The sequence below is a fragment of the Ichthyophthirius multifiliis genome, assembly GCF_000220395.1.
Source record: "Ichthyophthirius multifiliis unplaced genomic scaffold scaff_1120509250130, whole genome shotgun sequence".
Taxonomy (NCBI): Eukaryota; Ciliophora; class Oligohymenophorea; order Hymenostomatida; genus Ichthyophthirius; species Ichthyophthirius multifiliis.
The window spans coordinates 1-131,174 of record NW_004087063.1 but is presented as its reverse complement, the minus strand read 5'-3'; the positions used below and the strand labels follow the sequence as shown (position 1 = coordinate 131,174).

The 131,174-nt window shown below is 16.6% G+C and overlaps 24 protein-coding genes and 1 non-coding gene across 25 annotated transcripts, besides 150 other annotated features; 9 read left to right on the top strand and 16 right to left on the bottom strand. All coding sequences in view use genetic code 6, as the record gives it.

The window, feature by feature from the left end:
- Positions 1-138: 138 nt before the first annotated feature.
- Positions 139-218: a microsatellite.
- Positions 219-816: 598 nt separating this feature from the next.
- Positions 817-858: a microsatellite.
- Positions 859-1,155: 297 nt separating this feature from the next.
- Positions 1,156-1,246: a microsatellite.
- A 108-nt stretch (positions 1,247-1,354) lies between these two features.
- Positions 1,355-1,403: a microsatellite.
- Positions 1,357-1,406: a microsatellite.
- Positions 1,407-1,497: 91 nt separating this feature from the next.
- Positions 1,498-1,543: a microsatellite.
- A 640-nt stretch (positions 1,544-2,183) lies between these two features.
- Positions 2,184-2,208: a microsatellite.
- A 349-nt stretch (positions 2,209-2,557) lies between these two features.
- Positions 2,558-2,612: a microsatellite.
- A 12-nt stretch (positions 2,613-2,624) lies between these two features.
- Positions 2,625-2,698: a microsatellite.
- A 133-nt stretch (positions 2,699-2,831) lies between these two features.
- Positions 2,832-4,207, bottom strand: IMG5_049480 (hypothetical protein; the record flags this gene model as incomplete). The annotated part of the gene is made up of 3 exons (XM_004037510.1): positions 4,163-4,207; positions 2,961-4,112; positions 2,832-2,909 (listed from the first exon to the last, which is right to left on the bottom strand). Exons 1-3 carry the CDS (start codon positions 4,199-4,201, stop codon positions 2,832-2,834), a joined length of 1,269 nt encoding a protein of 422 aa, XP_004037558.1. The 5' UTR covers positions 4,202-4,207.
- Positions 4,129-4,175: a microsatellite.
- Positions 4,208-4,222: 15 nt separating the features above from the next.
- Positions 4,223-4,257: a microsatellite.
- Positions 4,236-4,295: a microsatellite.
- A 400-nt stretch (positions 4,296-4,695) lies between these two features.
- Positions 4,696-4,744: a microsatellite.
- Positions 4,697-4,754: a microsatellite.
- Positions 4,755-6,408: 1,654 nt separating this feature from the next.
- Positions 6,409-6,448: a microsatellite.
- Positions 6,449-7,181: 733 nt separating this feature from the next.
- IMG5_049470 (hypothetical protein) lies at positions 7,182-8,475 on the top strand. Its single transcript, XM_004037509.1, has 2 exons — positions 7,182-7,216; positions 7,282-8,475. Exon 2 carries the CDS (start codon positions 7,626-7,628, stop codon positions 8,298-8,300), a length of 675 nt encoding a protein of 224 aa, XP_004037557.1. The 5' UTR covers positions 7,182-7,216; positions 7,282-7,625; the 3' UTR covers positions 8,301-8,475.
- Positions 8,473-8,506: a microsatellite.
- Positions 8,474-8,515: a microsatellite.
- Positions 8,516-8,799: 284 nt separating this feature from the next.
- Positions 8,800-8,825: a microsatellite.
- A 2,591-nt stretch (positions 8,826-11,416) lies between these two features.
- Positions 11,417-11,472: a microsatellite.
- A 494-nt stretch (positions 11,473-11,966) lies between these two features.
- Positions 11,967-11,999: a microsatellite.
- Positions 12,000-12,725: 726 nt separating this feature from the next.
- Positions 12,726-12,848: a microsatellite.
- Positions 12,735-12,837: a microsatellite.
- Positions 12,849-13,605: 757 nt separating the features above from the next.
- Positions 13,606-14,955, top strand: IMG5_049460 (pumilio-family RNA binding repeat protein; the record flags this gene model as incomplete). Its single annotated transcript, XM_004037508.1, has 5 exons — positions 13,606-13,738; positions 13,790-14,058; positions 14,116-14,190; positions 14,268-14,732; positions 14,791-14,955. Coding segments are annotated over 5 exons (1,107 nt in total), but the record flags the coding sequence as incomplete, so codon positions are not given.
- Positions 14,543-14,575: a microsatellite.
- Positions 14,956-15,757: 802 nt separating the features above from the next.
- Positions 15,758-15,814: a microsatellite.
- A 1,458-nt stretch (positions 15,815-17,272) lies between these two features.
- Positions 17,273-17,315: a microsatellite.
- Positions 17,280-17,315: a microsatellite.
- A 12-nt stretch (positions 17,316-17,327) lies between these two features.
- Positions 17,328-17,363: a microsatellite.
- A 163-nt stretch (positions 17,364-17,526) lies between these two features.
- Positions 17,527-17,566: a microsatellite.
- A 556-nt stretch (positions 17,567-18,122) lies between these two features.
- Positions 18,123-18,165: a microsatellite.
- A 205-nt stretch (positions 18,166-18,370) lies between these two features.
- Positions 18,371-18,529: a microsatellite.
- Positions 18,380-18,530: a microsatellite.
- Positions 18,396-18,529: a microsatellite.
- Positions 18,459-18,517: a microsatellite.
- Positions 18,531-18,548: 18 nt separating the features above from the next.
- Positions 18,549-18,586: a microsatellite.
- A 153-nt stretch (positions 18,587-18,739) lies between these two features.
- Positions 18,740-18,789: a microsatellite.
- Positions 18,773-18,820: a microsatellite.
- A 1,309-nt stretch (positions 18,821-20,129) lies between these two features.
- Positions 20,130-21,380, top strand: IMG5_049450 (papain family cysteine protease, putative). The gene is made up of 2 exons (XM_004037507.1): positions 20,130-21,065; positions 21,139-21,380. The coding sequence occupies exon 1, from the start codon at positions 20,581-20,583 to the stop codon at positions 20,959-20,961; it is 381 nt and encodes a 126-aa protein (XP_004037555.1). The 5' UTR covers positions 20,130-20,580; the 3' UTR covers positions 20,962-21,065; positions 21,139-21,380.
- A 263-nt stretch (positions 21,381-21,643) lies between these two features.
- Positions 21,644-23,286, bottom strand: IMG5_049440 (hypothetical protein). The gene is made up of 7 exons (XM_004037506.1): positions 23,150-23,286; positions 23,002-23,099; positions 22,590-22,946; positions 22,311-22,526; positions 22,126-22,257; positions 21,956-22,066; positions 21,644-21,901 (listed from the first exon to the last, which is right to left on the bottom strand). Exons 1-7 carry the CDS (start codon positions 23,280-23,282, stop codon positions 21,761-21,763), a joined length of 1,188 nt encoding a protein of 395 aa, XP_004037554.1. The 5' UTR covers positions 23,283-23,286; the 3' UTR covers positions 21,644-21,760.
- Positions 21,670-21,709: a microsatellite.
- A 270-nt stretch (positions 23,287-23,556) lies between the features above and the next one.
- Positions 23,557-23,604: a microsatellite.
- A 1,234-nt stretch (positions 23,605-24,838) lies between these two features.
- Positions 24,839-24,912: a microsatellite.
- Positions 24,913-26,074: 1,162 nt separating this feature from the next.
- Positions 26,075-26,971, bottom strand: IMG5_049430 (protein kinase domain protein; the record flags this gene model as incomplete). Its single annotated transcript, XM_004037505.1, has 5 exons — positions 26,944-26,971; positions 26,619-26,888; positions 26,351-26,565; positions 26,197-26,298; positions 26,075-26,107 (listed from the first exon to the last, which is right to left on the bottom strand). The coding sequence occupies exons 2-5, from the start codon at positions 26,797-26,799 to the stop codon at positions 26,075-26,077; spliced, it is 531 nt and encodes a 176-aa protein (XP_004037553.1). The 5' UTR covers positions 26,800-26,888; positions 26,944-26,971.
- Positions 26,119-26,163: a microsatellite.
- Positions 26,119-26,182: a microsatellite.
- A 1,974-nt stretch (positions 26,972-28,945) lies between the features above and the next one.
- Positions 28,946-28,998: a microsatellite.
- Positions 28,999-30,204: 1,206 nt separating this feature from the next.
- Positions 30,205-30,233: a microsatellite.
- A 2,594-nt stretch (positions 30,234-32,827) lies between these two features.
- Positions 32,828-32,869: a microsatellite.
- Positions 32,870-32,992: 123 nt separating this feature from the next.
- Positions 32,993-33,066: a microsatellite.
- A 1,453-nt stretch (positions 33,067-34,519) lies between these two features.
- Positions 34,520-34,567: a microsatellite.
- Positions 34,524-34,569: a microsatellite.
- A 16-nt stretch (positions 34,570-34,585) lies between these two features.
- Positions 34,586-34,649: a microsatellite.
- Positions 34,588-34,649: a microsatellite.
- Positions 34,594-34,643: a microsatellite.
- Positions 34,594-34,649: a microsatellite.
- Positions 34,607-34,694: a microsatellite.
- Positions 34,682-34,712: a microsatellite.
- Positions 34,713-37,447: 2,735 nt separating this feature from the next.
- Positions 37,448-37,512: a microsatellite.
- Positions 37,453-37,513: a microsatellite.
- Positions 37,465-37,508: a microsatellite.
- A 3,529-nt stretch (positions 37,514-41,042) lies between the features above and the next one.
- Positions 41,043-43,947, bottom strand: IMG5_049420 (zinc finger lsd1 subclass family protein, putative; the record flags this gene model as incomplete). Its single annotated transcript, XM_004037504.1, has 4 exons — positions 41,043-41,086; positions 41,212-41,800; positions 41,860-42,470; positions 42,612-43,947. The coding sequence occupies 4 exons, from the start codon at positions 43,945-43,947 to the stop codon at positions 41,043-41,045; spliced, it is 2,580 nt and encodes an 859-aa protein (XP_004037552.1).
- A 4,179-nt stretch (positions 43,948-48,126) lies between these two features.
- On the bottom strand, positions 48,127-50,550 carry IMG5_049410 (RNA polymerase i subunit, putative; the record flags this gene model as incomplete). Its single annotated transcript, XM_004037503.1, has 6 exons — positions 48,127-48,513; positions 49,066-49,159; positions 49,530-49,549; positions 49,832-50,058; positions 50,203-50,367; positions 50,421-50,550. The coding sequence occupies 6 exons, from the start codon at positions 50,548-50,550 to the stop codon at positions 48,127-48,129; spliced, it is 1,023 nt and encodes a 340-aa protein (XP_004037551.1).
- Positions 48,550-48,726: a microsatellite.
- Positions 48,559-48,596: a microsatellite.
- Positions 48,559-48,753: a microsatellite.
- Positions 48,686-48,761: a microsatellite.
- Positions 48,866-48,896: a microsatellite.
- Positions 49,318-49,350: a microsatellite.
- Positions 49,475-49,512: a microsatellite.
- Positions 49,614-49,673: a microsatellite.
- Positions 49,614-49,683: a microsatellite.
- Positions 49,711-49,760: a microsatellite.
- A 601-nt stretch (positions 50,551-51,151) lies between the features above and the next one.
- Positions 51,152-51,191: a microsatellite.
- Positions 51,182-51,206: a microsatellite.
- Positions 51,207-51,927: 721 nt separating this feature from the next.
- Positions 51,928-51,966: a microsatellite.
- Positions 51,955-52,010: a microsatellite.
- Positions 52,011-52,229: 219 nt separating this feature from the next.
- Positions 52,230-52,271: a microsatellite.
- A 106-nt stretch (positions 52,272-52,377) lies between these two features.
- Positions 52,378-52,422: a microsatellite.
- Positions 52,386-52,448: a microsatellite.
- Positions 52,449-52,455: 7 nt separating this feature from the next.
- Positions 52,456-57,221, top strand: IMG5_049400 (hypothetical protein; the record flags this gene model as incomplete). Its single annotated transcript, XM_004037502.1, has 7 exons — positions 52,456-52,590; positions 52,645-53,945; positions 55,911-56,049; positions 56,100-56,118; positions 56,336-56,364; positions 56,831-57,148; positions 57,195-57,221. The coding sequence occupies 7 exons, from the start codon at positions 52,456-52,458 to the stop codon at positions 57,219-57,221; spliced, it is 1,968 nt and encodes a 655-aa protein (XP_004037550.1).
- Positions 56,636-56,681: a microsatellite.
- A 1,391-nt stretch (positions 57,222-58,612) lies between the features above and the next one.
- IMG5_049390 (hypothetical protein) lies at positions 58,613-59,158 on the bottom strand (the record flags this gene model as incomplete). The annotated part of the gene is made up of 1 exon (XM_004037501.1): positions 58,613-59,158. One exon carries the CDS (start codon positions 59,156-59,158, stop codon positions 58,613-58,615), a length of 546 nt encoding a protein of 181 aa, XP_004037549.1.
- A 260-nt stretch (positions 59,159-59,418) lies between these two features.
- On the bottom strand, positions 59,419-63,211 carry IMG5_049380 (MIR domain protein; the record flags this gene model as incomplete). Its single annotated transcript, XM_004037500.1, has 7 exons — positions 62,794-63,211; positions 62,139-62,506; positions 61,954-62,091; positions 60,370-61,838; positions 60,121-60,330; positions 59,938-59,984; positions 59,419-59,512 (listed from the first exon to the last, which is right to left on the bottom strand). Exons 1-7 carry the CDS (start codon positions 63,072-63,074, stop codon positions 59,419-59,421), a joined length of 2,607 nt encoding a protein of 868 aa, XP_004037548.1. The 5' UTR covers positions 63,075-63,211.
- Positions 62,508-62,607: a microsatellite.
- Positions 62,508-62,761: a microsatellite.
- Positions 62,509-62,754: a microsatellite.
- Positions 63,212-63,537: 326 nt separating the features above from the next.
- Positions 63,538-63,593: a microsatellite.
- Positions 63,538-63,596: a microsatellite.
- Positions 63,597-64,643: 1,047 nt separating this feature from the next.
- Positions 64,644-64,689: a microsatellite.
- Positions 64,690-64,767: 78 nt separating this feature from the next.
- On the bottom strand, positions 64,768-70,809 carry IMG5_049370 (MIR domain protein; the record flags this gene model as incomplete). The annotated part of the gene is made up of 10 exons (XM_004037499.1): positions 64,768-64,898; positions 65,025-65,302; positions 65,349-65,558; positions 65,769-67,614; positions 67,646-68,221; positions 68,282-69,394; positions 69,609-69,844; positions 69,897-70,157; positions 70,247-70,439; positions 70,542-70,809. 10 exons carry the CDS (start codon positions 70,807-70,809, stop codon positions 64,768-64,770), a joined length of 5,112 nt encoding a protein of 1,703 aa, XP_004037547.1.
- Positions 65,577-65,690: a microsatellite.
- Positions 69,712-69,762: a microsatellite.
- Positions 70,485-70,518: a microsatellite.
- A 710-nt stretch (positions 70,810-71,519) lies between the features above and the next one.
- Positions 71,520-71,552: a microsatellite.
- Positions 71,553-71,986: 434 nt separating this feature from the next.
- On the top strand, positions 71,987-73,853 carry IMG5_049360 (kinesin family member 6, putative). The gene is made up of 7 exons (XM_004037498.1): positions 71,987-72,045; positions 72,208-72,299; positions 72,345-72,424; positions 72,469-72,767; positions 72,824-73,039; positions 73,077-73,286; positions 73,345-73,853. The coding sequence occupies exons 3-7, from the start codon at positions 72,349-72,351 to the stop codon at positions 73,741-73,743; spliced, it is 1,200 nt and encodes a 399-aa protein (XP_004037546.1). The 5' UTR covers positions 71,987-72,045; positions 72,208-72,299; positions 72,345-72,348; the 3' UTR covers positions 73,744-73,853.
- Positions 73,854-74,382: 529 nt separating this feature from the next.
- IMG5_049350 (hypothetical protein) lies at positions 74,383-75,558 on the bottom strand (the record flags this gene model as incomplete). Its single annotated transcript, XM_004037497.1, has 6 exons — positions 74,383-74,659; positions 74,773-74,816; positions 74,878-75,076; positions 75,140-75,202; positions 75,327-75,474; positions 75,552-75,558. 6 exons carry the CDS (start codon positions 75,556-75,558, stop codon positions 74,383-74,385), a joined length of 738 nt encoding a protein of 245 aa, XP_004037545.1.
- Positions 75,559-76,899: 1,341 nt separating this feature from the next.
- Positions 76,900-76,934: a microsatellite.
- Positions 76,935-77,709: 775 nt separating this feature from the next.
- On the top strand, positions 77,710-77,783 carry IMG5_049340. Its single transcript has one exon. It is a non-coding gene; the product is annotated as a tRNA-Asn (tRNA).
- A 2,114-nt stretch (positions 77,784-79,897) lies between these two features.
- Positions 79,898-80,455, top strand: IMG5_049330 (n-terminal domain protein; the record flags this gene model as incomplete). Its single annotated transcript, XM_004037496.1, has 2 exons — positions 79,898-79,926; positions 79,969-80,455. The coding sequence occupies 2 exons, from the start codon at positions 79,898-79,900 to the stop codon at positions 80,453-80,455; spliced, it is 516 nt and encodes a 171-aa protein (XP_004037544.1).
- A 498-nt stretch (positions 80,456-80,953) lies between these two features.
- IMG5_049310 (succinyl synthetase beta, putative) lies at positions 80,954-87,367 on the bottom strand (the record flags this gene model as incomplete). The annotated part of the gene is made up of 5 exons (XM_004037494.1): positions 87,051-87,367; positions 86,370-86,487; positions 86,171-86,218; positions 85,849-85,858; positions 80,954-82,072 (listed from the first exon to the last, which is right to left on the bottom strand). Exons 1-5 carry the CDS (start codon positions 87,118-87,120, stop codon positions 80,954-80,956), a joined length of 1,365 nt encoding a protein of 454 aa, XP_004037542.1. The 5' UTR covers positions 87,121-87,367.
- Positions 82,250-82,288: a microsatellite.
- Positions 82,252-82,286: a microsatellite.
- On the top strand, positions 82,769-83,287 carry IMG5_049320 (hypothetical protein; the record flags this gene model as incomplete). The annotated part of the gene is made up of 1 exon (XM_004037495.1): positions 82,769-83,287. A coding segment is annotated over one exon (519 nt), but the record flags the coding sequence as incomplete, so codon positions are not given.
- Positions 83,098-83,141: a microsatellite.
- Positions 83,679-83,711: a microsatellite.
- Positions 83,873-83,918: a microsatellite.
- Positions 85,567-85,620: a microsatellite.
- Positions 86,934-86,971: a microsatellite.
- Positions 86,939-86,990: a microsatellite.
- Positions 87,368-88,584: 1,217 nt separating the features above from the next.
- Positions 88,585-88,641: a microsatellite.
- A 16-nt stretch (positions 88,642-88,657) lies between these two features.
- Positions 88,658-89,231, bottom strand: IMG5_049300 (hypothetical protein; the record flags this gene model as incomplete). The annotated part of the gene is made up of 3 exons (XM_004037493.1): positions 88,658-88,711; positions 88,763-88,910; positions 89,179-89,231. The coding sequence occupies 3 exons, from the start codon at positions 89,229-89,231 to the stop codon at positions 88,658-88,660; spliced, it is 255 nt and encodes an 84-aa protein (XP_004037541.1).
- Positions 89,232-89,867: 636 nt separating this feature from the next.
- Positions 89,868-89,913: a microsatellite.
- Positions 89,914-90,010: 97 nt separating this feature from the next.
- On the bottom strand, positions 90,011-90,552 carry IMG5_049290 (hypothetical protein; the record flags this gene model as incomplete). Its single annotated transcript, XM_004037492.1, has 3 exons — positions 90,011-90,115; positions 90,180-90,261; positions 90,324-90,552. 3 exons carry the CDS (start codon positions 90,550-90,552, stop codon positions 90,031-90,033), a joined length of 396 nt encoding a protein of 131 aa, XP_004037540.1. The 3' UTR covers positions 90,011-90,030.
- Positions 90,038-90,063: a microsatellite.
- Positions 90,553-90,589: 37 nt separating the features above from the next.
- Positions 90,590-90,653: a microsatellite.
- A 2,035-nt stretch (positions 90,654-92,688) lies between these two features.
- Positions 92,689-92,733: a microsatellite.
- Positions 92,700-92,734: a microsatellite.
- Positions 92,735-92,921: 187 nt separating this feature from the next.
- Positions 92,922-92,962: a microsatellite.
- Positions 92,955-92,986: a microsatellite.
- Positions 92,987-93,074: 88 nt separating this feature from the next.
- IMG5_049280 (hypothetical protein) lies at positions 93,075-94,883 on the bottom strand (the record flags this gene model as incomplete). Its single annotated transcript, XM_004037491.1, has 1 exon — positions 93,075-94,883. One exon carries the CDS (start codon positions 94,881-94,883, stop codon positions 93,075-93,077), a length of 1,809 nt encoding a protein of 602 aa, XP_004037539.1.
- Positions 94,724-94,784: a microsatellite.
- A 1,739-nt stretch (positions 94,884-96,622) lies between the features above and the next one.
- Positions 96,623-96,682: a microsatellite.
- Positions 96,625-96,682: a microsatellite.
- Positions 96,633-96,682: a microsatellite.
- A 133-nt stretch (positions 96,683-96,815) lies between these two features.
- Positions 96,816-96,869: a microsatellite.
- Positions 96,824-96,868: a microsatellite.
- A 2,565-nt stretch (positions 96,870-99,434) lies between the features above and the next one.
- Positions 99,435-99,492: a microsatellite.
- Positions 99,493-99,525: 33 nt separating this feature from the next.
- Positions 99,526-99,560: a microsatellite.
- Positions 99,532-99,570: a microsatellite.
- An 801-nt stretch (positions 99,571-100,371) lies between these two features.
- Positions 100,372-100,433: a microsatellite.
- A 294-nt stretch (positions 100,434-100,727) lies between these two features.
- Positions 100,728-100,792: a microsatellite.
- Positions 100,793-102,848: 2,056 nt separating this feature from the next.
- IMG5_049270 (initiation factor 2 subunit family protein, putative) lies at positions 102,849-103,707 on the bottom strand. Its single transcript, XM_004037490.1, has one exon. It carries the CDS (start codon positions 103,704-103,706, stop codon positions 103,170-103,172), a length of 537 nt encoding a protein of 178 aa, XP_004037538.1. The 5' UTR covers position 103,707; the 3' UTR covers positions 102,849-103,169.
- Positions 103,038-103,076: a microsatellite.
- Positions 103,708-104,179: 472 nt separating the features above from the next.
- Positions 104,180-104,218: a microsatellite.
- A 1,796-nt stretch (positions 104,219-106,014) lies between these two features.
- Positions 106,015-106,090: a microsatellite.
- Positions 106,015-106,092: a microsatellite.
- Positions 106,093-106,627: 535 nt separating this feature from the next.
- Positions 106,628-106,658: a microsatellite.
- Positions 106,659-106,743: 85 nt separating this feature from the next.
- Positions 106,744-106,783: a microsatellite.
- Positions 106,748-106,781: a microsatellite.
- A 547-nt stretch (positions 106,784-107,330) lies between the features above and the next one.
- On the top strand, positions 107,331-108,405 carry IMG5_049260 (leishmanolysin family protein, putative; the record flags this gene model as incomplete). Its single annotated transcript, XM_004037489.1, has 2 exons — positions 107,331-108,222; positions 108,314-108,405. 2 exons carry the CDS (start codon positions 107,331-107,333, stop codon positions 108,403-108,405), a joined length of 984 nt encoding a protein of 327 aa, XP_004037537.1.
- Positions 108,406-110,167: 1,762 nt separating this feature from the next.
- Positions 110,168-110,200: a microsatellite.
- Positions 110,201-111,648: 1,448 nt separating this feature from the next.
- IMG5_049250 (hypothetical protein) lies at positions 111,649-112,134 on the bottom strand. Its single transcript, XM_004037488.1, has one exon. It carries the CDS (start codon positions 112,050-112,052, stop codon positions 111,696-111,698), a length of 357 nt encoding a protein of 118 aa, XP_004037536.1. The 5' UTR covers positions 112,053-112,134; the 3' UTR covers positions 111,649-111,695.
- Positions 112,135-114,694: 2,560 nt separating this feature from the next.
- Positions 114,695-115,302, bottom strand: IMG5_049240 (hypothetical protein; the record flags this gene model as incomplete). The annotated part of the gene is made up of 3 exons (XM_004037487.1): positions 114,695-114,817; positions 114,879-115,087; positions 115,177-115,302. Coding segments are annotated over 3 exons (360 nt in total), but the record flags the coding sequence as incomplete, so codon positions are not given.
- Positions 115,303-116,223: 921 nt separating this feature from the next.
- Positions 116,224-116,272: a microsatellite.
- Positions 116,273-116,603: 331 nt separating this feature from the next.
- Positions 116,604-116,643: a microsatellite.
- Positions 116,644-117,634: 991 nt separating this feature from the next.
- Positions 117,635-117,669: a microsatellite.
- A 1,569-nt stretch (positions 117,670-119,238) lies between these two features.
- Positions 119,239-119,270: a microsatellite.
- Positions 119,271-121,702: 2,432 nt separating this feature from the next.
- Positions 121,703-121,749: a microsatellite.
- Positions 121,732-121,802: a microsatellite.
- Positions 121,747-121,800: a microsatellite.
- Positions 121,762-121,797: a microsatellite.
- A 3,309-nt stretch (positions 121,803-125,111) lies between the features above and the next one.
- Positions 125,112-125,140: a microsatellite.
- A 1,089-nt stretch (positions 125,141-126,229) lies between these two features.
- Positions 126,230-126,274: a microsatellite.
- Positions 126,241-126,277: a microsatellite.
- Positions 126,278-126,538: 261 nt separating this feature from the next.
- Positions 126,539-126,638: a microsatellite.
- Positions 126,541-126,630: a microsatellite.
- Positions 126,547-126,596: a microsatellite.
- Positions 126,566-126,639: a microsatellite.
- Positions 126,586-126,639: a microsatellite.
- Positions 126,592-126,632: a microsatellite.
- Positions 126,634-126,674: a microsatellite.
- Positions 126,658-126,711: a microsatellite.
- Positions 126,712-126,868: 157 nt separating this feature from the next.
- Positions 126,869-126,915: a microsatellite.
- Positions 126,869-126,929: a microsatellite.
- Positions 126,875-126,929: a microsatellite.
- A 1,248-nt stretch (positions 126,930-128,177) lies between these two features.
- Positions 128,178-128,214: a microsatellite.
- Positions 128,215-128,391: 177 nt separating this feature from the next.
- Positions 128,392-128,441: a microsatellite.
- Positions 128,442-129,293: 852 nt separating this feature from the next.
- Positions 129,294-129,330: a microsatellite.
- A 917-nt stretch (positions 129,331-130,247) lies between these two features.
- Positions 130,248-130,288: a microsatellite.
- Positions 130,286-130,326: a microsatellite.
- Positions 130,286-130,329: a microsatellite.
- A 533-nt stretch (positions 130,330-130,862) lies between these two features.
- Positions 130,863-130,921: a microsatellite.
- Positions 130,922-131,088: 167 nt separating this feature from the next.
- Positions 131,089-131,154: a microsatellite.
- Between the last annotated feature and the right edge of the window lie 20 nt (positions 131,155-131,174).

Here is a 131,174-nt window from a genome sequence, read left to right as displayed (position 1 = left end):
TTTTTGTTTAATTATNTAAATAAATCATATTTTTTATGAAAATTATTATNTAAAAATTGATAAATATGTAATAAAAAATATTTTTTTTTTAAATTATTTAATATATAATTCTTTTAACCTATCTTATAGTAAATTATTTATATTATTTTTTTATTAAAAGAATATTTTAAAAAATATATTTTTTTTTATAAAAAAAAATATTTAAACAAAATTATATTCATTATTAAAAATGAAAAAATCATTAATTAAATTTAACTTTTTTATTTTACAATAAAATTAAATTTTTATAAATTTCTTTAATTTTTTAAATTAAAAAATTAATTAACAACTATTAGAAATTTAATTTTATATAATCAAAAAAATATAAAGTAATATAATAATTTAATTTTATTTAAAGATTATTAAATTAAAATATATGTGATATTTTTTATTTTATTAATGGAATTTTATTATATAGTTTAAAAATATTGGAAATATAATGATATATAAATAGATTGCAAATAATTTGTATAGTCATCAGTATATATTTTATTTATTTTAAAATTTAAATTTATTTTATTTAATGTTTTTTTAAAAAAATACAAAAAAATTATAAAGTAAAATATTAAAAATAGTATGAAGAAATAAAGTATAATATACCATATTAATATTATTTTGATTTTGGATTATTATATTATAATAAAATATAAAATTCTGCCTTTTTTTATAATTTATTTTAAATTTTAAGTATCTTATTTGATTATTATTTTAGTTTTTAGGTTTGTTTGAAAATTATTATGCGGATTCTAAAGGTATAAATTTATTTATTATTCTTTTATTTAATTATATATTATCAAATTTAATTATATTAATGAATTTTTTTTAAATCATTTATTTTTTTCGATAATAATTATTTCTATTTTTTAACTGCATTTGAATTTTCAGATAGTAACTAACATTAAAGTATTTTTTAAAAAAATTTTCTAAAAAGAAATTAATCAATTTATATTAATAAAAAAAAATATATAAAAATACAATATTAAATTTATTATTATATTAAATTAAATAGTTTTATTTTAAGTATAATAATAAAAAAAAAAATTATAAATTATTATGTTGACAAAATTTAAATATTATAAATGTATTAACTTTATTATTTAATATAGTTTTATTAAGTATTATTTATATAAAAAAAAATAATATATATATTAATTGAGATAATAAATATAAAGTATATATAATAATAATATAAAAATATAATATATATGAAAACATATTATAATATTAATAAATAATATATTATATTTATTTGATTATTAGTTTCAAATATTTTTTAAAAAAGTTAAATTAGGTAATATAAAGTTATTATAATTAAAAATATATAAATATATAAATATATAAATATATAAATATATATATATATATATTAATTTTTTTTAATTTTATTAATAATTATATAATTCTAATATGAAATGTACAAAATAATTATTATGTATAATATATGTTATTAATTTAAAATAATGCAAAAATATTAAATCAAAAATATTTATATAAAATATTTAATATTAATATATATAATAATTTACATTTAATTTTTAATCTATTATTAATAAGAAAAATCAAAAAATTATACAAAAATATATTAAAAATAATATAATCAATATAAATATTTTATGAAAAAATATCTTAAAATAAATTCTATATATCTAATAAAAGTCTATAAATTATTTTACTTGATAATAATATGATATGACTAATAAATATAAAAAAAACGTACTATAAAATTGCGTAAAACAGAATAAATTATTTTTAAAAAAAAGGTAAAATTAAATTTAAAATAAATTAGCATATAGAAAATATTTATATAATTGAAATAATATAAAATTTATAAAATATTATATATAAATAAATAGTAATTTATTATTTATTTTATTAAAATATAAAATAGTTTTTTTAATTATCTTTTCAAATAAAAAAAATATATATTTTATATTAAGCTTTATAAAAAATAAAGTATATATACATTTAATATACTTAGTAGAAACAATAATTTGTAAATTAAATTATAAAAAATGTTATAAATTTTTATATAATTTTCTTTCCTTATTAATAAGATCTCAATATATTTTCTATTGTTATAATTATTCATTTATATATAAAAATAACATTTTTTTTTTACTTGGTATAAGTTTCTATATGCTATTAATTAAAATAAAGAATTAAAATAAATTAAATTTAAAGAAAAAAAATATAATAGAAATTAAAATGCAAGAAAAACTGTATATACAGATATAATATCTTTTTAAATTTTTTGTTTTTGTTTTTATTTTAAAAATCAAGTTTTAATATAAGAGAATTTATTTAAAATTAAATAAAAAAAAAGATTCATTTAAATTCTAACAATTTTAAAAATAATTAAAAGCTTTACTTTTATATTTTATAACTTATATATTTCTAAAATTTTAATTTTAATATTATATCAAAAAAAAAATTGATATTAATTTAAAAAATTTATAAATTGTGAAAAAAAAAAAAATGAAAGATATTATAAAAAAATAAATAATATCTTAAATTTTTAAAAATAAAATATAATATATAAATAAAAAAATAATGTAATAGTAAATAAAATAATATATCTTTTTAAAATATATAAATAAATATATGTATATATATATATATATATATATATATATATTTATATTTTTATATACATATATATTAAATAATTTTTTTTTATTTAAAAAAACATTAAAAAAAAAAAACTAAAAACATAAAAATAATATTTATTTTTAAAATAAAATAATAATTAATAGTTTGTCAAAATATTTAAAAATATATTAAAAAAACACTCTTCATTTTTATTAAATAGAAACAACTGCATCTTTTATGGCAGCTGCTAAATATCCAACATTTTTAGTTGTAATTCCACACTTAAAATATAAAAAAAATCAAAAAATTTTAAAAAAAATAAAAATAATTACCATCGAAATTCTTCCACTTCTAAGTAAATAAATATGATATTTATTAATTAAAACATCACATTGTTCCGGTGTTAATCCTGTAAACGAGAACATACCAATTTATTAAGTAATATGGTCCCAATTTCCTGGTGTTTATAATCTAACCAATTCATTTTTAAATGCAATTCTCATATCAATAATTCTCTTAGATACCATATTTAATTCCTCCAACCATTCATTATATAATACTTGATCTCCCAGAATTTTAGCTGCAATTCTAGCCCCATGAGCAGGAGGATTAGAATACATAGGTCTAATAACGAGTTTTATTTAAGACAAAACTTTAACTGCAGTATCTTTATTAGCACAAACAATATGGAAAGCTCCAATTCTTTCACTATATAATCCCATATTCTTGGCAAAAGATTAAGAAACTACTAACTAGAATCCTAATTCTGTAAATAATCTAATTGAAAAGGCATCTTTGACCAAATCTCCACTAGCGAATCCTTAATAAGCTGAATCAAAGAAAGGGAACAATTTATTTTATTTCATTAAAGCCGCTAATTTTCTCCATTAATCTTCACTTAAATCATAGCCAGTAGGATTATGTGCACACGCATGTAATAATACAATTGATCCGGCCTTAGCTTACGCCAAAGTATTATACATTCCTTCAAAATCGAGTCCTTTTTTTTAAGCATTGTAATAAGGGTAATTTTTAAAAGTCAATCCAGCACATCTAATTATATCATGATGGTTACCCCATGTAGGATTACTTACATAAACTTCACCTGGAGTGAATTTTTATAAAAATTCGAATCCGATTCTTAAAGATCCGGTACCTGAAATTGCCTATACAGTCACTACTCTTTGTTCTTTTATGGCAGCACTGTCTTTTCCGAAAATTAAAGCTTTGGTTAATTCGTTAAATTATGCCAAACCGTCGATAGGAAGATATTCTTTATCTAAAGTAGGATCGTTAGATAACATTTAGTCAACTTTTCTTACTACTTTGAATACATAAGGCTTTTCGTTATCGTCTCTGTATGCTCCGACTCCTAAATTCATCTTGTCTTTTGATTAATCGTTCTTATATGCTATTGCTGTTCCTAAAATCGGATCTGGGGGAGCAAGTTAGACGTTAACAAAAACGTCGTTTGAGCAGTTATTCTATTTATTTTTTTGTTTTATTATTTTTATTTAATTTATATTTTTTTTACTTATATTATTTATGATGATAGTGATTGGATTTTATCCATTTTATTTTATTTTAAATAATTTTTTTTTTTTTTCTTATTTTTTATTTTTATTATTTATCTATTATTTATAATATATTATTTTATTATATATTATGGCAATTAAATTATTGACGTAAATTTTATAAAATCGTCACATTATATTATTATATAAATATTTAGTATATTATTGTTTTATTAATTGTTTTTATATAAATTTTATAAAAGTTAATAAATAAACAAATAAACAAATTTAATATATATATATTTTTTTTTTAGTGTTTTTTCTACATTTCAAAATTATTTTATTGTAATAATTAGTTTTTTTATATATTTTTTATTATTATTATTTTTTTTATAAAAATTATAAATTAATTTAATATGTTTATAATTTTTATTTTTTTAAGAAATAAATGACATCTAAACAAAAATATATAATAATATTGGATATATTTAAATTTTTAATAAATATATTTTTAATTTAATTTTAATATATATAAATATATAATCAAGATCAGATTAATATTATTTAATATATTAATTTTTATTTGATTTTTAATATTATTTTTAAAATTATAAAATTGATTATATAATATTTAATTAAATTAAATATTATTTTATTTTATTTAAAATATAAAAAAAAAATATTAAATAAATACATCAATTATTATAAATATAATATAAATTATAAATTATATTAATTTATATTTAATTATTTATTTATAAATGTAAAAAATAAAAATATATATATATATATATAAATTTTAATAATAATATATAAAAATTTAATTTAATTCTATAATTAAATATGATATATCTTTTAATAAATAAATCAAAAAAAATTTAAATTTCATATCAAAATATTTTTCTTCAAATAATAAATCAATTAATTTTAATATTATAATTTTTTTTTTAAAAAAAAAATTAAATTAAATAATTATTTATTAATTATAAACGAATTCACATAAGCTTTATTTATATAGAAGTACTATCTAGATTAATTGCTACTTATATAAATTTACTAAACTAATGGCTAGCATAAAAGCTAGTTAACTCTCTAAAATTCATTTTCAAAATATATGTTATTTCTTTACATAATGGGAAAAACTATGTTTTCATTAATCAAAATTAATTTTATCTAAAGTAAACTTAAGTAAAAAATATATCAGTAGCATTTTAGGTCTTTTATTTATTATATAAATAAAAATAAATATAAAAACGATGTATGGATAAAAATTTATAAAATAATTTTTCTTCTAAATATCCAATTATTTTCGATGTATATGAATTTATAATAAAATAAGGAAAATATGTTCATAATCAAAATTTAATACTTTATAATATATGTTAATAGTTTATATTTATGCATAAAGGCTAAATCCATAAACATAATAAAAAATATTATAATTCTTACATTGATTTACAGATATCTTTATATATTCCAAAAGGTTTTTAAAAATATTTAACTGACACTTATTTTCTGAGCCAAACTATTTTTTACTTATAAAAATGCACATCATTATATTTTTTTAATTTTTTATTAAATATTAAACATCGGGCATAAATATGTTTAAAGATTGTATTAATAAAATGTTTAAGATCATTTACAATATGGGAATTTTTTTCAATTGTCTAAATTAACAAAGAACAACTTTTATTTTTTAATTAAAGTGTTTTTATATGATTAGTGTTTAATTTTTATTATGGATTTTTGTTTGACTCTACTTTAATATTTAAATATGGATTTAATAAGTAACTTTCATATTCAATTTTAAAAGCAACCATATATTGGTAAAATCTAAAATTTGTTTATATTAATTTAATTATTAATTCTAAAACTCAGATTTAACAATATATAATTTAATTTATTATATATATATTTATTTAATTCTAAAATAATATTATTATTACATTTTTATAGAAAAACAATGAAATTAAAAAAATTACAAATATACTTACAATTGTTGGCAAAAACAGATTTATAAAATTTTCGATTATTAAAATTTATTACTGACATCAAAACCAAATAAATCGAAATATTTAAGAATATCTAAAAATCTTTTTTAATTTTAAAATAATAATACGTGTAATTTTAAAAGAGGATATATAAAAAATAAGTTTTCGATTATATGAAATTATTTTGTATTTATAAAAATGTTAATTTATTGTTTTTAGTCGTAATTAAATATTTAAAAATGTATTTTTATTTTTCCTTTCATAAAAATATTATTATAAATACTTTTTAAATAAATAACTTGTTTAAAAAAATAAAAAAAACAGAATACATATATTTGATTAAAAAATAATAAATATAACTATAATTTCTTTTTTAAATTAAAATTAACGATAACTTTTAATTAAATATAAATCATTTTTTTAATTATAAATAATAAATTAAATTGAGAAATTTTAATAATATTTTTTAAAAAAGAAGTTTATTAAAAATTTAAAAATAATAATTTTAATTTTTAGTAATTACATTATAATTTATATTTTTTAAAAAAATAACTTTAAATTTACATTATTTGAAATTAAATACTTTTATAATTTTCTTTAAATTTTAATTTTAATTGAAAATTTAAATATCATTTTTTAAAAATATATATTTTGATTAATTTGATATAATGAATTTTTTTATTTAATTAAACATATCTTATAATTAAGTTTAAATTATATGTATTTAGAAAAAATATTTATAAATTAAAAGAAAGACATATATTAATAATAATAATTTTTTTATATAAAAAAATAAAATAAAAATATATTATGTCTCACAAAGGAAAAGGCAAAGGAAAAACATCAAAATTCGACTCAAAAATATCAAGAAAAAAAACAAATTAATAGCCATAATTAAGCCTTGCTTAATAATTTGAAGGCGCATTAGATAACATTTATTTTATTGAATGTCAAATGACTAATGGAAAATGGCATAAAGCAAGATTATTAAGTTATTAAATAAAAAAAAACAAAAAATCTAATATAAAAAAATATAAAAGGTGCAAGATTATGTAAAAATTATGATCCTAAAAATCTAAAAAAGTATAAAAGAATTTATAAATATTTTTTTATAAAAATTCTTAAATAATATCCTTAATTAAAAAAAGAGAAGACTCATATGATTATTATGTACATTATGAAGATTAAAACAGACGTATGGATGAGTGGGTATAAATAAATAGAATTAGGTTATTAGATGAATTAATACCAGACGAAACTAAAAAACACCATAAACAAAAAAACGATTTTAACGAATATAATGAACATGAAGGTTTCGACTAAGATTTATTAAACGAGCATTTAGAAATAACAAAAATAAAGACAATAAGTAGTGTATAAATAGGCAAAAATAAAATGGATTCATGGTATTATTCCCCATTTCCAGCAAATTATTAAAACTAAGACATTTTATATTTTTGTGAATTTTGCATGAATTTTTTCCTTTCCCCGCATGAATTATAACGCCATTCATAAAAATGCATATTAAAAAATCCTCCAGGAGATGAAATATACAGAGATGATGCCGGACCAATAAGTATTAGTATGTTTGAAGTCGATGGAAAGAAAAATCCAGTATATGCAGAAAACCTATCATATTTTTCAAAGCTTTTTTTAGACCATAAAAATTTATATTGGAATATGGACCCTTTTCTATTTTATATTTTATGCGAAAACGACTCCGAAGGATCCCATATTGTCGGTTATTTTTCAAAAGATAAAGACAGTAAAGAAAGTTATAATTTATCGTGCATTTTAGTTTTCCCATGTTATTAAAGAAAAGGATATGGAAAATTCCTTATTTCTTTTTCCTATGAACTTTCTATTATAGAAGATAAAATAGGAACTCCAGAAAGACCTTTGTCAGATTTGGGAAGAAGAAGCTATGAAAACTGGTGGGTTTAAAGAATTATTAGATTTATTTAGTCAAAGCCTAAAGATTTCTAGTTCTCAGTTGAAGAAATTACAAAAGGAACTTATATTAGAGACTAAGATGTCATTTGGACTCTTGAATAAAAAGGACTTATTAAATATGTTAATTCTTAATCTGTTTTATGTACTGATGATATTTTTTTAAATAAAGTTTATAACGAAGCTGGAAATCCAGGTGTTTTGGTTAAACCTATGAATATTCATTGGATACCTTATAGATTATAATGGAATAAAGATGTTAATGTTAAATTTCCTGAGTATGATCCCATTGAAGGGAGTAATTATACGTTTGTGACTAAATAAGTTAATGGTTAACTATAGAAAAAAACTCCAAAAAAAGATAAGAAAATTAATTAAGATCATATTAATAATAATAGTAATAATAATAATAACAGTAATAATTTAAATAACGAATAGAATTGAAAAATTGAAGCATTAAGTTCTCTTTAAATATTTCTTTTTGGTAGATTTAAAATATTATTAATGAAACGAATTTAGTATTTAATATAAAATAAATAAACTTTTTATGTAATATAAATATAATTGAGATTTTTTAAAAACTATATTTTTCTGATTTTTTTTTTACTTACTAAAATAAAAAAAAATTGTTAAATTTCTTTATAAAATGTATGTTTTTTTTTTTTTTTGAATTAAATTATAAAAAATATTAACTAACTTTTTAATCAATTCAAAATAAAAATAACAAAAAAATAACAAAAAATATGAACAATAATTAATTAAATGAGTAAAACTAAGAACTTGAAAATAATATGAAATGCTTACTTGAAAAAGTATAATTTTATATCGAATGTATTTTCTCTATATAAAATATTTTATAAAAAAAAATGATTTTAGATACTAACTTTTATGGAGTAATTTATAAAAACAAAAGAAGATGTAAATGAAATTGAAAAAAAATTAATAGATTATGATGACCTAACTGGATTATTAAATATAATATAATAAATATTTCAACATTTAACATATAAAATTGATAATGTAGTTTAAAAGTACAAAAAATAACTACAAATAATAATAAAATTTAAATATTTAATAAAAAAAAAAAGTTTAAAAAATAAAGATAATAGTAATAATCAATAAGAATACGAAGAATTAGAAAAAAATTTATAAAAAAACGAAGCAGAAATAAGAATCCATATCAGAGTAATTTTAAACTTAAAAAAAAAAAAAAAAAACTAATTAAATTCACACAAAAAAAATAAAATAAAAAAAAGCAAGAACAATAATTAAAATTATATACAGAAAGCATATAATAAAAATTAGACGAAAGTGAATAATAAAGAAACGAATTGTTATAGTCTAGTAAATAAATGATAAATGTAATTTTAGTTTATGATATAAAATTTTATTTATTTTACTAAAAAAAAATAAGGATTTAAAAAAATAAAATCATTATTTAAGTGAATAAATAACAAATTTAGAATAAAAAAATTATCAGTATATTGAAAAAATTAAATATTTAACTACAGATTTATTTAATATACAATAAAAATTAAGTAAAGCTACAGAAAAAGCAGTTAATAAAAAAATATATGTGTAAATATATTATATTATTAAATTATATATAAAATAGGAAAAAAGTTTATCATTAATATCACAAAATTGTATTAAAAAATAAAAAAGCCCAATCTTAGGAAAAATACAGAATAAAGTATTATAAAATAACGGGCTTTCGCCTATGAGAGTAGATAAAAAAGGAGGCCAATCGTAAAAATCTTCTGGAAAAAACACAAAAAATAATTATTAGAGATTTTATAATATTATATCACAATAATAACATGAAAATCATTCAAATATTTCATAAAAAATAATGTATTTATTATAAATATATTAAACACTTTATTAATATTTAATATAATAAGTACTTATAATGTAAAAGAAAACAAAACATTAAATAGTGGAGGAAGCATAAATACATCAAATAATAATTCATTTCTATATAATGGTAATAATGTAAATACAAGTAACTTCGAATCAAAAGTAAGTAAAAATACATAAATAAATAAAATTAAATGCATGATTTCAAATTTGAAAAAAGATTCTTTTAAAATATAAAATTAATTGAGATAATGAATATAGGAATTAAATAAATACATAATTTTTTATTTCATAATATAAGCGTATATACTACATGTATATTTAAAAGATTTGTAAATATTTTTTTATAAAAGAGTAAAAAATTTTATTATTTGTTATATTTTCTTAAATACCAAATACAAAAATTTACTATTTTAATAAAAGAAAAATATATAATATCTAAATTTATTTTTAAATGATGTTTTAATATTTATAATACATAGAATATATCCAAGTTGTACTCTCTCCAATACTTATTAAATATTTTAATTGATAATAAAACCCACAAACTATAAACTGTTCTATTATTAAAAGTATAAAAAATATTACTTTAGATCAAATAATTATAATTATATTAAAGTTGAAAATATTATATATTTTATTAATATTAAAATAAAATATTTAATAAAAATATATAAATGATAAAAAGCTTTTACTTTTTGTAATTATAGTAATTGATTTTAATTAATTATGCGCAATTTCACTATTTTAAGTAATAATTTTTATTTGAAACGAAAATATTAAAAACATTTATTTATTCTCTTTCTTAATTACCTTTTTTTTATAATTTCTAGTCATCTCTTCTTAGTTTATTAATTTTATTTAAAATGAAAATTTTAGTTATTTTTCTAGTATATTTTTATTATTGAATTTTTTTAGGTTTATTCATTATACCCATTTGAATTTATAAATTATTTAAATTTACTCTAAATTATTATATTAATTTTCAACATTATAGTCTCCATTAATTTATTTTTTAATTTTATTTTTAAGAAACTAAATATTCAATTGTTTTAATCGAATTATACCTTTTGTTTCTTGAGATTCTTTTTTGTTTTAACATCCAAACTTTTTGCTTAATAATGGTTAATGATTTTTTAATAAAAATTATTAGACATAATTTAATTATTAATTAAATGATTATTTATTTATTAAGATATGCATACTATTTATTAAATTTAGCTTTTATAATTATATATCGTTAATTATTTTTTTATATATTACTCATAGTAATTATTATAAAAGATTTTATTTATTAAATATTAACAAAACGTTAAGTAAAAATAATATTTAAATATAAATATACTATCTTTAATTTTTCTAAAGAAAAATATAAAGCTATATTTTAATAAATAAAATGACAATAATAAAATTTTTAAATAAGAATTAATAAATATTTCTTTTAAACATTTATCAATATTTTGAAAATATTTTTATATGTAATGCAATTTATCTATTAATATATATGTAATGCAATTTATCTAGTAATAAAATAAAGAAATAATATTAAAATATATAATTATAAAAAATATATTTTTAACCCTTATTTAAATTTACTAAAATAATAATAATAATAAAAAAAAAGCAATAATAAATGGATTAATGTGAAAATGAAATAATATTTACACATAAATTAAATTGCAAATATTAATTTTTAAGTAATCTTCATCATTCTAAAATAAATATAGATGAAAAACAATTTAACTCAGTAGAGCATTATTATTAAGCTACAAAGTTCGAAGGAACTAAAAAATTCGAAATCATTAGAAGAACTACTAAAGCATTAGAAGCTCATAAAATAGCATAAAAAAAGGATTTTAAAAAATAATAAGATTGGGACGATATAAAGGTAACAATAATGAAAAAAGCAATAAAAGCAAAATTTGATTAAAATTAAGAATTAAAGAAAAAACTTTTAGAATTAAAAGGATTTTAAATTATTGATGGAACAAATACAGATAAGTTTTGGGGAATAGGCGACGGAAATGGAAAAAATATGAATGGAAAAATATTAATGTAACTAAGGGATGAATATTTAAAATAAAATAATTAAAATTGAATCGATATATAATTATTATATTTTAAATATTTTTGTATATTATATAAAACTAAAATATATTAAATTATATATCTAGTTTTAAAATTTATAATTATTATATAAATAAATATAATATATTATTTTTAAAATATAAAAATATAAAAGAAAATTAAATTCATAATAAATATAGTCAATAATATTTTAAAAATACAAAGATTTATTGTATTTTTATGTTTTTTGTTGTTGTAAATAATAAATCAACATAAAATAAAAATTAACAATTTTTATATATCTTTAATTTTGTAATTAAGTTTATAAGCAAAAGGTATATAGTAATATAAAAAAATCTAAAAAATAAGAAATATTTTTAATTTAATTATTTAAATTATTTTTAATGAATATTAAGACATGAAAAATTAAAAATACATATTTTTATTATGATATAAAAATTAGATCTTAATGAAAATAAAACAAATTAAAAATTTAAAATATAAAATATAAAATTAATTAAAAAAAAAGTATTTTATTTATTTTGAATTTATATTTAAAATATAAATTTTAAATAAATTAAATTAAAAGCTAAGTTCAAATTTATAATTAAATTATCTAGTGTCTTCTATAGTCGAAAATTTAATTTAATGAAATAATTTAATAAGAAAAAATCTTATGTAAAATTATATTTTTATAATAATATTTTTATTCGATATTATAATTTAATATAATAATAATAATATAATAATAATATAATAATAATATAATATAATAATAATAATAATAATAATAATAATAATAATAATAAAATAAATAATAATTATAAAAAAAATAAAAAAAGAATTAAAACCATGTAAAATATTTAAAATTAATAAAATTTAACTATGAACTTATAAGACGAAAATAATTTGATTATGCAAGGAATTCTAGATGGTAAAATATTAAAAATAATTATAATTAATAAAAGAAAAATTCTATTATATATAAATATAAAAAATTATTAATATTATACTCTTTTAAAGATGATGAGACAACATTTTTTAAAAACAAAAACAATAACAAAAACGAAGTATTACAATAGAATTTTAATTAATATTATGATTGCTCCAAATAATAACTTTTTTAATAGAATGATATTATTAATAATAGATAAGATGATAATAATTTGACTTAGCTTTTATGTACGCTTTAAATAAACAATTAAGACTTAAATTTATTTTACGAATTAAACAACAATGAAAATAATTATTATAACAATTTTATAGATCAAAATCAATATTTTTAGTAAGCTTAAAAGAAATATATAAAAATAAAAAAAAAAATATATTAAATATTAAAGATTTTTTAAATTAACTTTTCTTTTTTTAAAAAAAATATAATATATAATATTAATTAAAAATATCATATAAATTCTAAAATTATATTTTTTTTTTTTAAAAAAAAAAGAGATAATAATAATTATTAATAATCATATTATGACTATTAACAAATTTAATTGTCATAAATATAATAAAACGATTTATATTTAAAGAATAATAATGACACTTTATATATTAATATAATTGAATCATGTAAAGATTAAAATAGTTCAAGGATGATATAAAAACAATTCGAAAATTCGACTATTGAACAAAAAATCTTTATTTTTGCAAAAATTTATCCTGAAGCTTCAAGTCTTGTTAAAGATTAATTTGGAAATTATGTGATTTAAAAATTTTTTGAAAAAGGTATTTTTTATTTTTTTTATAAATAATTATATATATAAAACAAATAAAAAGGAACAAATGAATAAAAGGTTTAACTATATTAACTTTTAAAAGGACAAGTTTAAGATTTATCTTTACATACTTATGGATGTAGAGTCATTTAGAAGGCTTTGGAAGAATTGAAAGATTATCCTATTTTGCAAGAAGCGATTATTTAAGAATTAAATGATACAATAATGGATTGTATTTAAGATTAACATGGAAACCATGTTATTTAAAAATGCTTTGAAGTAATTAATTGTTCTAAATTACAAGTTATAATAAGAGAAGTTATTACAAATGTATTTTTTTAATTAAAAAACTATATATTTATTAATATTTTTATTTTAATAATATAGATAAGATAATTAGCATTTCATCCATATGGATGTAGAGTAATATAAAGAATTTTAGAATTTTGCAAAACAAAAGAAGTATTTTAAGCAGTTTTTATTAATTTTATAATTTTTATTTTTTTTATTTTTTCTTGAAAAATAAAAATAAAAATAAGACTGATTTAATATATAAAAAATTAATGGAAAATCTTATCGATTTATGCAAGTGCTAATATGGAAATTATATTATTTAATATATTATAGAAAAAGGAAATAATGAAAACAAATAAAACATCTTAAAAGTTATTAAATAATATTTTGTCTCTCTTTCTTTAAATAAGTTTGCTTCTAATGTTACTGAGAAATCTATTCTTTATTCAGATGATAAATATAAACATGGAGTTTTAGAAGTTTTATTAAGTCAATATTGTGTTGATAATTAAGAGTATTTTTTATTTTAAATTTAATTTATTTTATATTTAATATAAGTACTGGAATTATCAAATTAACTAAAAATGCTTTTGGAAATTATGTTGTTTAAAGATTTTATGAAAAGGCGAATTTCGATATAAAGTTAAAATTATGTGAATACTTATTGTAAAAGGAAGATATTTATAAAGATATTATTTCAAATAGCTACGGTAATATATTTTTAATATTTTTTTTATTTTTTTTAAAGTATTTTTTTTTTATATATAGGAAAACATGTGTTAACTTATATTGAAAAAAATAGAGTTGACAATCTAAGACAAAATTAGTAATTTTTAATTTAAAATAAATAAAGTAATAATAAGAAAAAATATTGAATTTTAAAAAGTGTAAATACACACATTTTTATGTATTAATAAAATTTGTTTATATGACTTGTGCTTATGTACATATTCTTTTTTATTAAATAAATTCTGTATAAAAAGATTATAAAATAATATAAATTAATATAAATAAAATCTTAAATAATATTATTATTTTTTTATTAAAATTTGTAATAAAATACATAATATATAAACACATAAAAAAGAAATTATAAATTAAGCAATCATTTAATAATTTTTCTACACAGAGGACATTTAATATTTCTATTACTCCAATCTTAAATACATTACTTATGATATATTTTTTTGCAACATTAAGATAAAAATACTTATTCTTCTTTAAGAAAATCCTACATGCATATAATACATTACAAATCATCTTATTAGTTTCTATTCTCAAAAATTTTAATTTTTTCAATTACAGTTTCATACTTTTATGTTAAGATTTTAATTTATTTTTTATATTAAATATGGCAACAAAATAAAAGTTTAAAAATTGTAAAAATAATTCCTATACTGATTAAAATAGTAATCAAACTAAGTTAAATAATTATTTAAAATTAATAATATAAAATAAAGAAAATAAAAATAATTTTCTCATCTTTATAACAATAACCTATAAAAAAACTAGCTATTGCTAATGAAACACAATATATTTATTCAGTTATGAAAAGAATAAATTTCAAACCAAATATAAATTAGGAAACATTATATTAATATAAAAGTAATTCTATTTAACTTTTATTCATAAAAAAGTTATTAGTTTAATGAAATTTTTCGCAATTAGACAATAAATAGTTAGCCAAATTTATATAGTAATTATTTTTTGATTAATTACTATAAACTACTAAATCATTTTAATTAGTATTATTATTATTATTATTTTAATTATTTTAATTATTTTAATTATTATCTTAAGTTGAATAAAAAATTTGAATTAATTATAAATATTATAATTCATCTACTGATAGACTGCTTTTTAATGAGATTTACAATTATTATTATTGATTATTTGAAACAGCATATTATTGAATATTATTTATTTAAGAATTTCTTAATTAGTATGAAAGTGTATGTTCTCTTTAATTATTTAATTGACTAAATTATTATTAAAAATGTTAATTTTGTTAATTCAAAGCATTTTATTATAAAATAATCTATTTCATTTATTCAAGAGTTTTTTTAAAAAATTATAAATTAGCAACATCGTATCTGAAAAAGTGTAAAATTTTTAAAACTTTTTTTATTTTTATAATTGAATAAATATGTAAAATAGAGCATCTTAAACAGGATAAAAAAAAGGAAAGCTAAAAAATAAATAATTTTAAACTACAGAAATAAACACAGTTAAATATTAATAAAATAAGGAAACCTATTGTAGATGGTATATATATAAAGAAACAGAATATTAATTAAAGGCTTTAGCTTTTATTTAGTTCTTGAATTAGTTAAAAGTATACTTAAATACGCGTTAATAATTTCTTATGAACATTTTGTAAATTTCTTGTCATATTTTATTAATCATACTATATATTTATATTATGATATATATTATAAACATTTTATAAATTAATGTTTAATATTTCAGCCTAATTTACATTTTATTGAATATTCAATTATTCAGCTTAATCCAAATTTTAATCTTAAAGTTATTTTTAATTTGCATTACCTTATGATTTATTATTTTCTTATTATGTATCTTTTTAAAGATTTTATTCTTTATTAGCATTAATTATAATAGTTTAATCACTATCATGTTTTTATTATAATTATTTTTCGCTATTTATGAGTTAGCTTCTTAATAATATATTGTTTTGAGAATTCACATTTTAATTTTATTAAAATTAATTATTATTTTAATTATCAGTAAACATTTATTGTTCATTATTTTATTTTTCTAAAACTATACTTGGATTTTATTTTTCTTGGTCTTTATTATAAATTAAAACCTCTGAATTTTTTTTTTAAAAAAAAATTGTTTCTTAGTTAAAATTTTATTATTCAATATTATTTTTATAAACTATTATATATTGTAATAAAAAAGTGTATAAATTATATTAAATAACCATTTAAGTTAATTTATTTATTTTCATTTGCAAAATGTTTAAATTATTATTACAAATCAACATTCTTTTCTTCTAATATTTAAAATAATTTTATTTTTATATTTTTTAAAATTTTACAATCTTTATCGTATTTTTATTCGTTATTCATTCTTTTTTGACAGACATTATCATGTTATTATTATTTTTTTTCAAAATTATTATTTGTTATAAACTATTCTTGACTTATCATATAATAATATTAATAAAAATATATATATATATATTTTATTCTTATAAGTTTTTTATTGTTTATATTTCAATTATTTAATACTTTTTAAATTAATAAATTTTTAATATTAATATATTTATTTTATTAAAAATATTAATACAATAGCATATTAATATAAATAGCATAAAAATATTATTTATTTTATATTATTAATATTTTATGTATATATATTAAATTAGTTTTAAAATTTTCCTAATTTTTTATACATAAATATTTAAATTTATTTATTAAATATTTGAGAATATTAAAATGTTATTTTATATTAATAAGTAAATATAATTTTTATAATTAAAAATATGATTTATAAAGCTAAAAATTAATTTAATAAATTAAATTAATATATATATATATTTTTTAAAATGTTTATAATATAATAAAATAAATATTTATTTTTTTATGATTAATTATATTTATTTTTCAAATATATTTAATTAAAAAATAAATATATTAATTGACTATTAATAACTTTTATTTTTGTTTTAGATATTTAATATTATTTTATATAATAAATTAAAATGGAAATAGCCTTTGATTTATTGAAAATTAAAATAACAAATTAATAAAATATTATAATAATATATTAATTTTATTGGAATTATTAAATAAGATAAAGCATAATAAAAAAAATATTGTCTTTAAATTTAAAATTTTTTAAAAAATTAAAAAATAAGTATGTATTCAAGAAATATAATTTTAAAAAGCAAAAAAAAAAAATTCTATTTATTATAATAGTTTGAAATAAGAAATTACAATAAAAAATAATAAGTTATAAAAAAAAAAAAAAAAAATTAAAACAAAGGTAATTTAAAATGACTAAAAATAAAATAAAAAAAAATGCTATTTTAAATAAAAATTTAAAATAAATAAATAATAAAAACAAAATGAAAAATATTTAAATAAAAGTAATAAAATAATTATATATAAGTAAAATCTAGATATAATTATAAAAAAATATAAAAATAGAAAAAAATATGATGAAAGCTAATGAAAAAATATAAAAATATAATTAATAATGCAAATAAATGTCAAAAAAAAAAATAAAGAAAAATTTAATACGTCAAATAATTAGAAAAATATATATAAAAAAAATAAAAAAAAATATTATATAAAAATTTAGAGGTGAATAAAATAAAATATATAAAAATAAATATGTATATAATATATATTTATATATTATATTTTTTTTTATATATATTTTATGTTATATATATATATTTTATATTTAATATATAATATATTATAAATATTTTTTTAATTTATATATATTTATACATATTTTTATATATATATATTCTTAATATAATCCTTTTAATATTTTTTTTTTTTTAAATATATTTATTATTTTTTAATATTATTAAAATTTATTATAATTTTTCTATTTTTCTTTTATAAAAAAAAACAATTAAAAAATTTAATTAATTAATATAATATCTATTTAATATAATTCAATATTAGACTCTTTTTTTTTTAAAGCATTTTATAAATTTTAAGATTTATTTCATTTTAATATTAAAATATAATTTTATATTTAATATAAAAATATTTTTTTATAAAAAGTAAATTTTTTCATCAAAAAAAATTTTCAATTATCTTCCTATTTGTTTATCATATTTTAACTATAAATTCCATTTAAATATTTTGTAATATATCGATTCATTACTTATTTGAACTATTCTCGTTTATGTTTATGTTTAATAGAATTCATATTTTTATTTTTTAATATAGGTATTGATTACATTATGTTTTTTGATGTTTTATAAATTTTATATATATTTTAGAAATGATAATTTGTTTTATTTTATTCATTTATTGCCTTGATTTTAATTTCTTGATTTCCAATTATATGTGAATAATCGGATAGTATTATTTAATGCTTTGTTATATTACTTAAAATATCTTTAATAATAATAAAGAATATACATTATATAATGCTTAAAATGTAAATAAGTCCATGTGAATATATTTAATTAAGAATAGAAATAATTTAAGAGTCTATATTATATATTAAAATGAAAAATAGCAATTTCTTATGGTCTAAAATTTACAAAAAATTTAAACAAAAGATTATATAATGTTGGATAATACTAATTCTATTCTGATTAAAATATCAATCAATAGACATAATAAGCTAAAAATTTTATAACAATAATAAAACTAAAAAGAGACTAATATTTGCAAATATTAAAAGATAAGATGTTGTAACAATAAAAAATAGACATAATAGTGTAAGATGTTCTATTTGTCAAACAAATATTCGTTTATAAAATAAATATGATAAAGTAAGTTATTATGATAAATAAATAATCAATAATACATATATATATAATGATAAATAAATAAAACAAGTCAAATTTTAATACGGGATTAATAAAAATGTTATTAAAATTTAAAAATAACTTATAAGTATTTTTTTAAATAATAAACTCCTTTTTTTTTTTTGAAATGATACTTTATTAGAAACTAAAGGTACAAGGTACAGTGCTTAAAAATAAGAATAATCTGAGAAATATTAATAAACATTACCTTATCTTAAAAATCTTAAAATATACTTGAAACCTAATAATTATAAAATTAAAAAAATAAAAGTAAAAAAAATATTTCTTTGTTGCTAATAGATATTCGAAACCCGGTTCTGGAAATTTTAACTATAGTAAATATATTTGGAGGTAATTAACAAATTAACAAATCAACTTAACATTTAACATATTTTGATAAAAATTTTATAAGGGAAATTAAAATTCTATTACTAAAAATAAAAGAAATAAAATCAATTAAATATTAAATAAAATACATATAATAAAATTAATTTTCATTAAATATAAATGTTTGATAAAAAAGAATATATATAAATTTCGTCTTATTAAAAATCAAAATTAAATAATTAATTATATCTTACTTAATAATTTTAGCTTTAGTTATTTACCACAAAAGATATGAAATAAAACCTGAATACACTTCGATCACTATATATAAGATTTTGAGAAGCAATATCTATAAAATACTGAAGACTACCTACAAAGAAAGAAAACAATCTAAAACAAGCTTGAACATACTAACACAATAGCAATTCGGTAGTAATAGACGGACAGATTTATCTACAGAAGAAATATAATAAATAAATAACGAGCTTTTCAAATCAATCAGAAACAGTAGAAAAAATCAACTAATATGAATAATATAAAAGAAGATTCTTAAAATAAATGAACTAATAGATAACCCTTTAAAATCTTGAAGAATTATCTAAATAAATCGATTAGAGACGAAAAAAAATGTTGCTTCTCCTTTTAAAGAAAGCGTGAATCTTTTTGGGCTTTTGCATCTGTTGCTACTTCTATTGAAAGTCATGCAAGTTTATATGCAGGAGAATCGAAAGTAAAAACTATTTTTGTTTGTTTAATTTTTTTATTTTCTTTTATAGGTTCTTTCTACTTAATAATTAGTTGAATGTATACATAATACTTTAAATTATGGAGGAGGAGAAGGCTGTTAGGTAGCTATTGCTGAATTAGTTTTCAATTATGTATAATTATATGATTTAACTTCAGAATCTAAATATCTTTATACTTCTTATTAAGAATAATAATCTTCTTGTTCTTAAAATTCAAATGCTACTAATCCTGAAGTTACGTTAGATAGCTATATTAAATTACCATAAAACAGTTTTGAACACACCTTTTAAATGTAATATATTATTAATTTTTGTATATTTTTTTAAAAATTATGAAATAGGAGTTTTAAGGTTGTAATACTAAAGAAAATATTGATAGTAATTATGTAGTTGTTTTTTTCAGATAAAGGACTAATCCTAAAACAGGTGATTATTGACTTGTGAGTTTTTTCGTTTTGTTATATGTTTTATAAAAAATATTTTTTATGTTTATATGATATTTTTTTATTTTAGAGAGAAATAAATGGGGAGAAAATTGATATATTGAATTAAAAAGAGAATCTAAAGATTTATGTTGTACTGAATTTTCTCACCTTTGGATGAAACCATATGTTCAAGAGGATCTGATAATTAGAAAGTTTGTAGTTAATGTGGTTTGTTTTTTGATTGATGTTAGTTATCCTCTTGGTGTAATAGATATTGGGAAAAGAATAGAATAGTATTAATATAGATTTTTTTACTGAAAAAAATATTATTTGTATCCTAATTTTATTTTAAATTAAACAAAATATTTTTATATAAAGATATTACTAATGGATTTTTTATTTTATTTTTAATTTATCAAAATAAATGAAAAATACTATCTATTATTTATTATTTCTCGTCTTTTAATTTTTTTTAATAGAGTTTTTTTTTAAAAACAGAAAAAATCTATAATCAAAAAAAAAAACATATTTATATATAATTATTTTATTAATTTTGTTTGATATTTAATTATTTTTTCTATTAATTAATTTTCTTAGAAATTATTTTCTTTTATAATTTAAAAATTAAAAAAAAAAAAAAAAAACTTAATAAAATAAAATTTATTATTTTAAATATATATATTATGTATATGTATATTTTAAATATATTTTCATGTCCATAATTTTCTCATAGCCATATTTTTTTCTAAATCTTTCTTCATTACTTTAGCTACAGCCATTTCAAAATCTTCCTAAGTAACATGTATTCTTCTTTCTCTCAAAGCAAACATACCAGCTTCACTACAAACCGACTTAACAAAAATTAAAAATAAAATTATAAAAATAAAAAAAATCAAAAAAAAAACTTTAGATTCAGCTCCAGAAGCTCCTCCCATCTTTTCAGCAATAGACTTTAAATCAATTCCTCTAGTTAAATTCATTTTCTTAGAATGAATTTTAAGAATTTCTTATCTTGACTTTTTTTTTTTAATAAAATATATAAAAATAATTTTTTTTTAAAAAAAAAAGAAATTACTTCCACAGTAGGATTAGGGAATTCAACTTTTCTATCAATTCTACCAGGTCTTAATAAAGCAGGGTCTAGCATATCAATCCTATTAGTAGCCATTATAATTTTGATATTATTAGTAGTTTCGAAACCATCAAGCTAAATTAAATTTTAAAAAATTATATAAAAGACAAAAAAAAAAAAACAAAAACTTAATTCAATAACTCAAGCATAGTTCTTTAAACTTCAGAATCTCCTCCCTTATCACTATCTATTCTAGCTCCTCCAATAGAATCGACTTCATCAATAAAAATAAGACAAGGGGAATGCATTCTAGCCATAACGAAAAGTTCTCTAACCATTCTAGCACCTTCACCAATATATTTTTATACAAGTTCACTTCCTGAAACTCTAATAAAAGTACAATCCTATTTTTTTTAAAAAAAAATAAATAAAAAAAAACATTAAATTTTATTTTTAATTTAATTTACAGTATGATGAGCAATTGCACGTGCTAATAATGTTTTTCCAGTACCAGGAGGTCCATATAATAGAACTCCTTTTGGTTATGCGATTCCCAATGCCTCGAAAATTTCAGGATGTTTAATTGGTAATTCTATAACTTCTTTTACTTCTTTTACTTATTAATCAAGACCTCCTATCATATCATAGGTTGAATCAGGAACTTTTTCTACTTTCATCATGGATACTAAAGGATCTACCTTTGTAGGAAGAATTTTATGTAAAACGTATGAATCTCCTTTTAATGCTACTCTTGTGTTTGGAAGACATTCTTCTATTTTTATTGATTTATCTATATTTACTACGTATTTTCCATCTGTGGATATCTTTTATATAAATATTATTATTTTAGTTTATTTTTATTATATTTTTAAATTTTACTTTAACTAACACTTTGTTTTTGCCTATTGCCTTAACTACATCGCCTACATATGAATGAGGAGATTATAATGAATAATATTCCTCTTTTAATGTTCTGACTGATTTATTATATATATTTAATTTTTATTTTATGTAAATATTATATTACCTTAGTTATTATATTCATTTCTTTATGCTTCTAAACGCTTGTTGTTTGATATTTTTTCGTTTACTTTTAATCTTATTTCTTCTATTTTTGATTAATAATAAGCCTTTAAGCCTGCTCCTTAACTTTGTTGCATTTTTATTCTAATGTTTTAATTTTATAATTTTTTTAATAAATTTTAAATTTACTTTGCTTTTATTTTTATATAAAATTTCTATTATTAGATCAGATAAAGAAGATATATATAAAATAATAATATTTTTTATTTAAAAATAAATATTATAAATTAAAATTATAATTATATATGAACTTAATATTTAACATAGTAAACATTAGTCCTAAACTACTTAACTTATAGTTTAAAAGTTGATTTGAATAAGTATTATATGAATTTATAAAATATTTTATATAATAATATATAATAAAAATTCAAAATAATATTTATTTAAAATTAAAAAAAAATATATATCTGTTTACTTATTAAATATATTATAATAAATAATTTTATAATTAAGTTAATTGTATTTATATTATATATAAAAAACACTGTTAAAATTATAAAAAGTAAAATATATATAAAAAAAAGATGTACAACTCTTATGCCACAAAAAAATAAGAAATAGAAAAAGAAAAGCAAGAATAAGAAGCTTAAAAAAAATAAGAAAGATCCATAAAATTTTCAGATTAATCATAACATAACATAGATGATGAGCATTTTTTTTCAAATGACCAAATAAAAATATTATAACCTTAACAAAAAGTTATGAATAAAAATGAGTATTTTCAAAGCAAATCTTTATTTAATATAACTGACATAAATTAAAATTCAAACGAAAAAAAGCAATCTATAATCGAATAAAGTTTACCAACGTTTAAAAAGATATCAAAAATTTTTAAAAAAAATTAAGGATAAAACCTAAACAATTAATAAGAAAGTTTAAATGTAAATAAAAATTTAGCATAAACATAAGAAATTTAATAATAAAATAGCAGAAAAAAGCAAATATTGATGTAAAATTTGTAATTATATTAAGGACAAAACGAAATTAATTTAAAAAAGCAAAAATACTTAAGTATAGATTAAATATAGTAAGATTTAATAGTTTTGATTAGCAAAAAAGAAGAATAACTAAAGTTATCAAATTAAAAAGACTAAAAATTCGAATACATAAAAAACAAATTTTTCAAAAAAGGCGAAAATACATTTAAATAACCAAATGAAAATATATATACTTAATTACAAAAAAATCAAATAAATAGATGCTCTTCAATTGATAATTGCCCAGAATAAAAAAAAGAATTGATAATAATAGTTCTTTTAATAATTAAAAAATTAAAATTCTTTTATAATTTCTCTTTCCGATATAAGTTAAATTAAAAATTCTTAAAATTCTCCAATAACAAGTTTGAGTAGAGAAGTCTAAAATCTAAATCTAAGCAAAAACCTAAAATATCCTAAAAAAAGATCTTAAAATTAATAAGTGGAACAAAGCCTAAAAGATGTTATAGTAGAAATATAATCTTTAAAATTAAGTTAGCATTAAACAAACGATAATTCTAAAAGAGAAGAAGTATTTAAATAAAATGACAATTATTTTTTTGAAGGTAATAAAAATAAAGATGAAATTAATAATTAATCATTATAATTTGAATAAAATTTAGATTATGTTTGTATAAATCAAAATAATAATTAAAAAATAAAAGCATAATAATAGTAATTGTAAAAATAATAATACTATAATTATAGTAATTAAAAAGAAATAATAAATATAATTTATGAATATTTCTAATAATTAAAATTAAATTCTAATATTTAATAAGACAAAAACATTAAAAATGCAATTTTTAATGTCGAAAAACATTTAAAAAATCTTAAAAATAAAATATTAACTAAATAAAAATATAATACACCTATAAAAAAAAAACACTATATACAAAAAAATGATAACATAAATTATTAATAAGATATTAAAAAAAAATATAATTACTAAAGTAATGATTTAGAAAGAGACTATTCACCTTTTTAAATTAATTTAAAAGAAGTTGAAGAAAGCAAAATATATTAAAGCTCGAAACAAAATAATGATTATAAAGGGTAAAATGAAAATAAAAAAAATAAATATTATTCGAATAGTAGTGTTCATTAATTTTAAGAATATAATTATTAATAGGAAAAAATAAATACTGAAAAAGATTAAAAAAAATAAAATATAAATAAATTTGAAACTAATTCAAATATAGGTTACATTATATCTTTTGGAAATAGTTTAAATAACTCATAATAAAAAATAAAATAAAAATAAAATAATAATTTAGTTACGTTTGGAAACGAAGAAATTTTTATCGATAAAAATAAAATTTAAAATAATATGAATTCCAATAGTTAATCATATTTATAATAATTATAAAAAATACATAAATAGCTTTAAACTCATATTTAAAAAAGTTTAAACAACACAAGTAATATGAATAATCAAAAATGCCCTAATAATAATATCAAGAGTGTTAATATTAAAATAAATTTAAATAAAAATAACCAATAGAAAAACCTAAAAAATTATGCGCCTTAATTTATTAAAAAATTTGAAAATAAATAAAAATACTAAATTAAAAATGAAGATTAATTTAATAACATAAGCGTATAATATATTTAAAAAGGGATTAATGTAAATTTTTTATATATATATTTTTTAATTTTATTTTTTAGGATATAAAAAAAGAAAATAATAATAAAAAACAAGTATTAAAAAAAATTAATTATTGATAATTTCATTTATTTATGTATATATATATTTATAATAATTAAAATGAATTAAATAGTTTCTAAAATAATAATTTTATTTTATTTTAATAATAGAATAATAATTTAATAAATTATTATTAAAATTAAATTATATATAAATTTTATTTATAATACTAATTAATAACTCAATTTAATTCAGTATTTTCTTCTTCAACATTCTAAAAAAAAAATATTATATATATATATATATATATATATATATGTATATTTATATTAAAATTATAATATTATATTTTAGTTTTATTACTTTTTTGCAAATATAAATATAATGATATTTTTCCTAACCATCATCAATAGAAACCTTTGGTTTAGCTATTTACTGTTCGATTATATCCCATTAGAATTCAGGCTATTTGAATATGTTAAAAATATAATAAAATATATTTACAAATAGTATTTACTCTCTGTAAAATATTTTTCCTATTTTCAGGCGAACCATAAGAAATTAGAAAATATATTCCTTTATTAGTTAATACTCTATATATTTCTTGTAATGCTTTATATGAATTAGCAGTAGAACATTCGCCGCATAAAATGCAATCTAAAGTTCCTTTATCAATCACAAAATCAAATTATTTAGCACTAAACTATAGTTCTCTAACATCCATTTATAAATCTATTTTTCCATTTAAAAATTTTTTATATAGAAAGTTAAAAATTGATTTATACATTTAAAATTGCTCCCCTTATCTTTGTATTTTTCATTCATATTTTTTACCACTGTCTATGATATATCTATGCTTGTAATATTTTAGTAATCTTCATCATAAAGTTCTTCACTTAATCCTTTTTTTTATTTGATATTTTTAAATCTTTATTTTATTTTAACTTGAACTTCCTGCTCCAACATCTAATATCATACTATCAACTGTTAGATATTAAATAAGTAAATTTTTTATTCCGCTAAATCTTTAATACCAATCAAATGGTTCAGGATCTCTTTTTATTAATGAATTTATATAAAAATAAATTAGCCTTTTAAACTTTTATTTACCTTTGATATCTATCTTCCCAATATTAAGGATTTCCGTATTAATTCATTTATTTTTTTATTTATTTATTAATTTAAAATTAACTTATAATGAGTAAAAATACAGTTTTTTTATAAAAAAATATAATGAAAATAACAAAAAATTAAATATTAAAATTTTTAAAAAAATAATAAAAAATAAATTACATATATATATATATATATTATAATAATATTTTTTTTCTTTTTTTTTGATTTTTTCTTCTTATAAAAAAATAAATAATTAATTATATAAAAAAAAGCAATAAATACACAAAAAAGGTATTTCAAAAATTATTTTTTCTTAATTGTAAAAGATTAGCAATAATATGACAAACATATTTAATAGTTTTCACAAACTAATTTAATTTACTGTTTTTATAGAAATTATTTTAAACCTAAATCATAAATGAATTATCAAATTTTTTTAAATATTAAACTTAAAGAACACCCATTATTTAGCACTTAGATTCTTACTAATTTTGTTTTTTTTTTTTTTTTTCCTAAATAGGGACAGTAATAATAGATAAAGCAGTATCAATATCAATCTTTTAATTAAAAAGAGGATCATTTTAAGCAGAAAAAGACAAAATAATTTTTTATTTTGAAAAACATTCACCAACTATTCCTTATCCTTATTCAAATTAATTTTTATTCATATTTTAATCAAATTAAACTAAATAGTTGTTTTATAAAATAAAAAAATTAAAATGAGATAAATTTAATTTCTCTTCTAAAAATTTTTTTACTTAAAAAATTATTTCCCTTTCATCAAAAATAAAATTACTACTTTTAATTCCAAAATTAAGTAAATATTTAAAATTTTATTATAAACTTTAAACTTCATCATTCTTTATTGAATTTCTTAATACTCCTTAGGCAATATTTGCCAAAATATTAATAATCCCTTCATCTTCTTTAGAAAAAAATCCATTTTTATTTTTATTTAAGGCCTATACCACTCCAATAATTTCACTTCTATTTTAATCATAAATAGGAACTGTAAGTACAGTTTTAGTCATATATTAAGTGCTTAATTCGATATCACGACTAAACCTGTTATCTGTTTAAGCATCTATTATATTTATTGTATCACCACTTTAAGCAACTCTTCCTACAATTCCTTTAGTTAGAGGAATTCTAATAATATTTTCGACTCCTTTAGCAACTCTAGTCCATAATTCTTATTTTTCTTTATCAATCAAGAAAACAGAGGCCCTATCGCAATCTAAAATAAGACAAATTTATTCAACAATTAATTAAAAAGCTTCTGAAAGGCTGATAGAAAAATTAATTTTTGAAGAAATTTAAATTATTTTTTTCAGCTTTAGTGTTAGTTTTACTAAAGATTCTAATATTTCTTAAGAATATTTAATTTATTCATAAGGTATTATTGATTTCTCATAATCATTAATATTCTAAAGGTATTAATTTAAAATAGTAATACTTTTGTTTTCCTCATAAGCATTTTTTAGTTATTAATCTTCTAAATTAAAATCTAAAAGAAGACTTAAAAAATGCAATTAATTCTAGTTTTCAATAAAATTGAACCTTTTTTGATTTATATCACATGCTTAATATATTGATTTATTCTTTTTATTTTTTTCAGAATTCACATTAATAGTAAGGCGCTTTTCTTGGTTATTTAATGTTTGTAAGTCCCTTATTATAGGTGATTAATTTACTTGATATTGCATTTTCCGAATATGATTTCTTAATTTAATGTTTGATTTATTGATTTGTTCTATTATTTCATCCTTTTTTTATAAGGATATTTGATAAAAACTTATCATATTGTTCTTTTATTCTAATTCTCGGGTTTTTATATTTATCATATTCTCTAATTATTCTAAACGTTAATTGGATGTATATTATTAACTTTATTCTTAATTACTTTAAAAATTTTATGAGCAAGAATTTTCTAATAATTATGATTATCTTACTTATTTCTAATTAGTCTAAAGTAATTGACTTGTAATTGTTAAAGAACTGTTTTTTAAATGATAACTGTTTTTTTAAGGATAACTAGATTTTTAATGAATACCATTTTTTTAATAGTTATTAGATAACTCTTTTTTAAGGTTAGGAAAATATAATTGACTATTTAATAAAGTTTTAGATTTTGTTGTTGGAGGACTAAATTATATGCTTTAAGATATAAGTTGATCGAAACTTAATTTTTTTTTTTATGTTAATGCACCAAAATACATTTTTTTTTTACTTAAAATACTGTACTATGAGTATTTTTTTATTATTAATAAAATTGATTGTTTATATATATATTATTTATTTACAAAAATAGTTACAATTATAATTTATAATAAAAAAATATTTAATCAGTTAAATTATATTAATGTTAAATGAATAACAAAAAATGTGTGTGTGTGTGTGTTTTTTTTTTTAAAATTAAAATAAATAAATATTTATGTTTTTATATTTTTTTAGATTATAACTATTTTTTTTTAAATAATTAATTATATTATAAATAAAAAAAATGATTTTTATATTAATTTATTATTCTATATAAAATCATATAAATAACTCATATTATATAAAATAATTTAAATAAATTGAAATATTAATTTTATTGTTTAAATATATAAAATTGTTTATTTTTGATTAATTATTATATATTTTTTTAATTAAATAAATAGATATTTAATATATATATATATGAAATTGACTTTTTTTTATAAATTGAACTAGAACTAATCTATAAATATATCAATCCAAGATTATAGTTAATGGTGTTTTTAATTAATATTTAACTATAATATATGAATAAAACTTTTATATGTTTAAATATACTTATTTTATTAGAAAAATAAAAAAATAATATAATTAATCTGTTTTATATAATATTTTAATCTAAAAATAATAATATGTTTAATATTTTTTAAAAATTCTTTTTTATTTAATAAATTTTATATTAAAAAAATTAATTTATAATTAAAAATATAAAGTTAAAAATTATTTAAAATTGAATATCATAATTTATTACTAATATAATCAATTTATAATAAATATTATTTACATTCTAAAAATTTCATTATTTATTATAGCTTTATAAATAAAAAGTATTTAAGTATTATAATATATTTTAATAAAAATTTTAATAATATATATATACAATTTGATAAATTAGATATTTTAATTTTTAGAAAATAATAAATAATTTAAAATAATAAAATTGAATACATTTCTTTTTAAATATGTAACTAAATAAATAATAAAACATGTATTAATAAAATATATAATAACAAAATATATAATAATAAACTATTTAACTATAGTATTCTAATTTATTAGATTTACTAAAGCCAAATAATTTAGCATAATAATACGATGTTAATTATAAAAATGTAATAAAAAAAGAAGATAAGAATATACAAAAAGGATAAAAATACTAAGCACAATAAGATTAACAATAATATTATTATTTGGTAGATATACTCTTTAAAGAAATATATAACTAAGATTAAGAAGCTGCTGTAATGAATGAAAATATATAGAATATAATTAATTAAAGAGATAAAAAAAATCTTAATAATTATATTAATTTAATAAATAAATGTAAATAGAAAGATTTTATAATGACTTTAAAAATATATATTGTACTTTTAATCAATAAATAAGTAATTTTATTGATTAAATTGATAATATAAAACTAAAATATGAATTTCCGAAATTCTAAAAGTTTAACTAAATTTTATGTAATTACTAAAGTTCTTTTAGAGATTTTCTTCTTAACTAAAGTGAGTTAAAATAAAGTTATATTTAAATTATGGAAGACATTAAAAACTTAATTTAAATGAAATAAAATGAGATTTAAAAATTCGAAAGTTAAAATGATTAAAATAATAACAAAAATAGATATATTGAAAATCTCTTTATTTATTTCAATATGGATTTTATTTTTAATTTTTTAAAAACTTTACAACAAATAAATGAAAAAGTGTAATCATATTAAGAAAATTTAAAAATAATAACATCAGAAGGTTCATAATATATAGAAAAGTTATAAAAACTAAAATATAATATTTAACAAAAAATTGATTTTTTTGAAAATAAATTATCATAAAATTACTTCTATTTATATATGGAAGAAGTACATAAATATTTTAATTCAAAACCTTATGAAAATATAGAAAACAATCCTGAATAATTTAAAAATTAAGTTAATATAAAAGGATTAAAAATAACACCATAAGATTTATTAAGGTTTAAACAAAATGAATAAATAAATGATAATTTATTAGATGCTTATACTTTATATTTAAACTAAAATACAATTTTAAATAAAGAACAAGTCTATATTTTATCTCATAGATTTATTGAATATTCTTTTAAGTTTAATAATTAATAGATTGATCCTATTTAAGCTAAGTCTTATATCGAATTTCATTTCTAAAAAATTGAAGATTTATTCAAGAAAAAATAAATCGGATTTATAATTAATGTATAATATAACTGTATTAAGCATTGGATCTTTCTTGCGGTATAAAATTAAGAAAAAATAATTTATGGATATGATTCTGCTGGTTATTGTAATTATGTTTAAGTTTAAGCAATTTATAAATACATATGTTAAGTATCTGGTACTAAATATACTTTTATTTAAAGGCCTGATAAATGCCCTAAATAAGAAAACGGATCTGATTGTGGAATGTTTGTATTAAAATATATGCAGAATTTCGCTTATGGAAAAGAAAATGATTTTAATTAATAGTATATTAATTAAATGAAAAAGAATTTTTATAGCCTTTTTTTAGTTTTAGGTTATTAAGAAAGTTAAGGAAAATTTGATTATGAAATGATTAATTATTTTGAGTTTTGAATATTTCTTTATTTTGTTTTGTTTTAAATAAATAAAAAATAAAAATAAATAAGCGAAAATTAATTAAATATTTTTTTTTATTTTAATAAGGTAATAATGTATTTTTAGGTTTTTTTTTTTTTTTATCTTTTTTATTAAATTTTACTTTTTATCCACTAGTCTATTTTTTTTTTTTTTTTAATTAAATAAAAAAAATGTATTATTAATAAAATACTATGTAACAAAAAAATGTAAAAACTTAAAATATTATTAACAGAAACCCCTTAATGAATGATGATTATTCATTTGAAAAAGAATTTCGCCCTTAACTAAAATAAAGTGATTTAAAACATAAGTCTCATATATAATAAGTTTTTACTTAATATAGTATGTATGATAATGAAAAGGATTAATTCAGGCCATGTTAAAAGTAAAAAATAATAAATTTATTTTAATAAATGCCAGAAATAATAATATAAATGATAAAGAAAAATAGAAATAAAACCTTCAAAAACAAATGATCATTTTCTAACTAGAACGAAAAAATCGGTTTAACCATTTTCTGATTAAAAAAAGTTTAATCCAATCACGGGATTAGATATATATGGAAATTTTATTGATATTAATGATAATGTTTAAAAGAAACATCAAAACTAACCATAACCATCAGATTAATATAAACATTATTTAGATAAAAAATACCTATTACCATAAGATAGAGTATAAAATTAATAAAAAGAAAGAAATATTCCTCATATGCACACAGGAATTAATTTTAAATAAATACTAAATTAAACATAATATCCGGTTGAAAAAGACCATTTTGCATTAAAATGTACAGAAGTTTAATATAAAGATAGAAATATAAAATTTGGGAATTTAAATTTTAATTAAGATCATAGAAAAAGAAGTAAAAAAAAAATTTAATAAAAAAAAAAGGAAAAAAAAATTCATATTTATATTTTAAAATATATAAAGGTAACTTAATTTTCAAAGAAGAAGTTAAAAACTAAAGAGTTTTTTTTTGAATATATATAAATGTTTTGAATTGTTTATATATAATATATATAATATATATGTATTATATAATAATATTTCTTTTTATTTTATTATGCTGTATATTATTAACTATTAATTACTTAATTAAAATTAAATAATTAAGGAAAAATTTAGAAAGTTCAAAGGAATAAAAATATTTGAAAAATTCGAAAACAAGCTTATATATATATATATATAAATAAATATATATATATATATATATATATATATATATAAATATATATATATATATAATTCAAATATTAATTATTTATTTTAAAACTTTCTAAATTTTTTTAAATTATATATATAATATAATTTATATTTAATTAGAAAAAAAAAATCAATTTTATAATTTAGTTACAACATCAACAAAATCATCAACATTTTTTTCATTATAAAACTAAAATACATACTATTAATTAAACCTTAGAAAATTTGAAATTTTTGATCCTTCTATTTTTATAGCTAAATAGCATCCATCTCTACTTAATTTTACTTTACTTAAATTAAGAAAAACACTACTTTTTTTTTCTATTTAAATTTAAGAAAAATCCATTAACAAGCTTTCATAAACACTTAAAAATCCATCTGCAGATATTACCATTAAGCATTAATTAAGTTCGTCTTTTTCATTAGCAATAAGACATTTCATTTATTTTAATATTATTAAATCATTATTAAATTTTTAATAATTAAAATTTTCTAAAAAGTCTATTATCTCTTCTTTTTTTAATTCTTCAATAGATGTTTTACCTAGTTAATTTACTAAAAAGTTTAATTCGTTTTCATCTATAATTTTTTTAAAATTAAAATATTTTTACTCTTGATTTTCTTCTAATTTTTCTATATTGTGAATCATAGTTTCAAATTAATTTGAATATGAGAAATCACCATAACATTCTTTTAAAGCTTAATTATATATTAAAAGCACATTTTTTATTATTTTTCTTTTTTTAATGATATTTTTTATTCCAAAATTTAATAATAAAATGCATTTTTTTGCTAAGTCTTTTTATATTTCTTCTTATTTGTCAGCTTTTTTTAAAAAGCTTATTTGAGTTTTATAAAAATCTTTATTTTAGAAGTTTTTTTCAATTATCTTTTAATTATGCTTAGAAAATAATAATGCTAGTTTTCCACTTTTTTTCGAAGTTATTTCATTTATTACACCTAACTATTGTTTTTGTTTTATTATAGATTATAATATTTGATCATATTATTTATTCTCTTCTTCAATATTAGGAATTAATAACATGTTCAATATCGTAAATTCTATTATATATGCTAATTGTGATACTTTTTTGGCCTGTTCAAATGTTTTTTCATCTATTTTTTATAACCTTTATTATTAATTCTTGAATATTTATTCATTTTTACCATTAAATTAAAAATTTTCATGGTCTTATAAAATTAATTTAGGAGCTGGAATAGGACAACGAGCATATTATAATTCTTGTTTTGCTTTTACTTTAAAATAACTTGTTATTAAATCAATTAATTAGTTAGATTATTATATTTAAACATCAACTTCTGCTGCTATATTTTCAAGCATTTACCTATGCACGTTTAAAAAAAAGGCCCTTTTTCTATCCCATTCACGAAGATTTTACATATTTTAATTTTTTCTTTCTTATTTTGTTATTTGTATTATATCAGACATTTTTTGTTTTGTTTTTTAATTGATTAACTTAAATATTTATTTTAAAAAAAAAATTAATTAAAAAAAAATAACAAAAATAAATAAGAAAAAAATATTGAATTAATTATTAAAAATATAAATATATAAATATATATTTAAATATATATAAATAAATATTTAATTATATATATATATTTGTTTTTTTATTTATATATATATAAAAATAATTTTATTTTATATTTTTTTTATTATATATTTAATTACAATAATAAAAAATACTTACAAAATATTAATAACTATAAAATAAACTAATTATCTTTAAACATAATATTAATTTTTTTATATTGTTTTAAAATTATAATTATTTTTTTTAAAAAATTCAAGAAATATTAAAAATTTTTTTTTAACATATTAAATAAGAATTTTATTTAATCAAAGATATTTTTTTTTTAAATATTTTATAATGTATTTTTCTTTTATTAATAATCTTATATTTAATATTTTTCATCAGAATTTTATAATACTAGTTTAAATACTTAATTTTATTGATTTAGAGAAGAGAATTTTTTTTTATAATTACTTTATTTATTTAAAAGCAAATAGATAAGAATTACGATAATTAAGCATATACTACATATTAGATAATAAAGAAACTAATATTAAATAAATAAATATGTAATTTATGCATTTCTAGAATATTTTAATAGAGAAGAAAAAAAATATAATATAATATAATTTAATTTTTTCCCAATGATCAAATCACAAAAAATTCTAGAACTTCCTTTTTTTATTAGGGATTACCGGATATTATCAATATCCACTAGGTTTATTTACTGAATAGGAAGCATCTAATTCTCACGTGTCCGATAATAATGCAAGTATAATTAAAAATGAAAAAAAAATTAAATGTTTCATTTTTATTCAACATTAAAAACATAAAAAATTGCCAAAGTTAATTCAATATTTTTAAAATAAATAAGAAAAGTATATAAGCAAATAAAAAATAATCCATATATAAAAAAAATATTAAGAAATATTTAGGATATTTTGACATTAGAAAAAAGTTGCTTGTTGATACTAATAAAAATACAATTTATTCAATTTAGATTTTGTAAAAATAAAAAATTCTATTTTCAAAAATTATACAGAATTAAAATACTTTTAAAATAAAATGATAATAATCAAAATATAATTAAATATTATTAAAATAAAATTTATATTTATTATTAATATTAAATTTTTAATAAATATTTTTAATTTTTTTAGTATCCTATTTTTTTTTATTTTCAATTTCTTTTTGTCTTTATTTATTCAATTTAAACTCCAAAAACTTTAAATATGAAGTCAATCAATTTAATTATTAAATTTACTCTTATGTAAACTAATGCTTTGTAAATAATAAATGTGAGACCTAGTTTAGAATAAAATATTGCTTATTCGTTTTTGTCGACTTATTATTAATTCAATACTCTAAAATTATATCCAAATAATCCTAAAAAATATTTAAAGTTTACAAATTGTTCGATTAATAAATAAGTAGAAATTAACCAAATAATACTTATAAATAAATAAATGAAAACTGCATACATACCATAGTTTCCATATTTTTTTACTATGTCTTAAAAATTATTAATTTTTTACATTTTTTTTTTATAAAAATAAAATAATTATTTTAAATTTAAAAAATATAAATATAAAAAAAGTAATAAATAGTAATTATAATTAAAACAAAAAATATATAAAATGTCATTTCTATCAACTTAAAGATTAAGCAAATAAATAATAATCATAAATATTTAAATTATCATATTCCTTATAATGATAAAATCCTTTGGAAGCTTAATAATTCTCTAAATTAATAATCTAAGAAAGAATTGCTTTTAAAAAAGCCATTAAAAAATCAAGAAAAATATTATCAATTAAAAATGCAAAAAAAGTTTCAATTATAATTTAATTTTATTAATGTTTACTCAATTAATAATCGCCATATTAATAAATAATAAATAAATAACCAATATATTATAAAATAGCAATAAAAGTATGTGTTAGAAGAAAATATTTTCTTAATTTATTAATTGATTAATAATTAATACTAATTAATTTTTTAGATAAAGAAGCATAATAATAATTAACAGATCCATAAAAAATATGAGTATAAATATTACAAATAAAAATAGACAAAAAAAATCTTAAAATTTCAAACTTGAATAATTTATTAAAGAAAAATATATAATAAGATTAATTTAAAATTTATTGAAGTATCATGTTTGAAGCGTAGATAATATATAACTAAGTAATTATATAAGTAGTTCTGGTAAATTTAGTACTAAAAATGAAATTATTGTTAAGTAAAATAGAAAAAAGTCTAATTTAAGAAATAAACTAATTAGTTAATGTATAAGTTTTTTTATATAATTTATTCTCAATAATTATTAAAGATTATTATTTCTTTTTTAATTTATCCTTAAGATCATAAATATTCTGTTTGATTTTTTATAAATCTTTTATTTAATCAATTTCTTGATTTTATTTAGTTATTATTAATTAATTTGTATTTGTACTATTTTCTTAAGATTTTGGATTTTGAGTATATTATTTATTTTTTTATTTAAAATTATAGGTTACTTATTTATTTTTCTATATCTTCAATTATTACTTGTTAACGATGTTTTTTATTTATATGTTTTTCCATTTTCTCTATCTTACGTGAATTTAACCCTACCTTTTCATTTATTTTCTTGATATTTTTTTTAACTTAAATTGCTTTAATTTCATCTTAATTTTAATTTGTTTAAGCCTCGCTTTAGTTTATTATGGCTTAATTCTGATTTTAATTATTTTATAATTTTAAAATACACTCAGATGTTTTTATTTAGGATTTGTTTTAAAAATCTATTAATGAAACAACGGATTTGTATTAACTTTGTAATTTTTTAATGCTTATCTCTTAATCTTAAATCAGTTGTGTTTAGCTTCCTAAAATTATATTTTTCTTAATTTTATTATTTGTATTTATCATTTTAATTTTATTATTTATATTTATCATTTTAATTTTATTTGTATCAAATATTTAATCTATCATCCTAATGTTTTAATGAGATAAACTTACATATTGTGTTTCAAAAGTGGCTCTATTTACTAATAAAAAAACAATTTAAAAAACAACTAAAATTATAACAGATATAATTCCAAATTATTCATAACCTTTTATTTCGTTTGTTTAGTGTTATTTTATTGTTGCTTTTATTTAGTTTTCTCCAGGAGAATATATTTCTTATTATGATAAAGGATTAATAAAATCTTATTAAAGATTATCATTTATTTCTTATATTTCATATAAATGTAAAAAGGCTTTTTTTATTAAATTTTAAACACCACCACTTTTTACAAATTATAATTAATTAACTAAATTAAAAGATCGTTAATCTGTTGATTAAGTTTTATTGTTTTTAAAAATACATATATTATATAGTTTTTACTTATACTAATTTTAGGAAGTTAAGCAACTTATATTTTTTTAGGTATTCTTGTTTAAATTAACTAAATACCTTCATTTAATGCTTTTTAATAATTCTCCTCATTCAAATTAGTAGATTATATGTTTTCCTAAACAATTTGCGCTGAAAAGTCAGTTAAATGTGTACATGAACACACTACATGAGTAATAGTTTCTTGAACAAAAGTGCATCCATCAGTCTATATATTTTAAAATTTTTTTTTATAAAAAAATATATAAATATAACCTTAAAAGTATTAGTATCTTCATCATAATAAGTACATTTAACGGCTTATGATACTTATAAAGGTGGAGTAGGAATTATTTTAGGAATTTAAATAACAATAGGAGATGGATTATCATAAACATTAACATTTGTCCCATTTGAATGGGCAATTTAAATAGAAACAGTTTAAGTTATTGAAAACGGATTTTATTTAGATGGTTTTGATTAAGTAGATATTCTAATAGTTTATTTAGCAGCCACTTGTATTAAATTAGCAGGGATTTGAATTGATAACTCAGATAAGGAAAACAAAGCAACTTTTATCTTTTTCTACAAAATTCTTCTTCCTGCTTGATTATTATTTTCTTCAATTTAAATATCTTCTGTTTCCGAAACGACTAATTATTAGATTAAAGATTCTTCGTTTTCTGATTTTTATATAAGTTTTTCGCCTAGGTTGATTTTTTTAGAAAGCTCCACCCTTACTAGTTAAACTAAATTGCTCAAAACATCTTTTTAGTCTTAAATAAGAAATGGATTTTAGATAACTTTATTTATTGATTATATGAGTATTTGGCCTGTGCTTTATGATATTTGGGAAGTTTGGATTATTTAAATATATTCTTGGGCTATATTTATGAAAATTAAAATCAATTATTACATTTACTATTATATATCAAATATATTAGTAAATATAAATATAAAAGAAATGGCTTGTATTTAAATTATAGAGCTCATTTTTTATTTATTTTATATAAATTAATCTATTACTTATTTTAGAAGTTATATTTAAGAATTTTCATATTAGCAATTGTATCCAGAAAAGCTTTAATTGCATAAACAAGAATAACTACTGGAAGTTTTAATTTAGCAATTTCCATTAGAAAAACAGTCAATTTCGCTTTCACAATCTAATGTTTTAGAAATTGCTAATTCTATTTATGTCCTTAGTTATTATCTTTAGTTGAATTATTATTATTTTTTGGAATATAATTCGTCTTTAAGTATTTTATTATAAAGCGAAATTGCTGAATTTAAGAAACGAAATTCATAAATGTTTAATTTTTCATCATTTAATTGTATTTCATCTTATTTTTAAAGTTTTAAAATTACATATTTATATTAAATTATTTCATATTTTTCAGTATAAACATTCAATTCACAAACTATGTTTTGCTCTTGGACTTATTCGGCATAAAAAATGTATTAAAATTCGAATTTACCATTTATAGGCAGTTTCTATTTATCAAATAACTAAACAAGGTTTTCCTTTACAAAATCAATAGAGTTGTTGTTTTCTTGTTATAAACCATTAAGTGCATAAAAATAAAAATCAAAGAAAAGTTAATTTTTAAAAAGCCAATTTGAAATTGAAAAAACAAATAAACTGGATCCAAAGTACCCTTCCTACTCATTAACAATAAAAATTCCATCAAAGGAATCCTTAGAAGTATAAAAAATCACTTCATCGTTTATAGAAGTATTATCAATGAGCAAAACATTAAGTTTAATATTATAAAATTTTCCTTTAGATAACATAAGATAAGGAATTAATAGTAACTAATTGCTAGATTTTATATTAATAAATTCTTTTTAGAAATCCTAATCTGAAGTGTTTTTTAAATCCCATAAAATTTCTTTTATAGGAGTTAATGAATATATATCGCAAGTAATTTCTATATCTTAATTTAAAGAAAATACTTGCTCGTTTTTAACATTAGTTATTTTAGCCTATGGTTTTTATTAAACTTTACATTCTCTACTCTCTTTTTATAATTAATAGCCTACGGGACATTATTTTACGCAAGAATCATCAACACGATATAAATTATCTATACAAACTTTACATTTTAAATAACATATGTTGCATTTGTAAGGAATATTATCATCTATTACATAACCTGGTAAACATCTATCTGCACATAAATTAATATTCGAATGAATATAATAAGGTTCATAGCATTCTGTGCATTATTCATAAGTATCGCCAAAACATCTTTTGCAAAATTAGGCGCATTTAAAACATACTCGCATAGGTTCGTATAAATAAAAATTTTCAGGACATTCTTACATACAAACTCTTCCCTTAAAGTCTTACATAAAATCAAAATAAACAGTATCCAAAGGACACTATCCAGAAAAGCAGTTATAATTAACTAAGTCTATAATTGGGGAATCTTTAGGACATTCAATAGTACATTTTCTATTAATAATATCTTTAAAATGAGGACATTCTGATAATTTAATACATAGATAAGAATCTTATTAGAAATCTAATAAAAAATCAAAGGAAATACATTTTTGGCAAATTGATTTATCATTTTGTCTATCAATATTACATTTTCCGCACGTCTCATGACATTAACAAATTCCTTCTATTTCTTGCATCCCTTAAGGGCATTTTTTTACACAAGAACTATTTTCTAGCAAATAAAAATAGGTCGAACATTAAGTACATTTGCCCAAATTCAAACATTCAGTGCATCCTGGAGGACATGAAGTGCATCTATCTTCGAATAAAAAATATTTATCAGAGCAAGATTTGCAATTATTCTCTTTTTCAGCATAACAACTAGTGCAAGAAACATGACAAGGGAGACAATCTTATTATATTTTATCATAAAAATGATATATTTATTCGCAAGATTCACATGAAAGCGTCTATGGGTTATATTTAAGCCCTTTTTTGCATTCCATACACGAAAAATTTGAAAAACTTGTACATTTAGTACAATTTGGATGACATTCTAAGCATTAATTATTTATTAAATAAAAGCCTTCTGTGCATGAAATACAACCCTTTTCGCCCTGCTGAAAGCAGGTTTTGCATAAAGGATCACATAGTACACATTCTTATATAAAAGAATCAATATAAAAGCCTTCTTGACATGATTATTAACATTAATTGCCCTAAAGAAAGTATTAAAGAGCACATTTTTGGCAATTTGTGCTTGTCTGTGTACATTCGAGGCAGGAACTAGAACATGGAAGGCATTCAAAAGTTGATAAATAGAATTAAGAATAACATTAAATACAGTTTATAGCTGAAAGGGAGCATTCTTTACATTAAGGAGAACATGGTAAGCATATTTTTAATTCAATGTTAGCGTATTTTCCAGGAGGACATTCTTATAAGCATGTAGTATTGTTCAAAAAATAATTTTCTGTACACTCTTGGCAGTTTGAATCTGTTTAGTCTTCACATTAAGCACATTTAGGATCACAAGAAATACATTATAGGTTTTCTAGGTCATATAAAAATCCAATAACACATTCAGTGCAAAAAGGCTATTCAGTATTTTTATTAAAACTACAACGAGAACATGGAAAAGGACATTACAAGCAAATTTTCTATAAATCAGAATAAAATCCATGTGGGCATGCTAAAATGCACTCATTATTATGCTAGTATTTATCAAAATTACATTTCAAGCATTAAAGAGGACCTAATCCTTTACAACTAATGCATTGTATATCACAAACAAGGCAAATGCTACCTAATAAAAAATAGCCAGAAGCACATTCATTACAGTTTATAGCAGAAATACATTTCATACATTATTTAGGGCACAAAACACATGTCTAATCTTGGAAGTAAAAACCTGAAGGACATTCTGAAAAACACTATTATTGAAAAAATATTAAGTTAGTTTTACATTAAATACATTATGTTTTTGATGTACATGCTAAGCAGCCTTATGAGCAATCCAAACAGGAAGTTTTTCTAAATAAAAGCCAGATTGACATTATGAACATGAATTTGTTGTTTTATCTGTACATACACTACATGCTGAGCTGCATAACTCACATTTTGAGGTATTTGTGGGTAAATATTGACCTTAAGGGCATTCTCTTTAGCATTATTTTTATAGAGAAAGAACAAATCCTTCTAAACAAGATATACAATCAGTACTTGAAAGACATTATAGGCAATTATTTATGCAGGTCAAACATTAACCTAATGAAAAGTATACAAAATCTGTTTTGCAATTTAAGCACTCCATTTCGGATGAACCAGAACATTCAGCACATTTATCATTACATAATTCACATGATCTATTCGAAGAATTAGCATAATAGCCTTAATTATTTAAAGGAGATACACATTAATTTACACAAATAAAATTTTGGAGAAAATAATTTTCCGAACATTATAAACAGCGGACTTATAAAGAAATTTGGTAGCATTCCATACAGTTTTACGGGCATTATATGCAAGTATTTATTTATAAATAAAAACCTTTATTACATGAATTACATTATGTAGGGCTTGAACTGAAACAACTAGAACATTCTAAAGAACAAGCTTAACACACTTAGTTTTAGTCAGGAAAAAAAGATAAATTACATTCAATTTGACATATATTATTTTACAAAAAGAACCCTTATTTACAAGAAAGACATTAATTAAGTTCGTAGCCAAAGCAAGACTTACAATTATCAAAGCATTCTACACAAAAAATATCTTACAAAGTATATCCTTTAATACATTCTAAGCAATCTTCCTATTTTTAACTTATACAAGTTTTACATTTCGGATAGCAAGGTTAGCAAGAATTTTCGATGAAAAAGTATCCTTCTAATTCAGAGCAATCTACAGTACAAAGAGAAAATTAAGGAATAAAAATGGCGCCAGTGCTACATTTGGAGCATTCTCTTGATGAAATTCCGAAGCATTCAATACATAAATCATCACAAGGGATACAAACTTATGTTTATTCATTTAAGAAATAGCTTAAATTGCAGGAAGTACAATTAATTATTGTATTTTAGCATGTAAGGCAATTATCAGAACAGGGAATACATACTTAATTTTACTAAATATATGATATAGAACATTTTTAAACACAAATCTTATCCTAAATAAGATAATTTGGGATACAACTAATACATTTAAAATTTAAATCACAAGTAGAACAAAACTAAGGACAAGGAAGGCATATGCCTGAAAGAGGAACCGTAATATTTAAAGGACAAACTGGAATGCAAGTATTTTAATATAAAAAAAAAGATGGAATACATTCCAAGCATGATTAAGTATCTGCCCTAAAGCATTTACTGCATGGAGAATAACATACTTTGCAAAAAATTTCATTTATAGAAGTTGGAAAACCTTCGAATTGACTTTCACATTTACAAGTATTGTCTAATTGTAAATATGCGCGTTATATACAAGTTAAACATTGGTTTTATTTCTCACCTATACATGTTAAACATGAAGAATGGCATGGGGAAAATTATATAGTTAAATTTCTTACAGCAAAAGAATTATTATTTGTTTTCACTATAAATCGAAATAACTACTCGCTATTTGTTTATTAATAAGGAAAACTAAAATCAATTGTCTGAGGATTTCCACAATCTAACTCTTACGAAGGATTTATTAAATTTTTTTAACCTAAAACAATGTTTTATTAATCTAAAATTTCTAAAAGGATATTTTATGATGAAAAGACAATTTCGAATTAAATATAACCAAAATGCTAAACTTAAGGTAAAACAATTTAAAACTATATTTAGAAAAAGCTGCTAAAAAATCCCACAAAATAATCTTTTTTTGATTAACAAAAATAAACTTTTTCTTAATTAATATAATCATTTTCTTAAATCAAACTTAATATTTATTACAATTACAACTCATTTGTTATTTACGATATATTTAATCCTTTATAAAAAAACGATGGATTTATTTTTTCGCAATTTCTTGTCCAAAGATTTTCCTTAAAACCCTCTGGGCAACTTTAAATACATTTACTTTCATATAAAAACATCTAACTTTTACATGAAATGCAATTATTAGCGAAAATCGAACATTCATAACATTCCTCTGAGCATTACAAACATACATTTTAATTATTCAAATAAAATCCACTTCTGCATCCATTCAGACATAAAATTCCTTCCTTAAAGTAATTATTTGCGCATTCTGTACATTAAAAAGGACTTCCTCCATCACAAGAACTGCATGAATAATGACATTATTCACAAATGGTTCCCCCAGAAGAGTAAAAATAACCTTTATTGCATATACAAACCTTTAAAGAGGAATCAAAATAAGCATTCTCAATACATTAATCACAAGTTGAAAAGCTTTTACAAGAAATGCATAATGGATGACATAATTCATAAAAAATTGCAATATCGTGAAAAGATAAACTTTCATTATTTATATCTTCATCTAAAGAAGCCCTAATTTCAATACTTTAAATAATATTAGAAGACGTATAAAGATTTTAAGAATATTTAGCAGATTTATAACAAATCCAATTTGAAACAAGTGGTTTAAATTATTAAGTTAATGAATCATTAATAGTAACGAAGGCTGTGTCATTTACATCAAAACTATCCTTAAAAATAACAGTCATCTAAATCTGAATATTAAAATGGTTTAAATCTTTCAATTCTATATTCTAAATAATATATTTATTTTAAGACCCAACAGCAGGAGGAAATAATACACTGACACCACTGACCATACATTTATCTATTTAATAGTCCATTCTATTTAACTAATTTCTATAAAAAAAATCTAAATACTTCCCTACTTAATTATTATTCATCATATTTTTGACAAGTACTTTCTTTATTACACAAATTTTCAATACATCATCATTCTAGTAGCCTGCATTTTAATCTGTACAATTTTATACACATAATCCTTCAAAAAAATAGAAGCCAGGCTTACACTTAGTACATTTTTCATCATCTGTACATGAAATGCAGTTTAAATTTGAACATTATTTGCAAAGATAACAAGGAGAATGTTAATTACAGCCAAAATAATTCCTAAAAAAGCCTTAAGGACACAAACATTCACTTTTAATTTACAAAAGAGGTACTTATTATTGACAAGAAATACAGTTTTCAGGATTTCCCCCATTAGTACAAGAATAGCAAGTAAAATGACATTTTAAAACATTTATATTTAACTATCTTATGCCAAAAGCATTTTTTATTTTCAAGTCAAGAAAACTTTCACTATTAAGAATAGAACTTTTAATTGAATAAACTTTTAAATTTAAAGTATTATTATTAAATTCACAAACAGTATTTTCATCAACTAATAATTTTTCAAAAAGTAAATTTTAATTATTTACTTCAAGCTAAATATCCAAACTATCATCTAAAATTGCCAAAAAGGTAATTTCCTTAGCATAATTTGGAGGTAAATTTTTATACTGTTTCGAAATTTAAGAAGCAGATCCACCAAAAAAAGAATAAAAATTCTTCTAAAAACTACAAACAAACAGACTTTAAATATCGATTTGTTTAAAATCATTAAAATCCCAGAAAATCTTTTAAAAAAAGAATGCATTTTCAACCAAAAAAACCTTTTTGTCACAAAAAATACACCTTAAATTATTTCTATCAATACAAAGTTCTTCAGGACATTCACTTAAGCATTTATTGTCATAAAAATACTTCTCTAAATTGAATATTTTTGGACATCTTTTACATAAGTTTTCTACTAAAATAAATCCATCAGTACATTCTGTACATATAATATTATTGACATTTTCTTGACATTTTTTGCAATTTTCAGGACATTTTTTACAAGTATTTTATACTATATTTAAATAATAATAATTCTCGAATCCAAAGTCATCTTTTTGTGGCTGTATTTCTTCGCATTTTACACACTATCCTTTATATAATCCGAACGAATCTTTACATCTAAAAGAAATTAAAGGATCTAATCCTAAAAACAAACCCTTACCATTCCAAAAAGAGAACAATTCATTTAATCCTTATACATAAGTCCCTTATCTTAATGCAATTTTAGAAATACAAATGGCATCTGAGTCCGCTAAAATAAAATCCAAAGTAGTAAAAGTAAAATCATTTTAAAAAGTAGTTTTCGATTCTTAACTTTATGCCAAAACTCTTAAATTATTTTAATAAAAAACAAAAATAAATTCTTCTTGTTCTAAATTTTAGGTAAATATATTAAAATTAAAGCACTCTTATTAAAAGCATCCAGAAATTTCATTATATAAATCATCTTTTTTTTCTACAAAAAAAACAAAAGTCTAATTCAAAGAAAAAACTTATTTTTTTTCTTCTCCAAAAGAATCACTTTTTGTTTAAATCTAAATCATAACTCTAAACCCTTGTGATGAGTCAATAAGACTTTAAATTTATAAACTTTTTTTTGCACAAATTTCCTCTTCAAGTTGATAAATTACTTAATTATTATTTTTCTATTCATCCTATATTAAATTTTTGTTATCCCTATTATCAAAAGAGTATTAAAAAAGCATATTTCCACTATTATTTTTAATCAAACTTTACATTGAGGATAAATCACTTAAATCTTGGAAATTCTTAAATATTTTTATATGTCCAACCTATCCATTAAATTTTTTAAATAAACTGATTTTTTCAAAAAACATTTCACACAAATATAGTAATTTTTACTATCATTTATAATCTCTAAAGGAATATCATTTACATCTTTATTTACAATGCTATCATTTTAAAATATTAATAAACCTGCTCTTTAGCTTGTTATATTTATATAAAATCCTATTTAAACCCAAGTATCTATTAAAGTATATTAAAATATGTAATTATCGAATTAATAAACATTAACTATTCCTTAACCAATTCGTATTTCTATTTATTTTTACGTTTTAATTATTACATTCAATACTAATTCTTAAAGTTCATCGTCCTCACTTCTTATAAATATCATATTTTATAATTTTTAATCATATGATTATAATTTAAAATATCCAGTAACTAGTAAATTATTTGAGAAATCAAGCAAATCTAAATTATATCTAATTTCTTTCTAATCTAATTAAGATTCTCCTGAATAAATATAATTAATATTATTTACATTAATTAAAGTATCTTTTACCAAACAATTTTCTTAATAAGGAACTTTATAAGATTATATTGAATTATCACAAACTTACAAAAAACGTTATTTTTGTTCAAAAAGGCAAAACTCTTAGAATAAATTATAAATTTTAAATTAACAATTTTTATTTAATTTTTAGTTTTTTCCTTTGCTTTATTTTAAATCTCTTTTTGCTTTTACCAATTTAAAAGCTTTTTCTTTATATATTAATGTCATTTGGTTATTTGGCATTAAACTTCCTTCAAAAAGAAGTATTTTCTATGATTATTTGCATTTTATTATTGTTTATTCTTTTTGTAATTCTATAGTAATTTATATATATATCATATTATCGTTTTCAGACTATATTTATATTTCTTATTTTTTGTTATTTATTGTTATGGCATACAAATTTCTATAATTAGAAACTTTGAATATTTTAAATGTTTCATTATTAGAGATTAATAAAAATTCTTTTATATTTGATTCAATTATTAATTCAAAAAAGTCCTAATAGACATATATTCTTTGTTTAATTATTTTATAAAAAACTAAAAATATAAAATAAAATACATTTAATCTTGCTAAAATTAATTTTCTTAAGAAAATTATAAAGATAATAAATTTAAAAGAAAAATAATAATAATTAAATTATAATTTTTATTGAGTTATAAAACCATTTATAATTTTTACACTTTAGAAAATATTTTATAAATGTTAAAATAAAAACAATATTAAAATTTAAATTTTAAAAAATAAAATATTTAATTTATTAATGAAAATTATAATTTATAGAAAAAAAACAATATAAATAATTTTTTATATAAAAAAAGAATATATTTCATAATTTTTATTTTTTTTTTAAAAAAAAAAACCAAAATGTTTACATTTTTTTTATTATATGTTTTCAAATTTATAATAATCTGTATTAATTATAAAAAAAAAAAAAAAAAAATATTTAATTAATAAATATATGTTAAGAATATTTTATATTAAATATATATAATACTAATAGACTTAACTTATAGTAATTTTATTTATCCAAAAAAAACTTATTAATTAAAAAAAATAAAAAGATTACTAAAATATCAATAACTTTGCAATTTCAATTATTTTATGTATATGTATGCTTGCAATCAGCACATTCATAAAAAACAGTAGAGCCTTCATCCGCAGATCTTGTTTATACAGTCCAAAAATACATCGTATGATATCCACATTAAGGACATTCTGATTTAATTTTAGCTTTTTTTTAATTGAAATTTTACTCTTTATCATCAACACCTCTAATTTTAGCATTATATTATTCAAGCCATGGTTTTTTATGGCTAAATTATATTTTAGAAATAATTGGAGGACATTTATATTCCAAAACAGAACATATAAATTCACATTTATTGCATTCTACTTTATCTGAATAAATTGGCATTTCTATTAAATATCCACATTAAGGACAAAACTCGCTTGCAGTATTGAAATTTTTGACTTCGATCTACATTAATTTTATTATTAATTATATTTTTATACCAAATAAATTTATATAAATATTAAATATATAAATAAATATATATAAATGAAAATTTATTTATTATAAAAATGTAAATAAATAAAAATATATATAAATTAATATATATAAAAAAAAAAAAAAAAAAATATAAATTAAAATATATATATATATATATATATATATATATATATATATATATATATATATTTATATATATATATATATGTATATATGTATTTATTTTTTTGTTCATATTTACATATATACATATATAATTTTTTATTTGATTATTAAATTATAAAGAATTTTTTTTTTTTTTAAATAAAACTTTTTTTTTTTTTATTTTATTTTAGTTTTATTTCATTTTAAAGCAATTTTAGATTTTAAAGAGTACATATTTTTTTTTTATTTTGATGATGGTTTTTCATATTCGAGAAATACTTCTACAGTTTTAATAATTCCTTCTTCATATAATAATTTAAATAGATATAATCTTCTGTTATTCATTGAATAATATCTTTCTCCATCATAAATTACTTTTATTTTAGGAATATCTCTCATTTTAGTAGTTCCTTCTATTATTTCTTTATAAGTTTCCATGATCATTTTTCCACATCCTGTAAACTATCCTCTTATTTTTGAATGCGTAAAATAAATTATGCTTGGATCTAATTCAGAAATTTATTATTTTTATTTTTTTTGCATCTTATTATTTCTACTTTAAAAATTTAAAAATTATTTATTAAAAATAATATCTTAAAACATATAAAAATTAAATTAAGAATAAATATAATTTTTAAAAAATAATTTGTAAAAATAATTAATTTTTAATATTAATATGAAATTACATTGAAAATAATTTATATTTTTTTAAAAAAAAATATATTAAAAAAAAATTAATAGTTTAATAATATTAAATATTTCTTAAAATAAATTTTAAAAAAAAATAATAATTAAATTTATTAATATAATAATAAATATTAAAAAAATAAAGAATTTACTAAATAATATAAAATTAAAACTTATTTAAATTTTATGAAAAAATAAATTGTATAAAGAAAAATTATAAATGTAATTATCAAAAGTTATTAATATTATTATTATTATAAATATTATTATTATTATTATTATTATTATTACTATTAAATATATTATATTTATTTAGGTTTTCAATTTTTATATTATTTTTATTTTTATTAATATCTTTTTAATCTTGATTATTATCTATTTTTTTTATTTTAGAAACTTTTAATTATTTATTTTCATTCTAATTGAAAAATCCTTTTTAAAAAAAATTACTTACTTCTTGATTTATCTCTTAACTTCTTCTTGAATTATGATTACCTTCAAATATAATAATTCTTTTTGAACCTCTAAATGCATCAAAAAGTTTTTAAGAATGTTCTGGCTTTATCAAAACATCATCTATAGCTGCCAAAAACATAATTTTTGGCAATGAGTCATTTTATTTCAATTTTTTAATAACCTCTAAAGGATTACATTTTTCCAAATCGAATCCTGCTTTTTTTTCTATTTTATTTTTTAAATATCCAAATGCCAAATTAAACAATAAATTAGGTATTTTTTATTATTATTCTGCAAGTTCTTTACATAGTTATTTTATACTTATAAAGCTACTATCTGCTACTATAAATCTAATTTATGTTATATTACTTAACATTAAAGATGTCGCTGCGCCCATAGATCTTCCCCATATTCCGAATTCTGATATTTTTTTATCTTAATTTTCGATATGCTCTATTACTTTTAACGTATCTTCTCTTTCGAAATACCCTAATGATATAAACTCACCTTCACTAATTCCACATCCACAAAAATCTAATAAAATTAAAGATATTCCATAAGGTAATAAATAATTGATTAATTATAACCCTTCTAATCTACTAGAAGAATTTCCGTGTAAATAAACTACGCAAGGATGAGGTGTTCCTTTTACAGCAATAGGTTCAAAATACGAATACTATAATGTATAATTTCGTCTAGTTTTTACATTAAAATCATATCTTTTTATTATTGTATTATTTAATATAAATGATGTAGCACCTAACTAAGATATTTTATATTGAATTCTGTTTGGAGGACGTATAAGTGCTTTCCATAATTATTCGATTATTCCTGGATTCTTTTACATAGAATTTATTTATTATTTATTTGAATTTTGTTCATCTTTTGATTTATGGATGTTATTTGTTGTCATTTTATTTTTTGAAATTTAGAAAGAAAAAAATAATTATATTATTAATTAAATTAAATTTATATAACGAAAAATAAAATTTCATGTAGAAAAATACTAAGCATATTAATATGATAAATGTAAAACATTTTAACTGAATTATCTTAAACAAAAAGCTACACAAAATCAGCCTCTTAAACTGTCTTATAAAAAATACATAAGAAAATTTAAAATTAAGTTTATTTAAAAAGCCTATTAAAAAATTCTAATTACATTTAAGAAATTTATATAAAATTTAATAAATAATTAATTCAAATAATATTAATCACTTTTAATATATTTAAATAATTACAGATTTATAAAATTTTTGTATAAGAACAATATGAAAGTTAGCTATTAGTATTGTTTAATTTTTTATAAAATAGTTATTATAAATAATTTATTTATTTATATAAATATTTTATATTTAAAATTTATATTTAAATTAACATATATTTTTATTATAAATATTTTAAAACTCGATAAATAGGATATTATGAGTAATTATACTATATCTATATAACAATTATGTTTACTATTATGTATTCTTCTTAATGATATTTGTCAAATGTTGAGGAAAACTTATATAATATTTTAAATTTTTATAATATAATATAAATAGATCTTAATTTAATGTTTTTATTTTTTAATTTAAATATCCGTTTGAGTTTTTTACAAAAAAATATCCATTGGAAAAAAATTAATTTAAATTAAATATTTCCATAATTTAATGTATAATGAAATATTTCATTGCTTAATTACATATTTCTTAATTCTTAAAGAATTCTAAATTTCTATATTTTTTTTATTATTTTATAGTGAAATTTGTTAATTATAATAACTAAAAATCAATATAATTTATTTTAAATAGATAAAAATAGTATTTATTATTTGTTATTTATTACATATTAAAATATATATTATAATAAATAGATATTTTTTAAAGTATATATATATTCTATATAATTTAATATTTTTTATTTTATTTTTATATGTTTAAAACTATTTTCTTTTTAATAAAAAGCTCAGATCTAATAAATATTATTGAGATTTGAAGCAATAATATGGTTTTTTATATTAAAGATATTATAATAAATTTTTTATAAATAAATAAGTATAAATAAGATTTTTTATAATTATTTTATATTGCAAATAAAGTTTTTCTAATTATTAAAGATTATATATTATTATAAAATTTTATATTAAAATATATTCAATTTAATATTAAATATATTTATTTTTAATTAAAGTGTATGTTTTATATCTATTTTAAAAATATTAGATTAGAAAATTTTATAGATATAAAATTATTTAAATATAATTTTTTTCTAATTAATATTATAATAAATAAATATTTATTAATTTTTTTTATAAATATTTTTATATATTATATTATTATGCAATTTTTTAGTTTGATTATTTAAAAAATATTCTAAAGTAATTAAAAAAAAATTATGATATATAATTGAAAATTTATTAAATAAAAAAAAAATCTTAAATAAGAAAAAATATAATCATATGTAATTAATATTATATAAAACATAATAATATAATTTGATTGAAAAGAAAAAAAATTATAAATATTTACAATATAAAAAAATATTTATTTTATATGTATATATTTATATAAAAAATAATAATATTTTTAAATAAAAATATAAGAAAAAAAATATTAAAAATAAAAATAAATAATTATGTAATAAATTCAATTTAAAGTAGGAGATTATGTTTAATTAACAAATACCCAAAATAAAGATTAAGAAGGATATATAAAATTTATAGGTTAATTGGAAGGAAAAGAAGGAATATGGGTTGGTGTTGAACTGACGGTAAAAAAATAAATAAGCCTTAAAAAAAAATATGAAATAAATAAAAAAATTAAGATATAAAAAGGAACACATAATGGTACATTTTAAGATAAAAAGTATTTTGAATGCAAAGAATTACATGGAATATTTGTTCGTGAAAAACATTTAAAACTATATTAGCCTCCTGTATAAAAATCAGAAGAAAAACAAGTTAACTAACAAATAACATCAAGTCAATTAATTTAAAGTACAAACGAAAGCGTAAGAGTTCAATAATTAAAAGAAGAATTAGAAAGAAAAGAAGATGATTTATCTGATTTAACTCAGACAATCCAAAAACTACAATAAAAATTAGATAAAGAAGAAAGCCTTCGTTTATTACAGACAAAAGACTTAGAAAAAAAATGTGAAGAACTCTAATAAAAATTATATTAAACTTCTTAAAATCAACACGAAAAATAAGTGCAAGAAATAATCAAATTTCAAGAAGAAATTTAAGAACTGAAATAAGCATTAGAAGAGCAATCAGAAATATCAAACAGTACAGAATCTTTAGTTGAAAAATTGTTAATTTAAAAAGAATAATTAGAATAAAAATATGAAAATCTTCAATAAGAAAACGAAATTCTCCTCTAAGAAAATAAAAAATTAAAAGATAATTAACTATAAGCTGATCTTGCACTTGAAGAAGCTATGCAAGCACATGATTTTCCCGGTTCAGGTTCAGACGAGTAATTCTGTAAAATAAATGCAAGATTAAGGCAGGCCGTTTAGCTTTTGAATGAAGAATTAGAATTAGAAAAAATCGAAAGTTTGGAAAAAATTATTGAATTGAAAAATTAACTGGAATAAATGCCATAATTAAGAAATACTATTGCAGAATAAGAACGAAAAATCGGAACTTTAAGCTTATAAATTAATGCTTTAAATAATGAAATTGCTGATTTAAAAGAGTAATTAGAAATTAATTAAGAATCAGTAAATTTAATAGAAAAAATAACTGAATAAAACCAAAAAATGGAAGAAAATATCATCGAATATAGACGTTAAATAAAAGAACTTAAAGAGTATCAAAAAATAAATTAAGATCTTCTCCAAAACTACGAAGAAAACGAAAAAGATATGTAAAACGACTTAAATTCCTTTGAATTTTAAATTTATGAGCTAAAAAGAATTCTTGAAGAAAAAGAAGAGCAAATCTAAGAATTGTAAAACCTTAATTTTAAAATTAGAGAAAAAGCAAATTTTTATAAGTAACAATAAGTAGAAGCTTAATAAGAAATAAGTACTACAGGAGAAGAAAATCCGAAAAAAGCAGCCGCATATCAAAAATTATTAGAAACAAACCAAGAATTATTGCAAGAAAAAAGAGAAATGTACAAGAAATACATATAATCTTCTATATAGTTAATAAATGTAAACACTGATGCTTAATTTAAGGCTGAACTATTATTAAAATCAATACCTGATTTTGTCTTTTAAAGGCTAAATCCTGAAGCATTAAAATATATAACGAATTTATAAAAAGGGAATTATAAAACAAATTTATTAATTAGCGAATTAATTAATTATATATAAAGAAATACAGAAAATATATTGAAAGCTGAAAACCACACACTTTTTAATTGGTTAATTGCAGTTTTGTTTGGTTCAAATTAACTACTTTTTTTTATTAAAAAATCCTATTTATAAATTTAAAATGTATCTAATAGTGAAAATATAAATTAACTTTTCTAAAAAAATATTTTTTTAGGAATTTAATTTGTTGATAATGCTCTAAAAGCTATCTCAGAAGATATACTTTCGGCTTAAATTCATATAGAACAATTGCTTAAATGTAATGCGAAAATGTGTGAAAATGAAAATAGCGAAAATTAATAAGAATAAGAAAAAGAGCACGAAGATGTTCTCTATTTATTCTTTATGCTTGGAAAAGTTAATATTGGATTAGAATAAGCTTCTTTTTCTGTCAAAAGTTAACAAATATCGCCTGATATATTATTTAATACATTCCAGAAACGAATATTGGAATTCTAACAAAATATTGACGAAGGAACTTTAAATTTCCTAAATGAATTAAAAGTTAAGAAACTAACAGAAAACATAAAAAAACTAGACTAATAAATAATTTAAATAAATTCTAATTAGAATGAATTACTAGAATTTTATTAATAATAAAACCAAAAAACATTAAAATACGAAGAAGAAGAAGAGTAAGAAATTAGCGAAACCGAAAAAGAAAAGTAACTAAAAATTTAAAATTTTAGAAAACTAATTTCTGACACAGCCAATTTATTATCAAGTTTAAATACAGATTTTGTCTAAAAAATGAAAAATTAAGGTAGCTCAGATATATAATTATTAAAAGGAGAAACATTTTGGCATAGAACAATTTATTAAATCCGTGAAGAAATACAAGGAGTTGAAAATACAAGAAATAAAAAGGAAAATCTAGAAAAAGAATTAAGCGAAATGTTAAAAAGTTAACTATTATAAGAAAAAAAAATTAATGACCTATAAAAATTAAAGGAAACACTAGAACAAAGAGTTGTTTCTTTATAATTGATTAATCAAAGAATTTAAGTTCTTGAAAATGAAAAAAAAAATTTCAAGAAAAAGAAAAATAATTTGTTGAAGCTTCCAATATAGTTAATAAAGAAATGGAAAGTCTTAAAAAAAGATATAAAGAAGCTTAAGAAGAAATAAAAAATTATAAATAAAATATAACTTCTTAAATATCTAATAATTTTCCTTTATAAAATAAATAAGCAAATTCTAATAAAGCTATTCTTTAATTAGGAGGAAGATAAAACGTTTCATCACGTTTTGGTTTATAAGGAGAGACTCCAAGATGTATGAATATAAATTATTATTAAAATTTTATTTAAAAATTAAAAAAGCTGAAAGATAAAGTATATTTTCAAACTAAAGTAGTAATGACCCAGAAGTAAATGAATTAATTAAATTTTATGAAATCGAAAATAGTTTACTTAAAAATAAAGAACTTAAACAAAGAATAATTTCTCTTAAAAATAATTCATTTAATCTTAATTTATTTTCAAATCTAAAATAAAAAGATGAAAATGAATGTACTCCATCATTCTTTGCAAATTAAATAAATCAAATCCATACAGTTTAAAAAAATGCTTTACTTGTATTAGCTCAAAGTGAAATTGTTAATATTAATTCTAATAATTGTAACAATAACTCTATTTTATAAATTGATAATTTCTTCTAAAATTAAAATAAATCAATTAATTAACTTAAATTTTAAGCATATTAGTATTAACAGAAAAAACAAAAATATATAATATTATTATTATTTTTTTTTATAAAAAAAGGATTTCTAATAATCTATCAAAAAAAATTTCTAATAATACTAACTCATTTAATGAAAGAAGCGATTATTCTTCTATAAAAGATTTAACATCAAATGATTAATTTACAAAATTAGCTAATTTTATCTTTTTAATTAATCAAGTATATATTTATACATATAACACAATTACATACATTATATTTAATAATAGCCTAGTGCAGATCCTGAAAGTAATTAAGTATTAAAAAATGTATTAAAAGTTGAAATCACAAGATAAGAATGGATTAATTTAAAAAAAATATTCTGAATGTGAACAAGCTTTATCTCTTAATTCTATTTTAAAAAATTATAAAATAAATATATATATATGTATTTTTTTTGTAATATTCTTTTCTAAATTAATTTTTAATTACATTTGTTTTAAAAATATATTTAAATAAAAATTAGGGAAAAAGATTCTATTATAAATAAAAAGTGTTAATTAATATTAATAAAATTGATATTTATTTTAATAAAACAATTAGATATTTAATTTTATCATAATAATAAAAAAATATCAATTCATACTTTTAGATATTCCTAAAAAACTTAATTATTATAAATGTATAAAAGAAAAAAAAAATCATATTTCTACATTTATATGTAATTAAAATTTAATTAAAAAATAATTCGAAATTATTTTTTATTAATTTTAACTTTTTTAATTTTTTATAATCGCAATATAAAAAAATGAATAATTAAAACTTCAAAAAACCTATAGAAAAAAAAAAAGCTATATAAAAATAAGAAAAGCAATTAGAACATTAAAAAAAATCACAATTACCCTAAAACCAGCAAATATTAAAAAAAAGTAAGAAGAGCAAACAAAAAAAAGCGCAATAATAATAATTCTAAAACAAGAAAGAATAAATCGAAAGAAAATAAAAAATATAATCATAATAGTCCTCAGACGATGATGTAGATATGGATTATGATAGTGATGATTTAATAGACATAACAAAAAAGAAAGATAAGATCGAAGAAGAAGAAGAAGATGAAGAATCATGCTCATCAAATAATGAATCTGAAGAAATCGAAACATTAAATGTTGAAATAGAGTTTAAAGATGCAAACGAGGACATGTTTCATTCCATAAAAGCATTTATGAGCAAATACTTAGATGGAATATCAAATAATTCAAGTGAATATGCTGATATATTAATAAAGTAAATATTATTAGGAACATTTATGGTTATGGATGATGAAGAAGACAAGCAAAAAGTAAAAGATTGTTTAGGATTTTGTACATTTATAAAAAAAGATAAAGGTAAAGACATTATCGATTATATTTTGAAGAAAAGCGAAAAAAATTAAAAAAAAGAAAAACATGCGTTTCTAAAGAATGTTATAGAAAAAAAAAAAATTGGAATACTCATAAATGAGCGCCTTATGAATTTATCACCATAAACAGTTCCTATTCTACATAAAGAAGTCTAAAAAGATTACTTATGGGTAAAAAAAGAACATAAAAATTAATTTTTGAATGATTTTGATTTCGAGTATTTAATTTGTTTAAGTAAATGTGCAAAATACTCTCATGAAAATGAAAATTTAGAAAATTTCTTGTATCCCAAATATGAGGATTTCTGCTTTTTGTAAAAAGCTGAAGATTATTTCTTCTTTTAATATGATAATAATTAACTTAATAATTCTAAAGAAATTTAATATAGAATGGTTTATATTATAAAATTAAATGATTATTTTTAAGTTGCTTAGAACTTGTAATAGTATTTGGAATGATTTATATTTTTATTAAAAATATATATTTTATTTATTTAATTTTATTTTTGTTGAGGGGTAAAAAAGATTTTATATTTTTAATTTTTTATTAAAAAAATAAATTTAAATATAATTATTAGATATAAATGTTTTTTTTTTAAAAAAAAAATAAATTATACTATATAATGTTTTTACAATTTATAAATTTTAATTAAATAAAATTTTATATAATCAATATCCATAAAATTATAAAATTAATTATTATATTAGTAAATTTATTTTTTTAAAAAAATATTTTAGAGAATATTAATAAAAATAACACGCATAACAAAATTTCATCAAGCTAGGAAAAAAGAAACAAAAAATTAAAAAAAATCTAAATGATAAGAAAACAGAGTTTTTATACAAAATCTCAAGATTTTAGTCGAAAAATCGAATTATTTTTATCCTGTCGAGAGCTTTACCAATTCTAAGAACCCTTAGATACTTATATAATCGTAAAATCTCGTAATTTATCCCTTAACATAATTCCAAAAGACGATATAGATAAATCGTACAAAGAAATACATCGTACGAACATCGTAAAGTAGAATCTAAACCCAAATTTTTCTGAAAGTTTTATACTTGACTATAAATTCGAATAATTTCAATAGCTTAAATTTGAAGTATATTCTAAAATTCCTTTATAAAAAGATCAATTTTTAGGCTAAGTAAAATGCTCTGTTGCCGAAATAGTATGCTAAAGTAACCAAACATTAGTTTTAGATTTATTTTCAGTCAAAAACGAGTTAATATTTGATGAAAAAAATAAAAAATTAATGAATGGACGAATAATTATTCGCTATGACGAATTTAATTAATGTAATGATATGTTCATATTTTAATTAACAACCAAAAATTTAAAAAACCTCTCTTATTTTCCATAAATATATTTAAAAATATGCCATAAATAACCCAATCATGTTATCATTTATGAATCTTCACTTCATTTTTCAGAAGACCTATTTAAAAAGCACATAATCCTTAAAGGAAACTAACTAAACAACAGCGATTATCCGACAAAATGCATATTCGAAATATGGAATAAGCCCGTTTTTTTCCAAAAGCCATATCTAATTGGTTCTTGCGAGATTTCAATAAATGATCTAAAAGAGAGTTTTGAACAAAACACTGAGGAAAGATAAGAGGCAGTTTAAAAATTGAAAAATAACTAAAATGAAGAAACAGGAATTCTTATTTTTGATAAATGTCAATTACTTATTTTTCCTTCCTTTTTAGACTATTTACGTTCCGGAACCTGTATTAATTTACAAATAGGAATCGATTTTTCGAATTTAAATGGAGATTTTAAAGACCCGAATTCTTTACATTTCCTTACTGAAGTAAAAACAGGAAATAATTATAATGCATATTAAAGAGCGCTTTTTTCTGTAGGAACGATTTTAATGGAATATGATAAAGATAAAATGGTCCCTGTGTATGGTTTCGGGGCAGAAATAAAAGGATAAACATGCAAATATTTTTCTATTAACAATAGAAATGATTAGCCTTATATTAAAGGAATATGGAATATTTTAGAAGAATATAAAAAATGTTTGGCTAGAATCAAACCAGGAAAAAGTGCCTGCTTTATTCCTTTAATAAAATAATGTATTTAATCAATTAAATCTCATAAAAATGATTATGTTGTTCTTTTACTTTTAACATAAGGAAGTATATAGGACCTTGAAGAAACAAAGAAACTAATTATAGAATGTGGTAATTATCCCATTTCAATCATTATTATTGGAGTTGGTGATAGTGAGTTCTTGGATATGAAAATATTAGATGCAGGCGACTAAGGGCTTGTGGATAAGATAGGAAGAACTACTTAAAGAGATATTGTTTAGTTCGTTTAAATGAAATAGTTTTTAAATTAAGAATAAATGCTTGCACAAGAAGTTCTAAAAGAACTTCCTGATTAAATAATTTAGTTTAATATTAATAGAAAAAAATTGCCTTAAGGATTTTTACATATACCTGATGCTAATTACATGGAATTTAATAAAGCTTTTTCTTTTCAAAAATAAGAGAAAAATAAATGCATTTTTTAAGGTTATTTTGCCTTGAATTGCGTTATAGTAGTATTTTTATCATATTTCTTTATATATTTTTTTGTTTTTTGAGTTTATTTAATTTCTATAAAAACTTATGTGTTCATATTTTTTCATATAAATAATAAAAAGAGTTAATAATTTTAATTTTTAAAAATATTGTAATATATATATATTTATTTTAATTTGTATTTCTACTTTTATTCAATTATGGTTGATTTTTAAAAATTATTATTATTTTTAATCTATTTATTTTAGTTTTTAGATAAATTATTTTTATTTATTGACAAATTAAGACATTTCCTAATTCAATTTAATAATCTTTTATTAAAATAAAAAAAAGAAATGTATTCATAAAATTTTAAAATAAATTATGTTTACATTATTCTTAGCAGAACCAACGATTTCCATTTTTTCTTCTTCTAAATCTTGAATATCTTTAATTTATTTTGTCCGCTTTTTAGGAATCCAACTAATATCAAAATTATTAATTTTTTTATAAATATAAGATTCGTTTCCATTAAATTCTGTAGTTTATTTTTGTTTCAAATAAGCTTAATAGAAAATATAATTCCATTGTTTATGTTCAACCTAACAAAAAATAAAAAAAACAGACAAAAAAAAAAAAACTTTAATATGATAAAAGAATCCTCCTTATTCGCTTCCTTTATCCAAAGTTTATCTGTCAAGGCCGCAAATAAAACAATATTTATTTTCGTCAATAATTTTAGAATCTAGTTTATCTTTAAGTTCTTTGAATTTATCAATAATAATACCACCAATCATATTCATAACAATCAATACAAGTACAATATTCAAAAGATTATCAAAAGCAAATCTTTCAAAATACAAAGATTTTAAATTTTAATTGACACCATTATAATCGTCTTGATTTCCACCAACTTCCTTTAAGCTGTTTTCTTCAAATAGGAATTTACCTAAAAAAAAAAATATATATAAAAAATTTAAAAAATTATTTAAAAAAATACCCACTGCTCCAGTTTCTTTAAAAGTATAATCAAAAGTTTTAAAATAGCATCTCCAGAAACTTTCGCAATCCTAATATTAAGCATATTGATTATAAAATATAGTATAAGAAACGATTGTGAAATAATATTCGAGAATAATAAAAAGTAATAAACTCAAACCCATTTCAATTTTTGGTTCATAAATGGCTTTTACAACATTTGAAAGTATATCAAATCTTAAAAAGTCACTAAGAAGGCCTGCGAAAAGGAAAGGATGATAAGTAAGCCCAATAAGGGCAAAACACAATTATAAGCAATAATAAATAATATCAAAATCTTATAAACAAAGGTAAATAGAACGAAGGGTATTAATAATAAATTAAATAAATTTTTATAAAATATTCAAATATCCTCCTTTAAAAAAGTTCTTCCAAATATTTTCAACGATTAAAGGAGCTCTTTTAATTAAAAAAAAGGCTACAACAATACTTACTAATGCAAGATTTATTAATCCTATAATCTATATAATGCGACCCGTCTCTTTATATTTTTCAATTCCAAAAAATCTAGGATCTCTTAATCTTGTATATTATAAAGAATCTTGATAATATGCATCAGTTTCTTTTATTCCTTTTGATTCAAAATAGTCTTTATCAAAATACGTATTAGAATAAGATCCTATAACTATAAGGTTTATAGCAATAGCAAAACAAAATGATAGGTTTTCTAATAATTTATGGTTATTCACAATAAATCCTATTATTTTTTATGTATTTACTAATCTTCTAACCCTTTCTTCATGTTTCATTATTCGAATTATTCTATCACTTTAATTCATTAAGCATGTTATTTTTGCTTTAGTTGATGAACGGTCTACTTAATTATTAAAATCGTCTTTTACTTCATCTGCCAAAGTAAAACATAAAGGCAGTTTTGGGAAATATATTGTTTATAATTCTCCATCTCTTATAATTTCGATTTGGCATGTTTTTTATTTGAAAAATTAAAGTGCCTATTTTAATTTATATAAATATTTAAATATTATTATTTTTTAAACATTTTTTATTAGCAATTTTTTATCTTGTTTTTATTTTAATTTATACATTTCTTCTTATTTATCATCTTTAAATCCTGCTATTTTATCAACATTTACTTTAATTTCCTATGTTTAAAAATAAAAAACTATTTATATTTAACATTTCTATTTTTTATACTTTCATTGCATTTAATCCAACAGAAAATATACCTATACCTAATTTTGCCATATTTCCAAACAAGTTATCTTTATTAAAAATAGATTAAAGAATTCCATCATCTTCTTATTTAAATTCATCTAAAATAGCATTCATATCTTCATCATTATCATCAAGTAAATCATCGAATTCTAAAAAAAAGAAAATTAATTAACAAAAAAAATATTAAATATAAAACCTTTATTTGAAATATACAATTTAATTAAAGTATATAAATGAAATCCATTCTCAATAATAAGAGATTATTTTTCTTCAATATGATCTCCTTCTTCAATATCTTTATCCATAGTATTAAAAAGATCATCATTATAATCGTCTTTTGTATACTTTTAATAAAGCTAATAAATTTTAGTAAGATTTTCAGTAAGAACCTTAACAGGAATAATTCTCATAATTCTCATAATAAAATCACTTCTCGAATCATTACATTCGAGCAAAGAAACAACAGTAATTAAGCATTTATATTTTAAACGGGCTATTTCAGCAAGATGAATAGCAAACTTATTTATATCATTTTTTTTTTCATATATTTTTTCTAAGACACCACTATTATTATTATTATTATTATTATTATTATTATTATTATTATTATTATTATTATTATTATTATTATTATCATCATTATCTATTTTTATTTTTATTTTTATCATTCTTTTCTTTATTATCATTATTATCATTGTTTTCATTATTTTCATTATTATCATTATTATCATTATTATCATTATTATCATTATTATTTTCATTATTATTAATATTATCATTATTTTCATTATTATTAATATTATCATTATTATTAATATTTTTTTATTTATGATTTTTTCAAATATACTTACATTATTCTTATCATTTTTTATTAATTAAATTCTAGAATCTTTTAAAGGAGTTGATTCATTATTGTTTTTAGTTTCTTCATTTATAATATTTACTATTTAATTATTTTCCATTAACTTACTTTAATTTACTTTTTCATCTTTTAATTAGTATAGTCTCTCATCTTCTGTTAAAACCTAAACAGCATATTCCAAAAACTTTGTATTAGAAATAGTATCCTAATTATCTTTACAAGGCCCTTATATAAATTCTGTTAAAGTATCGAAACATTATTCTATTTCATGATATGTTTCTGAAGATATTCTATAAGACATCAAAAGTTTTGTAGTTACTGAAATTAAATCATAATTATACTTGGAATTAATTTATTTTCTTAAATAATTCTACAAATAAATATTATGCCCTTCACAAAAAAGTTACATTAATCGAAGTATTTTTTATGTTATTTTTCCTTTATATTCTCCTGTAAGTATACTTTAATTATTAATCTAAGACATTAATATAATATTTATTTTCTAGAATAATTTTTCAGAATTTCCTGAACTTAAAAAGAAATCATGAATAGTCTTCTATACAGTCTAATTACCTCCATCTAATAGATTATTTATAAATTTTAATAAATAATTCAAATATAAAGAATCATTTTCTCGTTCTTCCCAAAAAAGCATTAAAGCAATTTTCGTCCCATTTAAACTATTCATTTGTTCTTATCGTTCTATTTTTAATACTTACAAAATTTCTTCATATTCTTCATTTTTTTCTTCTTATTTTTTCTCTTCTTTATTATTTTCTACTTTTTATTCTCCTGGTTTTTCTTTTTATTCTTATACTTCTTCCTCGTCTTCATTATTTTCATCTTTTAAATTCTCCTCGACATTAACTTCTTTAAGAATATTAATCATAATTCTTAGAATGAAAATAATATTTTTTTTCGATACTTTTTTATATTCCCAATATTCAATAAACTAAAATAATTTTAATAGAATATCATCACTTTATAAAATAATATCTTTTTATTAACTTTTTTTCACTTTTACAAAAGCCTAAGAAATATTTATTATACTTTAAGAAAGTATATTTTTTTCTTTTTTGAATTCTTTTTTTAAGTATTTACTTTCTTTTACTTTGTTCTTAAATATACACCAAGTCTACACCATATCTTTCTATTTTTAATTTTCATTATTTTTCTTATATTAGGGGTTAAATAGTGGACTCTAATCTCCTATCATATTAATTGTACCTTTTGAAATGCAAATTAGTTTTGAATTTTTTTTTTATGATTATTATCTTATTTTTCCCTTTTCATGTAAATCTAATTATATACTCATTAATTTATCATTAGTTTATTCTTCATCTTAATCTAGTTGTTATATATTAAGAAAGGATTTTATTTTTAATTATGATGACATTTGCTTATTAAATTATTTACAGAAAAATTATATTTCTTTTTTTCTATTATTTAAATTTAAATCTTCATAAATTCCTAGATTTCTTTGTTTTTTTATTATTTTTACATATAAATAATGTAAATATCTTACTTATTTAATAATTATGTAAAAACAGTAGCAAAATCATAAAAAATTTAAGAATAAATTTGCTTACGTTTCTTTTAAGATTGCATAAGATCTTTTAAATGATTTTCAGAATAATAATTAATTAAAGGTATTAAGCTATCTAATAGATAATATTTATATAATTAAGATATATTTTTTATGTTTTGGAGTATTTCCATTTCTTATACAATGATTTTAGTTAATATTTTTGTATATTTATATATTTATTTTGAAAATTAGGCTGAATTTTTAAAATATAATATTAACTCTATAATTGCAATACATGTTTCTAAATTTTATTTATTTACTTCTTGATTATTATTTACTTCTTTTTTATTTATTTCTAGTATTTGATTCAAAAAAGTTAATAAATCTTAAGCTGTTATATTTTAGCTAAACTTAGATATTATATTCAATTAAGTGTCACTATTTAAAGTTTTTGCTAACACCTTTATTTGTATTTATTTTTTTAAATAAAAAAGAATATTTAAATTTTACTATTAAAAATATTGATTTATATTTATTGATATCAATTTATTCATTATAAAAATGACCTTATTATTAAATATCATAAATTAAATTAATTTTTTATTAGAAATTGTCTTGTTTCTCAAAAGGCTTATTATAAAAATAAATAAATCATATTGATATATATTTTATTATTACATTTATATATTAACTAATTCCATAATCTAAAATTGATTCAATTATTACTTTTTGAATTTATTCTTAATCTTAAGATTCTGTTTCTTTTAGCAAAAGAACATTAAATATTTCTAAAAATTAGTAATGTTTTCCATTTATTTTAATCATATCAAGATAATATGAAAGATCTTTGTTTGTTAAATTTAAAGTTAAAAAATAATTATATTTCAAGATTTCTTATGTAAATTCAATTTATCCAATATTTATTTTTTAAAATTTTTATAAATATCTAAAATATTTATTAAAGAAAACTCTATAAAAAAATAATAAAAATAAAAAACAATAATATTTAAAAGTACTCTTAGTTTTCTTTATTATTTTAACAAAGAGAAATCATAATAGAAAAACTTATTTTAATAAGCTTAATTTTATAATTATTTTCACTAAAATCAAAAAAAATATCATCCATATGTTTTTCCAAAACATTAAGAACTTTTTCATTAAGTTCAATCAAACATTATCTACCCCCAATATGATTAAAAATATTTTATCTAGTTTTTAAACCGATTCTAAAATAAGAAAAATAAATATATATTTATATATATAAATATATTTATATACATATATATATATAAATATATATTTTTATATAAATTAATTAATATTTTATATTTATATTTATATTTTTATATATATATATAGAGTATTTTTTTAAATATTTGTATCAAAATAATTATTATTTATCTTCATAATCTTTTTTAAGAATACTTTCAAAAGACATTAACTTAATAATAGCTTAATTTATTTATTCTTATTCTTTTGGTTAATTTAAATAATCATCAACATTAAGCCAAATTTATGATTCTTAAGTTAGATTTTTCAAAGTTATTATAAAATCGCTCATGACTTGATATAAATAATTATCCTATTATGTAAAAATGACTTCTAGCTATAGAATATTATTAAAAAATTCTTCCTTTCTTTCCACACATCTTTTAATAAGTTTAATAATAGAATTTTCTAAATCACTATTTTGAGCAATATAAAAAGAAAAAAGTAAGCATTCAATAAACGACCTACTTAAAATTTCATCAAACCCCCTTAAATAGAATTTATTTTAAGTATAGTTTTTAATTTATTCTTTCTGTACTTCTTTCCCTACTCCAGTCATTATATTAGGAAGAATCTCTTTTAAATCATTATCTAATTTATTGTAATCTTCTTCTTTTTTATACATAGCGAATTTCTATTGAAAATAGCAAATAGCATTATCAATAAAGAAATCCTATCTTATATCCAATAAATGCGAAAGGAAATTGCAAATAGAGATTTTTATTAAATTTTCGCACTCAAATTCTTTATTTTCTTCTCTTATGGAGAAAGTTTTATTTGTATATTTCATAAGTATTTTTTTCAATCCTTAAACTTTCTTAAAAATCGGTTCTTACACAAGTTCATTCTAAGAATCTAGATTTGTCATAATCTTAGCCTACTTTTTTTATTTTTATTAATTATCGTTCATAAACATATTTCCGACCATATTTCCCATTAATTTTCCTCCTAATTAGCTTAATTTTCCTATTTAAATACCTTATCTTAATACATTTTTTAATCCTTAATTATTTTCTTACAAAAGTTAAACTTCTTAATATTTTCTTAAAATTTACAACCCTTATAATTCCTAAAAGTATTTTTCATCAAATTCTAATAAATTTACGAGACATTTAATTATCCTTTCTAACTCTGAGTTATGTCTTTCTTTATTTATTTCATTAATATTTCCATTATTATTATTTTATATAAAAATCTTATTCAAAATCCCTTAATTATTTCCATTTTTTCCATTTAATTTTTATAGGTTTTCTTTTTCATCTACAAGTTCGAATTAAACCATCATTTATAAAATTTCAATGCATTCTAAAGTAAAATTGTTATATATTGAATTCGTAATGTTTTTTTTCTAATCTCTATCATTTATATTATCATCATTTTTTTAAAATATTTTTTATAATTAAGTATTTCTATCTTCCAAATACTAAATAAGATATTCTTTTAGTTAATTAAGATGATTTCTTTCTATCATTTCTTGATTTATATCATTATTTATATTAATTTAAGTATTATCTAATGCTTTATCTGGCATTTTCACTGTTTTTAAGGTCATCTTAGATATTTATTTCATTACTTTTGATACTACTGCAAAGTTTTTTATTTTTCCTCCATTATTTACAATTTCTTCAGCACTTTAGTTATTATTATCATAGCTTTCATTATTAATAACATTATTTAATTTTTATTATTAAGTATTATATTCGCTTTCTGTGAAAAGTTTCTTTATTAAATTAGGTTTGGTATGTGCTTATCTGGGAAAAATATCAATATAAACGTTTTATATTATTTTTAAAAATTTTGCTAATATTTCTGGGTCACTTTCGTCTTATTTTATTATTGAATACGAAAGAACTTCTAAAGGAAATTAATCTCTAATAAAAAAACATGCTATGTTATTTCTATTTTTACACAAATTTGTAAATAAATTTAATTAACTTTTTAAATATTAAACTAATGATTTCCTTCTTTTCTTTTCTTTATTCTATAAAAAATCCGATATAGGTATATCTTCTTCTTTCAATTAATCATTTTCGAAAAAACGTACCTTTACAAATATTTATTAGTTATTATTACAAACTTTTTTCTTAGAATATACATTCATCAAACAAATTTTTTATATCTAAGGACTTAAAATAACCTAAATTAAAATATTAAAATAGATTTATTTATATTGATATAATATTTACTCTATTATAAATGTATTTCTAATGTTAATATAATGCGACGTTATTTAAAACACAGCAATCTGCTAATAGTTAAATTAATTCAGGTTTTACAAAATTAGGAAATTAGTTAAACTTAAGTATTAATTCATTTAATAAATTGCTTTTTTTTTCAGTATTTACAGCTAATTATTATTGATTTTATTGTGATTTTAATTAAATATTTTGTATCTCTTATAAAATTTATATATTTTTAAAATAAATATTAGATAATGCATCGCAAACAAATTTTCCAAAACCAATATGAGGTATAAAAGTATAAATAAATTTTAATAAATATTATTAATTTTAAGTATTTTCCTTACATATACATTGTAAAAGCATATAAATATTATATGATAATCCATATCTTTTACCAAAAAATTCTTATTATAATTTAATATAATCATCTTCTTCAACTATATTTTTTTTTTATATAAATTAAAAGGAGTATTTAAATATAATTATAAATTATTTACCTTATTCTTAGTTCAAATTAAATTCATGCTTAATAGGCCATTAATTTTGTTTATAAATATTTAAATATTCTTTTTATAAATCGGTTGTATATGCATACTATTAAAAATCTTAAATATTTGGATATATTTTTTACAAAAGTAAGCAAAGAGCTCCTAAAATTTGTTATTCTCTAATTAACTTATTTTCTTTTTAACAAAAAAATTAATAATATTTAAAATAAATAATTAAATGTATCTACATTTTATCTTATGGCACTTGCTGAGGCAAACTCTTCATGAATATCGATATATGAAGCAAGTTTATTATTAACAAAATTATTTAATCCATGAATAGTATTGTTAATTTTATCTAAATATTGCCTAAAAACATGCCTTGATTTCCATTACTAACTTTGAGTTTTGAAATTCTAAAATGAAATTATATAAAATAATTAAAAAAAAAAAATACAAAAAGATTAATAATTTTTATCGTATTTAAAATAACAGGCATAGTGAAAAGTAAAAAATTAGTTTCCCAAGTATCCTCAAAGTTAGTTTTTTTAATTTTAAAAATATTAATTTTGTAATTATTATTATTTTTTTCTAAACGTGTTTGAATACAATCTTTAATTTCTTTATAAGAAATAGTTTACTCTGATTAAAAATGTTAAATTTAAAAAAAGCTATCTTTAGTAATAAACTTTTTGTTATTTTCTGTTTATTTTAAAGGCAAAAATTTAAAAACAGATCCTTTCTCATCACTTGAAGTCAAATCTAAATAATTATTATCTGAATTTTAATAATCTTATCTTACGCATAAATATTTACCAGTAATAAAGTGTTTTAATCGGAAAGTATTTTCCCATTTGAGTAATCCTCCATTATATATATTTGTACTTTCAATAATCCATAAAGCTTTAATATTAGGGACTACATTTTACTTATATATAGGAGAATTTTATGAATAAACAGTTTATTCATATAAAACTTCGTATTTTTCATTAATAGTATGTTTTAAATTTGTTAATTATTCATTATTTAAATCAAACTCTTTCTTTTAAATTTAATTTAAATCCGGATTTATTTTCTCTAAGTCTTAAAAAATATTATTTTCTTATGTTGCTTGCGAACAAACTCTTTATACTTAAGAGAATGCAGGTGGAATTAATGTTTTTATTTCTTAAGATTATTCGACGATATGCAAATTTATTTATTCATCAATTTTAGTAATAGTATTTTTTTTGTATCATTTTTTTATTTAGATTCTTATGTCATTATTGTATTTTAAGATAACTACATAAGTGTATTTTTGCGACTTTTCGGGATTCTATTTTAAGGCTCATGAAACCTAGTTTAAGATTTTTAGATATCATTTTTTTCTAAATATCCTTAATAATCCGTTAAAATATTTTCTATATTTTCATTTTTACTACTACATGATAAACAATACTTTTTTATTTTTATTTTTATTGTTTTCTTTTTATTTTATTTACATTTTTTTCAGATAAATTTAACTAAACTACACTTCCTATGTTTAAAAAACGAGAATTTTCTTCAGCTTCATCATTCGAATATATATTTACTCTTTTTTTTGTTTATTAAGATTATAATTTTATTTTATTTTTATTATATTTACACCCATCTACTTGCGTTTTCTAAATTTGCATATATGCTGGCATGGGAATATTCTTCGTCAATTAAATTATTAATATTTTCTTAAATTTTTTACCCTTAAAAGTTTGTATATAAAAAGCTTTTTCTATTATGAATAAGAGCTATATTGCATAAATTTATTGTATCTCTATTCATTACAATATTAGCTCTTTATTTTTAAATTGTAAGACAAGGAAGAAATTTAAATAATGTTTATTAATTTGCAAAATCTTCTAAAGTAAAACTTTTTTAAATAATAAATAATTTTAATAATAAATGATTAATATCTATATGTATGTAAAAAATTATTTAAATTGTAATAATAAATTATACATATAATTATTTGATTAATCTTTAGTTAAAGACAAAAACTTGATTGAAGCAACATGCACTAAATGAAAACTTGAAGAAGTAAATAAAACAGAAGTTCCATTTAATTTTTAGCATGTAGTCATATTTGAATTTAGTTCAGCATTCAAATTTTATTGCAACATTCTAATTTTTGCTTTTCTTTTCTACAAAGAAGCTAGTATAAAAATTGATAAAAAAAAAAAATATATATAATTTAGAATAATATAATTTTAATTTAATTAATTTTTATTTAAAAATATGCATTTTTATTTATTACTTTCATTATTGATGTCTTATGATTGCGTAGCTTTTAACATACTTTAAACATAATTATGATCCAATGGAGGCAAAATTTTAAAAACACAGTTTCTAAAATCAACAAATTTATTTCCTAATGGTTAAGAGTAGTTTTTTAAAGATAATTTGGATTATAAAAAACCATCAGATTATATATAATAATTTTAATAATCTGCTAAATTTAAAGTTATACAACAACCATATGTGATTTATATGTTTTTCCCGAATTTTTAGTCTTGTATTATCATTAATTTTACAAATAAATTTTATTAATTTATTTAAATTTTTTACAATTGAATATTTTTAATTAAATAATGATTATCTTTTTTCGATTTATGTTTAAAATATAAATTTATTTCCTAAAATCAAAAATTAAAATTTTTTATTAAAAATTATTTTGTTAAATTTTTATTTTATTTTTGTTAATGTAAGAATAGTAAGTAAAATAAATTCAAGAAATATAAGAACTATAAAATAGTAAAATATAAGATTGTGAAGCGTATTTTAAACTCAATTATTTAAATTAAATTTCTTAATAGTTTAAAAATATTTCTTTAGAATTATCTAACTTTTATTTAAAAGAATTTATATTAAATGCATAAAAAAAAGTTATTAAAATGTGATATAAAGTTTAATATTATATTAGTATTATAGTTTATATTATTTAAAATTATAGAGATAAGGAGATAAAAAAAACTTATTGTAAAAAATGTATGATTTATTATCAAAAATATAAATTTAAAATTAAAAGTATTGATAAAATATTATATATTATTTAAATTTACAATATTAATTATTTTAAAAACAAAAATAGAATACGCAGATAAATCTTTTATTTTAAAAAAATGTTCAAAATGTAAAAAAATAAAAAAGTAATTTGTTTAAAAAGTATAAATATGATTTTTAATTGTTAAAGTTTATTTTAATTTATTTTTATATTTTAATAAAAAAATGCAATAAAAATAAAAAATACAGAAAAATAATAAATACAAAATTATATAATTCAAAAATTAATTTCAATGTTTATTATGAAAAAAGGAAAATTATATTTTTATTTCCTTTAATAAAAGTAAAATTAATTAATTTAATTTAAATTTATTTTAAAATTATTTTTTATTTACCATTTTTTTTTAATATTCATTTTACTTATTTTTTTTTGTAAAAGTAAAAGAATTTTGTCTATGTTAATTTAATTTTCAAAAATATAAATAAAAAACAAAATAAAAAAATTTAAACAAGTGAAAATAAGAATAAAATAATGTATAGCAATAGCCACAAATAATTATAAAAATTATAAATTTATTGTCGTATAAAGCCATGGTAATAAAATTATAACAAATTGAAGTGAAAAAAATAATAATATTTAAAATAAAATAATAAGTTTTGATGAAGTTCAAATACCATATGAAATAGATAATAATTAAAAGATACTAACCATTTTAAAAAACTAATTGTCTACAATAAGCTATTCTATTAATTATCGTGTAAAATAAAAAAACTTATGAATAAATAATAAGTATTTATATTTAACATTTTATTTAATGTTTTTTTAAAAAATAAACATCTACAAAAATTCTGTTTTTCATTCTCAAAAAATAATATTATTTTAAATTAAATAATAAATAAATATTTAATTATTTTTAAAGGATTAAACCCAATTTAACTTTAAAGACATTTTCGATTAAAATAGTGAATAAGAAGAAATATATGAAATTGTTGTTAGCCCCATTTTAGAAAAGTATTTTTTTAAAATAAAATAAAAAATATATAAATAAATTAAAAGCTTTATGAATGGATATAATGGAACAATATTTGCATATGGTTAAACAGGAAGTGGAAAAACTTATACCATGAGTGGAAGTGGTAATTATTATAAATAATTTAAAAATATATAAAATAAAACAAAGAATAATAATAATGGTAATATAGAGGAATTACTCCGAGAGTAATAAGTGGAATATTTAGTCATATTGATTAAAAGAAAGATTTTGATTGTAAAATAAATATTTCTTATATGGAAATATATAATGATAATGCTTTTGATTTATTAAATCAAGCTCATTTAGATAATCCGAGTGAAAATAATAAAGTAACTTATTAATGGGATGATGAAGGAAATATTCATTTAAAAAACATTACTATCCATTAAATTTAAAATGAGCAAGAAGGTTTTGATAAAATGATTACAGGAAATTTCATTAAAAAGGTTTTGTTTAAAAAAATATTAATTTATGTATTTCTTAAAAATAAAAAACTTTATAGATGAGTTCTACTTCCATGAATTAAAATTCTTCTCGTTCCCATTGTGTATTTACAATTAACTTAGAAGCGACTGAAAAATCAACTGGCGATTAATATTTATCAAAACTTCATTTAGTTGATTTAGCAGGTTCAGAAAGAATATCAAAAACATAAATAAACGGAACATTATTAACAGAAGCAAAACACATAAATAAATCATTAAGTTTTTTAGAATAAGTAATAATAATTTATTATTTTTTTAATTTTTAAAAAGGTAATTGTAGCATTAAATGATTAAAGTAAAAAAGGAATAAAATCACATATTCCTTATAGAAATTCATTTATGACAACAATTTTAAAGGATAGTATAGGAGGAAATTGTTAAACAGCTATGATAGCAAATATTAGTAGTGATATTGAAAACTATGATGAAACTATTAGTACTTTAAGATTCTCTTAAAGAGTTGGTTAAATAGAAAATGAAGTTATTTTTTTTAGTTTTAGATTTTGTATATTGTATATATTTTTCAATAAAAAAAAAGGTTTAAAGAAACCATAAATTTGATCTTTAAAAAGCTTACAAAAATCTTCTAATAGAAAATTAGAATTTATAAAAATAGCTTAAAGAAAAAGATAAAAGATTATTATCAGCTCAAAATTAATAAGAAGATGTAAAAATTGATTTTAATTAAATAGATGCCTCTATTGCTGAATATGTAAAAGAAAAAGTTGGCAGATATTTTGATGAATCTTAGAATTATTTACAAATTGAGGATTTAAATGAAGCTCAACTTTGCTTTTAAGCTATGAAATAATTATACAATAATACAATGCAAGAATATGTTGATGAATTATAACTTATTTCTGCAAAGTTAGTTAAATACGAACATTTATTAAAAAAAAGGTAATTTGATATTATTAATTTAAATATATTAATCTGATTTTTAATTAAAAAGAAAATAAAAACTTAAGGAAAGCAATGTATAAAATCAAAAAGATTAATAATAATTATTAAATAATAGCGAATCTTTTTAAAGTTTAGATTAATAATAGGAGGATTAGAATAAAAATTTGAAGATAAACTAAGATTACAGTTAGGATATTTATGATAAAGGAAAATAAAAAAAAGATTAATTAAACTAAAAAACTACAACTACAAATTAAGTTCAATAATATTCTCAAAATCAATAAAATTTGGTTTATTAATAATAAAAATAAATCGATATGTAATAAGGAAAGACAGGTAATATATAAAAAATATTTATCTTATTTTTAATTTATTTTTTAAATATAAAAAAGAAGAGCCATTAATATTTAATTTATACAAACAAAGCAAATTATAAAAAAAATGATATATTAATTTGATATTAATAAAACTAAAAATATATAACAAATATTAAAGTATAATTTTCATTTTAAATATTATTACATAAAAAATATTTAGAAAAAAAAAAAAAATATTAAAATTTAATATAAAATTATAAAGTTTTCAAAAAACTAATATTACATAATTAATATAAAAAAAGAATAAAGTTTATATCATTATATGCTTTTTCAATTATTAATTTTTTATTTTTTTTTCATTAAATAATATTATTAGAATAATTTTTTTTATCATCTTATTTATTTTTGTCAGCTTTTCCTCTAATTTATTTCAATAATTCTTCACTATAATGAGTGACTTCACATACATTTTGATCATCTTCAGCAAATCTAGATCCTTTCTTTTTATATATTCTAAATCCATAAATTCTAGGAACATAACTTTAATTATTTTTTTATGGATTTAAATCAGGATAAGTAAGTAATAATGTTTGAGGAAAAGAAACTCCAAAATAACACCCATCAATATCAGGACTAAATAAAATATTATTCTAAGTTAATTAAAAATTATAAAATTTACCACCTTTATTATTAATGATTATAAATATAAATTTAAAAGATAGCAAATATTTATTTTTTTTAATTACTTTTTTTTAGGTATGTAAACATCTTCGCATCTTGGACAAAACACCTTTTATTTATTAAAAAATAATAATAAGTTTGATATATAATATTAATAATATATGTTTTACTTTAACCCTCGAAGTTCTTAATTCTTCACTCATTCCTAAAGGTAAAACATTTTGTCTTTCACAAAGTACTCTAGGACAAACCCCGAATCTTCCAAGTAAAAACTTTTCTCTCATCATAGCTAAACCTTTTGGGGAAGTAGTAAATCTTGAATGTATTAGTCCATATAAATCGGTTGCTTCTTAATATATTTCTAAAAACCTTTATTTAATAAAATTTTATATATATTTAACAATTTTTAAAATATTTATTAATATTTTATACCTTTCATCTTCTAAATCATCATCATCAGGGCTTTCAGTCGATAAAATCATTTCTAATGCTTCACTATATGAAAAAAAATTAATTTAAAAAAAAATTGTTTGATTATTTTTTTTTGATTTATAAAATTATTGGAATAATATAATAAATTCTAAATTTTTTTATTAATGCTTAATTTTATTTTTATAACTTGTAATGATTAAATTTCTATTTTATTCCATATAAATTGAAATTATCTTTTATATAATCCTCATCAACTTCACATAAAAATTAATGATCTTCTAAAGCGCAAAACCAACTTATCCAACCTCCTGCAATATCTGAATACTAAGAATCCTCTTTTATATTTATTTTTTATTCAAAGTGATTATATGTTTGTTATTTATTTTAAATTTAATGTTTTATGTTTTAATACCTGACATTTTGACTATTGATCTTAAATTTATTTTTTTAGATTATTTTAAATATTAAAAATATCAAAATTAAAATGCATTATCTATTAATAAAAAAATAAAATTATTTTTTTCAATATTGATAAAAAAATAATATGTTTTTATTCAAAATATAAGGCATAAAACAATTATTCTTTTAAAATAAAATTACAAAAAAATAAAATTACATGTTAATAAAAAATATAAAATAATAATAATTAATTAATATATTTTCAAAAGATAAATTTTATTTGCAAAAATACTAAGATTTTATTAATTAATTTTTGTATATTATTTTTTTATTGATATTAATTATTACATAATATATTTTCTAAATATAATAATTAAGTTTTTATATTTTTTTATATTAATATGAAATTCTATTAAATATATTAATAAATAATAATATAATAATTTTTTAAAAAATATAAAATTATATTTATTTTAGCAAAAATTCTTTTACTTTTCAATTTAAAGTTTATAAATTACTTAATTAAAACATAATTTCATTTTAATTTATTTATTTAGTTACATGTCTATTTAATTCAATTTATTAAATTAGTATCCTTATTTTTATTTCACAAGATTATGCAATTAATTTGGAAATTTTAATATATTAAATATTAATTCTATTTAGTTCCCTTATACTTGAATTGTTTATTATTTATTAAATTTACTCTAAATATATTAAATTATCTTATTCTAAAAATCATTAATAACTTTTTTTAAAAAAAAGCTGTTATTTTCATTAAATTTAAATATATTTAAATATATTTTGAGTATATCATTGATAAATATTTTATAGATACTTTAATATAATTAATTTATAGCAGCAGATTAATATTATTATTTACAGTATTTCTTTATTTTATAATATATAATATTATTTAATAATATTTTCTTCTTTTTTTTATAAAATTTATAAAAATAATAATGCAATAATGTAAAATGGTTATTTTTCATTTTTTATTAAATTACTTTAAAAAAAAGAAAATACAGAATAATAAAAAACAATAGAACAAGTAATAATTAATATTTTGTAAATTATTTGCTTTCAGTGTGCTTAATTTAATGAATTTATGTTTTTTCTAGTTTCTTATATTTTATATAATACTTTATTATCTTATAAAAATTAATATAAAAAATTGTAAATTTAATAAAATAAATATAATAATAAACTTAAAATATTATATAGTAATTTAATTAAATCAATACATAAGAAATTATTAAAATCCTCATAATCATTATTAAATTTATAATCATTAATTTCAATTCATAAAATTTTAATTAATTAGATTTGTAAAAGATTTAAATAAAATAAATAGCTTTAATTATATATATATATATATATATATATATATATATATTATCTTTTATATATTTGAAATAATATACTTATTTTAAAATAATAATTTAAATTATTTATTTTGTTTATTTCTCAATCATAGTTTTAAATATTTACAAATTAAATAATTAATAGAAAAAAGATATATTAATTCTTATTAAATATTTAAAAATCTTTATAATTTAGTCTTTAAACTTTTATTCATTAATATTTTTATATTGTTTTTAGAATTTAAATAAATAAGCTTTTTTAATATTTTATTTATTATTTTTTCATAACTTTTTTTTTAAAAAAAAACTCATTATCTATCTTTAAAAGTTTCTTCATATTTTTTATTGTAATTTAAAACGAATTATTTTTCTTAAAAAGACATTCTGTCAAACTTTGCAATTCATTTTATAGATAATTTTTCTTTGGTTTTATTTATTCTACTTATTACTCTCTTATAATATTTTCTAATTTTAATTATTTTACATATAAACTTAAAATTTTCTATAACTTATTCTCAATCTATATAAAATATTTTTATTCTTAATTTTATGGTTTCACGTATATTTCTTATATCACTAATTTTTAATGCCCTTCTGAATATAACAATTATTTTCAGTAATTTTTTGAAGAATAAATAATATATTTATCTAATAAAAATAAATGAAAAAGAAAATATAAAAAAATATTTTAATTATTTTTTTATAATGAATAAATGATTATAAAAAATAAATAATGTTATAAAACAATTATTTAATTTTTATTTTAGTGCTTTTTTCTAAAAATTTTAATTATATTTATTATTCAAAGCTCGATTAGCTCAGTTGGTTAGAGCATGCGGCTGTTAACCGCAAGGTCGAAGGTTCGATCCCTTCATCGAGCGATTTTTTATTTTATAAAATTAAAATATTAATTTAATAAATATCTATTAATATTTTTAAAATATTTATTTATTTTAATATATATATCAATTATAATATTAAAATTATTTAATATTTGAATAATTATAAATTTATTTCATTTATAAAAAATCAGAAATTGACTATTATAAAGACTATGAAAATTAATATTATGGAATTTTCCAAAATTAAAAATCGATTAACATTTATTTCAATTTAAAAAAATATAAATGACTTTTGTCTAAAATATTTAAATATTCTTTGATATTTTTATTAAAAATAAATCTAATAATAAATACTTTAAAATATAAAAAAAAAAATTCCATTAAAAATAAGATATAAATTATAAATAAAAATTTGTATTTTTTTATATAATAATTACTGCATTTTTAAATTCAATTGTTTTTAGAAGTTTAAAAAATAATAAATATTATTAAATACATTTAAAATAGGCTTAGTGTAATTTTTTATAATAACTTTGCATACAAATAAACACAAATAAGTTTTTTTTTAAATTATGTATAAAAAAAATGTAAAAAATATAGAGTCTATCAAAAGAATTTATTAAAAATTATTAAAAAAAAAACTTAATAAATATTTTGAAATGTAATTTATCTAATTTAAGGCTCTTATTTTAAATCCTTCTATAATCTTAAAAAAAAAAATTAAAATTAAGTCTTTGCTAAAATATGTAATTTATTACATAAATTATAAATTATTTTAATTCATTTCTTTTTTTAAATAAAGGGATTAATATTAATAATTTGAAATATTTTTCTATTTGTAATCTGTTTTTTTTATTTTATAACTAATGACATTAACTATTATAATTGTTATAAAATTTTATATAATATAAAATTACTTAACATTATATATATTTAATTATTAAATTATTTGGCTTTTATTATTTAGAATTTTATTTTTAAATTACAAATATTAAAACACATTTATCTTTTTAATTTTATATCAAAAATTATTTTTTCATTTTAACGTTAAAATTACCATTTAAATAATAAAAAAGTTGTTACCTAATAAAATAAAAAAAGAAACATTTATTAAATAAATTAATCAAAAATAATATATTTTAAACATATAAAAATAAAAGACATTTATAAAATACAATATATGAATTAATTAAATAAAAAGCCAAGCTTTAAGAATTATACAATATAATAAAAAAATGAATTAAGTAAGCAAGATGTAGAAACTGATCCAATAATAATTTAATAATAAAATTTAAATTTATAATTAGAAAAAAATAAAAATAATGCTCTTAGATTCCCTACATATAAAATGTGGAAAGATACATAATTTAACAATTATATAGAAGATTAATAAAAATTTGAAAATTTAAAATATGAAAATATAATTTCAATATAAAATAGTTTACATCATTAGTAAATACAAAATTAAAATTATTAATTTTATACATAAAGAGAAGATAATAACAATAAACAAACATATTATGATAAATATAAAATATAAAAGGAGAACATAATGAATTTTTAAGAAAAAGAAAATTAAAAAAATTCTAAAATAAAATTAGAATCTGAAAAATAAATAAAAAACTCACTTTAAGATATTTAAACAGTAAATAATAAGTTATTATAATAATAGTAACAATATAATTTTAATTAAATTAATAATTATTAAAATACAATTTCTAATGGATAATTATTAAATTAAAAATAATAAATTTTAAAAGATTCTTTATTTTTAGAAGAACTTGTAGATTATTAAAACTAAACTTTGTAAGAAAAAAATAATTTATTAAGTTAATAGATAAATAAAAAAAATAACAAATTTAGCTAATAAAAATAAAAAGAAGAACCAATATCTATGCTTGTTGCCAGAATATAAATAAAAAAACATTATTTATATGATATTCTCAATCATTTAAGTATTTATGAAGTACTTATTATTATAATAAATAAATAAACTTACTTTTTATAAAAAAAAGTAAAAATATATTCCAAAAAATTGCCTTTCAAAACATAATATATAACCTTCTCTTCGTGCCAGAATGTTGGATTGGCTTATTGAAGTTGTTTATTCGTATAAATTTTCAGAAGAAACATATTTTATGTCAATACGTTTAATGGATTTATATATGGAAAAAACATTAAGGTAAATATTTTTTTATTAATAATTTTTAATTTAAAAAAAAAGGATTTTAGAAAATAATGATATTCATTTATTAGGAGTTACATGCTTTTTTATTTCTTGTAAATTTGAAGAAATCTATCCAGTAACAATTAAAATAATTGAAGAGAAAATTTCACATAAAAAACTCAATGAAAAATAAATAAAAGAAATGGAAGCAGATGTTCTTTTAACTTTAAATTTTAATTTATTGGGTTGTTCTATTTAAGAAATAGCAATTTAAACATTAACCTTATTAAATTTTTAAGAAAAACTATCCTAATAAGAATTCTCTTACGTTAATAAAATGTGTGTATATTTTTCAAAAATGGTTCTGTTTGATTATGAACTTATAAAAGTTAATTCTTATTAAATTTTAGCCGCTGCAATCTTGTATATAATTTTTAAAGTTGTTTAATAAATAAATTAGTTTTTCTTAGCAGATTAAAATGTATATTTTTTATTATTTTTTTATTTATTTTTCATAAGATTTAACTTGTATTAAACACTATGATGATTGATTATAAATAAATAGCTTAAACGAGTGTGAAAATCTTGGATTTAGCAAAAAAATTTGATTTATATTTCCCAGAATCTAAAAATTTAAAAAAATTTAATGGCTTAGAAAATAAAGTAAAGAATGATAATTAAATTATTAATATAGAAAAAAAAATATGATTTATTTTACAAAATTTAAAAGTTTTTTTTATAAAAAATAAATAAATTATCTGTACTTTATTATATCAATTATTATATATGATATTTTCTAAATAAAATTTTTTATATATTTTAATATTAAATAAAATAACACTAGTCAAATACTATATTAAGTTTTAATTGGTTTTCTATCAAAAAAATTTAAATTAATAATCCATATATTTATATAAGTATTTCTTTCAAAATTATTTAAAATAAAAATTCAAATCAGTTTATTAATATTTATTAAAAAAATAAAAAAGTAAATATAAAAAATATTTTTATTTTTTTTCATTAAATAGATAACTTCAAGATGTCAATTCAATAATAATTCTAGCGTCTTTAGCCATTCTAATAATTTAAGCAATTTTAACAGCCTTTTCAGCTGCTTCTTCCAAACTTTCACAATAAATAACATTAAATCCTGAATTCTAGATAATTTCTTTAGCCTTAAAAAAATAAAAAAAATAATAAAAAAATAAAAATGAATTTTTACAGCCTCTGAATTGTTTCCTTTTAATCTCAAAACAATAGGTTTTTTCATTCCCAAAAGCGCCATTCCTTTTATAAGCCCTAAACAAATGACATCACATCTAACAATACCAGCAAAAATATTAACCAAAATACTTTCCACATTAGGATCATTATCCATAATTTTTAAAGCTTAAACAACCTAAGAGTCATCTGCTTTACCTCCACAATCTAAAAAGTTAGCAGGTTTTCCATCCTTAAGTGAAATAATATCCATAGTAGCCATTGCTAAACCAGCTCCATTGACCATACATCCGATATTACCGTCTAAAGCAATATAATTAAGACAATATCTTTATGCTTCGATTTCCTTCCAATCTTTTTATGTGATATCCTCCATTGCAGCTAATCTAGGTTATCTATAATCTGAATTATCATCAATATTCATTTTCTAATCACAAATAATAATCTTATTATTAACATCTAATCCTAAAGGATTTATTTCTAGCAAAGTAGCATCATTCTATTTAAAGCATTTGTATAACCCTTTAATAACGTTTTTTAATTATTCATGGCATTCTTAAGTTACGTTATAATCTTTTACTATTTGCTGTGCCATATCATCATCTAATTCATTTTCTAAAGTCACAAAATAAGTCTTAATAAAACGAGGATCTCCCTCTTCTATATTAACTCCTCCTCTTTAATTACATATTATTACACATCCTCCTCTTGTACGATCTAAGTTGATAGAAAAATACATCTCTTTTCTTAGAAACATTCGCTCTGTTATTAATACAGAATTAACTATACGACCTCTAGATCCTGTTTGCTTTGTTATTAATGTCTTTCCTATCATTTACTCTGCTATTTTTTATACTTCTTATGGAGAATAAGCAAATTATACACCACCCTATAATGAATTTTCTTTAAAATAACCTTTACCACGACCTCCAGCATGAATCTTTTTTATATATATTTTTTTTTGAGTTTTTTTTATTTGAATATTTTTGATACTTAAGCTTTTATAACAAAATCTGTAAATTGTTGATTTATTTACAATCCTTTTTAATGTTATCTTTATCTTTCTAATTATTCTGCCAACTTAAGAGCATCATCTGGATGAGTAGCACGATATGCCTTTTTTTATTTATTTTTTATTTTTATTTTTTTTTATTATAATTTTTACAGATAATAAAGGAAGTTTATATTCTTTAAAAAGATCTAATACTTAATATTCATGTAAAATTATATTATTTTAGGGTATGTGTGTAAGTTTAGATTTTAATGGTAAATAGTTTTTAGTATTTTTTATAAGTTTTAATAAATTCATTTTAATTCCGATTTTTATTACTTTTTGTAATTTTATAAAATAAAATATATTTTTCTAACTTTTTCATAAATTAGTTTTTATGTATTATAATTTTATGTTATATTATGAAAATAAAAATAAAATAAATATATAATATATGTAACTATAAAAAATAAATATATTTAATTCGTAAAAAATATGAATTCAATATTTTTATAGTTGTATTATTAAATGAAAGAAAAAAATTAAAAATTGATAATTATTTATTTATTTTATGTGTAAAATTAATAATTTAAAAATAAACAATATATAAATTAAAATAATAATTCTTTAATTTATTTTAACAAGCTTATTTAAATAAAATTAAATATATTTATTTTTCATTATCTTCTATTATTATATTCCATAAAATCATTTGCATTATTATTATTTTAGTTATAGTTTCTATTCTAAGGACCTTAATATATTTATTAATTATCTACAATTTAAGAAATCTAAGATTAAGAAGCGTAGTATTAAATTTAGCTTTAATTATTATTAGTAAAATTAGGTTAATAATAATTAGTAGTATTTGGATTTAAGTTTTATTACTAAATCTATTGAGGCAAAAATTACTAATTTTATTGTTACTAAGCAAATTATTATTAATGAGATATTTATTAAGGATTTTATTGAATTTATTAATTTTATATTTATTATTAATTTATATATTATTATTAATGATGCTGATGTTACTAATTTATATTTTAAGGTTATTAATTTTGAAATAATTGAAAATTTTATTACATTATATTTTTTTCCTATTAATACATAAATTATAACTCTTTTAATATTGTTTTCAATTCATCTTATTTTAATTAACTTTCAGTACTTTTCTTATCAGATTTTTCATCTAAAATAACTTTTTATTTTTAAAAAAATTAATTGAAACAATTTGTTGATTTTTAAATAAATTTTACTTTATTTTTATATTTAATTATTCAAGTTTAACAAATTTTAACTTTACTTTATAAATAAAAATACTTCATTTCTTAATAAATTCTATTTTATTAACTCTTCTTCTGGATTATTGCTATATTTTAAACAAATTGCTATATTTTCTAACGTGCTATAAATATTTTTGAAAATATCATCTTTTTACTTTTTAAAATCTTATTAAATTTACTTTACATTCATTTTTATATTTTTTTATTTATATAAAATTATTATAATATCTTTTTAAATTTAATTAAATAAAATTATAAATATTCATATAACATAAATAAATACAAAATTTAAATATAATAAAAATATATAAATTTTTAATATTCATATTTATTAATTTTTTTAATTATTTATTTTTATTTGCTAACCAAAAATTAAAGTTTCAATATTCGTTTTGACATTTCGATTCAATCATAGTATTATTTGATGGTAATTTTTATTTTCCATTTTATTTTTAATTTTAAAAAATATTACTTTTTTTATGTTTATTATTATTTCTTTATTTATTTTTATTCAAAAATTATATATTAAAAAAAAACTTTTATCCATTTTTTCTAGCCTTTCTATATTTACTGATTTATTTAGTTATATTAAAATATTATAGAAATATATATAAAAAAAAACTAATATATTTTATAAAATTTTTAAATTTCTTTATATAATTTAATTAGCTAATTATTAAGTCTTTTATATTTTTTTTAGGTATCTACTTAATTTTTTTACTTCTTATTATTTAAAAAACTCTTAAATATTTAAGTTAATAAATTTATATTTTTAGATAAAGAGCTATTTAGAAAAATATTCAAATTAGCTTTCTGCCAAAATATTTTCTTTATTAAAAACTTTAACTTATTTTATATTATCAAAACATTAGAATCTGATTTTTGTATTTTTCATTTATTTTAATCTATATTAAAGTAAACATTTCTCAATAATTAAGACTAATTTTTTCAATTATTGTAGTCAAAAAATAATTTTTCTGCAAAAAAATCCTCTAAATATTCTTTAAATAAGTACAATATTATGTATATATGTTTATTATTTTATTAATTTAAGTTTTTCTCCGAAAAAATAAAAAATTCTTTATCCATTTATCTTAACTAATTTATATAAAAATATACTAAATATTATTTTCGTCAAAATTTCATAAATCTTAATTTATATTATTGTTTTTATTATTTTTAATTCCTAATATTTTTAAATAGCTATTTTACCAATTTTTTCAATAATTATAAATTAATTAATAAATATATTTTATTTATTATACTAGTTTATTTTAAAAGACTATAAAGAAAATGTATTATTTATATAATTATTTTTCAAAGTTTTTTTTTTAAATTAATGATATAATAATTTTAATTATACCTTTTGTTATAATTTAAAATTAATTTCACTTTATTCGATACCTGCATTTAAATATTATATTTATTCCTTTTTTTTCCTTCCTTTATACTAATTCTATTCATATCTATTTTTATGATAATTATAATTTTTTACTTTTAAAGATATTAACTTTTTTTGAATAAAAGTATTAATTAAAACAAATGTAAACAAACAAACAAAAAATGGAAAAATAATTTAAAAAAATAACATATATTTTCATTTATTTTATTTTTTTAATTTAAATTCAACATTAATAAAAATAATGAAATTAATTAATATAATATAAATGTTTAAAAATAATACTTATTATTATTAAATAACTATAATTAAGAAAATAATAAAATGTATTAAAAAATAAATATTATCTTGAAAAAAATAAAATTTGGTATCATAATATATTTAAATATAACACAAGCAATAAAATGATATAATTTATATATTTATTTATATATTTTTTTCATCTATTTTTTTTTATAAAATTAAATATATTCCAATAAAAAATATCTTCTTTTTAATGAAATATTCTTTTTGCTAAAAAGTTTAAAGCTTTTTTACTCAAAGAATAGTAAGCGTAGTAGAAAACCATTTTTTATATAAATTATTATAAAGAAGCTCCTATTTTTATAATTTCACTTTATATATTTCCTTATAAATTTTAACTTTCATCTTAAGATGAACAAGATGAAGTAAATTGACAATTGTCATCATTTTACTACAAATCTTAATTAATTTATATATTTTCCTATTATTCTTTTATTTCTTCTTATTCATCGTGATATTAATTTTAATTAATTTATTATTCTTAATAATTTTGATTATTTTCATTATCTTAAATTTAATTTTAAATATTTTCTTAATTATTCAATTCAAGAGTTTATCCATTATTTGGTTAATAAATTTATTAATCTTCTAATTATTAAGAGTTCATTATTTATTTAGCTATCTGAATATTATTTTTATCGGATAAATTTTAAATAAAATTTGTATCTTATTTTTTATATAAATATAAAATATTAATTAAATAAATTATTTTTGATGTTTATGTTTAAAAATTATAGTACTTTTTTAATGCTAATATAATAAAAATATTTATTAAAGTTAAAAATAATATATAAAAATAATTTTTAAGAAAAATAAATTTCAAAATAAGTTAATTATTAATGTATATAATAAAATAATTCATATTTTTTAAGATATATTAAAAACTTTAGTATTCTTTGAATTATTTTTGTTTAATATAAATATTAAAAAATAAAATAATAATTTTAACAGAAAAAATTGAATAAAATACTTAAATTTGATTTTTTTAAATATCTATACATATAATCATCATACATTTACTTTCTCTTAAATAAATATAAATATACGATTCAAATTTTTTACTGGTTAGCGTCCATTAAGGTGACTAAAACATAGAAGATCTTGAAAAAACTTATGAAAAATGCATAAAATTAAATTCATAAAGAAAAAATAGGAGTAAATAGTATATACAATAGAAAAATTAAAGTTGCTTAGTTTCTAAAAAAATAAAAATTATAATTATTTTTGTTTATAAAATTGCGCTGGTGCATATTTATTTTACAAGCATTGAATTCTCATGACATTATAATTTTTAAATTGATTCAAAATATCTTGAGAAATTAACTATTGTGAAAAATACTTTAATGTAATTTATTGTAAAAAATGTGCTAATGTCAAAACTTTTATAATATATCGTTTTTTTTATTTATTTTTCAAAGATATTTTATAAAAGTGTTTAAAATAATTCCATCTAATTGTAAATATATTTGAAAATGTAAGTAAAATAGAAATATTAGAAAAACATACATAATAATTAATAATAATAATTTTAGGAGGAAAATACAATTTAAATATTAATATATCAAAAATAACTTCATAAAAAAATTAAAACTAATTTTATAGTTAAAATTTAAAGAAATAAATAAAAAATATCAGCATTTTATTGGATATAAAACTTGTTTAATTAAAAACAATAAAAATTTGGCTTATATCTTTATTTTAATAAAATTTATACCTTTTTATATTTATTAATATTTAATTATAATAAATAATTGTTTTTATTCTTTATATACATATATTCTATTATGAGATGCTTTTTTTATTATTTTTTAAGTAGTTTTTTTTAAATTCTTTTTTTTCTAATTTAATTTTTGTTTTGCTAATCATTTTATTTTTTCTAATTCACTTATTTTTAAATAGGCTTTTGCTTCTTTTATTTTTATTTTCTCATTAATTTAAATACAGCTTTTTATTCCAAAGACTCTATTGTAAGAGTTCATTTAATTTGTAAAGGAAAACTAGATGTCTATCATTTTAAAAAGTTACAATGTAAAAAAACTTTAATTTAACTTTCAAATAATACATCTTTTGGAGATCGATCTTTCCTTTTTTACAGAAATACCTCGTAATACTTCTATCCAATGTATAAACTTAAATTTAATGCATAAAATCACTAAAGATTATTTTTTAAATGTCCTTAAATAAAATCCGGAGGATTATGATAAATATATAAGGATAAAAATAAAATTATAGCCGATGATTAATTTATTTTAGAAACTAATTTGTTGAGAGTAGAGTCATATTGCTACATGGGTATATATTTAATCTATTTTTATATATTAAGAAAACTAAAAGTCTTTTATGCTTATTGTTTAATAATTTTTTTTACTTATTTGTATAAAAATAATTTTATTTTTGTTTTTATATATAAAAGAAATCAAAATAAAAAAAACATAAGTAAATTATTTCAAAATAAAAAGTTATATATAAATTTATAACTTGTTTGTAAATTTAAATAATTTCACTGTTTTATAAAAAAGTTTGGCTTATCTAAGATTATGAAAAAATAAAAGTTAAAAATTTTTATTCAGGTTTACTTGAAAAAGAAGACTTTATAAAAAAATGAATATGATAAAAGCTAAGCAATTTTATAAGACAACAAACTAAAAAAACAATAAAAAAAGAATCAAAGAGCGTTATTTATAAATAATATGTAGATTTCATGCAGAGAATAAAGTAGACCTCATATATCCATAAATGAAGAAAAATAAAACTTTGTAAACTGAAAGTAGTGTTTAAGAAAGTTAAAGTTCTTATAACAATTAAGATTTAATTTTAAATGTTATAGGATAAGAATAAAAAATTAAATATTAAGCCTATAAAAAGAATTAGAAAGAGTTTCCATATTTTTATTAAATTAAATATAAATAAAAAAATAAATAAGGTTAATCGAAATATATAAGATAAAGTACATTACAAAAAAACTAATTTAGTATTATTACATAAAATCTAGAGAATTCATATAGAATATTATCTGAAAATAGAATAAATAAATTAAAATAATATTGTAAATAAATTAAAAAAGCTCTAATTTAAAGAAAAAATAATTAATTGTAATAATTATAGCATAATAATATTAATAATAATAATAGAAAAATATATGTGTCAAAGGATGTGCGTTTTATGTGATTTATTCAAAAAATAATGATAATTTATAAAAATTATTTTATAAATTTAATTATTATCTTTTTAAATAAAAAAATCATTTTTAAAAAGAAAAAATATATAATAAAAATTCAAATTTTGTAATTTAAATAAATTATTAATCCTAAGTTATAAAAAGAGGAATTTTGTAAAAATACAATAGTTTTCACATTTTTTTAAGAACTAAAATTAAATATTATTAAGTTAATAACATATTATATGGAATCAGAGGATTAAATGAATATCTTTATTAATTAATTATTTTTATTTATGTCTTTTACAAATTTCAGAAAATATTTATATATATGTATTTATGTTTATGTTTATAGTTATATTTATATTTAATATTTCAGAAAGAAAAATTTATCAACGTTTTTTATCAAAGTGAACCCATGAAAAACCTTCTAGTAAATTTTCAATCTAAAATTATATTTAATTATAAAAACGTAGTGTTAAAAGTAATATATTTACCTCTTCTTCTATTTCTTCTTCAGAATATCCTTGTCTTTTTACATCATGCCAAAACTCCATCCATTCATCTTGTGTTATTGTTCCGCTATTATCTATATCAACAGCTTTGAATAATGCATCGGTATTCACTTTTGCAAAATTAGATTTCCTATATTTAAATTTATAATTTTTTTTTATTGTTTTTTTATAATTTATATATTAAAATCTGAATATAATATTTAATGAATCATTAAGTAAATATTTAAATGTAATATCAAAATTATTTAAGAATTGCTTAGTATCTATATAAAATATTTTTATAAATATATCTATGTTTTGTAATATGAAATTTAATAATTTTGATATAAATTTATATTTTCTTAGAAGATTCATATGAATTTTATATATTTATTGAATTAATATATAATTTTTATAACCAATATTTTAATGTTTCTACTTTATCTATACATTTTGAACCATCTCCATCCATTTTATTAAATACTCCCATTATTTTTTTAGCCATTTCTGGGGAAAGCTTTATTTATTAATTTTCAAAAAAAAAATATACAATATAATTTTTTAAAACTTCTATTTTTGGCGAACATAAATTACATCCCATTTTAATGTTATTTTTTTTTAATTTTTATTTTATTTATGCTTCAGTTTATTTTTCTATTTTATATAATTATATTGTTATTTTTTTTTTTATAATTAAATATATTTATTGAATTATCAAATAAGTTTTTGAATTTAAATTTTTTTTGAATTAAAGTTAATAATAATAGTTTATAAAATTGATGTTATATTTGTAAAATAAATTACTTTATAGTAATAAAATTTGATAATTATTTATAGATAAATATCTATTTCTATTTTATCGTTTATTATTATAAAATATTTTTATTTTAAAACAAATAATAAAACACTAGTAATATATTAAATTAAATTATTTTTGTACCAATTAGTCAAAACAAAATTATCAAACAAAATCAAAGGGTCACATAGTAAATTTATAGATTGTTTTAAATTAAAAGTAATAAATTTAAATAAAACTATTTTTTAATATAATCTACAAAGTGTTGATGTATTATATAAAAATATATATTTATATGCTATTTAGATTTCTTTTATAATAAAAATAATCATATAATACTAAAATAATATTTATAATATTTAATGAATCTGAAAAAAAATTAATTTTATTTTAATTTGATTTAATTAATAAAAATAATAAAAATTTTTTGTAGTTTTTATTATTATTTAAAAAATAAAAGAATTATAAAATATTTTCAATCGTCATCACCACCTTCATCACCACCTTCTTCTAAGTCGCCGTAAATTTAGATGTTATGTTTAGGTTCATGATAATCTTACCTTTTTAAAAAAAATAAAATGTAATTATATTTATATATGAGTTCTTTTAATATATATTTTATACCAGTCATAATTTTTCGGCATATCATAAAACATATAAAATAATTCTATTCCTAATAAAAATGCAGCAGTTCTAAATAAAAATTCTTTTTTAAATATAAATATTAATATTATTATTATATTATATTTTTTTTAAAAAAAAAATAACATCTAGAATTTTAATAATTTAATTCATTATGTAACTATTCTGCTTAAACAACATATTCAAGGTTTTTATCTTCATGGGGAGAATTGGCAATATACCATAATCTCAAATCATATGCTTTAGCAAGATTATTGAAGTCTTACGAAAATGGCAATTTTTAATATTTTTGATGATCTAAACCAGAATTTTATATAGATTTTTTGTTTAATTTTGACAATATTTTCCAAACCATTTTTTTTTATTTTAATATTTTTTTTTTCCCTATTATATTATATTTTTTTATTTTCTTTTTTAAATATATATTATTTTATTTATTTTTAATTTATATTATTTAACTTAAATAATTATTAATAAAAAAAATATGGATTATTACAGATTTAATTTTAATTTAATAACTAACAATTGTTTATTGTATTTTCGTTTTATAATTTTAAAAGAGTTATTTCTATCCAAAGATTAACTTCCTTTATTATTGCTATTTTTATATATATTATCATATTAAAAATAAGTATAAACTTAAAAAATTAACAATAAATACTTAATTTAATTTAAAGGAATTTACAAATTCATTTAACTTTTTTGAAGATTTTTTCATTTTAATATTCATACTGAAATCTAAATTATTTTATTATATATAATTTGAGCTCTTAAAAGAAAATTAATTATTATTATTTATATCTGTTTATTTAAATGTTTTTCAATATTGTTTTGAAAATAACTTTGATTTATAAGCATAAGATGTATTTTAAATTTAGTTAACATAATTAGAATTAGGTTTTAGTATTTTTTTATTTATAAAATCAAAACTTTTAAAGTTATTATATATTTAATTTTTTTTTAGATTTATTTAAATTTAGTATTTTATCTTTTTCTTTCTTATAATAAAACAAAATCTTTATTAGTACATTCTTTTTAAAACAATTAAAAACAAAAAAATAAAATATTATTTTTTTACTATTTTTTTATTAATATATTTTAAAAAATTTTCATTATTTTAGGAAATTTCATCGTGTTGTTTTAAATTTTAATTTATTTGTTTCTAAAATTTAAATACATTTATTTTCATTATTTTGTTATTTTTATAATTTTATATCTAAAAATTAAAAATTTTATTATAGTGATTTTAATATGTTTTCTATATCTTTTTATTTTATTTATTCTTAAAATTTCCTTTTCTTTTCTTCCAGTTTTTTGCTTGATTTTTTATTCTCATCTATTTTTATTGTAAAGTTTTCCTAATTTTTTCTTTTTATTATTCAAATTCTAAAAAATTATTTTATAAATTCTGTTTTAATTATAATTATATCTAATTAATAAGTAAAAAATTTAATTTTTTTTTCTAATTATAAAAAAATTAAAAAAATAAAATAAAAAAAAACCCTTATATGTTATCTTATTTCAGATTCAAGCTTTATTAATTATTATTCATATATATCACAACTTTTACATTCTTAAAACTTAAGAAGTTAATTTTTTTAAACTAAACAATCAAATAATATTCTAATAAAAGATAAAATTTGAACACTTTCATATTTAAAAATTTTGTTTTTTTTTTCAAATGAAATTTATATATTGCTTTATTTGTAATTTTAACAAAGATAAAATAAAAATAATTATAAATTAAATATTATTATCCTCAATAAACTTTTATTAATAATTTATTTATTTAAATGATAAATGTATAGTTATTATATTTTTTTATTCTTTTATAAAAACATATATTATTTTTATTAAAATAAATTATAATTTTATATATTTTTAAGGTGAGTAGCGTTGATTTTTTTATTAAAAATAAAAATAAGTAGCATATAAAAATATGTATTAAATGGTAAAATTTATACAAAAAATATTCTTATTTATTATATTATTTTTTTGATGTTTATTCTATTTTAATTTAATAAAAATAGATCTAATAGTAAAATATATATTTTAATCCTAATGAAAATGCATATTTTATTTTGATTTATTTCAAAATAAAACTATATTTTGCAAATTTAAAATACAAATTATAAAAGCAAAACTATCAAATAAAAAAATAATATTATTCTTATATATCAATAAATCGAAATATAAAATCATCTCATATATATTTTTTAACAAAATAGAGAGATTTATTTTTGAAAGGTTGGCTATATTTTTTTTTTATAAAGTTTTATATAATTTTTAAAAGAAAATAATATTAAAATTATTTATATGTTAAGTATAAAATCTGTAAACTAATAAACTAATATTAAATAAAGTCATCAGATGATTATAATAAATCAGTTAAATATATTTATAAATTTATACTTAATCTAATTTTATAAAATTCGAAATATATATCAATTATAATAAACAAAATAATTATCATTTATTTTATTTAAAACTGATTATTTTTAATAAATAAATTATTATTTTTAAAAAATGTATTATTTATTATTTACCTAATAAATTAGAATTATTGATTTAATGTTATTTAAGGCTTTAAAGTCAAATTTATTTGCTTTTTGTTATTATTAAACAAAAAAGAATGATCATTGATATATTAAATAAAATCCTAGCAATTGTAATTAATCATTTATTTAAATTATAAATTTTATAATTTTTTAATAAAATAATATTAAATTTATTTATTTATAAAACAAATTTGATTTGTTTTAAAAATAATAATTTTCAAAAATATATAAAAAACACGATATAAATAAAAAAATATTTTTAAAATAATAAATTAAAAAAATACAATCCTAAAACTCAATTTATAATTTAAAAAAATTATCAATTAATATCAAAACTAATCGAATGATTTCCTTCTTTTACAAACTATTCGAATTTCCATTCTCCTTTTCCATCAAATCTAAGGATATAATCATGATATTTAAAAAGAGACAATCTATGGCTAACTGTAAAAAGTGTAATTCCTAACTATTTACAATAACCATAAAGTAAAGCCTCAATATCAAGGCTAACCGCTGAAGTACATTCATCTAAAATAGCAAAAAGTGGATTATGATAAAATAATCTAGCCATCGCAATTCTTTATTTTTCTCCTCCAGCCAAAATAGATTACCAATCTTCAACTCTATTAATTCCTCCTTCTTTATCTGCAATATATGAAAGTTAAACAACTTCCAAAAGTTTAAGGATATCATTATCCTTTACTTTTTTTCTTAACATTTACAGCTTATTATGGGGATATATAATCTAATCTCTAAGACTTCCTTTAGGAAGATACGGTCTCTATGGAATATAAAACAGCTTATCCATATCGGGTCTAACCAAAACTCCATTAAAAATGGGCCACAAACCTCCTAAAATTCTAAAAAGAGAAGATTTTCCGCATCCATTAGGTCCCGAAATTACTACATTCATTCCACTTTCAATCTTAATATTCATTGGCTTTACTAGCCTATCTCCATTAGGCGTAATAATTGGAACTTATTTTAATTCTATATAATTTTCACTTATCTAAACTTCTCCTTATTAAAATTAAATCATACTATCTCCACTCAAATAATTATAGCCTCCTAAATCCTAACTTCCTTAAACTAAAATTCTTTAATATTTTCCATTATCTAAATCTTCTAAAGCTGATGAAATTTCATAAACTACACTCGTATATCCAGCTAAAGTTTAAATTTCCTTATAAGAAATCACCAAACGGCCAATAGCTTTTGCTAAATTAATCAAAAGAGATGAATTTCTTACATAGTCTTTAGTAATATTTGATGGATTGCTTTATATTTTTTTTAAATATTATACCGAATCTGGACCAAATACAGGCAATCCTAAAACAGCGTATCCTAAAATTACAGCCCCGTATTTGACTAATAAACTATCCGCAATACCCATATAAAGCCTTTTGTGCATTATCATTGTGTTATGGGATATTAATTTTTAAAAACTTTATAAAATACGTTCTTTTTCCCAATTTTAACCTTTATAAAACGCTATTTCTTCACTATGGTGTGTTATATTTGTTTAAACTGAGCGATATTCACCTTATAGTTTTTGACTTTAAGATGTATATTTGCCGAAAGAAGGAGAAATATACTTTATAATTATTCCAGAAACTAAATACCAACCCATTATGCTTAAAGGTCCTATAGCTCCTAATATTTCAGAGAGTTTTTTAGAAAATAAAATTATATCTATTATTGGTTTTGTTACATTTAAATATATCATAGATAATGAATTAGACCATTTTTCTATATCACTAGTTAATCTCTAATCTGGATTTTCTACACGATTATCTAAGTTTGTTAATTAGTAAAATATCATATCTTTATAATATATATTCGAAAAATGGTTTGTTAATCTAGTACGAAATTATATATTTAATTTCTAGTAGAAATAATCTAACGATGAGTTCACAAATGATGCTGGAATTGCTATTATTCCTAATTCAAATATCTTTATTTATACAAATATATATATATATATATATATATATATATATATATATATATATATATATATTAAATATATTATTACTCTTTTAAAAAATTAACTCAACTATAATTTTATTATGGATTTCACTATCCGACCTTAAACACCAGCTACCCATATTGATAAGTATGTTCGCATTACTAAAAATAATGTCAGAATAAATAAATCTAAACTTATATCACATTTCCAGGATGGTATTACTATTTTTAATAATTTTATTATTCTTTAAAAAAATATTAAATCTACATTTCCTTTTCCCTATTTTTAAGTGTTTTTATTGTGCTTATTGTGTTTATTTTTACTTTATGCTATTAAGATATGTTTTAACTTTGCTTTTTTCTTTTTATTAATTTTAAAAGAATTATGATTATGCATAATATAATTGCCTAATTATTTAGTGATTTTTTAAACAATTTATATTTTATATTTATTTTTAATTGATAGAAAAATGAGTAATTTTATTTAGTTTTACGCTTTTTTTTTTATTTTTCTAAAGTAATGATAGTAAATTTTATAAGCTATTTTATATTTTTGATTGAACAGCTGGCATTTATATATTTTAAAAAAAAATATATTAATTTATTTTATATTTTTAATTTTATTATTTGAGATATTTTCTTTAATAAAAATACTTTTTAGATATAAATATAATAAATTACATCATAAAGTAAAATAATATAAATAATATTATTAAATAAATTTAATTACTTTTCAATAAATAATATCCAAAATATTTTATATAATATATATACACTATTATAAAAAAATTTATTATATATTTATCTTATTTATTTATTAATTATATATTAATTTTTTTTTAATTAATAGTAAATTTCATATTATAACTTATTTATCTAAATATATATATTATTAAATTAGTATAATATTTAATAATTTTACAATTAATCTAAAAACATAATTTAATAAAATTAGAAAATTTATAAAATAAATTTAATAATTTTTAAATATTTATTTTTTATATTTTTATTACTTTTGTTTAAATGATAATTTGATTAAAATTCATTTATTTATTGGTTATTTTAATATTATTTAATAAAATGTTTCCATTTTTTTAGTTAAATCATAAAAATAAATCTATTATTTTTTTATATAATAATTTCTTTATTATTAATATAATTATATTTTTTATTAAAAATGTAAAAAAAAATCAAATAAAAATTGTTGAAATAGAAGGAGAATGTGATGAAGATATTGAATAAGATTAATAAAATTAAGAAAATATTTAAAATATAAATAAAACCCAAAATTACGATAAAACATTAGTTTTTTCTGATATAATTAACTTAAAATATAATTTTGAATAAATGTATACAGACAAATTATAAACTATGATGGAATAAAATTAAGATTTAAAGTATCTTTATAATTAATTTAAATTAATTAATTTTGTATTTATTATTATTATATTTGTTAAAATATAGAATTCAATAAGAATAAAATAAAAAAAACTTAAATGAAGGAAAGTTTTAAATAAATGAAGAAGAAAAAATAAAGTTTATTAGAAAAACTTTTTCATTAGCAACTTTTTATATATTAAAAACATAAGGTTTAATTAAGAGAATGAAGAAAACATAATAATTATTAAATTAATTAAAAAAATGAGTTTAAAAAACATTTTTTATAAAAATAAAGCTATTAATCATTTAATAAAGTAAATATTTTTAACTTTTTATTTTCAAAAACTATAATTTGTAATTCTTTTTATATTATTTTATTAATTAAAATTAAATATAAAAATGTATAAATATATACAAAACCTTTTTCTTTTTTTAAAGTATAAATTAAATAATTTTATTTTTATTTAAATTATTTATATCTTATTAATAAAGATATATTTTAAAATTTTTTTAGTTAGGAAATATAATGATATATATAAATATAAATATATATATAAATATATATATATATATATATATTACATTTTAACTTTCTTTAATTATTTTTAACTTAAATAAATTTATTATATTAATAATATTTTTAATTTTTTTTTAAAGATTTTATTAATCTTAAAAAAGTTATTAATTAGGCTATAAGTTAATTAATTTATAAATTTTATATATTTTTTATTTATGTATTTTATTTTTTATTTTATATTTTATTTTAAAATCTGATTCATAAAATAAGGAATGTTGTAAATATTTTTTTTATTATATTTTTTTTGTATTACCAAATAATTGAATGATGCTTATAATTTGGTAATACATGATAAATTTTAAAATTTGTAAACTTTTAATTAAAATCTTTTTTATATTTAATTGTGTATTTAAAAAAATAATAAACTATATGAATAAGTAATATATTATTATTCAAGTACACACCTTTATTCTAAAAAATAGACTATATATTAAAATTTTGTCCTTATTTTTTTTTTTATAAAAATAAATTAAAAAAAACTTTACTTTTATTTATTATATTAACAATATATTTATTTAAAAAATTATATACAAATATGTTAATTATTTTCACATTTTTATAATTTTTTTTATTTATTAAATTTAATGAACTAAATATATTTTTATTCAATTTAAAGATTTCTCTCATTTTTCTATTTAACGTTTTAATTATATTATATTTACAAGATTTTTTCTTAAAAAAACTTAATTTTCGTATATTCATTTTACTTAAAGTAAATTATTTTTTAAAGAATTTTTAAAGGCTCATTATTCCTAATGTTTTTTTTTAATTTTTTTAATATCTATTTTATAAAATAACAAATTTCTATTATTTATTCGTTTAAAAAACATAAATTTTGTTTGAAACCTTCAGGCTATATCAACTAATCGACTAATTATATATTTTATAAATTTTTATGATTAAATTAAAATATTGCTTATTTTTTTCATTTTAAAATATTATTTATTGATATTTTATTTTTTAGAAAAAAATATCAACAAAAAAAATATTTTAATATGAAATAAATACAATATAGAAATATTATTTATAATAAAAATATTTTATGATATAATATAATTAAGATTATTAAAAACATTTAATATAAAAAAAAAATTATTATATTTTTTTAAAGATAATTATAAATATATAAAATAAAAGTATTTGAATAAGCTTTAATAATAAAAAATAAAAGAAAAAAAATATTTTTTATTAAAAACTAAAATAAATTATTTTATTAGAAAAAACCTTAGATATACAGATTTATATCACTTATTTATAGATTTTTTTTTAAAAAAAAATCAATAAAAAAGGGTCATTATCCATTTTTCTCGCATTTATTTTTTCTGATTTAGTATTTTTTAAAAAATACAGAAAAAATATAAAAAACAAGTAAAAAAATGAATAGACTTTTTTTATATATATATACAAAATTTTGACTGTTTATGTTATTTTATAACAAAAAAAATTGTGAAAATATTAATATTAAATAATTTCATCTAAAAATTAAACTTTACATACAATTTTTTACTTTAAGTTTTGACATCATTATAATAGTATCGTTTAATTTTTAGGTTATACGATATTTTATTTTAAAATTACGGAAAAAATGATTTAGACAGATGTATCCACCACATAAAGTAAAATATTCCTTATTAGCATTTCTTTCTTTTGAATTAGAATTTTTTTTTTCAATATTAAAATATCAATAACTAATAAAAAAATAAGATTTTAAATAAAATATACAAAAATAACATATATATAATTATTCAAAATAAATTCATCCTAATTAATGAGTATTAGTTTATATTATAATAATATACAATAATGTCTTAAAATATTAATTCTAATAAACAATACAACTATTTCAAAATATCTAATCAAAACTTTAAAAATGATTTTAATCATAAAAAACTATAGAAATATTTTACTATAACCATATGCAGATGATGATATTTTAATTTAAGTAAAAACATAAAAAATAAGAAAAAAAATAAGCTTTTTGAGTTATAATAATAAATCTAAAAAACAATTTAAATTTAAGTAAATTATTTAAATGTGATAAAATGGTATGAAAAAATATTCAGATATTTCAAAATTGCAAATTTATAATAGTAAAATATAAAACTTGATGAGTGCAATTATATAATATAATAAAACAGAAAATATTTTGCTTTAAAAAAGAAAAGCATATTAATTTTATTCATTAATAATTTATAAAGAAGATAATTTTAACAAAAAAATTTATTAGAATTAACATCAGATTTTAAAATAGTTTTAATATATCTTCTACATATTTAAAAGTATCAACTATTTATATTTGTAAAGTAAATAACTAAAAATAAAAGAAAAAAATAGTTTCCTAAACATTTAAAAGAAACCATAAAAAGAAAAAGCAGTTCATGTTTCGAAAATATTAGTAAATTTAATTATTTAAGGCATGTATATATTATTTTCTTAGAATGATTTTCATTTAATTTAAATATGGATAGTTATTATGTTTAATCGAAAAAAGAATATTTTCCTGTTTCAGTTAATAATAACAAAAAGCAATAATTATGTATTACTAGCTACAATTAATTAAAAAGGACTTTTATGGCATTTCTTTTTAAAGTTATTGCTAAGAGTTATAATTTGTTGGTCTTATCTACAAATCAATTAAAAATTATAAAATAAATGAAAAAGGTAAAAAAACTATTTTATTTTAGGTAAAGCATCTAAACATTAAAGCTTATACTTAAAAGATATTATTTATTCGAATCTCTTTTTTCAATTATATATTAAATTCTTATTAATTTTTTAATATTTTATTAATAATTTTAATTATTATTTTATTTATAGCATTTAATTTTTATATAAAAACCTAAAGTGTATATATTTTTGTATTTATTTTTGTATTTTTTTATTTATTTTTAATTCTAATAATCGTCAAAATTTTCAAAGTTTAAAACTTTTTCAAAATATTTTATAGTGTTTTTAACCCCCCTCCCCCCTAAAATAATCTCACTATATTTATTAAAAAGCATAATAAATTCTTCTTTAATAATACCCACAGAATAAATTAAGGAATATATTTAGGTGTTAAAAGACATAAAAACTTTATAAAAAAAAATATCTTTAATTTATTTACTTAAATGTATAGATGCTTAATCCAATATGTAAATGTATTTATAATTGCTTTCAAATTCACCTAATTTATTAAAAATAGTTGAAATAAAACTAAAAAATATACATTAGTTTAAATAGCCCTTTATAATAATATATACTGTGAGTTAATTCTAACTATTTTTTTCTTTTACGCATATTATTTATTTGACAACTGACCAAGCATAATTTTATTTTAAATTAAAACCAATACCGGTTTCATCTATAATGATTTAATGATTGGGATTTAATTATTTTTTAATATTGGTAAAATTTCAAGAAGGTAATCATATTTTTATTCTTTAGAAAATTCAATATCTAAATCAGGTTTATAAGATATTTCAGATAAATCTAATTATATAAACATAATATTCAGCATTAGTTATTTACCACAATTATTAATAAATATTTAAAAACATTAATTTTTCTAAATTCATTACAAAATATCAGATGAACATTTTTTACTTTTATCATATAAGCCTAAACCTACACGTTAATACTTACCTAATTACTCTCTTACTAAAAACACTTTTTTTAGGTATTAAAAAAGCAATAATTATTTATTCTACACTAAATCCATCATCAAATATATTGCTAGTAAATCATTCATTATCAAACATATTGCAAGTAAATATAATTGTTTTAAATAGTTTGTTAATTTATATTATAATAATTTTTACACTAATGCATTTTTTTTATTGATTTCCAAAGATGAGAAAATCTATTTACTTTGTAGTCTGAGAAAAAATTACTTCGTTTGACTATTTTTATGTAACTCGATAAGTTTTTATAATTGTTTATTTATTTATTTATAAATTAGTTTATTCAGAAAAAAAAAATAGATAATAATAAATAACATCATGATTTAAAGTTAATTAAATAAAAAAAAATTAAATTAAATTAATTTTTTTTTAATATTAAAAAAAAAATATATATATTTGATTTTTTTATTAATTAATTAATATTTATTTTAGTTTATTAATAATATAATAATCCAAAGAAATGCCTTATTCTAGAAATTAAACAAACTAAAAATTTGGAAGCCTTAAAATTTTTACTTATCTGTTCTTTATCTAATTTATTATTTAACAGATTTTAAATGTGGGTTTGTAAAATTATTAATTTTATAAATAAATATATAAAAAAATTATATGCTGTTTATTTTTTTAAATATTTCGTACTAAAAAAAATCAATTATGCAAGTAATAATCTTTTTACAATAAAATAGAAAAAAATATAAATTTTGAGCATTAAAATATAACTATAATAAAAAAAGAAAATTTAGAAATAAAGCAAACCGAAAAAATTAAACAAAAAAAAGGTTAAAATATATGTTATAATCTAGTATAGTCATATTTACCCATATTTTAATATTAATACTTATTTACACTTTTTTTAAGAAAATTACAATATTCTATGTTTTTATTTATATATTTTAAATTAAAATTTATAATTTCTTTAAAAATAATTATTTATTTGATATTATGATGTACAAAATATACTTTATATCAAAATTAAAATTGAAAATTAATATTAGTTATTAGAATAAATATAATTAATAAATAGCACTTTATTAATTTCTTTTTAATAATTTATATCTTTAATATTTTTAATTATAAATTTATCAAATTTTAAATTCTAAAAAATAATTAATAAATTAACTTGCTAAAAAAAATGGAAGAAACTTAAAATACTTTGACAACATTAAAAAATTAAATAGATTTTTATTTAAAAAAATAGTCTAAAATCATAAAATAAAATTAAAACAATATATTTTTATTAAATAACCTTCAAATAACGAAAGATACTTTAACCCATATAGTAGATACTTATTTCAATTTAATTTAACTAAAATAAATGAATTAACAATAAGATGTAAAAATAAAAAATTATTTAATAAATAAATATAACTAAACAAATTAATAGTTTTTAGATATAAGTAATAATAATAATAGTAGAAAATCTTCAATACATGATATTTTTTAACATTAAAACAAAGACTTTATAATAAGTTCAAATTAATAATTTTAAGATTCCTTTTTATTTGAAAATTCTAGTAATATTTAAAAATCAAATTTCAAAAATAAACTTCATTAAAATAACGATGATGAAATTATATAATAAATAATTTAAAGTGATTCTTAAAGTTAATAAATCTCATAAGAATATTCATCAAAATTTTAATAAGAAGTCCCTTGCATTTATTATTAATATACTTGTTAAAAAAATTAATAATAAATTTAAAATAAATGTGATTAAGAAAATGAAAAAGAAGAATTTTAAGAAGATTCTAAAAAAGAAGAAACTCCAAAAAATTAAAAATTAATAAAAGAATAAACTTTAAATCAAATTTAATAAAAAATATAAAAACAAATAATGTCAAATTTGCAAAATTTTATCAATTTGTCCAGAAAAAACTTTTAAGAACTAAAAAAAAAAAAAATAGTGTTAATAAAAACAAATAAATAAAGAAAAATAATTTATCGATAAAAAATGTTACACTTTAATTATTTTAAGGCTTAAAAAAATATAAAAATAGGTTTGTTTCATCAAAGTTAGATAATAGAGTTTTATGAAAACAAGAAAGATAAATAAAAAAATATTCTTATTTCAGATGTGGTAAATGAATTGCTTTAAAAATACAACTTTTTTTCATTTAAATGTATATATAATTTTCTCTCTGTATACAATAAGCGAAAACAATAAATACAAAATTAAAATAATTTAGATCAATAATATAAAAAATAATTTTAATAAAATATTTGATAAAATGAATAAAATTATTATAATTCTTAAGAATAAGATAAAATTATTTAAAAATTTAGAAAATAATATTTTTTTGATTTTATATTTAAAATTAATATATAATTTTTGTGTATTTCTTTTTTTTCAATTGCTGAATATTTATATTAATTCATCTGAGACTGCTGCAGGTGTAAAAATACCTACATCAGTAAATAATAATGTTATTAAATTCGGAGGTGTATAATCCCAATTTGGAGATTCAATCTTTTTTATTTAAAATTAAATATTTATAGTTATATAAAAACCTATGCGTTTTATTAATTTCCATTTTAATCATAACAATTAAATCGCACTATTTTTTTTATATTATTAGGCAAATCATTTTAACATAAGGGAAACATTCTAGCAAATTTAAAGCTTTCTGCTAAAACATAAAAAGGCTTATTTAATGATTTTGCAGCCAAAGCAGTTGTATATGTACCAATCTTTAGATAAATATAAATAAAAAATTAAATTAAATATAAAATTAAAAAAACTCTATTTATAATTCCTCCGTTTTCAACAACAGCTTCAGCACCTACTAAAACCAAATTTGATTGTTCAATACCCAAAGCAAGCGCAGAATCATATATAATTTTGCACGGAATATTGTTTTAAGTAAGTTTATTATAAATTGTTTACCTATTTTTATATTTTTTTTAAATAATAATCTAAATTATAAATGTACCCATCACCATGAGGTCGAGTTTCACAAATAATACATGAAAATTTTATTCCTTTTTGAGCTCCAGATACCAACGAATCAGAAACAACCGTAGAATTTCCATAAATTAAAATTGTTATATCATTTCTCAAAAACTCCATTACATTATTTATTATTTTCTCTCGTGATTTTGACGCTATTTCAAGTAACTCTTTTGCTACCTTATTTAAGTTTTATTTTAATTCTTACATATTGTCACCTTCATAAAATTATAGTCCTCTGTTTATATAATGTTGAAATATATTTGCCATTGACTTATTTTTTAAATAAAAAATTAATATCTTTTTAGATTTTACTTTTAAAAATAAATTAGATTTTTATCCTAATATGCCCATTTACTCTGATTATTCAACTATTTGTTCGGCTGAGCTTTTTATCGTCCTTGTTAATCCTTACATTGTTTGTTCTTTTTTAATATTTAATTATAATTTTATGTAAAATATTTTTTTTAATTTATTTCTTTTCTACCTTTTGATGATGATATTACATCTATTAAAGCTTTAATTATGTTTATTGCAAAATTATCATTATCTTAATAACAATAGTTTTTGAATATTTCAAATGCTTAATTATCACTCATATATTCTATTTGAATTTATATTTTTTTATAAATAAAAGTATTAAAATAAATATTATTATACATTTTAGATTTTGGATAATGCTGTTTTTTTAAAAAATTATTTTTAGTATATATATAATTTATATTTTTTATTTTATTAAAAAAAATTCTAATATTTTTATAAAGGGACAAATTATAAGTTTATTAATATTTTCTGAGATAAAAAAATAATTTCTGAGTTCTCTAAGTTATTTATTGATTTTTTCAAAGTATTTTTCAGATTATATAATTATTGTTTTGTTTTAAAATTACTTAAAAATATAATCTTTAATTTAAAAAATTATTTTTAATATATATTTTTAACTTCATCTAATTTAAAAATAACTATTAATATATTTTATACTAAAATAAACTTTCTTTGTTAATATTCTATTACTATATTTCATTATATATAAATCAGGTAAATAAAAATGTATCAGATATATCTTTAATTTTAAAATATAAATATTTTTGTATATTATAATTTACCTAAACAATATCGACTAGATTCATTTTATCTGATTATCAATAAATAAATATCTATAATTTTTACATAATAACCATCAAATATTTATATAATTCGATTTAAAACATTAATTTAGAAATTTTATGCATTTGAATATTATAAAACTATTAAGCTTTTAATTATATATTTACATACAATTAAATTCTAAAAAAAACATTTTTTTTATTTTTAATAAAAAATAAATCAAAATTATTATATTTACATATATTATATGTAATACTATTTATATAATTTTTTTTAAATCAAATAAAGTTTACATAATTATTTTTTAACAGAAGAAAAATAACTAATTAAAATAAAAAATATACTATTTTTAATTAAAACTTAATAAAAATAAAATGAAATAAAAAAAAAAAAAAATTGTAGTGAAAATAAAAGAAAACAGCCTAAAATTGTTCTAAATTCAAAAAAAAATAAAAAAAATTTATAATGGAAAATATGAAAATATAAATTTTGATAATTTATATTATAAAATAAGCCTATTATTCTTATTGATGTTTGAAATGTTATTATTAACATTACTAATATATAATTTTTATGATTATTATTTCTAAATTTTTTTATTAAAATGTAAAAAAAAAAAAAATTATAAATATTATTATTATTTTCTAAATTATTTAAAATAATAACTATAATTTTAATTAATAGTAAAAATATTTAAGAGTAAATAATTTAAAAAAATAAAAATTACTTTATTATTTTTTAATATTTAAAATTAAAAATAATACAATTTAATTTATTAAAAATATACTGATAATAAGAATTTTTTAAAAAAGCTTAAAATATAATAATAACAAATTATTTCGAAATATCAGTTATAAAAATTAGTATAGCACATAATATACACATTTAATTGACTTTATTTAATACTCAATATATATTTAAATAATTTTAAAATTAAAAATTAAAAAATTTTAATAATTATGAATATTATTTTTAAAAAAATTAAAATATTTATTATTTTAAATAAAATATTAGTATATAAAAAAAAAATACTTTAAATTAAAAAATAAACAATTCAATATAATAAAGAATAAATAATTTATTCATTAATTATAAATATTATGTATTTTAATTTTGTTACTACTTTTTACATTAAATTATAATATATAAAATTTTTTTAGAAAAATAATTTATTATAAATTTTTTTTAATATTTATTAATAAAAGCAAAAAGAAATAATATATTTATAATATATTAAAAAGTAAAAATATAAAAAATATTTATTAATTTTATTTTTAAAAAAAAAAATGTTAGTAGAAATTTTATTTTTTATTTAAATCTAATAAAAAAAATATATTTTTTAAAAAACAAATATAATAAAGTACAAAATAATTTTTAATTAAAATATTTTTCAAAAAGAACAAAAAAATAAATATATTATAATTAAAAAAAATAAATGAATAAATTTTATATTTATATTAAAATAAAAACAAGATGAGACAACCTTAATGTAAAAAAATATAATATTAAAATAAATAATATCAAATAATGTAATATATCAAAAAAAATACATAAAATGTATAAATATTAAAAAAATTGTAAATTAAAATAATATTTATATATATAAATAATTGTTATTTAAATATATAAATAAAATATAAATAAAAAATAAAAAAATGAATAAATAAATAAATAATAAATAATAAATTAAATAATATATTTATATTTATTATAGATTTTTTTATGATTTTTATATCAATAAATATATTTTTTTTTTTTTTTTTATTTTATAATATTATCTTTAATTTTTTTCTTCATTTTTTTATCTTATCATATATTTTTTTCGTATATTTTTATATATATATATATATATATTTTAAGTATCTTTTTATGAATTTTTTATATAATTATTAATTTTTTTTTTCTTTATATTTTTTTAAAATTCATTTTAATTTTTTTTTTTTTCTCTTTTAATTTTTATTTAAATATATACATTTATTTTTCATATTTTTATAATAATATATAATTAAATATTTTTATTATTATTAAATTTTATTATAATTCATCATAATAAAATATAGATATATATTTATTTTTTTACTAAATAAAATAAAATAAAATAAAATTTTTATTACATATAAATATATATATATATTTATATTTTTTATTTTTGTTTATTAATTAATTTAATTTAATCTATTTTTATATATTTTAATATTTTATTAAATTTTTTTTTATACTTTTTTATTTTTTTTTAATAAAATATTTTAATTAAAATATTTTTTTGAAATTATTATATTATAAATATTTATTTTCTTAATTTTTTTATAGTTTTTAAATATTACTTTTAAAAAAAATAAAAAAAATATTTTTATTTATTTTTTATATATATTTTTTTTTATATATTTACAAAATATCAATATTTAATATATTTGTTTCTTGTAAACAAAATAATTTTATTTTATTTTTTTTATTATAATTAATATAAAATTAAATTAATTTATGATTTATAATTTATTAAAAAATTATTATAGATTAATTTTTATTTAATAATATTCATAAATATTTATAAAAGATTTTTATAATAAATTAAACTAATTAATAAATATATATACTTTATCATTAATAGCTCTTTAAAAAATATTCATTAAAATTATTTAATTCGAGTAATAAAATTAAATAAAAAGTTAAATGCATAATTAAAAAATAATTTTATTTATTCTCGTGTTTTTTTTCCTATTCGATATCGTGTATACACATAAATGTATTAATCACGAGTTGCAAAGGGAATTGTTTGATAGAATAAAACTATTAGATGATTCAGAAATATAGCCTAAACGAATTCTTTAATATAATTAATTGGTTAAAGTAAGCTATCCAATTAGAATAACTTATGATTACAAATTTCTTGGTAAAACTATAAGTTAACCTTTGCTTGAATATATAGCTAGATTAATGGAAGCTTCGAGATCATTTTTTAGTAAACTTTTAAAATTAAACTCAATTTAAGGAAATAACTATTTTCCGTCTAATAGTAAAATATGGTACTTAGATTGCTCAGGTGTTTAAATACCTACTTCTGCTGTATCCTAAGGTATTCCTAATTCTGATTTACATATTTATATTATAGCTTAAAATACTCCGTAAAGTAGACATTTAGCAAGCGCTTAGATTTGTGGTTACAATGATTAATACATGAGACCTTCTTTTGGTAGAATTTTATTTAATTTGGCTAAAGTTGGTTAATAATAAAGCCATGAATAATTTTAGAGTGATCTAGAAACTACTATCCATGAGATTTTACATATCCTAGGTTTTAATGGATTCCAAATGTAATTTTGGATAAATCCTAAGACAGGCTAATATTATGGAAAAAGTGGAGTAAATTAAATAATAAAAGTAGTAACCTTTAGAGGTCTACCAACAAAAATAGTTTAAACAAAAAACATTGTTTTAACTGCTAGGAAATATTTTGATTGTCCTGTTATGGAAGGTATGTAACTTGAAAACCAAGGAGAAGATGGCTCTTTAGGTTCGCATTGGGAATAACTACTTGTCTAAAATGAAATCATGATTTCAAGTCGAGTAAATTCAGGTACTTAATTATCAATTTTTACTGTTGCTTTATTAAGAGATACTGGTTATTATACTGAAGTAGATGAAAACATGTCATAAAAACTTTATTGGGGTAGAGGAAAAGGATGCTCATTTGTAATTGATGGATGCTACAGTAAACAAAAAAGCTTTAGTGAGTTCCCAAAATAAAAAGGAATTTAATGTTCTTTCGAAAATGATGGATATGGAGAACCTTCTGCTACTCCTTACACAGATAGATGTTAAATTAAAAGTATTTATTAGAATAAATTGTGTACTTCTTTTTAAAATAATTATTTGAATACGAGTAATAGTTTTTTATTAGAATATTTTGGTACTAATAGTAGATGCTTTACTTCTACAAGCTCTAATGGAGTTGAAGTAATTCAAGATAGTTAAAGAAGATGTCATATTTTTTAATGCTCTCCAGATATGAAAACTATTACTGTATTCTTTCCTTAAATAAAAAGATAAGTTGTTTGTACTAAAGAAGGAGAAGCATTAATGATTATTCCTAAAAATAGTAATTATGGTAAAATTGTTTGTCCTTCTTCATTTTCTTAATTCTGTGATTTTTTTCCTTAATGCAAGAATTATTGTAGCTCTTATGGTGTTTGTGTAAAAGGAGTTTGTTTATGCTTATATGGATATGGGGGTATTGATTGTTCTATAAGATGTAATAAAGCAGTAGAAAAAGGATAATGTGTATAATAATGTTCTGGTAATTAAATAATTGGTCCTAATGGAACTTGTTAAGACTATTGTCCTCATGGTTATTTTAAAAATGGTTCAAAATGCTATTAATGTCATACTTCATGTAAAAGATGTAATGGAGGAGCAGCTAATAATTGCACCGAATGTTTATTTTTGGCATCACTGAATAAAAATGGTTAATGTATGCAAGCATGAAGATCATCATTATTTAAAGATAGTTATTATAATAAGAATTCGAATATTTAAAGTAAAAATATGTTATGATTTTAACTAATATGTTTAATTTTTGTTTTTATTATATAACATTATATATATATTCAAAAATTTATTGGATTTCTTATAATAGTAACAATTTTTTATAATTTCTAATTAAATTATATTTTGAAATTAAAATATAACGTGTTAAATTAATAATTTTTTAAAATATAAATATAATTGTAATAAATACATTACTTTTTACAGAAAAACATTTTTTTTTTTTTTCAAAATAAATAATCTAGTTGTTTCAAAATTGAAAAAAATTCTTAACCAAAATAATTTTTTCTAGTAATATATTAAATTTTTTAATTACAAATAACATCAAAATTACAAACATTTAAATAAGTCATTTTTTTCTCAATCCTATAAAATTATATAAATTCAATATTTATATTTCTAAGTTTTAAGAAAAAATCAAGCAACTAATATTTTATAAATATTTAAAAAAAGTTTTTTATAAGCTACTATTTTTTTTTTTTTCTAAATTGAATAAAAATAAAATAATTGCGATTTCGATTCTTGATTACATAGTAAATATAAATATAATAAAATTTTAAGGATTAAACAAAATTTATTAGAAAATTCTATATTTTGAAATATGTGCAATAACTATTACTAAATTTTTTTAAGTGAATTTAGATTTATTTAGTCTTAAAATTTTTTTTCTATCTTTTTTAAAATATTTATGTAGCTTTATTATACTTTATTATATTTACAAAACCAAAATTAAATAAAAAAATTGAATTATATAATATTAACTTCATATTATAAAAAATTAGTTTAGTCTGAAACGGCTGAGAAAATTAATATTATGAAACTTTTCATTAATAATCAATCCATTTAGCGTATGATTATTTTTTAAATAAAATATCAGTTTTGCTAATATTTTGAAGTTACTTACAATAAATTTTACATAATATGTTTATAAAAAGAAAAAAAGCTAATCATAGAATATTGAAAGATATAATCTTTGATAAAAAAATATACTAAATATTATTTATTTTTAAAGACCTCTTGGTAATAAGAAAAACAGTAAAATAAATAATCTGCTGTTCTTTATGAGGAAATTAATATACAATGTGAAGAATAATTTAAAATATTAAAAGGATTTATATAGTGCTATTTTACCGGAAAAATAAAAAAATGAATTATAAAATACGAAAGTAAATAATCCGTCCAGTTAATCTTTTTAATATTTTAGATAAAATCAATAAGGTAGAATAAAATTCTGTATAATTGAATTTTCTTATAATTCAATTATTTACTTATTTTTATTTGGTAAGCCTTTTTCTTTAATAAAATATTTTTGCCTTAGGTTTAATTATTTTTATAGTAATTTTGATTCTTTAAATGATATGGATTAATTAAAATAATTTGGAATGCCTAAAGCATTAAAACTTACAGGGTTTTGAAATAATTCTTTCAAAAAAATTTAGAAAAATATATGAATGCTACTTTTAGGCATAAAATTTTATTTCGACTCAAAAATATTATTTCAAAAAAACTTATTATTAATTTTAAAAAATAATGAAGTATTTATTTATTATTAGGGAGAATTTAAATAAAGTTTAAGTTTTAGTTAAAAAATAACTCAAATAATTAAATGATTTATTTAAAAATATTTTTAAATTACTTTTTCTTTGGATAAAAGAAGGATTTTTATAGGTATTTTTAAGAATTTTCTTTTTAATAAACATGTTGAATACTGATTTTTTGTTAAGTTTTCAGAAATTCATTATTATTGTAAAATTTCTTTTTTTTATTTGAATTAAAATTATTGATGTATTTTATTATTTATTTTTTATATAAAAAATTTTTAGCTTATGAATACTTTATCATAAAATTAAAAATGCTCTAGTTAGGTATATTATATCTTTTAATTATAAAATATTCCTTTTATTTTATTTCGTGATTAAATTAATATAGGAGTTATATTAACTATTAGATCTATTAACGATAAGTATTATAAGTATTGAATATATTTAGTTGAATAAAAAAGCTTTAAATTATATTATTAAATTTTATTTGATAATTTATTGTTTCTTAATATTTTTATATACGGAGAAATAATTAGTTAATAAAGTTTTTGATTTTGAATTATTTAGTTTAATTTATGAGCAATTAATGCTAAATTAATATTAATTTTTTTACGAATAAATATTAAAATTATTTAATTTTTCTTATGTCTACTTATATTTTAAACTAAAGTCGATCATAATGACAACCTGAATTATTAATATGAACTTTTAGTATATAATAAATATGTATACTATTTAATTTTTCTAATATGGCTACTAATCAAGAATAGAACGAATTTGTATGGTAAGATGAAAATCATCTATTTAGAAAATACCATTAAAATCGAATTTCGAGGAATTATTAATGAGATTAGAATTTTAGTAAATAAACAGAAAATAAATATATATATGTTTGTATTAGGGTATTTGCTAATTAAATAATAATTTTTTACTTCTACTATTTACCCCTGAAATTTTTTGATAGTAAGATGTGATGTTTAATTTTATAAAATAAATTATCGTAGATTTTAAATATTTAAAACAAATAATTTAATCTTTTAATTTTTTTTATTACATATTAATCTAACAAAAATAATATTACAAAATAAAAATATAATCTTTTAATATAATAATAAAAAATAAATTAGCAAATATGGAAAACCAAAAAAAAAAAATTTAATTTATTTAATTAGATTCAAAAACAAAAAAGGAAGTAGAAAAATAATACTAACTATCCTCATAAATTGAAATAAATCAGTTAAAATATAAAGAATCTTTATATATATTTTCTAAATCGAAATTTATATGGTGGTAAACAATATTATATAAAATATAAATATTAAAAATTCATAAAAATACACTTCTATACAAAATCATTGAGTCCCCATCTTTGAAATTTTTTTTGAAATTTTTAAAAGCGTATGAAATAACCCCTACAGACTATGGATATTAAATAAATTCTTTAATAATAGTATCCAAAAGCAATAATATGACATATTTATCCGCAAAAAATTAAATTTATTAATATGATTTTGAAAATTTTGAAAACTAATAGAATTAAGAAATAGAGTTTATTCTAGAAAAATTAAACCATTTATATGATACAAGAATAAAGGATATATTTTTTAACGATTTATCAGATATTTTTATAAAGAAAAAAGACTTAATTTTTTATGAAAAAGAAAATAATTTTAAATTAATTTTGGAAAAAAAAATTCCCTAATACGTAAACTAAGAATAAGAATAATAATATTTTTCTTTAAATTCGAAAATAATAGATGATAATTAATATATTTATATAACAAACTAAATAATAAAAATGATAAATCCGTAAATAATAGAAAAAATAGATTGTATATAGGACTTTGATTCATTTAAATATTATAATTAGAAATTTTTAATTATCCATTATACAATTTTTTGGAAAAAAATAGAGGTTTTTCATAATGAAGGACAAAAAAAATAATATTAAATAGATAAAAAGTAGAACAATATTAGTGCCATATTTGCATTTTTTGATGAACAAAACATCTAGTTAATAAACTTTTGGGACGACTCTAATATTAAGTTTGATTTTTTATTCCATTTATTTAGTAAAGATCTTGAAAAAGTTATTAATGCATAGAAATATTTAGATATTTTTTCAAAAGTGGTTTTTCATGAAGATTAAGACTTCATAAATATTGATATTTAAGTTTTGGCGAATAAATTTAAACTTGGTTCCGTACTTATTTTAAAAGATGGATACTTTTCACAAAGTAAAGCTTGCGTTTTTCTTGGAAATGATTTGGTCATTAGTTTTTGCTAAGAAAAGAAATAATTCGCTTTTATGATATTTTAGGAATATGTATAATATACTAGATCTTTAAAGGAAATCTAATTTATTTTTTAACCTTACAATAAATAGGAACTTTTTGAAAGGGCTGTTATGATGAACTAGCTTAATGTAGATTTCAATTTATATAATTATAATAGTGAGCATATAGCTTTTGAATTGGCAATTGGGTTTAAAATTTCACCAAATAATTCAGGACTTTTTAATAAGATTGGACTTTTTTTAAATTCATTTAAATTTTGATTTATTTTTATAATAATTAATATAAAAAGATGTTTGTGAAAAATAAATTGAATAAAATATAATAATATATAACTAAAAAATGTTTAAATAAATAAAAAATATATTTTTATTTATTGAAAAACATTATTATTTTAAAATAATATTTTAAATAACTAAAGTTAAAAATAGCTTTGTGTTTTGTTTATTTTTTTAAATTATCTTAATCATTAGCTTTTATGATTAAAAATTTTTACAAAGTAAATATTTAGATATAATTTATAATAAAAATATTTTTTTAGATTTATAAATATTTCTTTTATTAGTTTAAATTATTTATAAGATTTTGTCATATCTATTTAAAATATGCTTTATTAATTAAAAATAAATTTAAGTTATTCCTAATTTTTTATTAATTTTCATATATTTTTTTTTATTTCTATATAAGTTTATTTAAAATCTCTATCTATAACAAAAAAAATTAGCTAATCTTTATTAAATTTAATTTTTTTATATATTACAAAAATATAATTCCATAATACGAAAAAAAAAATTAAATTAAAAAGTAATTTTTTAATAACCTTTTTTTTTATTGATATTAAAAAAATACAAAAAACAATACGAACAAATAATAAAAAGATTTTCATAGAAAAAATTTGTTTGTTTAATTTTTTGTTGAATTCTTTATTTTAAGAATTTAAAATTAATTTTTTTATAAAAAATTTAGAAACATTAATTGAGTGATTAACCGCAAAATAATTAAATTATCAAAAGAATTATTATTGAAAAACATAAATATATTTACTAAATAATAAATTATATACTCAATCAGTGATAGAGATAGAAGATAGAAGATGCTTAATTAATTTAACCAAAATTATTTCGAAAACGATTTTGTCAAAAAAATACATATATATATATATATATTTTGATAGTTTTATATTTTTATTATCATAATTTTTTAAATATATTCATTTGATATTCTATTAATTATTCAATTACTTTTCTTTTATTAATCTATATCTATATCTTTTAAGGTTTTAAATAAATTCGCTGCTTCTGGTATTTTTGAGTTTTCAATACAAAATGCTTGTAACTTTTAAAAAAAATTATTTATATTTTTAATTTTATAAAAAAAAATACTTCAATAAAATTTTCTTTGGGATTTATTGCATCATTTTTTATTAAAGATTTTATAAAAACACATAAAAGTCTTACTAATCTTTAATGCGCACTTTTTTCCTTTATTATTTTTTTTAAATTTATAGTAAATAATTTTTTTTTTACTTTTTTCATATTTTCACAATGTACTATACAGTTACTTATATATAAATATATAAACTCTTTTGGTATATTGACATTATTTATTAAATCATTAACTACTTCCATTGATTATAATGTGAAATCTAATCCTTATAATTTATCCAAATATCTTTTTATAATTATTATAAAATAGTAATTTTTAATAATGTTTTTACAAATTAAATTGCTTTTGTGTCGAAACTTTTATTAATACTTAGCTTGCAATTTTGCTATTATGCTTAATTAATTAAGGTAGAGATTCAACATCCAAATATATTTCGTTTATATTAACATTAATTGAATCAATTTCAGTTTTAAAATTCTAAATTTTGATTTTTTTTAATTAAAAATATTTTTTTAAAAACTTCAGATTCATCTTATGTTAAAGCTTTATCATATGCTTTTATTAATAATTCTTACAATAATGTATTCTTGTCATTTGTAGAGCATATTTTATAATCCCAAAGTTATTCAGGAATCATACCTGGATTTAACCATTCAGGCTTTTTTTTAATTTATTTATTTTTATAAATATAAATGCTTGAAAATTGTACTTTTATTTACTTCGAAACTTTGTAATTCTTCTTCCTAGGGAATCGGACACATTACATCTGGAATAAATGTATTGTATTCTAGTTATGAAATATTTACTTAATCAAGATAATTTTATGGACTTTTTAAAAAATATACATATATTTATAAACTTATTTTAACTTTGCTGTATTTTAATCTGGTAAGTAATTGTAGGAACCATAATTATATTAATGTATATTCTGTGATATATTAATTAACAATATATTACATAATTTTTTTTACAATTATAAATTAATTTTATATTTCATTTTAATATATTTTTATTTACCTTTGGTAATTAATCTATATATTTTTATTTTGTTTCTTTTAATCTGTCTACATAAAATTAGTAATTATAATTATTACTTAGAAATTAGCTTTTTTCATCTTCTATAATGCTTCTTAATTCTGTTTTTAAATACTAAAAATTTAAATATTTTATAATTAAATAATTAATATTTATAAAAATAAAAAAATAAAAATTATTTTAGTAATATAATACAATTTCTTTATCTTTTTATTGTTAAAAATTAAGCAATTAATAAAAAAACTTATATTCAAAAATATCATATTATTATAAAAGCGCTTAAATTAAATTTATAATAAAAGGATTTTGCTTTTATTCATATTTATATGATTCCAAAATAATAAAAATAGAAATTAATCGTTGTTTTTCACTTATAAGCTTAAATTTTTTTAAAAGAATTAATTTAAATTTATAAAAAAAGTATTAATATCATATTTTTACATTTTATTTTAAAAGCATTAATAACATTGAACATGGTTTAAATAAATTTTCATTTTAAAATTTTTTTAAATATAATTGATATATTTATTCCATTTAATATGTATCTTTCGCATATAATATTTCTTATAAATTATCAAAATCTACTTAAGTAAACATTTTTATTTTTTATTATTGCTTTTTTTAAAAAAATAAGAATTGTATTTTTTATATATATTATATTTCAATCTTTTTTTATTTGATTATTGATATTAATTTTTATTTATTAATTATAAAATTATAAAAAAATATTGTTTGTACAATATATAATTTATAGAATTTAAAAAAAGGATTTAAAAAATAAATAAAAAATAATATATATATAATTATTTGAGAATACATTAAATAATATAAATTAAATAGTAAAAAATTTATAAATTATTAATGATAATTCTAACTTAAAATATATAAAAAAATTATGATATTATTATAATAAAAGAATTTGTTAAAAGGAAAGAAGTTAGATACAAAATAAAAATAATTTTTAGCATCCATACAATTATAAAAATATAAATCTAGATAATGATATTAAATAAAATAATTGTTGGTAAGTTAAATTAAATATAAATTAAATTAAATTAAATTAAATTAAATTAAATTATATATATATATATATATTTATATTCTATTGTTTTTTTTTTAAACATAAAACTTTTTTTTTTTTATAAATATTAATTAATAAACACTTAAATCTCTTATTACTTCAACTTTTTAAGTGTATTATGTAATATATTTTAATTTTATCATTTTTTTTTTATTTAATTAAATTTTTTTCTTAGCTACCGATTAATTATTTTTTACTTATTATATTTATAATTTTCGCATTCCGCTTTTTCGTATTTTTTTTTTATGAAATTCTTAGTTTTTATATCACTATATATAATAAATAACTTTTCTAATAATTTAAAATATTCACATAAACATTAGATATAAATTTACTTTTAAATAAAGTTAATTTATTTAAAAATAAAGAACATAAAATTAATTAAAAAAATTAATGAAGGATATTTTTATATTATTTCTTATTTTTTTATATAATTTATAGCCTTAAGGTATTTAATGATATTTTTATTTTAAATTTTGTTTATTTTTATAAATAAATATAGATTTTAATAGAATCAAAGCACAAATTCCTGAATATTTTAAAAACAAATTCGAAAGAAAATTATAAAATGAATAAATATAAAAGTAAGCTAATAATTTTGGTAACGATTTTAAATAAGATTTAAAAGTATAATGTCCTATTTCTTAAAAAAAAATTGGTGAAATTAAAAGTATTGATTAATAGTTACTGTCTAAATTATAAAAATAACAGTTGTTTGATTTTCTAAATATAGAAGTATTGTGAGGACTTAGTAATTTTGTTATATAATTTTTTATACTTTAAATGCGCGAGCTTATATTAATATTTGCAAAAAAAATAGATTTTCAAACATTTGATTGTTATCTAATAAATAAGAATAAAATGCTTTTAAAAAATTATTTTGTCTGCTTTTATAATTATGAACTAGCGTTTTTTATAGCGATAAAAACTATATTCAGAGAATCAAAACCCTGACATACTTTTTTTTTTCAGAAATCAAACTCATTTTATTTTTATAGGATACATGATAATAGATATTTAATAATAATTAGAAAATAAGAAAAAAGAAGTATATAAATCTTAAAAGGAAACTATTCAATACTAATTAAATAAATAATTTATGTATTGTTATTATGGAAACATATTATTAAAAAAGGAATATACAAATATTTTTGTGAAGAAAACAAACAATATCCTTTTTAAAGTGGGCATATATAAAAATTTATTAATGATTATAAAATTAAATTTGAAGAAAAATAATATAATTAGGCTTTTTGTGGAATCAAATTTAATGACAATGAAATTAATCAATTTCTACCATATTTATGCTTTTTTAAAAAAAACTATGTACATAATGATTTATGATTAATTATTTTTTTATAAAATATAAACAAAAATTAAAAATAAATAAAAATATTAAATATCGCATTTTACTTATTAGAAACCAATAGCTTTTACTTATTATTTTGTTGAATATTTTTTAAATTTGTTTTCTATTAATATTATATATATTTTTTAAAAAAAAATTATTAAAAAATAAAGAAATTTACTTTAAATTTTATATGCATATTTTATATATTTACAGAATATATTATTTCTTATATTATTAAAATAATAATAAGGAATGAAGAGGCTTTTAAATATATAAGGATATAATATTATATATTTTTTGTTAATAAATTTAAAATTATAAATTGAAAATAAACTAATTAAATCTTAGAAGTATATATTGTTTTTTATTTTTTATAAAAATTTAATCATAAAAAAAAACATTAATTTTTTTTCATCTCTTTAATTTTGTAGAAGAAGTTTTTTTAAAAAATTATAAGAACAAGCAATATAAAATTTTTATAAAATTATTTTACTCTATAATATATTTTAATTGTTTCTTATAAAATTATTATTTTTTAACTCATTTATTTAAAATAACCAAAGTATTTAATGATAAAGGGTATCTTATAAAAAATTTTAAAAACCAAATATTAAATATATAACTTTACATATTAAACTTATATATTTTATAAATGTATTTTTAAAAAAATATAAGAAATTAATTTTGTAATATCAGAATAACATTTATTTACTTTTTTGCCTTTCTTTATAAAAGATAATTAGACTCATATAAATTAGCACTTTCACAACGTTTTATAGTTTTCTTTTGAATTAATACAAACTTTAGATAAAAATAATTAACTATATTTATTTCTATTATTAATTATTTATTTATTACAAATCTAACTAAATTGTTTTCGATAAAAAAAAATTTCCTCATTTAGATTTTTATTATGTAAATAAAGTATTCTATATATTTAAGTGAATTAGTTTTGATTTTTTATATAATGAATCAACTTTTTAGTTTAATATTTATTAATATTTTATTATTCTTTACTAATATCTAAAATATTTAAAAATTGAAAGGATATTTTCATATTTAGTTTTTTGATTTTACTCTAGTAAAAATTTGGTAAAAATACAAATTTAAAAGGTCTGTATCTAATTTCTTTACTATTTTCTTGTTTAATTATTAAAGAAGAAGACAATTAATTATTTTCTTTATTTTTCACGATTGAATTTTTATTTGCTTAATAAATTTTATTTTTTGGTTTTTTATTTGGTTCTCTTTTTTAAGATATTATTTGTTTCGTAATCCTAATTTGATTATTTTTTACCATGAAAAGCATTTTAAACGGAGCGTATATTAAGATACAATTTTTTATTTAATTTAACATTATACCGTTTTTGAATAACAATATTATAAACTAAATTTTTACTTAAAAATTAATAAAACATTTAAATAGCATATAAATATTATCAATATAATAACTAATTATATATTGATTATATAAATAAAACATAATTAAATTAAATCTAATGGCCAATTATTTAAAACAAATGATTCCGAGTAATAATATGCATATTTTTAATTTAAATTCATATTATATAATTTTATTTAAAAGTAAGTAATTTTAAATTGAATATAAAACTATTAGTTATTTTTTTTTATTATTATTTTTTTCTCGTTAAATTTTCCTCCATGCTTTACGGAAGAAGTTAGAAATATTAGCACTTCTTGACCTATTTAAGCGCCCCAAAAGTTATGAACATTGGTCCAGAAAAACCAAAATTCAGAAAGTTATTATCTTTCTCAAGTATTATGTTGGACTAAATTCAAATAGATTAGACTAATTCTAAAACATTCATAAAATTAACCTTTATATATAATTCTTTTTTTTATGACTAACGGTCGTTTAGAAAGATTAAGGCATAAGATCAGTAACAAAAAAATAATTGATTACTGTATATAATAAGGCTGCATAAACTTATGAAGAAAGCAGGTTAATTCTTTTCTTTCTAAAGTTTAATAATAAAAAAATATATTAAATTCAAAATTATTATTTTTTGTTATTAAAAATATTTTATAATTTTAAAAGTGAGTTTCATAGAATTCTATAACAATATATGAAATATTCATCATATTTTTGAAAAAAAGAACAAATTATTTTTAACAAATAAATATTGATGTATTCAATATTTAATTATTTTATAAAAAAAAATATTTATAATATATAATAATTATTTTAAAAAATTAAAAATTAAATAATATTATGTAATCTCTTATATAATTCTTCCATATAATTTTGGTGTATATTACCTCCTTCCCCTTCTTCAAACACTATCTTTATTTTTAGGGAGTTGCATATGTATATAAAAACGAGCTCTAATGACTTTTACAAATTTTATTTATCAAACTATTAAGTACTAAAAAAAATAAGTGTGACTACTTTATAAAAATAAAAAATTTACTTAAAATCTTGATTTTCTTTTAATAAGAAATTTTTAAAATTTATATTTTTACAGTACTAAAATGAAAATAAAAAGAATATGGCTTGAAATTTCAAATATATATTTTATATATAAAGGTATTGCAAATTAAAAATGGTTTTTATGAATATTTTTTTTTTTAATTTTTATAAAAAAATTGTAATTCTTTAAAATATTTTATTTATGTATAACAACCCCAAAAAATTTAGAGTAGGACTACCTGTCACTAAGTTTTATATCTCTGATATAATTAGGCTCATACTGCACATTATAAAAAAATATATTTTAATATAAATTTTCTAAAATATTCAATCAAAAATTAAGAGAAGAGGAAAAAATAAAAATAATATAAATAATACTTTATCTCAAAAAGCAGGTTATTCTAGAATATTTCCTTTCCTTTAACGGCGGAGCCACGTAAAATCAATAGACCTACTAGGTTTATTTAGTGGTTGAGGACGAGCATAATCCTCATATGTATCCGGTGTTACTATAGTATCTTATACATTAGAGAAGAATAGAAAATAAAAAAGAACAGTTAACTCCCAAACGCTTTCTCCATGATTGCCTAAAGTTTTCAATCATTTCAAGCTTAGTAGATTCTTATCTAAATTAAGTAACATCACTATTAGCACAACTACAATTTTTCATAGTTACATGTTTACTTTTTTTTCAAAAAAAGATTTTAATATTTTTTTTTATTTTCTTAAAAGTATTGAATAAAATAATAAATATGTATTAAAAAAATTATTTAAACATTATATCATAGATATCAGTTAAAAAAAAGTCAGCATATTCTTAATTAACTTTGAAATATAAAAAAAGTTTTCATTCTATTGAAATTCAGGTTAAGATTAAATGGTATGAAGTACACAACATAGAGATCGTAAACATTTAACGAATTTTAAGTAATAATATTATACTAAATTTTATATAAAAAAATCAAAATTGCTAAATATATATGATACAAATATCAAAAAATAATAATAATATATTTTTATTAAAAAACTTTAAATAAATTAAATACAAAATAATTTAATAATAAAATTTATTTAAAAATAGAAAAATATAAAATTAAATAAATAATAATATTCAAACTATATAGCTATTAAATCGATTGATACATTAATTTATTTATTCTTGATTTATCTATAATATTAAAATAAAGAATCTTTAAAACTTTTTTTTAAACTATCGCATTATATTATTTATTAAAAGATGAATAAGTTTCATATTTAGCCCAATAAAAATAGCTAAAGATTCTTATATTATTTAATATATATAATATGATGTTCAATTAAAAAGGATAACTTCAAGATAAAAAAAAGATGTCTTTTTCTAATTTCTAAAATTTAATTTTATAATTCAAAATAATATCAAAAAAAAAATTCAATAATAGATAAGATGTATTTTAAATATATTTATATATAAAAAAAAATAAAAATATATTATAAAACATAAAGGCAAAAATTAAAAAAAATCTAAATATTCTAATTTTTATAATAAATTTCACTGAATAAGATCAAAAAAAATTTACAATATGAAATATTTAATTTATATATATTATTAAAAAATAAAATTATTTAAAAATAGTTATAAAAAATATATATTTTATTAAAATATAAAAAATATTTATATATTTAAATAATTATATATATATATATTTATTATTTTATACATAAATATTTTTATAAATATTTTTTTTTTATCATAATATTTTTATATAAATAATATGAAATTTTATTTTCATTTGTTTATTAATTCTCTTTGTTGATTTAAATTTTGCATATAAGAAATTGCTTTTAAAATTTTGTTGCTACAAGTTTCTTTTTTTTTTTTTTTTTTTTTTAATAACTTAATTTTTTTTTTACAGATGCATTATTCTTCTTGTGATTATAATTTAGATTTAAATTCTTTTATGCAAGTATCAAAACATATTTAATCAAAATTCATTAATTTTCTATAAAGCTACTCTGTTGATTTTTATACTTCTGACATATTTTTATAAAAAAGAATTATTTAAAATTTTATATTAAAAATAATTATTATATTTTATTAAAAATATTTATATAATTATTTTGTACATTATTTTGTTTTGTTTTTATTTATATTTTATTTAAAATTTAAAAACAATTATTAATAAATTAAAAAAAAATATGATTGAAGGTAATAAAATATATATTAAAAAATTATATAAAATATTTATTTATAAATAAAGATTTAGATGAATTCGATTAAATATTGAATTCATTTTAGACAAAAAAAAAGTATATATATTTTTTTAAAAAATATTAAATTAAATTAAAATAGTCAATATGAAAAAAAAGAAGAATAAATTTAATTTTTTGACTAAGAAACTTTTTTTAAAACATCGTAAGAATAATAAAAACTTTAAGATAACAGATCAAATACTATTTAAAAAAAAAAGAAGAAGATCCTTTCAAAGATATATTGAAAACATTCGAAGAAAAAACCGATATTTAAAAATCTTATAACAATGATTAATTTGCTATTGATTCTCCAGGAAGTATTTTAATAAAAAAATAATAATTAAACAATGAAGAAATTCGTTAGAAAAAGTCATCTTTATTTAATTTAAATAATTAATAGAAATCATCATAATAAAACATATAATTAACATAAGATAATTAAAAAATTAATTCTTAAAATAATACAGAAATTAATATCAAAAAGAATGAAAATAATGAAGATGATTTTGATATAAACATAACTAAGCATTCAAGAAGAAGTTAAAGAATACCAAAAAATGATGATAAAGATAGCATTTATTTAAATTAATCAAAAAATTATTAATAAAAAAACTTAAAAAATTAAGTAAATTATAAAATATATACATTATATTTTAAAATAAATAAAATAGAATTAAAATAATTAATTCTCATTTGTAAAGGAGACTGAATAACTAGTAATTTATTAAATTAAAAAAAATAAAAAATAAAAAAGGAAAAAAAATCATCGTAATTGGAAATAAAAGACAATTTTTTTGATAATAACACTAATCTAGAAATAGGAGGATATATACCTTCTGCATAAAGAATAGTTTGTGAAAAAAAAAGTACTAATATTCCTAACAATTTACCCAAACCTCCCAAAATGATGAAGGTTTAAGAAGTCTATTAGAAAATAGAAAATTAAAACACAAATAAGGATTTTGTTTAAGAGGATTAACAAAGTAATAATTAATAAGAAAAATAATTAAGAATGTTGGAAGAAATTTAAAGAAATCAATAATAATAAGAAAAAAAAATATAATAACAATTTATATTATAAACAGTTTAAGAATAATTAAAGAAATTCTATGACGATTAAATAGAGAGTATAAGAAATAATTATGAAGAATAAATAAAAATCGAAAGAAATAAATAAAATTAATTAAGAGAAGAAATGCTTGAAATTATAAAAAAAGAAAAAAATATTTAAAAAAATGTTTTTGATTAACAATTAGAACATTAAAAGGAATTATTTGAAATCGAAAAAACTCAAATAATTAGAAATTGTGAAATACAAAACAAAAATTTATAAAATTAATTGAAAATTTATGCATAAATTTAAGCTTTTAATTAAGATATTAAAAGTAATACAGAAAAACTTAATTTGATTTAATAAAAAGTAAATATTTAAGATTTTAATAATAATTTTTAAGAAGAAAAAATTAATGAAATTAATTAGAATAATTTATAAAAATAAATTTAACTTTAAGAATTATAATTTAAACTTTAATTAGATTAAGAATTGCTTGAGAATGAAAAAAATAAATTAGAATAGGATAAACAAATGTAAATTAATAGAGAATAAGAGTATGAAAGTTATCATAAAAATGAAAAAAATTAAATATAAAATGAATACAATAGATTAAAATAATTATAATAATAATAAAATGAACTTTAAAGTTAGTAAAATATTTAATTATAAATTCAAAAAAATAAAATTGAATAAGAAATTTTATATATAGAAAACGAAAAGTATTATTTATTTATTTTTTATAAAAAAAAATACTTTACATTTTTATTTAATAGAGTTTAATATAGATAAGAGTTTGAATAAAAAAGTTAAGAATTTACAAACTAAAGAAATATTTTTGAATTAAAAAAATAAGATACAGATATTTACTTTGAGAATATTTTAAAAAAAATTTCTCTTGAAAAAGCTGAAATAATTTAAAGAAAATAAGAAGTTTTTGAATAAGAACAAATTATTTAACAAAAATAAAAATTAATTTAAATTCAATAAATTGAAGTTAATTAAAAATATCTTGAATATTAAAATCTTTATTAAAAAAGTATTAATGAATTTTAATCTACTAAAAAGGAATAATAATATTTACAAACTTTAATTAATTAACTTTAAATTGAAAATGATAAATTAAAATAGATTTAATAAATTAATTTTAAAGAAAGCATAAAATTATTTGAAGATTAAAAACAAACTTTTAGAGAAACTAATACTCTTTAAAATAATTATGAAAATAAAAGAAATATTTTAAATAATTCTCATTAAAAATAGTAACATTATAAAACTGAAAAATATAAAGATATTGAATAACATAATATTTTATTTAATGATAGCCAGAAAATATTATAATTATAATAAATATAATAAAAAACTGAGGAAAGATAAGATATTTAGTAATAAAAAAAAGAAATTAGTAATCTTATATAAAATTTTCTTTATACTTATTTACTTTTTATAATACTAAAAAGGGATAATTATAAAAAATTTGATTATAATAATTTTATTAATGAATTAAACATTATAAATTAATAATACAATGTTAATTAAGTATATATTTCAAAAGAAAGAGATACACTTTAAAGCAAAAAAAACCTATTTTATAAAAAGCCTAAAGTACTTTAATTATAAACCATTCAAGTCAAGATTAATTATCTGATTAATAAAGCTAATTTATTTGAATTTATTATTTTTATATATTTAAAATATAAACTAATTTATATATATTATATACATATGCAAAAAATATTAAAAGTCCAAACTTTTATATAATAAATAATAAATATTTTTATTTTTTTTATTTTTTTATTTTTTCATTATTTAAATTTTCATTTTTTTTGTCAAACAAATTTAAAGCTTATATTAAAGAAGATTTTTATTATAAAATATTTACTTTTGGATTATTCTTTTATAATCATGGAGTCAGTCTATTTATATCTATTATTTTCAATTGTTGAATTTTATAAAAATTCAATATCTTAATCAACCTTATTATTATCACTTTCGTTTTAATTATAGGATTTCGAATCATAAAAAAATAATTCTTAAACATTTTTTATTAAGTAAATTTTTCAAAATTAAACTTACAATGTTGTAGTCAGGCTTTTCTTAAATTATAAATAAGCTTTTTAAAAATTTAAATATGTAAAAAATCATCAGTAATTCTTACAGAGAACCTTTATTAAAGCGAATATTTTCTTTCATCTCTAAAAAATTATTTTCCTAATTTAAATTGAGGTTTTACAATAAAAGTTTTCCATTTATTAGAAAAGTAATAAATAGACTAAACTTTCTAAATCATCTTTTCTAGATAATTTTAATCATTTGTAGGAATACCATGAAGCAAATATTACAGTTCCTATAAACTTCTTATTTTTGGTTATTTATTTTACTTGATAATTATTTAAGTCCCCCTTAGTCTTTTACATAATTTTAGATTTCCAAGAATCTATTAAATATACAATATTTTAATTTCGCCTAATCCCGATATAATTTTTTAATTAATTATCACAATAAATACAATTTTATAAATAGAAAATTTGATATTTCATAATATTTATTTCAAGTTAAAAATCTGTTTTAAAAATAAAATTTTAGAAATTTTTTAATGAATATTATATAATAATTTTCCATTTTTAAAATTTAATACTTTTAAAATATCTAATATTCATAAATACTTGTGATAGCTAAATATATCAAATTTATTGACAATATTTGAAAATATTAATTATTCATTTTTAATAATGTAATTAATTTTATCCTCTTTTTTGTATTTTTAAAATATATTCAATCTTTATTTAAGCTTTTAAGTAATTTTAGCAAAATATTTTTACATTGAACAATTTAATTAATATTTAAATTATATAAAAATTTTCTTTAATAATTATATTGTAAGAAAGATTGTAAAAATATATAAATGTAAATATAAAAAATTTAAATATAAAATAATTTTGTAAATTTTTTTTAACAATATATCATTATAAATTAAAAAAATTATATATAAAAAAAACTTAAAAAAAATAATAATAATAATTCTCTACAAAAAATGAAAATATAATTTAAATAATTATTTATTATAAAAAACTAAAATAAATAAAGTATAAATAATATATATGAAAATTGTAAAAATAAAATATTATTAATAAAATAAAAGATAGAAAAAAAAAATTAAATTATTAATTGAAAATAAAAAAAAAGTTAAGATATGATTATATAAAAAAAAAAAAAAAAAATATCTAAAAATAAAAAATATAAAAACAATAAAAAAATAAATAAATATATAAATAAATAAATATATAAATAAATATATAAATTTTATACATTTAAATAAATTTTAATACATTTAAATTTTTTTTTTTAATGAATACAATATTTTTTTTTTTAATTTAAAAATTTTATAATTTTTTTTAAATATTTTTCAGAAGTTATTTGTATTTTATATTTTTACAATGATTTCATATTATATTTAATAAATTAATATCAATATTTTTTTATTTTATTTAATATTTTTTTTATTCTTTTTTTCTAAATTTTTCTTAGAAATTTTAATTTAATTAATTTTTTTTTTATTTTTATAAACTTTTTTTTTTTTAATAATTATTTTCTAAATTTATTTTATCAATCTTTTTAAACTAAATATTTTTATTATAAAATATTTTAGATTTTTTTTATCTAAGCAATTTAACAATATATAATAATTATTATTATTGAAACGTAATTTTTTTGTTATAAAAAATAAGTATAAAAAAATAATAATAAACTATTAAAACTATTTTAAAATTTAATTACTGCTAAAATTAATTTAGGTTAGAATCTATAAATTTACTAAGAATTATAAAATTATAAAATAATTCAGAATACTTTGTAAAAAATATTTATTCTATAAAAAATTAAGTTTAAAATAATCTCTTTTTATTAATAAAAGAAAAACAACTAATATTGATAATAAATATTTATTAAAATATGAAATAATGTTTAAATAAAGAAAATTAAGATTCAAATAAATTTAAAATTTTTTAAGTTAAATATTTATTACAAAATTATTAGAACAATGTTAAAATAAATAGATTTTAGGTTTTAAAACATATATTAAAAACAAGAATTAGAAATTCAGTTTAGGTAAAATAATAGAGATATGAGAAATGCTTATATATTTGTTATTTTTTTTCATCAAATTAAAAATAATATATAAAGAAATAAATAAAGCGATTATATTTTGTTGCTGTAATTAATTAATATAAATTTATTTGTTTTAAACACATAAAGGAGAAGTGATTTCGGTTATTTTTATTAATTTTAATAGATAATGCTTAGGAAATTAGAAATAATTTATAATAGTATATATTTCATATTGACAATGCTTCATTTTAGCTTTCTAAAATTATTAAAACTTTCCTTGATAAATAAATATTTTATACGGAGTTGCTTATTCTCCTATATTTAATCCTGTTGAGTAATATTTTTCTCTACTAAAAATAGAATTAGAAAATTGATGTATATAAAACAAAAAAAGAATAAATAAATAAGTTAAATAGATAAAAGATTAACAAAATAAAAAAATATATAATTAACTATTTAAAAAAAATATATTGAATAATAATTATTACATATTTATATATATTTAATTAATATTATTTAATATAATATATAATTAAATAAAAAGATTTTAACTAATTATAAAATATGTTTTGCTTATTTTTCTTTAAAAATGTTTCTATTCTTTTTGTTTCTTTTGATAATAATTTTTTTTTTATAATTTAAATAAATTAATATTTTCCCTAAAAATTTAATATTTATTTGTATAATAATTATCGAATATTATTATAAATAATATATAAAAAATATAATTTTTAAAATAATATTTTAATTAAAAATATATATTTAAATTATATGAAATAATTTAAAGTTTTTTTAGAGGAAACTTTATATAAATTAATTTTAAATATAATAAAATTGCTTTTTATTATTACTTTTTAAAATTTTAATTTAATTTTATAATAATAAAATGAATTTTAATGAAAAATATTTTTATATCTTTTAAAATTAAATAAAGAATTATACATTTCATAAAAAAATTTGAATTTTTTATAAATAAAATTACAATTTTTTATAAATATTTAATTAAAACTATTTATAATAAATTTTTTAAAACAATTGACATGTAAAAAGAAAATATATTTATTTTTAGATTTTCAATTATTACTTTTTTTCTTATTTTTTTTTATAATTAATAACATTATTATTAATATTTACGGACAAAGTAAAAAAAAATCCCAAATAAAATGAATAAAGAGTAAGTCCTACAATAATGATTATAAAAATTACCAAAAAACTAGTAAAATTAAGTAAATTTAAATTATTAATCTAAAATAAAAATAAAAAGTAATAAAATATTTTATATTTATAAAAAAAATACATTTTCTTATTTAACTTTTCCATTATTTTAGTATTTTTCTAAAATATTAATAATGTCGTTTTTAATTTAATTTTTAGTAGTGTTATCTTCACATATACTTGTATGATTTTCGTAAGACTGTTTAATCCATTAACCATTATAATATATATGGCAAACTTAAAAATTACAAAGAACATTTTGATTAATTTTAATTAAAAAAATGAAAACTAAAATTGCTCCTGCAAGATAAAACAAAGAATATAGAATATAGGCCGAAACTAATAGTCTACTTGGATACTTAATTTTTAAAATAAGGACTATTGGAGGTCCTAAAGCTAGAGTAAAGAACAAAATTAAATAAATAAAATCATATTTTAAACATCTATTATGTATTTAACAAATACTCACTAATAATCCAAGTAAATTTATAATTAAAATGATGCCATTTATTAGGTTTATTGGACGTTTTTAAGATTTTTTAAATTAATCTATTGCTAATTAATATTCATCATCATATTGATTATATTCAATTAAATCACTTTCATCTTTTTTTTAATTTTAGAATTACGAAACATAATTTTTATTTTATAATTATTTAATTTTATTATTAAAGAAAAAAATAATATGAAAAATATTTATGTAATTAATTTTTTAATATTTAAATAGTATAATATATTGATATATAGTTTAAATTTATTTTGCTGCTTTTTTTGAATCCTTAAATTTCCATTAAATAATTATTAGGCTTTTCCAAAAGCAAAACGTATATATATACTAAAAAATTAATTAGATTTATTAAATAAAATTATGTTTTTATAGTTCTAATAATTCATAAATGTTTTATATTTAATATTTTATTAAAAAATGTTAATATTATTTATATTTATAATTTTAAGGATAATATTATCTACTAATTATTTCTTTTTTAAAAAAATTCGATATCATAAATATTAAAAGTACATATATAAGATTTTTTTCTTATATATTTTATTTCAATCTATTAAAAAATAATATAATATTTTACTCTTATTAAATTGTTAGACTTCTTTTAATTAATTTTTATGCAAATATTTAGAATTCTAGATAAAATGATATTAATTTTGTCAAAATATATATTTTAAAATCTAAAAAAATTTTATATTTGAATTTTTAATATATGTATGAATTGAAAAAACAAACTTCATAAAATTAATTTATAAAATTTGATATGAAAAATATTTTAATTTATTATTATATTAATGATATAAACAAATTTATAAAAGTATTCGAAAAATTAAAAAAAAAAAACAATAAATTAAAAAAATCATAAATTTTTAGTGAATATATAAAAAAAAATATTTCTGAAGATATTATAAAATGATGATTAAAAACAAATAATATTGTTTAAAAAAATAACTTTCTTCTAATAAAAAAATTGCTAATATTTTATATTCAATAAATAAATTAAAAACTAAATTGATTAATGTATATAATATTTATCAAAATAAATTAAAAAATGTTTTTCAAAATAAATAATTAAAATTAATTTATATTAAAAAAAATAAATAAAATAAAAGTATAATAAAATATATATATTTATATATATTATATAAATATAAATATATATATACTTTACATCTATCTTTAATTTATCAATTTTATTTGTATTGTTATCAAATTTATTTAAAAATATTATATGTATTTTTAAATTAAAATTTTTTTTTTTTAATTTTTTATTAAAAATTACAAATATATATATTTTCAAAATTAAAAAATTAACTACAAATCAAAAATGAAAATATAATATACTTTTATATTTTATTTTTATTTTTTTTGATAAATTTTTAAATTATAAGAATTTTAAAAATGATTTATTATAATAAAAAAATTAAAAAAAAAGTTACTATTTTTACATATTTTATTTTATTATTTTTATATAATTTAAATCATTTTTATAATTGTTTTTAGCTAAATATAATTAATTAAAAATATTAAAATAATAGTGAGTTTAATGTAAAATTTCCTTATTTTATATGATAAAAGTATTTTGATAATTTAATATAATAATTAAATATTTTTAATGTTAAAATATATATATATTTATATAATTATTAGCAAAAATATATAATATTATTTTTTTACTTAAAACTATTTGATAGCTTTATAAAATTATTTATAATTTATATTTAAAAAAATATTTATAATTTTATATAATAAAATTAAAATTAAAAATATCAATTTAAATAATGAGATATTCTAAATAAAATTAAATTAAATTTGTATTTAATTAAAAAATAAAATTGTATTTTAATTTAAATTGTTCATTTATAATAATAATTATTTAATAAATTAATATTCAATATAAATTAAATAAATTGAATAGTTTAAAAAATATCAATAAATTATATTAATATATATTAAATAATTAAAAATAATTATAAATATATTTAAATATAAATTATTAAAAGATCGAAA